The sequence below is a fragment of the Stenella coeruleoalba genome, assembly GCF_951394435.1.
Source record: "Stenella coeruleoalba genome assembly, chromosome: 6".
Taxonomy (NCBI): Eukaryota; Metazoa; Chordata; class Mammalia; order Artiodactyla; family Delphinidae; genus Stenella; species Stenella coeruleoalba.
Window position 1 is genome coordinate 55,035,033 of NC_137151.1, and position 142,701 is coordinate 55,177,733.

General features: G+C 41.8%; 1 long non-coding RNA gene across 1 annotated transcript; it reads right to left on the bottom strand.

Moving 5' to 3' along the window:
• Positions 1-13,261: 13,261 nt before the first annotated feature.
• LOC307188050 lies at positions 13,262-78,407 on the bottom strand. Its single transcript, XR_013828795.1, has 4 exons — positions 78,103-78,407; positions 61,459-61,514; positions 15,704-15,740; positions 13,262-14,710 (listed from the first exon to the last, which is right to left on the bottom strand). It is a non-coding gene; the product is annotated as an uncharacterized lncRNA (long non-coding RNA).
• Between the last annotated feature and the right edge of the window lie 64,294 nt (positions 78,408-142,701).

The following is a 142,701-nucleotide window of genomic DNA, read 5'->3' on the forward strand; positions in this document are numbered from 1 at the left end:
TTGGGTGCATATAAGTTATAGGAAGTAAGGTGCTGTTTGCTCAGAATTCATAACTATACTTAAATAAAACACTCTTAGGGTTTCTTCTCTGCAATTAGCAGGAACCCAACTCAGAACACCCCAATGAAAAGGGAGACTTTATTAAGAGAAAATTCATGCTTTTCCCAGATGCCAAGAACTGAAATGTAGGTGGGTCTCAAAAACAACTGGAACTACACAAATACCATGAGTGTTCTCTATCTTCTGTCTTTGTTTTTCCATCAATCTGCTTCACTCCATCCTCTTGCTGACTGCTAACCTGCTGATAGCGCTCACCATTGAGTTAACTCAGGAAATACAATTGCCAACACCTTTCTGTCATTTTAAAAAGCAGCAAGACTGAACTTGAATCTCTCAGTCTAATTCCAAACTCCTGGGGAAGGACTATGATTGGCCCATTTGGGGTTTTAAGTACCCCCCCCACCCCAAATGAACTAACTGTGCCCAGGGAGTCACATTATATTAACTTAGCAATCATCATAACAATCTTTGTTTAGGTATAAGGGACAGTCATACCTAGAAAAGAATGTTGTTTTCTAGACAAATGATATCTGTATATCAAGATGCTTTCAGCTAGAAGTAAGAGGATATTTACTATCTTACATAACAAAACAACTTGTCTGAAATTTGGTGAGTCTGAGATTCAAGTCAATTCAATTCAACCAGTATTTATTGATCATCTTCTATGTGCCAGTATTTCTTTATGTGTTGGAGATGTTTGAGTGAATACAGCAGACGAAAATCCCTGTGGTTGGTTAATTCAGGGACTCAACAACATTAACAAGTTACCAGGGTTTTTGTGTTTTGAGTTTTTTTGTTTCTTTTTTTTTTTGGTTCTCAGGCCTCTCACTGTTGTGGCCTCTCCCATTGCGGAGCACAGGCTCCGGACGCGCAGGCTCAGGGGCCATGGCTTACGGGCCCAGCCGCTCCGCGGTATGTGGGATCTTCCCGGACCAGGGCACGAACCCGTGTCCCCTGCATCGGCAGGCGGACTCCCAACCACTGCGCCACCAGGGAAGCCCCTGTTTTTTTGGTTTTTTAACTCTGCCAAACCCAGCATGTCAGCTATAACAATCTCTGACAAGAGAAGTAGAACTGAGACACACAAGTTGTAGTCATTTACCTAGAGCCACACAATTACTAATGGAGGAATCATGAGCCTAGATTCTTAGCTGGTGTGTAGTGCCGCTTCTTGCCCTAGGGCTGGAGGGGTCCAAGCTCCCTGATGCATATGGTTGCCTGATACCCAAACAAAATCAGGGGTCTATGAGCCAGAAGTAGGCGGGGGATGCTTCTAGAGAGGAACTACCGTGACTTCTACAGCCTGTTGCATTGAGATTTCTTGGGACAAATGTATCTCTGGGTCTTAAAGTTGACACTCTAATTACTATCCAATTATTTATTGGTTAGACGCTCTCCTAGAGGTCATGGTTAGGAGATCAGGAGAGAACCTGGGGTAGCACACACAGAATCAAGGCGTCCGTAATCAAGGTTTCTATTTGCAAAGGCACTGACCAACACGGAAGGGGTGATGGCCAAGTCAACAGGCAGTTTTCCTAAAAAACAGAAGTTTGATATGGCAGAAAGCATGCAAAGGCTGGAATTTACAGGCTCTGGGTATAAGTCCCTACGATGGAACTGTCAGAAAGTTCTTCAGGTATGTTGGGGCACCATTTTGGCAGAGATTGAGGAAAACTGTCTTCATTTGTCTTTAACCAAGAAAGGTGCTTTTGAGTCTCAAGTTCCCAACCTTAATTTAGGTGACTATTATTCAGGGGTGGAACCTAGGAACTTCTGGGAAAAACATAAATTTAAACAGAATTTAGATAAACTTTAATAATGTAGGAGGAAGAGGAATCATAGGTAATTACTTCTATGAAATACAAACTGGAGGCATAGCATCCTATATAAAGAACAATAATAACCTTTGTATTAAGAGACAAGGAAGTCATCACAAAAGCTGATAAATACACAGAGAAGACTCAATCATATTTGCAATGTTTTATTTAATACACTGAGTAGTGGGCACATGAGTGTGTGCTGTAATATTCTCTATGCCTTCTTTTATTATTTTCTGAAATATTTCATTAACAAAAATAAGTTTGGTATCATTTTGCTTGTTTGGAATCTGTTGTTTGTAATTTGTTGAGTTATCATTAGTGAGCAGAGAGGCGGAGAAGAGGATTTGAGGTCTGATGCCTCCCTTCTGCAAGAAGAAAGGACAAGGGTTTCCCGGGTGGCGCAGTGGTTGAGAATCTGCCTGCCAATGCAGGGGACATGGGTTCGAGCCCTGGTCTGGGAAGATCCCACATGCCGCGGAGCAACTGGGCCATGAGCCACAACTACTGAGCCTGCGCATCTGGAGCCTGTGCTCCGCAACAGGAGAGGCCGCGACAGTGAGAGGCCCGCGCACCGCGATGAAGAGTGGCCCCTGCTCGCCGCAACCAGAGAAAGCCCTCGCACAGAAACGAAGACCCAACGCAGCCAAATAAATAAATAAAACGAATTTATTAAAAAAAAAAAAAAAGAAGAAAGGACAAGATCTTGGGTCCCTGATCTTATATCATCATCGATATTCCTCATATCTTTGCAGTCATGGTGGCAGTCATGGTGCTGCCTTCCTCTCCCCTGTCCCCTACTCCCTTGCCATTTTTTTCCCTTTATATTTGGGAATTCGGTTGCATCCTACAATTTGCCACTGCCCAAACTGCACCAAGGAGTGGGTGTAGCAGAAATTCAATATCCACTGGTATGTGTCATTGTTCCTGAGTCAACTTTGCTTTTCAAAAACACAATCTGTTATTAAACAAAATCTTTCTTCTGTTCTGAACAACAGACTAGTGGTTGGGTTTTATTTGATATAGATTTAAGAAAATAGTATACATGCCTAGTCCACTCAAAGGCTAATCACCTGCCAGAGTGTATTGAGAGCTGTTAGGGTGGGTTCCCCCCTACTCCCAATACCAGTTTTTGAGTCATATAATGGCAACGTTTTGCTATAAAAATGCTAACTTCTCTTCTGTTGTGCTTCTGCTGTTATTCAAAAACAGCCAAATGGATGTTATTGAAATCCGGTCCCAAAAAAGGTTGAAATTGCTCCCCAGCTGGGCCTGAGACCCTGTGTGCCAAATTTCAGCCTAAAGAGAATTCTTATATTTGAGTCACTGTGAGCAGCTGAAAATATGAGGTTTGGGGTGGAAATGCTAACAGATTCTTAACTATCATTTTGCAAACCATGTGATTATAACACAATGCAAGCCTCCTCTGGAGCAACTCTCTGGCAAAAGCAACAGAAACAAGATGTCTGGGCCCCAAAGTTCTGCCTTTACAAGCTTCTGCCAGGCTAGCAGCAGGCGGGGAAGGCCTGACGGTGACATTGCCAACATTTCCGTTCTTGCTGAGGTTAGAAGATGGGCCCCCTGGTGAATTTCTGTTAAATAACAGAAGTGTGTGCAGCTCATTCCTTTACAGTGCTCCTTGGAACACGGGTTTATGGTCACCCTTGCTTGTTCTGGAAGTGTTATCGCCAGCACCACGGTGCTTGGTTCCAACCAGACACGAATTGTTTGCCACCTCTAGTCCCATTGGCTTAGTCACACTTGCTCCCATTCCAACTTGGCAAAAATGCCTGCATGGCCTGGCCACTGGCTTCTATCATCTGGCATTTAAACGTGGGCTGAATCTCTCCTTAGTAACCTCCGGGGCCACAAAGATGCTTTAGCTCCAGGCTTCAAACACATGTTCCAGGTGATGAATGCCCAAATGTAGGTAGAGTCTCCAAAGGCTGATCCATTCATGGACGCATCACATGATGGAGAGGCGATCAAAGCTTCTCAAGGGCAGCCCCCCAGAGTGCTGTTTCCAGAAGAGTCCCTCATCACACCTCCCATAACACTCAGCTCTCTCTAGGGAACGTGACAGAAAACTTTGCTCCCAAAGCCCAGTTAGAAGGTGGCTAATCTGTTTCTGCCACTTACCAGCCAGTCTACTTTGGGCAAGACATTTAACCATGCTTAGCCCCAGTTTCTTCACTATAGAATGGGGATAGCACCTGCCTTCTATCCAGTTGTAAGGATCAAAGAATGTGAGAGTATTTCCTAAATTGCAATGCACTGTACACACTTTTGGTAGTGTTACTATCTCCAGAATCTCATTATAATGTCAAAGTTCTAATCTGAGTTAAAACTATGTTTGAAGTCAATAGGACTGGATTGAAAAGATCTGCTCCCATTAGAAATAGCAGGCCACAGGTTCTAAGAATCAGTATTTATCAGATGCCTCATATAAGCTCAGTTCTCTGTTAGGGGCTACAGAGGATACACAGAAGTGAAGACATAACCACTCACTTTAAGAAGAATATAATTTAGCAGGAAACATAAGATATTTGATAAGTAGAGACAGATACTCTAGATATAGTATCAGTTCAGAAGTAGAGAGGAGTGAGGAGGGCTAGAGAAGTAGGGGTGGCTTCACCGGAGATTCTATTTGTATTTATCAAGATCCCTTCTTTAGTGGATTTGATCTTCTACCCTCCATGTAGTTTTAGCAGGTTTGCCAGTCACAATACCATTGTGGGATTATAACACAATGCAAACCTCAACTGGAGCAACTCCCTGGCTACAGATGAGGGCTTAGGCCCCAAGCTTGGCTACCACAGTAGCCCACCCTTCTAGCTGGAATGACTGAACGTGGGAATGGCACGTGATCCAAATCAAGCCGATGAAAAATCCTTCCCAAGATATTATAGTCTATAGTGGAAGATGGTATTTAAGGTGAGGGCTTCAGCCATTTCGGCGAGTTACTCAGTTTTCCTGGGTCTCTCCTATGTATACATGTTATTAACCTTCTGTTCGATTTCTCCTGTTTAAAAAAATCAGGTGGGCTTCCCTGATGGCACAGTGGTTGAGAGTCCGCCTGCCAATGCAGGGGACACGGGTTCGTGCCCCGGTCCGGGAAGATCCCACATGCCGCGGAGTGGCTAGGCCCGTGAGCCACGGCCGCTGAGCCTGCGCGTCCGGAGCCTGTGCTCCGCAGCGGGAGAGGCCACAGCGGTGAGAGGCCCGCGAACCGCAAAACAATAAAAAATCAGGTGACTTAAGGACACATAGAGCAGGAGAACAAGTCAGTGGGGTGCTGGGACTGGCTCACATTTAGTGGGCTCATCTCTTCCCACTTCCTCATGCACTGACATCACGCAGTAGCTTGAAGTTGGCCAGCGTGGTAATGTTTACACCACGGAAATTGGCAGATGCTTTAAATCAGGTCTTTTTTTTTTTTTTTCATCCTTGGAGAACCTCCCTAGTAAATGCTATTAAATATTTACCAGGATACTACTGGATAACATTCTTATAAATATTAAAATATTTAAAACACAATATACCATAGTAACCATATAAAGACAAGTATTTGGTGTGATAAACACATTTAGGATAATGAATACTTCTTGAGAGGTAGGAAAGGAATGTGACTAGGGAGGGATACACAAAGGCTTCAATTGATCTTAAAATGTTTATTTCTGGAGCAGGTATGTGAGTGTTAGTTATTTTATACGCTATGCTTTGCGCGTTTTTCTGAAATATTTAGTAAATCAGTGAGATATGGAAGCCAGTATTCCCATACGATACAGTTACATGGGTAAGGCAGGGGGAGGCACTACACTTAGTCTCTATCCTTGTGCCATCCCACTAGCTTGGCAGTGATGGGGGGATCTGTGGCTCTCAGGTTTGGTGACTGCGTGGACCAAATGAATCTGCAGTATCTCTGGGGCTGCATGCAGGTGCCACATTTGATTTTGAGGTTTCAAAAGAAAGGAGGAGTAAATAACACAACAAAGAGATGGGATGATCTGAGGGGACTCTTTCAGGTGGTTAGCATGATCATTTCTGGATGACCCTTTAGCTCGTTCTAACTGACCGCTACAGGCCACGCAGCAGGCTGAGGGGTATATTTGGTTACAGGCAGCAGACAGAACTTATATTGTTTAGGTGCCTGTTTCTAGTCAACTTGGGTCATAAAAGAACTCAGGTTCTTCTAGCAAGAGGCACATGTAGAGAAGGTTAAGGGCAGATTTACAGCAAACATAAGTCAGGAGAAGCTAGGAGGGGATGACTGTCACTGGGGGAAGATGTCTTATTGGATTTCTATTTGGATTTCTGGCATGTTTTCATTCCTAGGTGAGGTGGACGAAAGTGCCTATTTTAGTTCCATTCCCTTTGCTCTAGAAAGCAAGTTAATAAAGCATTTATAGGCTGATCTGGATTTTGTACTTCACCCTGACCTCCCTCCTCTCCTTCCCATTTAGTGACACTTACAGTTTGCTAAACACACCATGCTGTTTCTGCACACACTGTTCTGCCTGGAATCCACTACCCCACCCACAGTCCTTCTCTTTCTTTAAGCTCCTCCTGTGTGAAAACTTTCCTCCCACCCCTCCGCATGAGTAGAGTCTGTCTCCTCTGGCCCTGCGCTTCCTAAGACGTGCCTTCATCATTGTTCTTTTCACACAGCATGGTAGTTACTGTTCATAGGTCCAGATCCCCTACTGTAGTATGGAGCTCCTTTGTGACAAGGATCCTGTGTTATTTAACTTTCTATCCCCAAGGCCTAGCATCATCTCTTTTACTCGATCTTTTCTCTTTAAAATGTCTGCTAACACCCATGCAGAATTCAGTTGTAGGCAAAGAAGCAAGTCAAGGGGGGTGGAATATGCCAAAGACAAGGAAATGGACACTAGTCAGCACAGAATCCTAATTCCATTCATTTGCGGAACTTCACTTGACCTAGTGCAGTTTGTGGAAAATACACCACCCAAGACACAAAGGCCTGAGGCACAAAGAAGGCAGGGGTGCAGGGATAATAACAAAGCTCCTGGTACCTCTCTTTCCCCTTCCTCTGTGAACTTCTGCTTCTTTTCTATGTCTCCTGACCTGGTCTGGAATCTCCTGAATTGCTGTCAACAGCTAACTATTTCATGTGTGTTATGCTCTGAATTCTGTTCTTAACACAACACTAGTAGGTTCCACTAATTAATTAAATTGTACTTCACAGACTTGGAGTCAGGTCGCTTGAATACAAGATGCAAATTTATGCAACATATGCAAATCACTCATGTTCTCAAATTCCACGAACAAAATCTGGTAGCCTTGAGATAAAAAAGCCCCTGCCAAGCATCATCTCTTCTAATTATTGCTTAATTCCACCCCCCACCCCACCCCCCTTTAACATTGAACTAACACTTTCAGGCTTGGCAGAAACTGGTAGACATACAATGAGAGTCAGTTATAAACACGACGTTCCTTAAGGGCAAAGACCCTGTCATCTATTTATTTTATGTTCTCCAGTGGCTCCTAATGTACTATCGAGCACACAGTCTTGCACGTTACCACCAGTCCTGACTACTAAATTAGTGATGATGCAGATAAACAAAAGTCAGGAGCCCTGTAAGCTCTGCAGTGCATGGCAGTTAAGTCTAGGAATAAGGAGATGGTGACCTGCCCTGTTGAATACATGTGGCTATAGAAATTCAAGTTAATTAAACTTAAATAAAATGTTCAAGTTCCGTTCTCAGAATAGCCACATTTCGAGGGTCTAGTAGCTACGTGTGGCCAGTGACTTTCTTATTGGGCAGCACAGAGAGAGATCATTTCCATCATCACAGAAAGTTCTGTTAGACAAAACTGATCAAGATCCTTGCTCCTCAAAGTGTGGTCCTCTGGTCAGCGGTATGGTATTGCCTGGAAGCTTATTGGAAATGCAGAGCCTCAGGCCCTACCCCAGGTTCACTGCATCAGAATCTGCATTTAAACAAAATCCCCAATTCATTCACATGCATATTTGAGTGCAAGGCATTGGTCTACATCTAGAATAGAAATCAGGGGTTCTCACATTTTAGTGTGCATCAGAATCATCTAGAGGGCTGATTAAACACAGATTGCTGGGCATCAATATGAGAGTTTCTGAATCAGTTGGTGTATTAGTTTCCTAGGGAGGCCATAATAAATCACTATAAATCAGATGGTTTAAAACAAGAGAAATGTATTCTCTTAGTTCTGGAGGCTAGAAGGCTGAAATTAGTGTTGGCAGGGCTATGCTCCCTCTGAAACCTTCCTTGGGTAGGAAAGAATGCTTCCTTGCCTCTTCCTAGCTTCCAGTGGTTTGCTGGCCATCTTTGATGATTCTCGGCTTGAAGCTGCATAACTCCAATCCCCACCTCCATCATCATATGGCATTCTCCTCTCACGTATCTGTGCCTCTGTGTCCGTCTCTTCTTTTAAGGACACCAGTCATATTGCATTAAGGGCCCATCCTACTCCAGTATGACCTCATCTTAACTTAGCTAATTTACATCTGCAGTGACCCTATTTTACATTCTGATGTACTAGGGGGTTAAGACTTCAACATATCTTTTTTGGGGGACACAATCCAACCCGTAACAGGGGTCTAGGGTGAAACCTGATAGTGTGCATTTCTAACAACTTCCCAGGTCATGCTGACGCTGCTCAGGGACCACACTTTGAAAACCACAGGTCTAAAATATCCACAGAGCAGAACTACACAGAACTAAAAGTTGGATTCTATTATAGAAACAACTGTGTTCAACTTCCCAAATGTGCAGAATTCCATTTTAAAGCACACTTGAAAGATTGCCATCCAGCCTGTGTGTGAATACTTCCAATGACAGGGTTCTCATTACTAGCAGAACAGCCTTCTCCACAGCTATGCCTGTGAAAATTCACACCCTTTGAACTTTCTGAATATCTAGATATATCTAGATATCTGATGGCAGCTGAATGTCTCAATATTGAACTCTACATTTCCTCTGTGTGACAGAGTTCTCAGAATCCTCTAGATTCTGGCTTGCTCCTGAGGGCGCACTTGTTGAAGTTTTTAGGGGTGATAATCATACCTCCTATTGGTTATGAATTCATTAGAAATAGACACAGGAATCCAACAGATGAAGATCAAATGGTCAGCTTTATTTCCAGTAAATACACAGTGAGAGTAGAACCTAGACCTTGACCATAATCACCCTTCCTACTAAGCCCCACCTAACTGAATTAATCTGACACAGTCAGATGCAGAGAAGCAGGACAACAGAATCTACACTATTGGGCAGGGCTTTAAGGGTAAGAGTTATAGCTGTTACCACATAAAGAAAGGTATCACCGTCAGGAGAGGACAGGTTTTCCTGAAAGAGAAGAAAGGAAAGCTACGTAGCTTCTCTTCCCCCAAACCCACACATCCAATAAGACTTTCCTTCTCCTCTGACCAGATTTAGTATCTGTTTAGCATTCATCTCCACTATTTTCCTCCTTTCAAAAAGAACCCCGATGTTACTTACATAAGCCCTTCTCTTTCACGTTGCCTAAATGTCTCAGGAAGCTGATCCTATTCTCAACTCAAGCCAGTAAGAGTAACTCTAATCCCCTTGGCAAGTGATTGGTTCCAGAATGTAAGCTTAAGCCAATCAGTTCATGGCATTATCCTAGAGCCTGCTGTTGGACCAGGGATGGGTGCATGATACAAACTAGCTTAATTAGACTGAGGGTGAGAACTTTTATTCACTGGTTGGAAGAGAGATTTTCTAATGAGGAAGCATTCTGTCCCAGGACTCATGGTAGCCATCTTCTAAGCACAAGAGGAGACGGTCTGAAGAAAAAGCCTCTTCCCAGAGGCTGGAAGAGTTCAAAGTAGAGCAGAGATATAGATCTCTGGCTCCAATTATAACATGTTTGTGCTACCTTTGAATTTATTATTAGTATTATTCTGAAAGACACTAATTTCCTTATCGTTTAAGCTAGTTATGTCAGTGTTTCTGTCATCTCCAGGTAAAATATTTCTTAACAATAAAACACTCAAGTGTTATTCCCACGGGTTAGAAGTTGCCTCATGGAAACCTAAAGCAATAGAATTAAGTCTCCACCTACCAATGCTCCACTTTAATTCATTAATGCTGCTCTTAAAGTTATGTGCCCTTCACTGGACAGATTACTCCAGACACTGTGCTACATCAGCTCCTAGGACCCAGCATGGTACCTGCCACAGAAGACACTCTAAGCAATCATTTATTGAACATATGCAGCTGGAGACTGCATTAACATTTTTAGCAGACACATAATAGTTGTCATATTAAGTTCAGATGAAATAAAACTCCAGAACATTTTTTATATAAATTTATGTCAAAGCTGTCTGTCTCTACCCTGTATCTGAGCAGCTGCATTGTGTATGGAGTTTTTTTTGAAAAATTTTCCACCTAAATAAAAACCTTGATATTTATTGCTATTCAAATGTTTCTAAGAGAGTCCAGCCTGGGTCACACTCAGTTGAGATGATTTTTAATTGGGGCTCCATCGTTTATCATGTCAGCTACTCTTCCTATTTTGGTAACAACTTCAAAAGAGATATGCATTCCTTCTGCATCTTCATATGAATCAAATAGCAAAATGTGGACTGAAACAGCAGCAAGAAGAGAGGACGGACTCGAAGTTCCTCATTGTTTGCCAGAAGTAACCACTCTATTTCTCTCCTTGCATTCCTAACTTGGCTGGTAAAATAAGAACTTCTGCCCTTCCAGAAATGTCAGGATCATAATAGCTACCACTTCTAGTCCACTCCATCTACCTCCAACCACGCTTGCTGAATTTTGGAGAAGGCAATGAAATGCCTGCCCAAGGCCTCTGAGTTCTTTGCAGTCTCTCTCAGTCTCTCCGCTCAGGACTCATAAAATCTCCTCCTCCACCAAGCTCTGAGCTGCCCCCTAGGGGGAAGCCCGCAGTGGTCCAGCTAAGCCTATGACTGGACAGGGATATCTAACTGTGTGAGCACTGGAATATTAGGAATGATTAGGGGATAGCTTGTGGGCACATAACCAGCCATATTCTCCCATCAGTTTTACCGAAAACATAGCTGAGGGTTTTTTCTCTATCAGGTTGATATCTGCATTTATTTATCTGTTGCTTCAGAATTTATACAGGTAAGAACAATTTATTATTAATAAACTGTTTCCAAACCTCAATCTTAAACAATGCTCTACGTTTGATTGTTCAACGGATTCAAATCCACCAAAATATACAGCTATTGAGGTCTTCAACCTAATCAAGATTAAAGCAGGTCTACGATACTCCCCTAATCTGACAATAGTCCACCTCAAAAGGGAAAAGATATGAATTCGGTATGGCTTATTTTGAGTAAACTCATCATAATTTGAAATGATTACTTTATTAGTTTGGACTGCTATAACAAATTACCATAGGCCGGCTGGCTTAAACAACAGAAATGTATTCCTCGTAGTTCTAGAGGCTGGGAAGTCTAAGATTACAGTGCCAGCATGGTCAGGTTCTGGTGACAGCTCTCCTCCTGGTTTGCTATCTTCTCCTTATGACTTCACGTGGTGGGGGGAGGGGGGAGGGAAGAGAGAGAGAGGAAGATCTCTGATGTCTCTTCTTACAAGGGCATTAATCCCATCATGATGGCTGCACTGTCATGACCTAATTACCACCCAAAGGCCCCATCTCCAAATACTATCTCATTGGAGATTAGGGTTTCAACATATGAATTTGGGGGGGGGGGCGGGGACACATTCAGTGTATAGCAATTATTATGTTCTTTTAAAAAGTTATGAATCACCTGTTGATTAGTAAAATCTAAATGAGTATTAAAACAAATCAGCCTCCAAGTTACACATTCGTAGTTGCCATGATTCCCACTTTTCCCCCTTTCTGAAAAATCAGACTCCTTCTCCCATACCTTGTCTTTTAAAGCCACTCCCGTGAAGCACAATTCCTCTGCGATTTCTGTGGCTGTGGAATAGCACTTGAATTCCCTTCAGTCCCATGGAATGGAATTCTCAAGGAGACACAGACTTGGACTCATAAAACCACCAGATGAACTCCTACCAAGTCTTGTCTCTTAGGAAAATTAAAACAAACTATGGCAGTTATCACTTCGCCATTTTCAACTCTCTATGAGAGACTCAGAGATCCATGGTCAGGAATTTGCTACTCTGCTGAGGCCCCTGGCTCTGGCTCACTCTCATGATGGTGAGTGGCGTCGGCGTGCCTAGCTAGTGACGGCCTCACCAACTGCCGCATATCCCCATCTCGTTTGTGTGTTTTGTGTTCTTACTCTTTACCCTATCATGGTGATTATAACTTCTCCATCTTTATGAAAATGATGCTGAACAAAAAGCTATCACCTATTGTTGTGATGGAAGTAAAAAAGGCTAAAAAAAAGAAAAAAAAAGATGACATTCTTGAACTTGAAGGTCTTGAGTCAGATGCCTCATGAATGCCAGGGGCTCACGCACTTTGTGGCATGATGATTTATGGAGATACAGATCTGTGTTGTGCTCTCTGTATTTTTCTCCTCCCTTCATTCTAAAAAGGTGGTTCGGTTACTGGGTCTTTCGTTGGCTGAACCTAAAGCTGTTTCAGGATAATTTTCCTTCTTATCTTCCGTGAAAGGCTGAGCATGTTGAAGAGGTGGTACTAGGAGTTCTACAGGAAGATCAGAGAGAAGGAGAAATAGATTTCCTTAGAGAGAGAAGGGTTATTAGAATTGGATGGGTCCATGATGCCCCTTACCAGGAGAAGTGGCAAGACCACGGAGGGTATGGCTTCCAGCCTCATTAAATCCCACTGCTGTGACTTTATTGAAATAAAAATATTATAAAAATACATGTTTGTTGTAAAGATAATTCAAACAATCCACAAACATAGAAGTAAATATGAAAAAACCCCAGGGGGTCCCTGGCGGTCCAGTGGTTAGGACTCCACTGCAGGGGGTGAGGGTCTGATCCCTGGTTGGGGAACAAAGATCCCCCATGCTGCATGGCCAAAAAAAGAAAATTTCTTGAACTGAATAAAAATGAAAATACAACGTATCAACTTTAAAAAATTATATGGGAAAAGTAGCAAAAAAACAAAAAACAAAAAAATCCCACTGCAACAGAGAGCACCAGCCTTCTTTGGACCACGTGGGGGTAAACAGAGAGAACAACAGAAAGAACCATGTGGCTTGAAAATTAGATATTTTGGTTGAGATTCCTAAGTTTCATCAGAATCTACTTTGCCCCTCCTTCCCAGGCACACGGGTCAACTCTATTTCTCTGCCAGCCCCCTTGCATCTAATAGGAGCCAAGTGACAAAGTCTGGCTAATGCAATGGGGACTGAAGTAATGTACACCGCTTTTAGGCCTGGCCCTTAAAGACGTCCTTATGATCTCTCCATTGCCACCTCCAACGCTCTTCTGGTCTGAGTGGCAGAAAACAAAGGACTGTGAAGCCTAGACAATGACTGGAAGAGCCCATGATGGAAGGGAGCCCAGATCCCTGAGGTACCGCCTAAGGAGAGCTGCCCGGGATGGCTTCCTGACCGAGAAACATCCACGTTAGACTGGGTAAGAAATAAACTTCTTATCGTAAGACAGTGTGACTTGAAGTCTTTTGCCTAATGACTAGCTTTAATTACACCGCCTGATTCAGATGTCTTACCCCTCTTGCTCATGCAACACATATGCCTCCCAGATGCTTATAACTGAAGTTACAGATAATAGCTGAGATTGAATTTCTCACCGGCTCAATGGGATCCTGAAAGCTGCATTTCATTTGACTTAAAGAAAATACATTACTTAGAAACAAGACTTGACATTGTAGACTAAGAGTTTTACCTCATTTCTCCATCTGAACTCCTTTTTCTTTCTGGAAAAGACATAATTGAGGAATCTGGCCTTTCTGGCCAACAAGATTCCCCATCACACACCTAACAGTAGTTCTTCCCACCAAGGTAGGCATCAGCTTCCTCAACTCCCATTCCCATCCTTTTATTTTCAGCCCTTCTCAGTCCTTCCAGGGTATGGACACGAGCCTTAGAGGCTTGGGTAGCAAAGAGTTAAACCTTGCCTTCAGGTCTTTTGCTTCTTCAGCCAATTAATTAGATTGAAATTTCAGCTTCAGGCTGCTTGGCTGGTCTCTAGCTAGTGCTGTCACCTAAAATACTGCCCACCACACACGGGCTTTTGACAGCAAGAGCTGCTCGAAAGCCTCTCTACGCCTCTATTCCAGGAATAATCCAAGGAAAGGGTTGATACCTGTGAAAGCTGAGTGCTGAGGTCCTCCTCTCTGTCCACCACTTCAAAAGAATAACTACCCTCAGCCTGCCTTTATTTTGTGCTATAGCTCTTCTTCTTCAATGAAAAGTCCCTGCTCTCTATTCATTATAAAGAATAAAGAGCTTTTCAAGTGTGAGTTGCTAAACCCAGAAGGGAACAGCTATTTTTAAGAGGGTTTCAACTCTGAGCTGTTACACCAGGCCAGCCTGCCAGCGCGGAGGTCTTCCAGGGAGGCCGAAGGCAATCACAGCCTCTCTTCAGGAGGGGATAATCAGGAAGGAAGCTCCTGGGGCAGAAACATTCTAGCTCTCTGGCCCACAGACAGCCTGGTGCCTTCATACCTGGCTCCTCCAGGCAAAACCTCGCAAGGGGGTCATGGGAGTATTTTTTATTCTCACTCGTCTGAGGTTTGCCTGCTGCCTTAGGTTTCTCACATCCACTTCCTCCAAATAGGAAACAATCTGCTCGATTCTCATCCGGGAGCACAGGGAGGAGGGGGGCCGCCTTTATGTCCTCTCCTATCTTCGTCAAGCCATATGCAACTGGCAGCCACCACGCTTCTCTCTGTGGGAAGAGGATAATCAGAGCTGGATTCCGAATAAAAGGAGGAACACGCAGAGTCGCCTGCCTCCCGTCCAACAGTAGTGGAATCCTTGTGGTCCGGGCCAGGCCAGAGCTCTTCTGAAGTCAGTGTGCTTCAGGGGCGGCGCTGGGCTCTCAGATTCAGAGTTAGAGGACCTGGGTTCAAGTCTCACCTCTGGGAGCCTCTATTCCCTTAGGGTAAGATGAGGACAATACTACCATCCTCTCAGAGGTGCTGCAGAGAGGATTATCCATCCTCTTGTGGGTATGGAAAGGTTTGTCAACCCTGCGGTGGCATACGCATGTTAATCACTGCTCTGAAGGCTGGTGAGATATGCATTCTAAGCTCTTTCAAGAGCAGAAAATGGTGCTGGATGACAGAGGAGATAGTGTGAATTTGATAGAAGCTATTAATGATTCAGTAGGATTGAGATTATGTTTTCTATCTTCCCATTCCATTAAGCTTCTCCACCAGAGAAAAGGGGCAGGGAATTGAAACTATTCCATTATTCTGGTAGCTTTTGGGAGTAAAAGACTTGAATGTATATTAAATGGCGAGAGGGAACAAAAGTGATCAACTAATTTCATACAAAGAATGGCTAAAGGAAATAGAGAAACTTATTTGATTATGATACACCTTGTACCGTAGAGGTACAGAGGTTACAGAGATATATACTTCAGTTAAAAAAATTTTTTTTAAGGAAAAATAACAGCCAGGAAAAATACAGGCAAAATAGGATGATTAGACCAAAGGGAAAAGAGCGCACATATATGGAGGTGATAAGGTCATACTGTTACAAAGATGGGACAACCAATAAGGCTCTGAGCTTCCAGGAGGCCACAGCAAGAAGGGAAATATGATGTTACCAAATTTATATCCTATATGAGGAACCCCCTACTGCTACCAATTCCTTATCCTTTTTTATCATAAGACTCATAAGCATGGATATTTATCTTCAGGAAGAGAATACTTACGGAGTTTCATTATGGTCTTCTTCGTGTATTTGATGGGCTGCCAAGTACAAAAAGGAAAGATTGCTTTGGGTAATTCCAGACCACAAAACTAGAATCAATGAGTGTAAGTTAAGGAGAACAGATTTTGGTTAAAAATAAAGAACTTTCTAACAATTAGAGTTGTCCATAAATGGAATGAGCTGTCTGGCAAAGAAGTGAGCTCCCTGTTACTGGAAGTGATCAAACAGAGGCTGGCTAACCATCTGTTAAGGATAAAAAGGATTTGTGCATAATGAGAGAATTATGCAACAACATAATACAAGATTCTTCATGACAGTTTTATTTATAATAGTAGGAAAGAAAATAGGATCAACCTACATGTCCAACAATAGGGGATTAGTTAGATTATTTATGGTACTCTCCCATGATTTATTTTTTACAGATTTTACAGATCAATAAAATAATGATGTTAGAAATGCTTATAATCTATCACTAAGTGAAAAAAACAGGCTACTAAAATAGCATATATATTGTGTTACCATTTTGTAAAGAAAATTTATGTACAGAAAAATAACACTAAAGAGTACATATAAGAAAACATTAATAGTGATTACCATGAGTGTTTGAATTATGGGTAATTTCCTCTGCTGGGCTTCTCAGGGTTTTCCAAGTTTTCTACTTCAAACATTTACCACTTATGTTATTAGGGAAAAAAATGTAAAAAGAAAAAAAAAAACTCCCAAAGAGTCTCTTATTAGCTAGTAGTTTGAAATAGATGATCCCTATAGTTTTTCAAACCTAATATTTTATAATCTTAAACTTAGGTTGATTTTTTTTCTTATAAAATAACTTCTCTTTTAAAAAGATTTTAATCAAATATAAACACCTCCCTACCAAAAAGTATCAGCTTAAATTATGAGGTTTTGGTATAAAATCAAATGCATTTCTGATTGCTATGGCCATTTTCATCTGAACTCTCTTTTGGAAATTTGTGGGATACAAATTTAAAAGTCTGCACATTAGAGTAGAAAGAGGTTAAGAATTGGAGTCAGACACCCCAGGGCCTCAGATTTTGACTCTGCTGCATACCAACTCAGTTTCTTCAATTTTAGTCTGGGATAATAACAGCCAAGATTTGTAGAAGATTCTCTATGTGTCAGGGACTATTTAAGTGCTTTATGTGCAATGGAATCCTCAAAACAATCCTCTGAGGTGAATTCTATTCTTATTTTTCAGAGGATAAAACTAAAGCACAGAAAATTTCAATATCTTATCAAGTCAGGGCTTCCCTGGTGGTGCAGTGGTTGAGAGTCCGCCTGCCGATGCAGGGGACACGGGTTCATGCCCCGGTCCAGGAAGATCCTACATGCCGCGGAGCGGCTGGGCCCGTGAGCCATGGCCGCTGAGCCTGCGCATCCGGAGCCTGTGCTCCACAAGGGGAGAGGCCACAACAGTGAGAGGCCCGCGTACCTCAAAAAAAAAAATCTTACCAAGTCAGAAAGCTAGAAACTGATGGAGTGAAAATGCAACATCAGGCAGTTCAACCTTAGAATCCATAGTGTTAACCACTACCCTTTACTGCCTTACAGAGTTGTGAAAGGATTGATTAAATTAATATACGTAAAGTACCTAGCAGAAAAGTGGGCAGTCAGTATGTTAAGTTTCTCCCTAAACTTCTCCATAGCTCTTTGGCCCCAGAAAGACTTAGTTATCTTCCCCAAGACTGCATTCAATCAACACATTGGGGCAAGTGTGGCTCTGTGGTAGGTAGTCTTACGAGCTCGCTATCAATGGCACTCACGTCAAACTCAGGGATATTAGAAACCATATCCCACAGGACCCTATTCTGGGACTGATTCTTTAATATTTCATCAATGATTTACATGGATAGAACAGAAAGTAAGCTCCTAGAGCTGACAGATGATACATGCTGTTAGCAGATGACACCCATCGTCAGTTAGGAAGGCGGGCATCCAGGACAGGATTAGAATTCCAAATGGTCTGGCAAGATGGAGAAGAGGTGGAGTCAGAGAGAATGAACGTCATTAGCAACGAGCACAGAGTAATATGTTTATTAAGAGGGAAAACATTATATACCAGCATAACAAGGGCAGTGGCTAACAATGAATGATTGTTGCTGGAAAGAGTTAATGGTTAAAGTTACTCATAAGCTGCTGGAAATGGGACAGAAAATCGAGTATGTTTCTGGAAATATATGAAAAAATAAGACTAGGTTGGGGTAAATCATTTTTCCCATTATATGCCATATTTTAAAAAACTCTTTTTTCAAGTGCTCTTTTTTTTTCTTCAATATTGTTCTGGACATCTTAGAAAAGGTACATGAAAAGCAAAATAAAATTTTATGATTGCAAAATACAACCTGAGGGGGATAGTGAAGGAACGGAGACCTTTTCAATGAAGAAGACAAGAATTGCTGACAATTCATGTAAGAATTCTTGACAGAGCAGCATCTATGTGTCAGTCTTTGTGCTGGGTGCTGGGAGACAAAGAAAATCAGACCTGGTTTCTGCCCTTGAGAAGCTCAGAGACAAGAGGATAATCACTTTGAAGTTTATGAAGACTGTTATTTTGCACTCTGATATTTGTGCCATTCCTGGCTAACTCCTACACCTCTCTTTCCTGTATATCCTCTTCCTTCCCTTCTTTTCTCATTTCCTCTTCTTTTCTCTTTTCCTTCCCTTCCCTAGACTTTAGGTCTGTAATTGGAGCCCACCAGCATGCCAGGGTAGCTGGGTGTATTCAGTGGAGCCCCATTTGAGACTCTGCCAGAATACCAAGCCCCTCTCTTCTTACACTTCAAGGTATTTCTATAAATTTATCTTTCACTCTCTGTGAACTCCAATAAAACTGCAAGCAATAAAGCAAGGCTGGGAGAGAGAAAAATAGGTTCCCAGATGGTAAATAGATCGGTTTGGCTGGAGAGAATGCTAGAGTAGATATATTATGAATTTTATAATATTAAGGAATTTGAACTTTCTCTTGTTGATGACAGAAAGTCAATCAAAAGTTGTGAGAAAGGGAATGAAAAGATCAGTTTAGGGTTTTTGGAAGAGTAACCTTATTGTGGTAGACAGAATGGGTTGTTAGGAAACATTCTGGAGACAAGGGTCTCATCAAAAGGTGGGTATTATGCTATAAAAAATAAGGACCAGGCAATTAGGCAATTTAAAGAGTTAGAAGAGGCAGAAGACATGTGGACATGAGAGACACTGTAAAAGAAAAATCAGTACAATTTGGTGCCTAAATAAACATGAGCATCAGAGGAGACAGGAATTGAAAACAACCCACAGGTAGTAGACAAGGGAGTCTAGGAAATGAAAACATCATTAACCAACATGGGGCAGTGGGAAGGTGAAAGTGGCTTGTGGCGAATGAATCATGATGGGTTCAGCACTATACAGGTTGTCTCTGCGTTGATGGAACATATAAATAAAAGCCATATATCCAACAGGGAGCCAGGAATAGATTTCCTAGGCGATCATCCTCACAGAGGTAATAGGGTGTTTCGGACACCTCCACCTGTATTTCTCACCGACACATCACACTCTCCATGGCTAAAACTGAGCTTGACTGTCATTCACAAGCCCAAAGCTTAATTTGCATTTCTCCTCAAGGCAAGGCATGCTTCTAAACACCCAGGCTACTAAACTCAGTCATCTCTGGCACCTTCATCTCCCACCCTTTCTGCTCCCACGAGCAACTAGTCACTCAAACAATCGATTCTAAGAGTCCAATATGTTGTGTATCAATTCCTATTGCCATAATCAATGCTTGCATGATTTGTCCCCTTAACTATCACACAGTTTTATAACAGGTTTTCTTGCCACATAAGTCTGTATTTTTCCACTACTTACAGATTGAAATTCAAAGTCTTCCAGGAATGAACATACGTAACCAGCCTGATCCCTGAGAATATCTATACATACCCATCCTGAAAGCCCCACCATCTTCCTTGCCTTTCTTTAATGATGCCAGGCATTTCTGTGCCTGGGGTGCCTCTATTGATGCTGTTCCATTATTCTGGAATAACTTTTTCCACTTAAGGAGAAAACCTTTCAAGTTCTGAGTCACATGCTAGTCCCATTGTGAGGGCTTCCTGACCTCCCGTTGCTCGTCTCTCTTCACTCACATTGCTTTTTGCGAAAGCAAAAGCCTGAACCAGGAGCTGGGAGTAGACATGGGAAAAAGCAAAGGATGTCATAAAAATCTAAGCAAAGCATTGTGAGGAAGAGGGGCACAGAGAAGGGAGAAGTTAAAGATAAATGACAGTCTTGGCCAGCCCTGGTTTACTGGGGAGAATTATGGTGTGGGGAAAAAAAAAAAGAGATTAATTTGGCTTTCAGTTTGTTTGGGTTGAGATACCAGCAATGAACCCAAATTGACCCGATAATTTTAAAACCCTTATAGAAACAAAAAAGGGTGGTTTGGCTAGAGAAAAATATTTGGAATTTATATGCAAAGAGATAGTACTAGATACATGGGGAATCGAGGAATGGAGGAGATCTCTAGAGAAAAGTCCGTTAGAGAGTCAGTTGGTCTGAAGACAGAGCTATAAACATGTGACCATTTCTAAAATGAGAGGAAGAAGTCTGACTAGCAAAAGAGCCAGACAAAGACTGGCCACTGAGGTGAAATTACATATTTCAGTTTTCCTAAAAGGTAAATTTTGTCTTAACCTTTTATGGGAAACTTTTTTTTTGACCCTGCTGCGCTGCTTGCAGGGATCGTAGTTCCCAGACCAGGGACAGAACCCAGGCCACACCAGTGAAAGCACCAAATCCCAACCACTAGACCACCAGGGAACTCTATGGGAAACTTTTAATTTAAGAGACGTTGTGCTTCCGATTTGAGGAAATTGCTGATTCTCTGCTCTGATTGGATCCCTTTGGATTATAAATGTTGGTATTCAGTGGTGTGAAAATTAGTATTACAATCTTACATGAGGGTATCTAACTAAATATCTATCTATAGATATTTAGATATCTAATAAAACCAACAACAACCAAATATCAGGCTGTAGAATTTAAAGAGAAGCAGGTGAGTAGGGGCTGGTTTTCACATGGTCTGATAACATATTGGGGGTGGGGTAGGGGTCTAGAATAAGATGTGTTAAAATGGATTCAATTTGTCCAAATCATAGCTTTTGAAAGAACTTCTGTTTAGCACAGGGGTTCTTTGTTGCTTTTGAGGAATTTATTGAAATAGAAGTGTTATAAAAATACACGTTTGTTGTAAAAATCATTCAAACAATCCACAAACATAGAAGTAAATATGAAAACCCTCCCTGGGGAATTCCCTGGCAGTCCAGGGGTTAGGATTCTGCACTCTCACTGCCGAGGGCCCAGGTTCGATTCCTAGTGGGGAAACTAAGATCCCACAAGCTGCATGGCCAAAAAAAAAAAAAAAGAAAACCCCATCACAATAAACAATTTGACATATGCCCTTCTAGGCTTTTCAGAATACACACACAATCATATATGCATGTACCTTTTCTACATGTAACTTGTCCAACTTCCACCATCTCATTTCCCCTAAAAATAACAAGCTATAGCAATGAAAAATTACATTAAAAAAGGTTACATCTGTATCACACATCCACACACATTATATTTCACATGCGTTATCTCTTGGATCCTCACTCTGATGTTCAGAAGTAGGCAGGGTGGGATTATTGGTGTCATTTTATAGACAATGTCATTTGTCTGAAGTCTCAAAGCTGTTGTGCTAAAGAATTTGCAGGTGGACTTGGTTCCTCCATCCCAAACAACATGTTTATTTCTTACATCATGTGTTTCCCACAGGGGGATTTCCACATCCAGGTCTCCCCAGCCCCAGCCAAAGTGCCCTACAGAGTTTATCAGTTTAAAACTTGGATTAGGATACACGTTTGTACATCACCACAAAGTTGCCTAGTAGTTTTCCTGAGATAGGAAAAATGTGGCCTTGCCAGCCTGATCTGCCATGTATCTGGATCACATCTTAAAAGTGATAACAGTGGGGCTTCCCTGGTGGCGCAGTGGTTGAGAGTCCGCCTGCCGATGCAGGGGACATGGGTTCGTGCCCCGGTCTGGGAAGATCCCACATGCCGCGGAGCGGCTGGGCCCGTGAGCCATGGCTGCTGAGCCTGCGCATCCAGAGCCTGTGCTCCGCAACAGGAGAGGCCACAGCAGTGAGGGGCCCGCGTACCGCAAAAAAAAAAAAAAAAAAAAAAAAGTGATAACAATGGAGGGTACAATGAGAACTCTACAGGACCCCACACTGATGTCCCTATATGTAACACTGATGTCTCTGTATGCAATCCAGCTAATAAATAATGCCGGAAATGGGCACATATACTATTGAACAATGTGCTATTTAAAAAAAGAACAAGACTAATGGCCCAAAATGCACGTCACCAAACTGAGACTTAACTGAATTACAGTTTCCGCTCTACCAGAAATGGAATTTTAAACCAATCAGGAATCTCTGATCATTGCTGGTTAGGTAATCTGCTTTATAGATCCCTGCCGTCCCCTAAAGAAAGTAACCTTGCGATAACCAACCCACTTTTTTGCCTAATAAAAAAGGCCCGCTCCTTTCTGCCTATAAAAGTCTTTTTCATTTGGTACAGCTCCTTGGAGCTCCTTTCTATCTGCTAGATTGGATGCTGCCAGATGCAAATCAATTTTTGCTCAAATAAACTCTTAAAAATTTTAATATATCTCAGCTTAACTTTTAACAGTTTTAATGGAGAGAAATTGGGGGGAGAGATGCAAGATGTAGTGTGGTGGAAAGAGCACTACTATATTTCATTTCTGAGAAACATTTTTCCCCACATTTTAATACTTGGAAATAGGCATTCATCTTACAAACCCATGGGTCTTTGATTTGGTAAAGAGCAGTAAATGGAGACTTGTTAAAACTAGGTTCTTGTCTAAACTGCATTTCCCCATCTCGGGCAGGTCATTTAACCTCCCAGTGTTGTGAACATGAGGTGACGTATATAAGGCACAATATAGGCTATACAGGACGTGCTCTTCATGATAACTACCATTTATTGAGGGTTTACCCTATTCCAATTACTATTCTTTGCACATTGAGAGGATTTTCTCATTTAATCCTCACAGTGAACCTCTAAGGAAAGTCCTATAAATATCCCAGTTTTACAGATGAGCAAAGTGAAATTTTAAAAGTTCAAATGAATATAGTTATAGGTTAAAAACTGGTAAGTGGCAAGGCTGGGGGTTGAACAAGGTAGTACAAGGCCAGGGACTCCCCAACTAACCCCAGTACTATTGACCTACTTGTGACCTATGATTTCACATCAGTGTCCTTTTATTTTCCTTCTTCCTTTTCCATTTCTCTGAAGATTTACTAGCTGATTTTGACTTATGATAAACTCAGATGTCTTCAGGATTATAAACATGGAGCTGGTGAGGGATGGCAGACGTTAGGGATGGTAAACAATATGATTCACAGCCTGTACACACACACACACACACACACGCACACACATACCACACCACATACCACACACCAGACTGACCTTTGGATTACCTTTTGCACAGTGGCAAAAAAATTAAACAACACATCAAATTAAACAAGCCCCAACAGAAAACAATAGCAACAACTACCTTGGACTGGCTCTTTAAAAAGTAAAACAAATTAAACTTGTTAGAAATCCTTGCGATCTCCAAAAAAATGTATTGACTTCAGCTACCAGTTTGGGAACTTCTGCTAAGTCTCAAACTAATAATATATATTCTAGGTGGATTACAATAATACCTGAAAAAACTTCAGTAAAGCTAAAGGAGACAAGGAAGAGGAGAAGCTAGCCCAGAACAGATCCATAACTTCCCAGAGAGGAGGTCTCCAAAATGGCATTTTAATTAAGTACCTCCGATCAAACACTAGGTATACTTTCTTTTCTCTCATATGTCTTTCCCGCCCATCAATTCTATATATAGAGGGTCCCATTTTACAGATTACCCAATTAAGGCTCTAGGGAGGGAATAACTTGTCCAAGGGCTTGCAAGCCTCAGCTTTTCTAGTATACTTTGCTAGGGGGCAGAAGCAGAGGTCCTGTAAGCAGAAAGAGTAGAGAGGGTCCCTGGAGAAAGAGAACCAGGCAGTTTTCTTGACATAAGAGAAGCCATTTTTGGCCTAAGCCATTTTGTTTTCCAAGCCTGACCACAATGCTTGCCTTTGAACAGGTCTCAGCAATTAATGATGGGAAGGGAAGTGAGGGAATACAGGAACAGAGGAAAAGCAGTCAGGAAACAATAGTTCAGCAATAAAAGAGTCCTAGTTACTCCTGAAGGGATATACATCACAATCCGATACATAGTTTTGAGTTCTGCAGGAACTAAGGCGCCCACCCGGGTGGAGGATGGTAACTACATGCTGAGACCCCAGGCTGGTCAGAACCTAAGATATGATGACGCTGACCTTTTCTGACCCTTGTGACTTCAATCAACTAAAGCCTGGATTCTGCCGACCTCTGCCCCAATTCTAAGCTGAATTCTCAAGCCCTTTATGAATATACCTAAACCTCCCCAACCCTCTTCATGGATACGCACGTACCCTTAGCTTAAAACTCCCCCAACTTTGCAGTTGAGGGAGACATTGCTTTGGGAAAGGTCTCCAGTGTCCTCCTTACTTGCTGCAAGAAATAAGTCCTTCCTTCTGATCTTTGGCTTCGCTGTGTCTTTTGGCTCGACACCCAACAGGAGGCGAACCCTGTTTTGGGGTAACGGTATCACGAAGCCAATGATGACCCTCAGTTGTTCTTTTCAAAGCCTCAAATCTAACTGTATTCATAGTTTTGTGTTCTTTCTTAAAGAGAGCCCTCCAAGTTGTATAAACACTGTGCTCCCCCAAGCCCCAGATCCACACCTGTATGGGAGTTAAAAGGCTGTGATAACAGCCAACCTCTGATTCCAGCTCCCTCTGGAAGAGAATGCCACGGATGCCAGGATCTCTAGCCAGATCCAGGACAGTGGGACTGTATACATCCTGCATTTCTCCTGGAGGCCTTCCCTGTCAGTTTAGTGATTAACTCTCCTACGCCTGCTCACCACACAGAGATGCTTGGAGGGCAATATTGACTATTACAGCTTTCGTTTTTCTATTAATTGTGAAGTTGTCCCTAGCCTGGAGGAAATAAGATGCCAAAAGGAAGGGGGGTGGATCCCTTCCAGACCTCTACAAGGCTCAGATTATACTAAACCAGGAGCAAAAACCCTTTTTAGCATTTGAAAGGGAAGGCAATTGTATTACTAAGCCTCACTCAACCGCCTCCAGACTTTTCTTAGCCAGAGAACAAAGGGAAAAAAGCAAACACCACTTCACACCCTTATTCACTGGAGGTTAAAAGAGACCTCCCACTATACAAAAGTCCTTCCAAAGGTCAGCTTCGGAGTGTATTGAGGAGGAGGGTACTGGCCAGGGAACAAACTGTTTACCATCACTCTGAGGCGAGCTGCTTCTGTTTTCTTTTCAGCACGTGCACAGGGTACATCTGTCAGAATTGGACATTTTCATCCTAATTTGCTTGCTGGTGGCCAAATTATACTCCCTTGGCCCTCCTCAGTCTCTTTCAGATTCTTGATTCCTGTTGAACTAAGAAAGCAAGGCCACCCTGAGCCAGGACAGCTCCCTGGGGATGATTATTCATTCATATTCATCAAGTCAACAGCTACTCATTGATGTGTAACATGTATCAAGCACTGTGCTAGGCGCTGGAAGGAGGTAACAATGCAAGAGCTGTGGCAGTCCCTGAGCGCTTCAATTCAATGGAGGCAGACTGCTATTAAACAATGAAACACACACGCTCCATTGTTTAAGTACAACTATGATAAACTTTTGAAGGAGCACAGTGTGCAAAGAGAGCTTAGCATGAGAGTGGCTGACCTCATACGGGCTGTAAGAGAGGGGGCTTCTCTGAGGAGGTGAAGGGGTAGGAGTTAGCTATGCACCAAGGAGCAGGTAAAAAGTCCCTGAGGGGAAAAACGAGGCCTGGCACAGGAACTGGAAGAATACAAATGTGGCTGAAGCCCAGAGAGCAAACCAGAACTAGGCAGGAGGGGAACTTCGGTAGGGCTTTGTATTCTATGAGCTTTTGTCTTCTATCTGCAAAGCAATGGGGAGCTAGTTATGGAATTCAATGAGGGAAGTGACTTATGCAGTTTGCAGTACAGAGAGAGAATTTTAGGGGGCAAGAGACTGATGCAGCGAGACCAGATATTGTCTTGTCAAAAGTCAAGATGAGAATTTCTCAAATTGGAATGAATTCCCTGGGGACCTTGATAACAAGCAGATTCTGATTCAGGAGGTCTAGGGTAGGGCTTAAGATCGGCATTTACAAGGCAGGTGCCCACGCTTCTGGTCCGTACAACAAACACTGTAGCAACAGAGTTTCAGATCAAGGTGTTTGCAGTGGAGATGAAGAAAAGCAGACAAATTTGAGAGCTCTCGTGTGGGAAGTCTCAAAGAGCTCTGACTTGAGCAACCTGGTGAAAGGGGGTGGTATTCACTTAGATAGGATGCACCAGAAGAAAGAGCGAGTTTGGGTGGGAGATGAAAAGCTCAGTTTTGGACATGTTGAATTTGATGAGTCTTAGGAATATCTAAGTAGGTACATATGGATCTGAAGCTCAGGAATGAGGAGGAAGATACAAATTTAGGAGTTATCAATATGTAACTGGTAATTGAAGCTATGAAGATGGATGCTCTCAGCATAGGGAGAAAGGATACGGTTGGGGTCACAAACTCAAATTTGGCCTGCTGGCCATCTGTTGGTCTTCTTGTAAGTATGTTGGGAAGAGAAAAGATCCAAGACAAAGCAAGGATTTAACATCTGAGTGATCAGGAGAAGCCAGCAAAAAAGTCTGAAGGAAGAAAAAGGCCAGAGAGATGGAAGAAAAACCAAGTTGCTACCTAACAGTCACTGCCTTTCTTTCTTGCTGACAGAACAGATTTTAGACATGGAGATGATTTGAAATCCAGGAAGGTAAACGCTCCCTGTAGCCTCAGTGGCTGAGTCATGGTTGATCTAAACTAGACATAATAATCTCATTCCATTTTGCCTGAAGGTTGGTCCAATAGTAGGCTCTGATCAATGAGACAAAAAAGGAAGTAGATTGGGGTGAGTGGGGATTCAAGGAAGGCATTTTTCTTTCTTAGAAAAAGGATAAGAACAAGAACAGAGCTCATAGTGCCATTGCTTCCCTCTTTTTCCTGCTCTGAACTCAGCAGTGATGTCAGCAATGTCAGCCATCCTAGGGCTGAGAGGAGACAGAATAAGGGTGAAAATTCAACAGCTAAGAATGGTGAAATTAAAAAAGTGTCCATCTTGCTGATGATACAGCTGAGCTGCTCTGGAACTACCTCCCTCTAATATCTTTGTTAAGTGAGATAATAAATGCCGATATTACTTAAGCCACTGTTAGGGGGTTCTGTCACTTGCATTTCCAACTGTTATTTAGTATATATTGTATGGTGTCGTTCTGGAACTAGACAGACATAGTTCAGATAGATACAGTGCTTAACTTTGGACATTTTGTATGTTTCCTCATCTGCAAAATGGAGATAATAATAGTATCTATTCCAAGTACTTTCATATACTGTTGGTGGGAGTGTAAATTAGTAAAGCTATTTTGTAAAGTAATTTGGCAGGATTTACTAAAACTGAAAATACATGAAGCTTAAAGTGCAGCAATTCCACTTCTAGGTAAATCCTAGAGAGACTCCTGCACAATGCATTGAGAGATGTGTACAAGCTTATTCATTGAGGCACTTTGTACAACAGGAATTAGCAACAGTCTAGATATCCATTAGGAAAAAATTCATAGGTAAGGTATAGTATATCATTATGATAGTATACAATGGAGCAGTTTAAACAGATGAACTAGCTCTATCTATATATATCAACATGGATGGATCTCAGAAACTTAATGCTGTATAAAAAAAGCAAATTGCAGAGTGAGACGTGCAGTATGATCCATTTATATACATTTTAAAAGCAGACACTACGCTACATATTTTTGTGGATCTGTAAGTCTATGGAAAATAGATTGGAAGGACACACATGAGATACACTCAAGGATGAGGGATAAAAAAGATAAGAAAAAAGAGGGGTCATGTCTAGACAGATGATTATATCACGTCAGTAACGGAAGAGCGACTGATTGAATCAATTCAATTCTGGGCATCTGCAGCTCAACCTTAGAAACAAAACAAAACAAAACAGTATCAGTCTCCTAGGATTAAATGACATAAAACCCAGTGTCTAGCACATAGTACGGACTTAACAAATGGTGGCCATCATCGTAATTATGATGTTCACCTGTTGTGCTCTGCCTTTTTGCTTTCCATAGGCTCTTTCTAGTAATCTTAGAAAGATGGGGAGTTTGGTTGGGTACTTCTCTCTGTACCTACATTTCTGTTCTCATTTATTGGTTTGAGGGCTATAAAAGCAAAATGCTTGGTTTGGGCCAGGGCTTGCTGTGCACAGAGCCTACTCTAATGGGTTAAAAAAAAGTGCTACCAGGCATACCCAGTGGCAGCCCCAGCCCTCCAATCCCCCAAATAACGACAAAGAAGAACATCTTACTAGTGTAACTCCTTGCATCTCGAATAAGTAGTTTATATTAATCAGAACTAGATTGAGCAAAAGGAAAATTTATTGGTGCATGTGACAACTGGGAATTTCAAGAAAAAGAACTGGCTCAACCTTCTCAACTGAATCGGGGAATTCCTACTGCCTTGCACCTACCTACTTCTGCTATTTCCACAGCTGAAAGCCTGTTCTTGCTGTGTCCACTTCCTGGTACCAATTTTTGAGCCACTTATGCAAGCAACTGAAAGAAGGTCTGACTCACCAAGTGGAAAATAGAATTTGTTGGAAGCAGACTTTATAGTTCATATAATTAAAGGAAATGCTGAGAGCCAGGGCTTGGGAAGAAAGGAAAGCAGGGAGCAACATGATCTTAGTAAGGAGTACATGCTGTTTCTTTAGGTTGCGCCACGGGAACAATCCAACCCACCAATCTAGATTCCCACTGTCATTCTCCCTGAAGAAAGAGTCTGATTGGCTTAGTTTGGGTCATGGGGGGGGGGCCCTGTGATTGACAGTCCTAGTAAGACTCCATAGAATTGAGAAGTTGTAGTCCCCCCAAAAGACAAGCTTCTTCCAAAACAAGGGTAGGGATGCTGGCCTAGCAAAAACAAGAGACTTCTACTACACAGCTAAAAGTAGTTTGCATCTTACTAGAGGGTTCCAAAGGTCACAGACAGAAAGATATGATATTATAACTTCACTATCAGCTCACTTATGACGTGGGAGTTTACCTTCACAATTCTGTCCCTTCCCTCTCCCATACCTGTAAACTGAGGTTCATGACACATTCCATTCTTGTATCACCAGATGTAAGTCTCCATAAACTAATAATAACTCAGAGCTGGAAAGGGTCTCAGATCTCTAAAGGGAGTAATTCTCAACCTTGCCTTGGTTGAACAGTAAAATCACCTGGGACACTATCTAAAAATGCACATGCCCAGAGATCCTGATTTAATTGGCCTGGGAGGGAGAGCTTGGGCATCAGTATTGTTTTTAAAGTTCCCCAGGTGATTCTAATGTGCAGCCACGGTTGAGAAGCCCTGGGATAGGCTTTTAGGGATCGTTTGCTCTCATGCACTGTCCTCCTGCAGAAAGTTCCTGTCTATCTCTGAGAGGTGACTGTCAGCTTGTTTTAATGATTCCAGTGAGGGGAGAATCTTAGTTTGCTTCAGCTGCAATAATAAAATACCATAGGCCGAGTGGCTTAAACAACAGCAATTTATTTTCTCATAGCTGTGGAAGCTGGAAAGTCCAAGATCAAGGTTCTGGCAGGAATCAGTTCCTGGTGACGGCTCCCTTTGCTGCGTCCTCACATGGTGGAGAGAGAACGCGTTCTCTGGTATCTGTTCTTTTAAGGTCACTAATCCTATTGGATCAGGGTTCCAGCTTTATAACCTCATTTCACCTTAATTACCTCCGTGAGGGCCATATCTGCAAATACAGTCACATTGGGGGTCGGGGTTCCAACATATGAACCCTTTCTCATATTTGTTAGGCCAACTGGCCCGAGGCAGGGGAACACAATCAGATTCACAGGTTGCATCAGAACGAAATTCTCCCGACCACCCAGTTCCAGAAACTGCCCTGGGGACTTTGAAACCAGCCCAGCCTTCCGGCCTTTCGAGGGACGGGACTAACGGTCCCCCAGGATACCCGAAAAGACCACCAAATAAGGAATACCCTGCGCCCTCCCAGATTCACCACACCCCTTTCCCTTCTTCCCGTATAAAATCTTGCCCAACCCTCGCCCGGGCGCGACTTCTCTGGCCCCTTTCTCTCGCACCAGTGAACCTCGCCCGGGAGCGCTCCCTAATAAAGCTCACTTGAAGCTTTCCTCTGTTTCGCGGTGCCGTTTGTTAAGATCCGACCTTACAATATTGAGTCCCAATCTGTCTCTTTCCAAATTCTTTCCACCTCTTAGTCTTAGTTCTGCAGAGAGGGTTAAGAGAAACAGGAGGCAACGAACACAATAAACAACCATTTTGCTGGGTATTTTTTTACATACATTTTCTCTCTCAAGCCTCTGGGAGGATACTGTGAGGAAAGTATTATGCTCAATTTACAGATCAGAAGATCGATGTCAGAGAGGATGAGTGATCTGCCTAAATTCATAAGGCTGATCGGTGGTAAAATGAGAATTCACACCCAGGCCTCCTTTCTGCCTCCTGAGCCCATGCTCTTTCCACTCTTGTGCTGCAGAGTCGTCACTTCTACACAAAACCCTCAGATACCTGAGGGTAAAGTAGCCCATAGGCTTGAAAGCTATGTCTGACTCCTGAGAACATGCCTTGTCCATCCAAATGCTGCTTCTACTTCTGTGGATGTCTTTGCTTTTCTTCCTCTCCCTTTCTCCCCTTTATTTCATACTTTTATTTTTTGTGTTTCATCCTAGTTTTGATTTACTTCTCTCCCACATGATCTTATTTTTCCCCAGTGTCTTCTGGAACTTTCATTTTGCAGACTCCAGTATAGACCAGGCATTAGTGTAAGAATCATATAGAAGTAATTCCGATTGATGAGGTGAGGTGGGGATGAAGGACCTGCATTTCAAACAAGTTCTCAGGTGATGGTGTTGCCACTGGTTGGTAGATTCCACTTTGAACGCACTGGTATAGGTTTGTTTTTCAGCCTTTCTAACTAGCTGATCTGCAGAAAGGGTTTCATATACTTTTTTACTTTCCCCTGCAGAGGGAAGATGAGCTTATACTTCCAGTGCCTATGATTATGACGGGCATAGACAGAAAAAGCTTTGAGAAGGTAGAGTTTCTAGGTCACGAGAGCAGGGAATCATGGTTTGTACATAATGTGATATTTTTTCTGCCTGCCATCCCTTCCCCCCTTTTCTACAACGGCACCTCTCTTTTATTTGGGCGGAGTGCTTTTATCCTACTCTGCGTGATCCTGGTGAGTCTGTCAATCATGTGGTCCCACAAATTCCACCGTGGAAATGGACCCAGGAGTCAGAAGAGCAGGTCAGAATGTGTCCACCATTTACCTGGTCAGAGTGATTGCAGTCTAAGTTGTTGTTCAGCACATGATCCACGAGGGGCCAGTCAGATTTTTTTTCAGAATTGCCATAAATGCTGGGCGAAAAGAGGTTTTCTTCCCTTGTTCTTGCTGGCGGTCGGGATGGTGCAGACCTGCTGATGCTGGTGGCTATCTTTGCCTTCAATGGAGAGGGAGAGAGAAGCCCCGATGGCACTGCATCTAGCTTTGCTGAAGCCTGTTTCTCCCTTAGATTGCCCATTCCCTTGAGTCAATAAATACTGTTTGGATTAATTTTGTTTGAGTTGAGTTTTTGCTTTTTGCAACCAGACTTAAGCTATGAAATGTGCCCACCTTGTTCAACGCTGCATTCCCAATGCTTAGCAATCAACATGTGCTCACGCAATACTCGCCAAATGAATGAACAGAGAGAGATCTCACTGTACAAAATACTTTCCTGGGTCTCAACATTCACAAAAGTACCACAAATCTTCCAGGTAACGTCACATGGAAACTGCTTCAGAATCTGTTTTGATTCCTGGGCTGTGGCAGATTTGGGGATGAGAATAGTGGTTAAGAAACGAGACTCTGGATTGGGCAGAATTGGGTTCAGATTACGGCTTTACAACTTGCCACTAAATTTAAAGTCTCTGAGGCGTGGTTTTTCCCCATCTGTAAAATGAAGGTAACATTATTTATGAAGCAATTATCACTTTGGTCTGGTCCATTCTTCCTCTTAACTCTTTTTTCATAACTGAACCCGCTCTTCTGGCAAGGTGGGCTTTGTCCCAGACAGGGGCCAATGACAGTGGCTTTGTCCCAGCAACGTCAGATTAACTCTGCTTGGAATTCAAATTGCAAGTGAAAACCCACAGAAGTGGAAGGCAGCTTAGATAGTTATCTGACGACAGCACCATAGACTGAGGAAAGCACTAAGGGCTGAGACTGAGTTCCTCAGAGCTGTTGTCACTTCTCTTTCCTAACCCTACTTGTGCAGCTCTTCTGGTTGTGAACCAGTCCAGAGGCCTTCCGATAAATCTTTTTTCTTGGTTTACCTAGGATACAACCCAGGAGCCTTAGCAAAATCAATCTACCTCCCAAGTCAGCTCTGAGAATTAAACAAGATACACGTGAGGTAATTTGCTCAGTACTAGGGATATAATAAATGCTTAATAAATGTTAGCTACACTTTTTACTTCAATTTGACTTCTTATTTGGTGGATCCTACATGGTAAACAAATTAATCTCTGCTAATTATCCAGAAGTCAGCTATATGGAGTTGCCCATGTGAGACACAGTTTGACTGTGAACTGGAGCCTATACACTAGTGTCTACTGTTATGTCGTTAGTGAGGGTGAGAATCAGATGGAGAGATTCTGATTCAGTATGTCAGGGGTGGGGAGGGGGTGTTTAGAGCTCAAGTTTCAAACCACTGATTACTTTCTCTATCCATGATGTCTTAACCCCTTCTGATTGGCAGATATATGAAACTCACATTTTCTCAGTCTGAGGCTCTAGAAGCAGATTGCTCTTCAAAAAGCCAGAGTCCCCAAAGTTGATTTCACATGTATTATGTATTTTAAATCAGTCTATCTGTAGTAGGCTGAATAATGACCCCCATAGATGCTAGGTCCTCATCCTTGAAACCTGTAAATGTTAACTTGTAAGGAAACCAGGGTTTTGCAGATGTGATTAAGTGAAGGATCTTGAGATGAGGAGATTATCCTGGGTGGGCCCTAATTATTATCATCTGGGTGGGCCCCAAATGCCTCACGTGTCCTCATAAGAGAAAGGCAGAGAGAGATTATACCCACACACAGAGGAGAAGGCAATGTAAAGACAGAGGGGGATCAGCATGAGGCAGCCACAAGCCGAGAAATACTGACAGCCACCTGAAACCGGAAGAGTCAAGGAAGGGATTCTCCCCTAGAGCCTCCAGAGGGAGCTTGGCCCTACCAATGCCTTGATTTCTGCTTAGTGAAACTAACTTTTGATGTCTGGCCTGCAGAACTGTGAGAGAATAAATTTCTGTTGTGAGAAGCCACCAAGTTTGTGGTAATTTGTTACAGCAGCTGCAGGAAACTAATACACCACCTTAAATACATTTGTCAAATGTATTGAAAATCTGTCTAACCAAAAGTTGTAAGAAACAGAAACTTCATTCTATTTATATAGATTTTTTTTGGCCCTTTTCTATCCTGCTAACTTGCCAAAAAGCTCAGAAGAGTTGTTAATGCACAGATTCAACCGCTCCTGTGGTATCACTCACAGACCACCCCCAGCTGAATCACCCTTCTGTAACAGGCACCCAGGTTGATCTACTTCTGATGCAGTTTCTGTGCCCCTGGATCTGAGTTGCCACTTGAAAGCCCTTAGGCCCTTTCTGAAGGAGGAATGAGAGTGTGGCTGATCACAGATAATAACCTTCTCCTGGAGCAGGAGACTGGTTCACTGCACGTGGCCTTTACCCATACCTTCCTTCTCCTTGGGATGGGGTCAAGTGAGGTCAAATCTCTTGGGGGGAATTCAGGAACATTGCTAAAGTCTTCTTCTTTCAGTTCTCTCCCCCAAAGGCAATGATCACTTAAATTTTTCTAATACAAATGTCTGTAAAAAAAAAATTCAGACAACACGAAAGACTATGTAGTAAATAGTTCAAGTTCCTCTCTCCACATCTCCCCATTTTACTCCCTTCCATATGTTTAACCACTGTTAAAAGTTTGATATTTTCCTCCAGAAATTTCTTTAAATGGTCGCAAAGTCCATTGGCATGTACATGTCTGTGTGTCCAGTTGTACATGTATAGACACAGAGGCTTTTTGTTTTAAATTGACAGCAATAATGGGAAAAGGTTAAATGCTGAATCAAAGCAACTCTGTTATGCTAAGATCAGGGCCATGATTAGGAAAAAAAAGAAAACTACACTCGAGCTGGGGACATGTGGGTAAATGTTATTTAAGATTTTGAACCCCAGACCTCTCTGAATCCTCCTGGCCTACAGAAGTGACCACCCCTCTCCATTAAGAGCTAGCACTTATTCTTTGTTTGAAAACCAGGAAGGAAGGCATGATACACCTTCTCTATGATCTGCCCCCATTTCCCTTCCTGGCCACTAGGCCTATAAGTAGGATTAAGTTCCAACATAACATAGCTGGAGACATGCTGGGACTGATAAGGAATGAAAGGGACCCTACCCAAAGGAGTTGCAAGACCTACCTAGAATGTATCTGTAGGAGCTGGGACTGGATCCCGAGGCTGCTCCACCAAGCAGCTGGAACAATATATTGGATAGGGGAGAGTTTATTGATTTGTGGGCACTCTCTCTAAATATAAGATTTAGCACCCTGTCAAGGACCTGAGGAGATGGTGTGAACTCACCATTAGCATGGGTCTTAGAAGCATGGAAAAAATGATGTCTCATGCTAAATGAAGCTGAAATGCCAGAATTACTATGGTAGACGGTGGAGAAAGGGATTAAAAGGTGAAGGGAAATGGGCATGTGAAGTAGGTATCTCCGTAAGGCTGGAAGAGACACCGGATGATATGTACCATGGGAAGGACTATCGTATTCATCATTGCCAAGGCCATAGGTAATGCACTGGTGAGAGCAGTACCAGCCTCATTCAGAAGTTTATAAGACAGGGTTAACAGTAGAAGAGGCCATTACAGAATTAGGCTCAATGATAGCAATGGGGACATTAGGACTCCAAAACAATAGAGAGTAAGTAGTGGCACTTAACTGCCAAAAGCAACGTGGATGTAATTTTCTTAATAAGTGGCAGAGTCACAGGGTAGCCAATGGGGGCTGACATGCAGAGGGTAACGGAAATGGTTAAGAGAAGACAGTATTCCTTGGGGCAAAATAGATGGGCACCCAACAAGGGTACAATGCAGCTTGTACTGTCAGAATAAATAAAAGAAGGATGCCCACTAGACTGAGGACAATTAAATGTTATGATCGCTTGCTCAGCTCCTGGATCTGAGTTACTTTTTAGGTACAAAACCCATTGACTGAGTAGTCATTTATAGTTAGGTATCCCAATCATTCTGGAGACTGTGGGAAACAAAGGACTAAATTGATATTGATATTCGGAGACCCAAAGTATCATCACCGTCTCCCTGTTAGAATGGAGGCTTATGGAGTCTTGACCAAGGTCCTGCTTACAGTGACTCTACAGGATCTGCTGATCCACCCAGCAGTCATTTTCATGATCCCCAAATGTATATTTGGGATCGACCTATGTAGTAGTTGATAGAGCTCCAACTTTGGGTTCTTTGCCTTTTGGGGATAAGAACTCTCAGAATAGGGAATTCCAAGTAGAAGCCTCTGAAAATACTCAATCATCCCCCCAATCACATCCAAGGACCCAAACCAATATCACAACCCCAGGGTAGGGGGATAGCAAAAATCAGTGCTATCTTTAAGGATATAAAAAAAAATGCAGGGATGGTGGACACTAGCATATATCCATTGAATTTGCCAATCTGGCTCCCAGAAGAAACCAGATGGATCTTGGAAAATGATCGTTAACTATAAATTTAAACAAATTATTCCCCTAATTGCAGTCGCAGTACTAAATATGATTAATATCTTTACTAGAGCAGATTAACATGGGTTCAGGTATGTATTATGTGGCCACTGGCTTGGCAAATGCATTCTTTTACATTTTGATCAAAAAATAGCATCAGGAATAGTCTTCATTTACATAGAGTGGATAATAATACATATTTTCACTTTATTCCCAAAGCTATGTTAATTCTCTGCTTTCTATAAGAATACAGTCCAAAGAGATCTGGACAAACTGGACATCCTATAGAACTTCACGTTGATCCATTACATCAATGATATTACGCTAAGTGGGGCTAAGGAATAAGACATGGTCAGCACACTGGAGGACTTGGTAAGACATACATGCTCCATGTGAGATAAACCCTGTAAAGAATCGTATCCGTGATGCATGAGTAAAATTTTGTAGTCTTGGAGTCAGGGGTGTGCCAGGGCATACCTTCCAAAGTTAAAGACAAATCATTACATATCGTACCTCCCATACAAAGAAGGAACTCCTATGCCTGATAGGTTGATCTCAGTTCTAGGGAGAGCATATTCCACACCAGAGAATAATTCTCCACCCCACATACCAGGTGACAAGAAACGTTGCCAGCTTTGAGTAGGTCCTAGTCAAAAAAGAATTCTGCAGCAAATCCAAGCAGCAGGGCAAGCAGCCCTTCTGCTTGGGCCACAAAACCCTGCAGGTCCTGTAGTATTAGATATATCAGTGGCAGGAAAAGATGCACTGTGGCAGCAGGGCTTATGGCAAGCTCCAGTGGGAAAAATAACAGTGCGACTCCTGAGATTCTGGCGCAAGGAGAATTATATACTTAAAAAACAATCCTAACTTCTGCATGCTATTGGGCATTGATGCAGATGGAATGCCCGATCATGAGACACCAAATGGCTATGCCTCCAGAACTGCCCATTAAGAGCTGGGTTGACCTAGAGCCCTCAAGTCAAAGCCAGGTTCGCTTAAGGGTCCATAAGTCAAACCACTTGAGCCCTGTAGCAGTTTGTTGGAAAATGAGCATGAGTCCCAAGCATGAGAAGGACTAGAGAGCAAAAACAAGCTGCATAAGCATGTAGCCCAGACCCCCATGGCCTTCACCACTGTGCACCAGCACCTCTCCCTCACCTCACTCTGATCATATCGGGAATCCCTTATCACCTGCTGATGGGAGAGCAAAAACTCCAAGCTTGGTTTACAAATAGAACAGCTTAGTATGTGGGTGCTTAAAAATGGGAGCAGCTGCACTGCAGCCTCATTCTGAAGTGGCTTTGAAAGACAGTAGTGAGGGAAAATTCTGCTAATGGGCAGAGTTTTGGGTAATGCACCTGTTTATCCAGTTTATGTGAAAGAGGTGGCCTGAGATTACACTATATTCAGACTCATGGGCAGGTGCCCATGAAAGACGAAGATTGAAAGAATGGAACAAAGAGGCGGATGAACATATGGGAGTGGGAACAAAGTGTGAAAATCTTTGTATTGTATGTTAAAGCCCACGAGAGAGCATCAGAGAGAGCATCAACTATGGAGGAGGGTCTAAATAGCTAAATAGACAAGATTATTCCACCAGGCCTGTTATCAGCTACTTCAGTGCTAGCTCAGCGGATACATGAATATCGTGGCCATGGTAAGGAGAGAGGAACGCTGTGCGTGGGTCCAACAGCGTGGGCTCCCACTTAGCAAGGCTGGTTTAATTGCAGCTGCCGTCAAATGCCCAACGTGCCAGCGGCAGACACCAAGGCTGAGTCCCTGATATAATGCTCTCCTCAAGAAGGCCACTGGTGTCAAGATAACCACACTGAGTCTCTTCTATCCTGGAAAGGCCAGAGGCTTGTTCAAACAAGAAGAAACACATATTCTGGGAATGGGTTTGCTTTTCCTGCCTACAAGTCTTCAGCCACCATAACCATCCAAGAACTTTTAGGATATTTTTTCTCTGGGGAAATATCCTATATAACATTGTGTCAGAGAGGGGAGCCCACTTGACTGCAAAGGAGGTATGGGAGTGGGTCTATGACTACTGGATCCACTGGTCATATCACATACCATACCGCTCAGAAGCTACCTGCCTGATAGAGCATTGAAAAGACCTGCTGAGGACACAGTTAAAATGCTAGCTTAGAGGCAACCCTTCACAGGAAAAGCCATCCATCTTCCAGAAGACTGAATCAAAAAATTTATATAACACTGTATCCCTAAGTAAGATTAATACATAGGTCTAGGAATCAAGGGATGGAAGCAGGAATGATTCCAATTATCACCTCATCCAAGGACCCACTGAGGACTTTGTCCTTTCTGTCCCCACAATTCTAGACTCTGTAGGGTTAGAGTTTCTGGTTTCCAAAGGAGGCACACTTTTCCTGGGGGACCCAGCAAGTGTCCCATTGAAATACAGACTACCACCACCACCTAGGCACTCCAGGGTCCTTGTGTCCAGGGACTGGCAGACAAGGAGAGGAGCTACCATCTTGGCAGGGACCCTGCCAGGACCCCGGACCCTGATTATCAGGAGGCAGTAGAGCTGCTCTTACACTACGGGGGCAGTGATAAGTATGTATGACATCCAGATAATATACTTGAGTGCTTCATTCTATCCCTTTGCTCAACTGTAATGATAAAGGGACATGTCAGCAACCCTGGCCTCAGGAAAGCATGGTGTCCAGGGGCTCATACCCCTCAGATATGAGGTTCTGGGTAATTCCATCAGATAAGTCACCACAACCAGCAGAAGTTGTGCTGAGGCAGCAGTAATCTAGAATGGATATTAGAGGAGAAAGATGGTAAGTATCAGTTATGGTCCTAAGACCAGCTCTAGTGGTAGGGGCTGTAATTTGTCCCACTGACTTTTTCCTTCTAAGTTTCTTTGGGGAAGAGAGGTACATCAGAATCCTGGAAGAACAGCTCTCCAAATCTATATGTATATACCTGAAGAAATGTATCTGAGTGGCACATAGCGTGGACTGTAATGGATATGGACATGAGCTACAAGGATCCCTCAGCTCCTTCAGAGTTAATCCCAGCTGCAGACAATTGCCTTGCTCAAGAACACATCCTGTTCAGCGTACCTACATCCAATGATTTGTCACGTGGTGGTATAAAAGCCTAGCCATTTGGGGTTACTGTGGGACAACTGTGATTGTCTATATTCCAGAGCACCCAGTGAGGCTGTTAAGATTCTGCCAGAATTACACTGTAGTTCAACTTCTTCCTCTGACAATCATACTTCCTTCGCCTTCTTTCCATGAGTGTTGATTTCTAATAGCTGATTCACATTAAACTCTATCTCAAGGTGTGCTTCTGGAGAACTCAACCTATAATATCTATAATACCACCCTTACCCCCCTGCTCTGAAAATGTGAGGAGGGTATCCATCCAGTGTGGAATGGAGAGTAAGAGCTAATCAGGGTGACGAAACCGTATATGTGGAAGAAAGAATGACAGCAGAGTTGGGAGATTTACTATACAGGAAAATTAATCAAACAAGTAAATATTCCAAAGATAGTGGAAGCCAGTTTTTCCCTTGTTGGAGAAGGGAAGTATAAACACAGGAAAAGACAAAATTAGAATAAACTCTTGATCTTGGGTTATTGGAAGCGTTGGTGTGAACTCTTGGTTTTTAATAGATTTAGACAGAGATAGAAATAAAAAATAGATGCACCTCTGTGTGTCCACTGAAAGGGACTGGGAACAGTGGCATGCAAATAGTAAGGAGCACATTTAGCACTCACATGTGGCTTTTAAACACCATTTTCCACTCAAAGAGAACTAGGATTCATTGAAGCAGTGGCTGATTCCAGAGTTGGGGCAGGAAAAGTACAGGATGATCATAAAACATCTTGTTTTTCTGGAAAGCATGTGTTTGTTAAGAATTGTGAAGGGTCAGAGAGTTGACCCTGCTTGCAAACTAACAAGTTAGCCTGCCATGGTTTCATCAATGCTCACAGAAAGTTCTTTATATCTAACAGCAAGCAGCATGAACTTCATACTTGTGCCAGTGCCCCTGACCTCCCAACCCCTGTGGGACCTGACACAGGCAATGAGTCTGTGTCACAGCTGAGGAACCCTGAGTTTGGGGAACCTGAACTTTTATAACAGGCCGTATGCAACCTGACTGACCTTCGTGCTGAAGGGAGACATTATTTTGATAACATTAGATGGTAAGCAAGCTGACCTCTGCTCTGGAGGAAGTTACTGTATCTACCTTCCAAGGTCTTTGCTATATAAACATCCTTGAAAAGATGATCCACAACAAAAGCACAGTTAGAGTTTCTGCTCACAAGATGTACAGAAATATGAAAGACCCATGGAAGATTATCTTCCAACTATGCTCAAAGAATGGTAAAGACATATCAAAAGGAGGTTTCTCAATAAACTAAAAATAGAACTACCACATGACCCAGCAATTCCACTCCTGGGTATATATCCACAAAAAAACAAAAACACTAATTTGAAAAGATACATGCACCCCAATGTTCATAGCAGTGCTTTTTACAAGAGTCAAGACATGGAAGAAACCTAAGTGTCCCTCCACAGTTAAATGGATATAAAATAAATAAGTGAATAAATTTTTTTTATATATAAAAAAGAATGAAAATTTGCCATTGGCAGCATCATGGATGGACTTGGAGGGCATTATACTAAGTGAAATAAGGCAGACAGAGAAAGACAAATACTGTACGGTATCACTTATATGTGGAATCTAAAAACTACAACAGACTAGTGAATATAACAAAAAAGAAGCAGACTCACAGATATAGAAAACAAACCAGTGCTTACCAGTGGAGAAGGGTGGGAGGGGCAAGATAGGGGTGGGGGAGTGGGAGGTACAAACTATTGGCTGTAAGATAGGCTCAAAGATGTCCTTTTTTTTTTTTAATTTATTTTTTATTTTTATTTTTGGCTGCGTTGGGTCTCTGTTGCTGTGCGCGGGCTTTCTCTGGTTGCGGCGAGCGTGGGCTACTCTTTGTTGTGGTGTGCGGGCTTCTCATTGCAGTGGCTTCTCTTGTTGTGGAGCACGGGCTCTAGGGTGTGCAGGCTTCAGTAGTTGTGGCACGCAGGCTCAGTAGTTGTGGCTCACGGGCTCTAGAGGGCAGGCTCAGTAGTTGTGGCGCACAGGCTTAGCTGCTCCGTGGCATATGCAATCTTCCCAGGCCAGGGCTCAAAACCGTGTCCCGTGAATTGGCAGGCGGATTCTTAACCACTGTGCCACCAGGGAAGCCCCTCAAGGATGTCGTGTACAACATAGGGAATGTAATCAATATTTTGTAGTAACTGTAAATGGAAAGTAACCTTTCAAAATTGTATAAAAAAATAAAGAGCAGACCAAAAAAACAAAACAAAACAGGGAAACAGAAACCAGCTTGAAGGGATGTTCACTGGCTAAATTAGGAAAAAATCTGAGCATGAGAATAATTTATGCGTGTAAAGGACTCTAATCCATTGAATAAAATAGAAAACTATGACTCTACATATGCGTAAATAAATAGCCTCTCTTTCTCTCCCTCTATTTTTTTCTTTACTTGCCCTTCCCTCATTCCTGTTCTGTGGGATTGAACTCCTTAAAAATATAGTACACATAAACCTTGGCCTCAGACTCTGTTTTGGGGGAAACCCATGCTATAATGATACCCATTGTCCCATTTTCCCCTGAGCTTGCTGTATTTTCATTTTGATTTGTAGTTGATCTTTTTTTTTTTTTTCTTTAACATCTTTATTGGGGTATAATTGCTTTACAATGGTGTGTTAGTTTCTGCTTTATAACAAAGTGAATCAGTTATGCATATACATATGTTCCCATATCTCTTTCCTCTTGCGTCTCCCTCCCTCCCACCCTCCCTATCCCACCCCTCCAGGCGGTCACAAAGCACCGAGCTGATCTCCCTGTGCTATGCGGCTGCTTCCCACTAGCTATCTACCTTACGTTTGGTAGTGTATATATTTGGTAGTGTATATATGTCCATGCCTCTTTCTCGCTTTGTCACAGCTCACCCTGTAGTTGATCTTTATCTACTAGATATACTAGATATTAATTTCTTATAATCTTTAGACTTTCTACTTGGTCATCTATGTACTAACTTGTCCAAGGTATTCTTTGTTCAATAGAAAGCCTCAAATTAAATATAATCAAAATCATTTCCTTTTTTTTTTTTGCTTTATGATTTGTGCTTCTGAAGTTTTGTATAAGCAATCTGTCCTCATACCTAAGCCACAAAGATGCTCTCTTATGTTTTATTCTATTAATTTATAGTTATACCTTTCATATTTATTCTTAAATCTACCTGGACTCCATCCTTTTTGTTGTGTTACATAAAGATACAGTTTTATCTGTGTGCCTACTGCCATTGTTCTTTAGTGTCTACTGAGTTCCCTCATCAATATGTCCCTGGCACTCACTTCTGCTCCTTCTTGTCTCTGTTTGTTCTTGAACCAAACCACCATTACTGTGGTGGTGGCTTTGTACTGTGTCACATTAGCTATGCTTGAAGTACATTTCCTATAATTCTCTTTTCTGTATGGTTCTGACTTAGTGTTGGCCACGAGAGACATTTTGTGTAATATTTGAAAAGTAAAAAATGAAAGGGCAGGGTTTCCCTGGTGGCACGCAGGTTGAGAGTCCGCCTGCTGATGCACGGGACACGGGTTCGTGCCCCGGCCCGGGAAGATCCCACATACCGCGGAGGGGCTGGGTCCGTAAGCCATGGCCGCTGAGCCTGCGCGTCTGGAGTCTGTGCTCCGCAGCGGGAGAGGCCATAACAGTGAGAGGCCCACGTACCACACACACACAAAAAAAGAAAGGGCAGCTTTTCTTTTTTTTTTTCTTTCTTTTTAATGCTCTGAAGGTCAATGGTACAGTGACATCTTGCACATGCTGTCACTCATCTGCTAGCTCACCTTGTTAAATCAACCCAGACATCAGCTCCTCCAGCTCCTGTCACATCTTCTCCAAGTTCTGCCCCAAGTGCATGGTCAACTCCATGGTGAAATGTGCTTCCTTCTTTTGCTGATCACTCACAGCATTGAGATTGAAGGTGATGAGAGACAGATGCTGGTTCTCCTTTTTCCTGTGGGTCTCAGTGTGTCCTCACCGGTTCCAGTTTGTCTGCTCTCATCCACATCTAGCTTTCTTTTCCAGATGCTGGTTGATCTGACCAGTAAAGACTTCAGGCTCAACACCAGATGCAGATGCAACAGCTGTACAGAGTCTTCTACCAGCTCCCATAACTGCATGGAGTCTAACACTATGATAAATCATTATTGTATACCACTAGCAGAGTTTCTGCATTTCTTTTCCATTCCTCATTCATGTAAATATCATCCTGTTCTTTATTGTTATTGTTTTAAAATTATAAAGTTTTATTCTATTTTTATAAAGGCAATATAGGTATCTGAGGACATTACTTGTCCATATAAACTTAAGAGTATAAATTTTCTCACAAAATCTAACTGGAGTTTTGACGAACTGCATTAAATCTGTTGATTAACTGGGGGAGACATTGCATCTTTAAAATATAAAGGTTGAGAGCATGAAGTCTTTTCATGTATTAAAGTCATATCTACGCCTTTTATTAAGATTTCAAAATTTCTTCCATGGATGTCTTGTGTATTCTTGGTCAACTGGTTAATTTTAACAAAATATCTTGATTTCTTTTAAGATAATTTCCTTATGTTGCAAAAAAAAATGGAATTATTTTAAAAAAATTTTTAATTTAGTTACTGAGAGTAAAGGTAATCGATTTTTAGTACAGTCATGTTTCTGTCAACCTTGTTAAAATTCCTTATTAGTTCTGATAGTTTGTTGAATCTGTGTTGTGAGTATGTGTGTGTGTGTGTGTGTGTGTGTGTTTTAAATAGATGATCACATCATCTACAAAAATGACAGATATTTTTTTCTTCTTTCAAATCTTTATCTCTTACCTTTTTGTTATTGTTGTTCTTTATAGAGCTAGCTAGTATCTGCAGTACAATATGAAAGAATAATGGCGATAGCCTGTCTTATATTATGTACCTTTGGGAACTGTTTTGTAAGACAGGTATTACTAGAGTTTCAGTGAAGTTGGTATGACTAGGGCCCAACCTGGTGAGGCAGGCTCTCACCACTACTGTTTAACATAACCATATGCTATGCTCTTTCAAGTCTCACATCTTTGAACACACTGTGTTTTCTGTCTAGAATTCCTGTTCACTTTTCTTGATTTGACAGATATGGACTCACCTTCAAGACTCAGCTGAGATGTAAATTCCCAGTTTGGAATAAATGCCCATAATATCATGTACCTCTATCTTAGTACTTAGTTATTTAAGGATACGTCTTCCCTCCTAGACTGTAAGCTATTTAATGTCAGGGATTTATATTACTAATCTTTGTACTCCTCATGTTAAGTCCCGTACCTGGAACAGAGTAGTTACTCATTTAATGTATCTTGAATACATATGAATTGAAATGAATCAAATAAAAGAATCACAGTTGGTATGAAACATCTTTTAATTACCCAGCTTATCCTGGACTCAGGACCAGGGGAGGGAGGTTTAAAAAGGACATGGTAACACAAATGTCCACCATTTAGAGAATGACTACATAAGTAATGGCACATTCATACTATGGAATACTCTGCAGTAGTTTTAAAAAGAGATGACTCTATATGTACTAAGATAGAAACAAAAATCTATGAAGTATATTAAGATTTTTTAAAAAGAACATTGAGATTGAGGCTAATATATAAAATAAGTATTAGTATACCTTTATTTGCAAGTCTGTGCACGTGTATACTTGTATTTGTATATGTATGCATGTGTGTGTGTTTAATTATGTGACAGACTCTGATGTTTGCCTACCCATTGGCTCTTTTACCTTCTCTTTCGTAGTAATATGTCTAATCCCAGGACAAGGATTATGATTGGTTTATCTAGAGATTTAAAGCAATCCCTATCAAATTACCCATGACATTTTTCACAGAACTAGAACAAATAATCCTAAAATTTATATGAAACCATAAAAGACCCAGAATTGCCAAAGCAATCCTGAGGAAAAAGAACAAAGCTGGAGGCAGAACCTCCCAGACTTCAGACAATACTACAAAGCTACAGTAATCAAAACAGCATGGTACTGGCACAACAACAGATATATGGATCAAAGGAACAGAATAGAGAACCCAGAAATAAACCCACACACCTATGGTCAATTAATCTTTGACAAAGGAAGCAAGAATATACAAAGGAGAAAAGACAGTCTCTTCAGCAAGTGGTGTTGGTAAACTTGGACCAGCTGCATGTAAACCAGTGAAGTTAGAACACTCTCTCACACCTGACACAAGATAAACTGAAAATGGCTTAAGGACTTAAATATGAGACATGACACCATAAAACTCCTAGAAGAGAACATAGGCAAAACATTCTCTGACGTAAATCATAGTAACATTTTCTTAGACTAGTCTCCCAAGGCAATAGAAATAAAAGCAAAAATAAACAAATGGGACCTAATCAAACTTATAAGCTTTTGCACAGCAAAGGAAACCATAAACAAAACGAAAAGACAACCTACATACAGGAGAAAATATTTGCAAATGATGCAACTGACAAGGGCTTAATTTCTGAAACATACAAACAGCTTATACAACTCAATAACAAAAAAACCCAAACAACCCAATCAAAAAATGGGCAGAAGATCTAAATAGACATTTCTCCAAAGAAGACATACAGATGGCCAATAGGCACATGACAAGATGCTCAACATTGTTAATTATAGAGAAATGCAAATCAAAACTACAATGATGTATCACCACACATAGGTCAGAATGGCCACCATTAAAAAGTCTACAGGTAATAAATGCTGGAGAGGGTGTGGAGAAATAGGAACCCTCCTACATTGTTAGTGGGAATGTAAATCAGTGCAGCTACTATGGAAAAGTGTATGGAGGTTTCTTAAAAAACTAAAAATAGAATTACCATATGACCTAGCAATCCCACTCCTGGGCATATACCCTGAGAAAACCATAATTCAAAAAGACACATGCACCCCCACATTCACAGAAGCACTGTTCACAATAGCCAGGACATGGAAGCAACCTAAGTGCCCATCAACAGACGAATAGATAAAGAAGATGTGGTGTATATACACAATGGAATATTACTCAGCCATAAAAAAGAATGAAATAATGCCATTTGTAGCAACATGGATGGACCTAGAGATTATCATACTAAATGAAGTCTGAAAGAGGAAGACAAATATCATATGATACCACTTATATGTGGAATCTAAACTATGATACAAATGAACTTATTTACAAAACAGCAACAGACTCACAGACATAGAAAACAAACTTATGGTTATCAAAGGGGTAGGGTGGGGGGAGGGATAAATTAGGAGTTTGGGATTAACAGATACAAACTACTATATATAACATAGATAAACAAGGTCCTACTGTATAGCACAGGGAACCATATTCAATATCCTATAATAAACCATAATGGAAAAGAATATGAAAAAGAAAAAAATATATATATATATATCTGAATCACTTTGCTGTACACCAGAAACTAACACAACATTGTAAATTAACTATACTTCAATTTAAAAAAAAGAATTATGATTGGTTTAAGCCATTATGGCAATCCCATTTCTCTCTCTCTGATTGGTCTAGGGGCATGTCACTCTGCTCTGCTGAGAACTTTAGGAAAAGACTATTCTCTCAGATAAGAGAAAGGCATGAAAAGAAAGTCTCCTTTCGCTCACTCCTACTTCCTTCCTGTTTAGGTATTGATCAAAGCTGTTATATGAGATTTTGTGCTTGGTGTTCCAGCAGTCTCTATATGACCACAATGGGGGACTTCGTCAACAGGCTGAGGATGGCCCAGAAGAAAGATTGGGAAAGCCTAGACCCCTGACTACACCATGAGCTTTCAGACCAACTGAGGATCACCTGCCTCCAGATTGCTGTCAGTTGAGGAATAGTCTTAATGGTTAAGTCACCATTGGTTGAGTTTTCTGTCATTTACAGCCAAAATGATCCCATTTGCTAAAGTGTCAGTATAGTTTCATAGCGATACTATTTGAGCACTCGTCTTTACATTCTTAATTACAAAATGTAAAAAATATCTTTTTTTTTTTTTTTTGGCTACACCATGCCCAGCATGCAGGATCTTAGTACCCTGACCAGGGATCGAACCAGTGCCCCTTGCAGTGGAAGCTTGGAGTCTTAACCACGGGACCACGAGGAAAGTCCAATATATATATTCTTCTTCTTTTCCATTCTATACTTTTCTGCCTTGTATTTCACCCCTATACCCTTCACGAGTTTTTGTACTTTAGTTTTGGACTATTTTCAGAGGCAAAACAGGAAAGAGTCCACAATGCCAAAACCCTGTTAGATTCCCAGTAGAACCAGATATATCTCATTTCCCTTTATCTTCCACCTAAAATAGCTTTATGGGCTCCATTAATACCTGGGATATTATAATCTTCTAGTGGGTATTTATAAAGCACAAATAATCACATATATGAAGCTATGATGAACTGGAGTCTGGGGAGTTTTAGACACTTGCCCAAGACTTAGGCTAGTCCAAGTGTCACACTGTGTTTCAAATTTCTCATCTGATTTTGCTAATTCTCTGAAACAAAATGTGTCTGGTAGAGCCAAGTGGAAAGATTCCAGTAAAAGAGGGAAGAAACCTTCATGTACCCAGTAAGAGAGATGAGGGTGAACTAGTGGGGGCTGGTGATGAAGGAATGGGGGACTGGTGTAATTGGCTAATGACAGCATTTTAAAGCCCTGATAAGAGGTGAATATCAACTTCCCTTACTGTATTAAAGAAGTCTGCCTAGAATGTCAGGGAGCTTGATCCCCACCTTGTCAATTAATATTCCTGTGACCTAGAGATTTTCCTTTTTTTTCACTCTCCTCACTTACTTAGAAAAAGAAAAGGGTCAACAGGAGGTGTTCATATGGAAGTGAGAGCCACCTTTTTTTGTTTATTTGCGGTACGCAGGCCTCTCACTGCTGTGGCCTCTCCCATTGCGGAGCACAGGCTCCGGACACGCAGGCTCAGCGGCCACGGCTCACGGGCCCAGCCGCTCTGTGGCATGTGGGATGCTCCCGGACCGGGGCACAAACCCGCATCCCTCACATCGGCAGGCGGACCCCCAACCACTGCGCCACCAGGGAAGCCCGCCACCTTTTTAAAGTTATTAACCTCAAAGAGGAAAGAGCTCTTCCTGAACATTCATAGATATTCTCATCTTCTTCTCTATCCCCCCAACGTTTTTTCCCAACATGTGAAACATATACTAGTTGATTAAAATTTATTTAGCCTCAGGAGTATGAAAATTTGGATTTGCATCCTAGCTCTTAACACTCACTACCTTCTACATGACCTTAGCCAAGTCACACTTCTCCTGTCATTCTTTCTCTAAGTCAGTAGGTCCTCCTTGTGTTCCCCCTTCAAAGGAAAGATGCCCCACTTCAAGAGAAGTAAAGCCAAATTCTTGGAAAGATGATTTCACACCATCCCCAGCAGGTACCAGGAATGGGGGCAGTTGGTAGAGGGGCAGGAACTTCTGTGATCTGAGTCAAACAGCCATAGGGTATAAACTCACATACTTAAAATCTACAAGCAGGAAATCCTTGCTGAGGGTCAAGTTTTCCAAACAACCAGGAGTTTTGTCTTTAGACATTTTCTTGTCATCTTAATAAGAAATACTAAACGCTATTTAACAATTTCTTAAAGATATGGAATTACCATTAAAACGAGTAATTCTTAACTCTCTCAAAGCCCAACTCCCCTTTTGATGATAGATATTTTATAAGACCTGCTTACAATTCTGAGATTAAATTGCTAGATTAAATTAATAATTAAATTAATATAACTTACATATAAACATGATTTCAAAAAAGAAACACAATGTCTATAAAGGAGTAATAAATGCGAAGTTGTTTATAATAAAATAATATGTATTTCAATCTGAAAATGTGTAGGTGTGACTGGTAGACATAATAACACAGTCAAATGGTTGTACCTATATGTAGAATCAGTGCAAATGAGAACGCTATAAATGCAGACTGATACAGGTGTGTTATAATGGAGACTCAAAAACCATATGCAGCATTGCTGCTTGTGAGGCTGAATAACTTGCGGTAAATTTCTAACAAAATATTCCTAGAAAGTTTGGATCTATTAAGCATGTGCAGAAAATATTTGGTATTTGTTTGTAAAATGGAGTTAGGTTCTAAGTTCAGATAATTAAAAGCTCCATTTTTACCTAAATGTATGTCTTTGTGGGTGTCGAAAAGTATGCAGGATATGGGACAATTCTCACTGCATGAGCCTGTCCCATGCATTTTAAGAAATATTGTATTCCGCCCGGAGATGGAAACAACCTAAGTGCCCATCATCGGATGAATGGATAAAGAAGATGTGGCACATATATACAATGGAATGTTACTCAGCCATAAAAAGAAACGAAATTGAGCTATTTGTAATGAGGTGGATAGAACTAGAGTCTGTCATACAGAGTGAAGTAAGTCAGAAAGAGAAAGACAAATACCGTATGCTAACACATGTATATGGAATTTAAGGGAAAAAAATGTCATGAAGAACCTAGGGGTAAGACAGGAATAAAGACACAGACCTACTGGAGAACGGACTTGAGGATATGGGGAGGGGGAAGGGTGAGCTGTGACAGGGCGAGAGAGAGGCATGGACATATACACACTAACAAACGTAAGGTAGATAGCTAGTGGGAAGCAGCCACATGGCACAGGGATATCGGCTCGGTGCTTTGTGACCGCCTGGAGGGGTGGGATAGGGAGGGTGGGAGGGAGGGAGACGCAAGAGGGAAGAGATATGGGAACATATGTATATGTATAACTGATTCACTTTGTTATAAAGCAGAAACGAACACACCATTGTAAAGCAATTATACCCCAATAAAGATGTTAAAAAAAAAAAGAAATATTGTATTCCAAGTATCAACCCATTAAATGGTAGTAGCCCCAAGTTATCGTAACACTATAGAAACCTTCCCACAAATGTTTAAAATGCTCTCAAATTATCATATGTATTGACAAATTCTGCTATAAGCAGTGCCTGGCACTCAGTATGTGTTTAATACATGCTTATTGATTGGATGGATGAATGAATGTATAAGTATTGTATTTCTAAAAATGACTAACTTTTGATGGCAAGTAACAGAAAACCCAACTAACTAATTGTAGTTTAGACAAATTAGGGTTTATAACATTTTTTTCTAACTAAGACGTTTAGAGTAATACATCCAGGGTTGGTGCCACAGCTCACGATGTTGTTATTGTTTATGGTTCCTATTTTCCTTCCATTTTGCCATTCTTGGCAAATCTGTTATTTTATCACTTCATGAATTAAAAATCATGTCAGCATCTCTGGGTCTTACATCTGTATTCAAAGCAGAAGGAAGAAGGAAGGATCATTGTCAGCAGACTTCCTCTTCTATCTTATCGGCCAGAACTGTATCACATGGCTAGCGCTGGCTGCAAGGGAAATTGTGATCCTCCAACTGAAAGCAATAATACTGCCATAGAACACTTAAAAAACAAATGAAGAAACAAACAAAAACGTTCAAACACATCACTGAGCTGCCAAGAAAGCAAAGATTCTAAGGTGGCAAAAATTGAAGTGAACATTGAACTCCTGGGAGGTGAGGAAATACCAGGGATGGCTTCTGCCATAGGCATATGTGTCAACTTCTGGTGATATTGATATTTCATTTTTAATGGTTTCACAGGAAGTAGGGGTTGGGGACAGATGATAAAGCTTAAGGCCTGCCCAATGTATGGAGTCTAATAGTAGAGCCCGATGTATGGAGTCTAATAAAATCTTGTATGTCCATACAATGAAATATTATTCAGCCATAAAAAAAGGAATGTGCTGATACATGCCACAACATGGATGAATGTTGAAAACACTATGCTACATGAAAGAGGTCAGACACAAAACATGATGTCATGTATGATATTATTTATATGGTATATGTCCAGAATAGGCAAATCCATACAAACAGAAATTAGATGAGTTGTTGTCAGCGGTTGGGTGAGGGGGAAGTGGGGAGTGACTGCCAATGGGTATAAGGTTTCTTTTTGTAGTAATGAAAATGTTCTGGAATTGGACAGAGGTGATGACTGCATAAGTACACTAAAAACCATTGAACTGTACACTTAATAAGTGGAGTATGTGGTATGTGAGTTACATCTCAATAATGTTGTTATAAAAACAGAACCAAAAACAAACAAACAAAACGTATGTAAAGATCACCACCATTGCCACCATTCCAAGATTACCACTGCCAGCCTCTTGGTGTACAGACTTCCAAACTCATTTCTGTGCATCATATGTACTTATTTAAAGAATAAAAAATGGATCATACCATTCAAAAAGTACTTTTAACTATCACACATATAACTTTAAAGTTATAAAGTAATATCAGATTGGAGTGTGATTGTCTTGTACCTGATGTTAGGGGGGAAACTTCTCATCTTTCATTGTTACGTTAGCTGTGGAGTTCTGTTGAGTGGTTGTTGGTTGGTTGGTTTGTTAGCTTGTTTTTTATCATGAAAGGCTGTTGGATTTTTTTTTAAATTTTTATGTATTTATTGATTGATTTTTGGCTGCGTTGGGTCTTCATTGCTGCATGCGAGCGGGGGCTACACTTCATTGTGGTGCGCGGGCTTCTTATTGCTGTGGCTTCTCTTGTTGCAGAGCACGGGCTCTAGGGGCGCGGGCTTCAGTAGTTGCAGCACGTGGGCTCAGTAGTTGTGGCTTGCGGGCTCTAGAGGGCAGGCTCGATAGTTGCGGCGCACGGGCTTAGTTGCTCCGCGGCATGTGGGATCTTCCTGGACCAGGGCTCGAACCCGTGTCCCCTGCATTAGCAGGCGGATTCTTAACCACTGCACCACCAGGGAAGTCCCAGCTGTTGGATTTCGTCAAATGCTTTTTCTGCATCTATTGACATGATCATGTGGGTTTTTTCCCTTTATCCTATTAATTTGGTATATTAAGCTGATTTTCATATGGTGCACCAAGTATAAATCCCACTTGGCAATGTTATAAAATTCTTTTATATGTTTTGCTGGATTTAGTTTGTTAGTATGTATTTGGTTGAGGAATTCTGTTTCTATATTTATAAGGATATTGGTCTGTAGTTTTCTTTTCTTGTGATGTCTTTGTCTTGCTTTGATACCAGGGAACACTGTACTCAAAAAATGAATTAGAAACTGTTCCCTCTTATTATTTGTAAAGGTTTATGAAGAATTGGTGTTAATTCTTCTTTAAATGTTTGGTAGAATTCACCAGTGAGGGCATACAGTCCTGGGCTTTTCTTTGCTGGAACTTTTTTGATTACTAACCTAAGCTATTTATTTGTTATATATCTTTTCAGATTTTTCTATTTCTTTGTTAATCAACTTTGGTAGTTTCTGTTTCTAGGAATTTATCCATTTCATCTAGGTTATCTTCTTTGTTGACTTAGTCATCCCAGGCTGCCATAAAAAATAACCTAGACTGAGTAGCTTAAACAGTAGAAATATATTTTTCACAGTTCTGGAGGTTGGGAGGTCCAAGACCAAGATGCCAGCCAATTTGATCTGGTTCCTGGTGAAAGCTCTCTTCCTGGTTTACGGACAACCACATTTTCACTATGTCCTCACATGGCCTTTCCTTGCATGTACCAGGGCTGGGAGTGGGGGAGGAGTAGAAGGGAGGGTAGAAGGGAGGGAAGGAGGGAGGGAAGGAGGAAGGGAGAGAGCTTTCTCTTCTCCTAAAGCCACTAGTCTCATCATGAGAGCCCCACCCTCATGACTTAGTCTATCCCTAATTACTTCCCAAAGGCCCTATCTCCAAACACCATCACACTGGGTGTTAGGACTTCAATATATGAATTTTGAGGAATACAAACATTCAGTCCATAACACCTTATAATCTTTCTGTGTATGTGAGGTTGGCAGTAATAGCCCCTCTTTTATTGCTGATTTTAGTAATTTTAGTCTTCTCTCTTTTTTTGCTTAATTAGGCCAGCTAAAGATTTGTCAATTTTGTGATCATTTCAATGATCAACTTCTGGTTTTGTTGACTTTATTGTTTTTCTATTCTTTACCCCACTTATTTTCACTGCAACCTATATTATTTTCTTCTTCCTGCTTGCTTTAGATTTAGTTTGCTCTTGTTTTTCACGTTCCTTAAGGTGGCGTGTTAGGTTAGTGATTTGCAGTCTTTCTTCTTTTTAAATATAGGCAAATACAGCTATAAGTTTCCCTCTAGGCACTATTTGCATTGCATCCCATAATATTTGGTATGTTGTGTTTTCATTTTCATTCATCTCAAAGTATTTTCTAGTTTCCTTTGTTTTTTCCTTTTTGACCCTCTGATTATTTATGATTGGGTTTAATTTCCGTGTATTTGTGAATGTGCCAAATTTCCTTGTTATTAATTCCTAATTTCATTTCACTGTGGTTGGAGAGCACATACTTCATGTGATTTCAATCTTTTAAAATTTATTTACACTTGTTTCATGGCCTAACATATAGTCTATCCTGGTAAATGTTCCACGTGTGTACTTGAGAAGAATGTGTATTCTGTAGTTGTTGAATGGAGTGTCCTATAGGTCTCTGTTAATAGAATTATAATGTTGTTCAAGTCTTCTATTGATGATTTTCTGTCTAGGTGTTCTACCCATTATTGAAAGTGAGATGTAGAAATCTCCAACTGTTATTATTGAATTGCCCATTTTCCCCTTCAATCCTGTTAGTTTTTGATTCCTGAGTTTGGGGTTGTCAGGTGTAAATATGTTTATAATTGTTTTATCTTCTTGATGGATTAACTCTGTTATTATCATATGTTCTTTTTAGTCTGTAGTAATACTTTTTGTCCTAAAGTCTACTTTGTCTGATATTAGTATAGCCGTTCTAGGTCTTTCAGTTATTGTTCACCTAGTATGTCATTTCCCGTACTTCAACTTCTTTGTGTCTCTGAATCTAAAGTGTGCCTCTTATAGGCAGTATATAGTTGGATTTTGTATTTTTAACCCATTCTGCTAATCTCTGCATTTCAATTCAATCCCTTCTCATTTAATGAAATTACTGATAAAGTCATGTTTATATTTGCTATTTTCTACTTGTTTTCTATATGCCTTATGTGTTTTGGGGGGGTTCCAGCCTCTATTGTTGACTACTTTTGTGTTAAAAGGATATTTTCTATTTTATTCCCCTTATTGATTCTCTTACTATATTTTCTGAGTTATTTCCTTAGAAGTTGCTATAAGGATTACAATTAATAATTTATAAGAATCTAGTTCAGATTAATACCAACTTAATTACAATTGTATACAAAAACTTTGCTCTTACATGGCTTTATCTTCTCTCTCCCTTCATTTGTGCTGTTATTGTCATGCAAATTACACCTTTATAGATTGTGTGTCCAACAACAAAGAAAAAAATAAAGAATGCTTTAGAAATCTGTCATTCTTGCACAGGGGCCATGCTAGTCTCGTCTGTATTGTTCCAATTTCAGTATATATGCTGTCAAATTGAGCACAACAGGATGGAATATTGCCATTAAAAACTACTCTGGGGGCTTCCCTGGTGGCGCAGTGGTTGAGAGTCCGCCTGGCGATGCAGGGGACACAGGTTCATGCCCTGGTCCGGGAAGAGCCCACGTGCCGCGGAGTGGCTGGGCCCGTGAGCCATGGCCACTGAGCCTGCGCATCCGGAGCCTGTGCTCCGCAACGGGAGAGGCCACAACAGTGAGAGGCCCGCGTATGGCAAAAAAACCCAAAAAGACAAAAAAAAACTACTCTGGTTTCAGTGTAGAAAATTAATTAAAGAGGAGGCCAATCTGATGTGAGAAGGCTGGATAAAAGATGCTGAAATATATCAGGTAAAAGATGATAGTGGTCTGAACTAGAGTTCAGTACTACAGTACTGGAGAAGAGATGCAGGCAACTTAACAAATTTGAAAAATATTAAAGAGATAATATTAACTACCTTTCGTGACTCGATATAGGGTTGAGCAAAAGAAAGGAGTCAAAAATGATTAATTCTCTGCATTATGTAACTGAGGGAATTATGGTGCTATTCACAGAGAGAGATTACACTGAAATTGAAGCTTTGGGTGAAAATATGATGAGCTCAATTTTGGACATTTTGTATTTATGATTATTATAAGATACTTAAATGGAAATAGGAAATGTTCAGTGAAGATGGGATACCTAGGTTGGAACTTAAGTGAGCAGTAGGAGCTATGAGTAAAGACTCGAGAATAATTAATATGTATACAGTAGTGGAAGTCTTGAGAGTTTATTAGAATGTCCAATAAGATAAATAGAAAAATATAAAGTGATAACGGAAGAGGACCAAGGATGGAATCCTAAGAAATAATATTTTGAGTGTGAGGAAAAGAAGAGGATTCTTCACAAGAAGGTGAGAGTAGCTCCAGAGGTACCAAGAAAACCAGAAGAGTGTGCTGTCATGGAAGCTGAAAGAACGAAATATTGCAGTAATTGAGATGCCACATAAAATAAAAACCGTATTATTTTCACTGAAATTAGGAATAAGGAAGACCATTAATACCAGTTATATATTAAGGTTGGCTGCAAATTCTTTCCTATTCCTCCCACAAGAGGTGAAATCTATTTCCCTCCCCTTGACTCTGGACTGAATTGTGTTTGCATTGACCAGTAAAATGGGGCAGAAGTGAGATCTTTAACTTCTCAGACTGGGCAGCTTCTACTTTCACAGGCTTGAAACACTCCCCCTAAAAACCCAGCCTTCATGCTGTGGGAACCCCACATATGGAGGTGCCATGAGGAGAAGGACTCATGCTCCCGGCCAAGTGCCAACACCACCCACCAGCCCTGTGAATGAGCCACAGTAGAGGCTCTAGTCCAGTCAAGCCTCCAGATGACCACAGCTCCAGACAACACACTGCAGGACAGAATTATCCACTTGTGCCTAGTCAGTCTGCAGAGTCATGAAAAACGATAAACGATGGCTGCTGTTTTTTTTTTTTTTGAACAAATAGAAAATTTTCATTTTCAGTCACAAAGCCACAACAGACAAAAATGATACAGACAACAAGTGCTATGGTCATTCAAAGAAGGCATAGAATAGATACAACAAGGATCTCCTCTATGGCACAGGGAACTATACTCAATATTTTGTAATAACTTATAAGGGAAAAGAATGTGAAAAAGGAATCACTGTGCTGTACACCTGAAAGTAACACGACATTGTAAATCAACTACACTTCAATTAAAAAACAAACAAACAACAAAAAAAAAAACCCCAAAGAGGTCACAGAAGTTCTTATGAGATTCCGTAAGAGAAGCCAAATGAGCACGGGAGAGATGGCTTTTGAACCAATTCAGAGGAGAAGTCACAGAGAAACTAGTCTTTGACCTGAACTTGAGTTTCCATTAAGATTGCAATGCAGGGATATTACAGATGAAGGTAATCACATAAACTTACTATACTGGAACTTGCAGAGGTTATGAGTGTTGTTCAAGATCCCAAAGCAAGTGCACTGTGGAATCAGAATTTTAAGTGAGGCCTAATGAACTAAAAACAAAGAAACAATAAAACAAGCCCTTCCTGTGATATCACGTTGCCTTTGAAGTCATTTTTTTGGTGGGTTGGTAGAAACTGGTCCCAGTGTTTCTTGCAGGAATGACTAGTTCTGTCCTGCCGCAGGCCCCCACCCCCGAGTTGATCCTCAAAGTTTCCATTAGAATGGACTTGCTAAAATGCAGACACACAAGTATTCATGACGCCTGTGTCCAATCATTTCTCCTGCCATTGCCTACTTCACTTCTGGATTATATGAACAATTCACTGTCTTCAATTATGCTTTTCCCTCCTCCAAGAATTCCTTTCTCCCTATGGGGCACCTGGGAAACCCACTTCATTTTTCAAAACTCAATTTACATATTATGTCTTTTGTGCAGTCTTCCTTTTTAGTGTTGTGATCCTTTTTGCTACCCCTGCACTTCTGCATGCCTGACTGTTGCACTCGCAATACTGTATTGTAATTGTATTTTTTACATATCTCTGTCTTCTCCTGGGCAACATTGCTTGGGGCCAGGGACTACCTTTCTTCATCTACTGACGTTGCCTTAGCATGTTACTTGTTGTGAAGTAGTTAGTTATAAAAATGCGATTTGAGTAAATTAAAAATTGTTATGTACATATTACTTATTATCACTTTACAGATACAACAGGAAAACATATTAATATTGGTGCTGAAAGTTCACTTCTAGTAAATGGTGGTGGTCCTTGACTCCACTTATAATATCTTTCCCACTATTTTATATCTTTCTACCTGATATCTCTTCTTTATTTCCATCTATGTTTCTTTATTAGTAAACCAAGAAAAACAGGTATGAGGGTAGGGCTAGGCCATACTTGGCTGGAATAGTAAAGGAATTGTGTGGGTTTTTGGTGGGAAGATCCTGAAACATACACGTCTGCATCTTCCCTTTGAGGCATGTGGAGGGGTCTGCTTCTAACGAGTTTTTTGTTTGTTTGTTTGTTTTTGTTTACCGTTTTTTGAAGTTTTATTTTAGTACTCTCCATTTTTCATCTTTCCTTCTCTCTTTTTCTTCTCATTCCATCCCTCTCTGCCTGCCTCCCTCCATTCCTTCTTTCCATTCATCACCCATCTGCTGAGCATCTACTGAGTGCTTGGAACTAGTACCCATACTGGGAATGCAGTGATGAACAGGACAAATAATATCTGTGCTCTTAAGGAGTTGCTATTCCCGTGTGGGGCTGGTAGTCATAGACAATGAAAGAAAAATAAAGAAGAATGTATCAGGTGGCTAGCAACTGTTGTGATCAGAGTGAAATAAATAAAATGATAGCCTGTGACTTTGTAGTAGAATTCTTATGGCCACCATGTAAGTCGGTATTCTCCTCATTTTATATTTGAATAAACAAAAACATAGAGAATTTAAGAAACCCATTCATTGTTACTTAAGGAATCTAGGATTACCAGTTCAGGTCTGTTTGACTTTGTAACTCATTTTTGCTCTTAACTACTGTGCCATACTATCTGTCATATGTTCACAGAGCAATTTTTTCTTAAATTTTAAAAAGTAGACCTCAGGTGGCTGCTGTTTTAAATGACTATGTTTTTGGTCTGTCTGTTACTCAGTTGATAACCTATTTTATGACCATCCTGTAACATCCGTAAGAGATGATGTCCTGTTGGAGCGCTGCAGGTGTCAACTGCCGTGGGTTGAAGGGTGACTTGAAGGGTAGGAACTGGAGACAACTAAGTTCATTGTGAAAGAAAGAAGCTAGTTAGAGTGTTATATGTAAGAGAGTCCATATTTGATAGAGGTGTTATGTTAGTTTTTTTACTATGAACAATTCAAATGGTATTTAAGAATGTGCTAGTATAAGCAGAAAACACTGACGATACAGAAGAGTGATGGAGGGAAGTTCCTGAAGAGGTGGGAGAAAATGCTATTCAGGCTCCCCCAGAAAGGGTCTGACTGGTCTCATTAGGTGTGATCCAGCAAAGAGGTCCTGATGGGTGGACTCTCATATCCTGACTCCTTGGCAGTTACCCTATGGTTAGCTGCTTTTGGCTCAGGCACTAATCATTTTTCTAAATAATTATGGCTAGGGTCTTAGGTTGTATTAGTTAGGATTTGGGAGGCTGGTGCTACAGGTAACAGAAGATATGTTTCAAAGAGGCTGAAACATAAATCTGAAGTTTGAGGGGTGGTTAATTCAGAGCTCCATAGCATCATCAAGATCCCAGGTTCTTTGCATCATTCTACTCTGTCATCCTCAGACTTCTGTCTTACTCTCTTAGGTTGGCTCCTGTAATTGTCTCAAGATCAGTGCTGCAGTCCAAGGGGTCATATTCAAAAGGTCATGTCAAGGGACAGAAATGGGAGGTTTCTACTTGCATGTCCCTTTCCCAGAAGTCCCACAGCAGACGTTTCTAATGGTTAGAATCTCATCATAAGCTCAGTCAAAAGCAAGGGTCATTTTAGGTAGGTTGTTTAAACTTTCTGAGCTTCAGTTTTCTCATTTGTAAAATGGGTAGCATAGTACCTACCTCAAGATTATAATAAGGAATAAAAGAGAATATTCTATTAAGTGCATAGCACAGTGCTTGACTCACAGAGCCTCTTTTCATCTACTCTATCCTCCACACTGTGTCTAGAGTTCATTTTCTAAGAAGCAAACTTGAGGTTCTTCTCCCATTTTTAAATGGGAGACCACAATCGGCCTAAAATAAACTTGATTCATCTTCTGGTGCTGGGGACTACTTTCCTGAAAGCACTCAGAAGAGAGAAAAGATACTTAGATGTCTGTTATAACGGAAAAAGCATGCATGGGAAACTTACAGCATCTACTACCTAGGACCAGCCATGTGTAAGAAACTGATCTGGTTGCTTTGACTCTGGGGATGTGAGGATTCCTGTGTGCTGGGCAGGAACCACAGTGTCAGAGTGTCCTGTCTCAGGTAAAGGGGAATCCAGTGCCCAGGGTGGGAATCCAGGCATAGATAGAGTACAGGTGCTGATGTCTGTGTTTGGGTGGTAAAGTGGGTGAACATTCAGAGTGATTTACTCTTTTTTTTTTTTTTTGAAGTATGCGGGCCTCTCACTGCTGTGGCCTCTCCCATTGCAGAGCACAGGCTCCAGACGCACAGGCCCAGCGTCCATGGCCCACGGGCCCAGCCGCTCCGCGGCATGTGGGATCTTCCTGGACCGGGGCACGAACCCGTGTCCCCTGCATCGGCAGGCGGACTCTCAACTACTGCGCCACCAGGGAAGCCCCAGAGTGATTTACTCTTATCCCAACTATATCCCTCATAGAATGGCCCTGGGCTCCACCACAGCCCTGAGTCTGAGCCAGAATAATAAATCATAAAGTTCCTTGAGCTCCAAAAGAGAGTGCTAACATGAATACTAAATAGTATTTGTGTTATCATGTTACTCAGTAAAAAAATATATACCATGCATTATTTTCAAATGCAGTATGCTTTCTCCAGAAACAATTATATTTCCTATCTAGACTCTCTTTTTGCTTATCTCAATAGACACAGTGCCATCTACTGAAAATAAAGCACCAATAACCATGGTACCCCCAGGGATTCCCAGGAGAGCCTCCCTCTCGGTGGGCTCCCTGTCTCACCCACCTCCCAGATGGACTGGAGGGAGTAGGCGGAATCCACAGGCTGTTCTCCTGTCACAAACTGTAATGCATCTGTTCCCTGGTGCTTTCCGTGAGCAGCAAGAGTAAGATGGTCCTGTAGCGACCTAAGGAGCTTGGCCAGAGATTTTAAATGTCTGTGAAAGCCCTTTTAGGCTATCCTTTTGCCTTCAACGGGGCATACACTTCTACTATCCTACATAGGCAAGGCACGTTTTTATATTAAAACGTAAAAGGATTATTGACATGTCTTCCTTTAGGCAATTATGATGTTTCTTTCCATGTAATAGTGTAGCGATGTATTAAATTTCTTTTATCTTTCTGTGAGATTTTTAGTAGGTAGAAGAGCTAAGAGGTGAATAACAGAATCCTGGAACATTATCAAGACTGCTATGGCTTTGGGACTTGTGGATAACGTAGGTTGCTAATGAAGTTCATGTATGCCAAATTCCACAGTCTAGTTAAGTGTGTCCTCTCCAGGTCACAGTGTCTCTTGGTTTCGTAAATGGAGAAACAAGAGGAAGATTGTTGCTGACATTTAGTCACCACAGTCAGCAATAAAACAGAAAACTGAAGCTCTTTAAAATACACAGCCTCCTGCAGGATGTACTCAACTCCTGCCCTCTCCACCTCTCATTTTACCATTCTTCCTCCCGAGGAATCTTGGCTCCGCCTGGCGGGTAGCCCTTCAGGGACCATTTATAATTTAAAGCTCTGGTTTGAACTGATGCTGATCTGGCTTTTGGTAGTCAGGCCTGGCTTCCCTTCCATTTGCCTCTCCAAATCTGGCCCCATTTTCTCTAGCGCATTTGCTGCTCATTCTTTCTGCTTTCTTTTTATTAGATTTTCCAAAGCAAAATTTCCCACAGTTAAGTTTGTGGTCTGGTAATTTATCATGAATATTCTTGAAATTGCCTCATTAAAAGGGGCATTTGAAGCTGAAACCTAGGCATCTGTTACCACGGTAACCAACAACAACTATTTAGAACCGCCTGCTTAAACCAGAGAGGTAAGGGTCGCTGTTGGCAGGAGAATATTGAAGGCAGGCAACAAGAGACTATTGGGGGGAGTAAAAGGCCCACAGAGCCTGATGTGGAATTCTCAACCTTGAGTTGGAGAGCCTTCCATGTTGGTGCCATGCTCCTGAATTCTCTGCATGTTCTTGAGCCAGTCATTCACCTGTCTGTGCCTCAAGTTATCAATTTAAAAAATGGGCGAAACATTCCCCATGTCACCGGGGTATATGAATATCAGTGAGGTGATAAAAGTGAAACCTTTTTGTACACAGGGTGCTGCACCCACACAGGCTAAAATCCGTGCTCTGAGTCTACAGCTGCTCTCTAGAACCCCTTCTGGTTGCCATCAGTCAACCTTCTCTCTCAAAGAAAAGACAATTCCTTCAATAGAGAGTAGTGTCAAACTAACCTCATTGATTGCCTTTCCGAGCCAGGATTCTCTCGGAGTTCCATTATCCACTGGGCCTGTAAAAGTGAACACTGGCAGTTAGGCATGTCTTGAAGTGCTACAAAGATAGTTATAAAAAAAAAAAGTGTATTTGATAAATAATGAAGGTTACAAGAAGTGCAAATTACCTTCCTTCACCTTCTTTTCTTTGCCTTTCCAGCTGCAATTTTGGATAGAATGTTAAAGAGGTAATCATGAGTGGCAAGCTTTTTATTAAAAAAAAAAGAAATGTCAAGTCAGGCAATGTATATGGGAAAGGCAGGAAAAGATATATACACACATAAGTGTGTATATACGTGGCAGTACTTTGTATGGGTCAAACTACATATTTTGTTAGTACTGCTTTCCTGGTAGAAATATGATGCATTGAATCAATAGGATTAAACAAACATGACGAGAGAAAAACACATCTTGGTGAGCAAAGCATGAAGGGATATAGACGTGATAAAGAAGAAAATACTGCATAGCATTGACATTCTTAAGACCACAAGAGAGCGGGGTGAACTGGGGTGGAGTCTTGGTGGGAATTCTTATGGAACACAATAACCAGGATCGTATGGAGGAGGGGTTGAGTTATAGATATAAGTGGATGCATTAAATCTGCCAGATCTACAAATTCTTGGGCACTGCACCCTTTTGTCATTTTTCTTATTAGCACAACTGCCATCAGCATAAATAACTGAAGTGTTAGTGAATTTTTGATGACTCATTCATGTACCTGCATGAAGGGACTAGGTAGGCAGAGCTCATTCCTCAGGAGGTCATAAGTAGGCAGTCTGCTACCTCAAATGTTCTAAATTCCTTTCTTGTCACCAAGTGGGTAGGGAATCAAACCTTCCCAGAGATAGGCAGGGTGTGGAGGAGTTCCCAGAATGTTGAAAATAGTCGGATGTTGGAATCAGAATGGGTTCACCATCAAAGAAATGTCTTGCGTGTGTTTTGAGGAAGGATAGACAACATAATTCCTCACAAAATTGCTAGTTTTGTGGTTGCTGATGAGAAATCTCCAAAAAAATACCTTTTACTGTTTACCTTTCAGACCCTGTAAATAATGAGATGTAGTTTCAGTTCGTAGTGTAAGACCTATACAGTAACATGGTTATTGCTGTTAGCTGTAAATACAGTTCTTTGTTATGGTTGCAGCTTGCTCTTCCTAAAATAAAATTCAGCATTTGCTGAATTTAAGTTTAGCTTGGCTTACTTTTCTGCCAAATAGAATATAAGTATACTGGATATAATACTGTGTTAGCTTTCTTTTCAACCCAAAATTTGAATGTTCTTATCGTTTATTATGAAACTTACACGCAAAAACAAAATGGGAAATTTTAAGAGCATAATCTTCGGCATTAGATAGACCTAGTTCAGATCTTGACTACGCCACTTACTTGATCGGTATTCCTCACTTATCTGTAAAAAAACTGGATGAGAAAAATGCTTATCTCATATGGTAGTTATGAGACTAAAAGGAGCTCATAGATGTAGATTGTATTGGGGTATTTGCATAGCTTTTATAAATACCCATTCTCCTCACCCAAGTCCTGAACCAATTAAGAAATAGGCAAAGAGTAAGGCAGACAGCAGACAATATCATCAATAACGCTGACACTGGAGAGTATAGGCTTCCTGACCTGGAACACCAGAAATAGATTTACCACCTGGTCACAGTCCTAGGCAATAGGTCTCCCACTGGGCAAAGGTTTTTGCTACTAAGCTTACAGTTTCCCTGAGATCAATTGGGAGCACATGCTCCCTGTGGGGGGATTTGCTACAGAGAAAGGAAGAGGCTAGATTATAAATACCCAGTTTCTTCCAAGCTCACCAATGAGATAAATCACTCTTCCCAGGGAAGGTAAGTGAGGAGGTGGATGTATCCAGGAGGGTTACAGCTCATGGAGCTCCCTCTCATGGGAGACAACATCAGCAGCGGACAATGAGTCTTCCTTCCAGCAGAATGTTTAGCACAGCGCCTGGCACAAAGAAACATTTATTATATGTGCCAGAAAACAAATTGAGATATATTAAAAATTTTAAGAGTTTATTTGAGCAAGAATCGGTTTGAATTGGGCAGCATCCAATCTAGCAGACAGAAAGGAGCTCCAAGGAGCTGTATACCAAATGAAAGATTTTTATAGGCAGAAAGGAGCAGGCTTTTTTTTACTAGGCAAAAAAGTAGGCTGGTTATTGCAAAGGTATTTTCCTTTAGGGGATGAAAGGAGTCTATCGGGCAGATTACCTAACTAGTGATGATCAGGAGATTCCTGATTGACTGGTTTAAGATTCCATTTCTGGGAGACTGGAAACTGTAATTAACTCTCGGTTTGGTGACCTGGGACTTAGCATAAGTGACCCCATTTTGGGCTTGCTGTCTTGTTAACATATGTCACCTATGTTTATTATAATTACTGACCCTTAAGGAAAAGTGAAAATGCTCACAAATTATATTTTGGACCTTGATACACGTGTGAGCGTGGTAGGTAGCAAGTCTAGAAAAGTGGATGAAACCCGAACAGCGAAGGTGTTCATTGTCTATAATATGCATTTCCATTTTGTTTCGTAGACAAGGGGTAACTAAAAATAGTTTTTAGTTTTAAGTCGGGGAGAGACCCTCAAGGTTACATTTTAGAACTCTAACTGTAGTATGTAGGACAAAAAAAGACAGTGTCCACAAGCCAGGCACTATGCTATACACTTAGTATAATGTTCTCTCTTAATCACCACAATACTCTTGAGAATGATACATAATCATTATTCCTATTTTACAGAGGAGAAAACTGAAGCTTTAAAAGTTTAAATAACTTACTCAAGACACTCAGCTTGTAAATGAAAAACCTAGAATTTGATGTCATGTCTACCTGACTCTAAGCCTCAGTACTGGCTTCATGGGCATGTGACCTGTGCATTCATACCGGGCTCTGGGCTTGGTATAGTGCTCTGCTGTCACCATCTTAAAATTCTTAGTAATTTTAGAACAAGAGGTCCCACATTTTTATTTTACACTGGGTTTCGTAAATTAGGTAACCAGTCCTGCCAAGACTTCTTTCATTACCCCAGTCACCACTTTCACCAAATCTGGAGGATTCTGCACAAATAAAACTCTCCTTTTAATCAAAGAACTATGGGAAATCAACTACTGTATGTGAAATATAAATATGTGGACAATTATATATGGATGCTTTTGCGTTTCTACATACAAATAGCTACAATTCAGAGCCAAATCTCCATCACCAGACAATCCTTGCTCAGATTTTCTTTGGTTCCTGGGACCTCCCCAGTGCTGTAAGTGGGAGCCAAGCCAAGAAGTGGTGAGGAAAGGGTATGAGGTTTAGTGGGGGGTAAATACATTCATGTCTAAACACATGTGTCTGGTCGTGTTCCAAGACCAAGAACAAATTAATTTAGGATTATCTTTCTGATGCTTTCCATATTTCAGCTCCCATCAGTTGGCACAAATAATTAAGGGATGGTGGAACACACATTGGCACAGTTTCACAACTTTTTTGAGGCTACAGGCCACTGAAAGGCAGGCAGCTATTATAGAAGATGGGGGAGGGTATTTTGGAAGAACATGCTATGTGAGCAGTACTGCACTGGTGCCTTGTTTTTAATCAGCTTCTTTAATCATGAATTCATAATACTCTGAGGTAGGTGGCTACTCTGAATCTTTTTAACAAAAATTTTTTTTTTCATTCCAGAAAAATTTTTAAATACAAAAACTCTAGAAAAATTATTCTAAGATCTTCCTGAGCATTAATAATTTTAAAAAACCTTTAACAGTTTTCTTGGGCATTTCCTTTCTTTCTTTCTTCCTTTCTTCCTTCCTTCCTCCCTCCCTCCCTTCCTCCCTTTCTTTCTTTCCTATGAAGACCATTGTAAAAAAAAACTTATTTTCTTAGGCTAAAGTGAAATATCCTATTCAAAGGACATGCATACTTTTAAGGCCCTTGATATATTTGCTAAACTGCCTTACAGATTGGTTTTACCAATATATAATCCCAGTTCAGTGCGAGAATGCCTGTTTGCATGAATCTTTTTTTAAAGTTTGTATCTAAATCTATTTAGTTTTTAACTGCTTGTCAAACCGAGGTGCACCTTGTGAACCTTGGGTGAGCAGGAGATGCCTGACCATAGCACCACACCCATTATGTCCACACGATTGTGGAGGCAATAATTCTCTCTCCTTTGAAGAGAAGAGCTTTCCTTCGTGGCTTGCCATAGCTTTGGCTATACCTTTATTTACCATAGCTCTGGTTAAGAGACATGACTACTCCCTGAACATACTTTTTAAAAACATCTAGGTTCAAATTTTCTCTGAGCCTTTCTTTTCTTGCTAAATGATTTTATGATTAATTTATTCACTCACCTATTGCCCACAGAACTCGTTTACTCTTTACCAAATAAATGAATGGTTTCCAATATGAAGTCAGAGTTAGTCACATTGTTGCCTAAGTTTGAACCCCTAAAAATGACTTGTAAATAAGAAATAGATCCTAAAGAAAATAATTCTTTCAATTAATTCTAAACCTTTGAAAGCCATTTTTATGGTTTAGTGGTGTTCTTTGAGGATTTGCATGGCTATCAAATCCTTCTCGAGCTTTCTAGAATTCAAAATAGAAGAAGCAGCCTGAAAATCAATGTTTTGGGTAAGTTCAGCTAGTACTCATAGGGGTTCACTTTTCCAAGTCCTAGATTTGCTTTGCTGGAGGCCATACTGATCAGGGCCCATATCAATGAGAAGTTTAATAAGGAATTATTATAATGAAGCCTTTTCTGGCCAGAAAGTGACTAAGTAACTTTAAGGCAATATGATATGCTTTGAGTGATAAACTGCATTCTGAAGAGACATTTGTTCAGTCATATTAATAAAGTAACCATAATTCTTTTCATTAATTGCTTGCATCTCAGCAAACATTTTTAGTCAACTAAAGGACCAAGAGAATAGTATCAACTTGACCTTTAACTTTTAACCTCAGCAGTGTGTCCTCACACCACTGTAGTAGCAGAGTGCTGCAGGCTTTATAAAGAAGGGCTACATGCAGAGATCCTTCCCTATTGTTTTCTCATAACATTTCTTTGGAATACTGCCCTAAACACTAAGGGTAGTTTGTCTGCCTATAACATCAGGAGGACTGCTTCTCTGTTTGATTAGTAGATCAAATAGGAGGATGAACTGGAGAACTTACTAGGGAACTAATAAAACATATTCGGGATACCACGTAATATTTTGTTTCTGGCTCTCCTATTTTTTGTTTTGCTTCCAGGTACTCGACTGCTCATTTTGGGCATCTTTGCTCATTTCTCTTATTATAAGGTAATCATTTTACAATATACAACATTGAACATGTGTAAAGATCCCCCACATTTTTAGGTAGCTAAAGTTGGAGTTCAATGTTTTTTAGAACACTGTTTCTTAGTAGTAATGGAGAGAAGGCTATTAGCTATTTTAAAAATAGTAGCAAATTCTGGTTTCTCTAGAGATAAATTTTTGAATTCCCTTTTCAGGATCGATTGTTCCTTTATTCCTGCTCCTTAGGTTTCATATCTATGTATATTGGCTATGGGGGAGATGCCATCATTTAATGGTCACCGATTTAAAGCACATACAGAACACCTTTGCAGGCTGTTGTCTCTCAACTGCCACCATACGTGAGTCTTTGGTAAGCCATTCTAGCTTTCAATAGCCCAGTCTTTTCTAAGTAATGGGTCTGTGGTAAGGCCATGTATTTCCATGAGCTTTTAGTCCATTGTTATACTTCTTTTGCTAGGAAAACCTTGTGATAATTTTCTCTGGGGCAAATGCCTTGAAAGGGGATGTCCATTCTCTGCAAAACTTATCAAAACCCTCCCCTCTTACCACTGAACCTGTGGACTGGGTCAAATCCAGCACGTTCCAGGGAATGGGTACGCGCTATGATCTAGGAGAAAATAACTTATACCCCCAAGGACTTTCAAGGCCTTGCTAATTATGTGTATCAACAGAAACATGGGGAACATTTGTAGTGGTGCATTTTAAGGGCATTTGTCCAAAGAAGATATAACAGTAGATTGGGTTGAACTCATTGATATAATAGTACTTCCCTAGAGATTTTAGATTTAATGTGTTAGCTTGTGCAGCTGAAGGTGACTCTAACATCTTCCTTGGTTGACTGACTAAAACTTGGACTTGGTGGTGGCCTACATTTAATGAGATGACAGGCCAGAGCTTCCTTGGCATGATGTGGAGGAGGGAATCCACAGGCTGAGGGAGATAAGACTACTAGACTGAATTTACCATGTGCAACTTACATATCCATCCCTCCACTTCTGTTCCACTAGATGGCCCAAAACTCATTCCTTTCATTAAGCCACTGAGTGAAAAACTAGTGATATTAAGAATATCTGGCGGGCTTCCCTGGTGGTGCAGTGGTTGAGGGTCCGCCTGCCGATGCAGGGGACACGGGTTCGTGCCCCGGTCCGAGAAGATCCCACATGCCGCTGAGCGGCTGGGCCCGTGAGCCATGGCCACTGAGCCTGCGCATCCGGAGCCTGTGCTCTGCAACGGGAGAGGCCACAACAGTGAGAGGCCTGTGTACCACAAAAAAACAAAACAAAACAAAACAAAACAAAATAAAAACAACTAAAAAAAGAATATCTGCATCTTTAAAACACTCTGTGGTTGCCCTCATTGGAAGGCCAGGTATGACTGTCAGGAGTGCTGCCACTGAGACAGGCTCCCTGATCTGATTATGATATGCTTTGGTATGGGTTCTCCACGCTTCTTTCCGTTAGGGTTTACTGAGTTTCTTAGATCTGGATGTTTACATTTTTCAACGAATTTGGAAAAATTTCAGCCATTATTTCTTCAAATCCTTTTTTTGTCCCCTATTCTCTCTCTTTTCCTTTGGGGACTATAATTACATGTATAGGAGGCTGCTTGGGCTGGTCCCACAACTCACTGATGCTCTACTGATTTTTTTTAGTCATTTTCTCTCTGGGTTTTATTCTGAATAGTCTCTATTGACATATCTTTGAATTCACTAATGCTTTATCCTTCAGTGTCTGATCTGCACTTAATTCCATTCAGTATATTTTTCATTTTAGACTTGTATTTTTCAACTCTAGGAGTTTGATCTGGGTCATTTTCATGCCATCATCTGTTTTTTTCCCCTAACACATTTATGCCTTCCTCTACTTTCTTGAACACGTGGTTACCACACCCCTGACTACTTAGTTCTATTACCTGTGTCATTCTGGGTTAGTTTTAATTGGTTTTTCTCCATCATATGGGTTATATTTTCCTACTTCTTTGCATGCCTGGTAATTTTTGATTGGATACCAGCAAGTGTGACCTTTACATTTTTAGATGCTGCATATTCTTGTATTTCTGTATGTATTCTTGAGCTTTGTTCTAGGATATAGTTAAGTTACTTAGAAACAGTTTGATCCTTTTAACGCTTGCGTTTAAGGTTTGTTATGCAGGACTAAACACGGTTGAGGACTGATGTTTTTCCCTACTAACCATGTAATACATTTCTGAGTACTCTACATGGTGTCCCATGTATCAGAAAGTTTTTTCATTCTGGCTTGTGGGATCACCAACTATTTCTGAATCTATGTGGGCTCTGAGGATGGTTCCACCTGCTCCATTTGAGTCTTTCCCCAACCTTGGGTGGTTTCCTCACACACATGTCTTGATCACTGCTCAGCTGAAGGATCTCTAAGTAAACCTCAATATATTTATAGGATTTTTTTTTTTTTTTTGCAGTATGCAGGCCTCTCACTGTTGTGGCCTCTCCCATTGAGGAGCACAGGCTCTGGACGCGCAGGCTCAGCGGCCATGGCTCACGGGCCCAGCCGCTCCGCGGCATGTGGGATCTTCCCAGACCGGGGCACGAACCCGTGTCCCCTGCATCGGCAGGCGGACTCTCAACCACTGTGCCACCAGGGAAGCCCTATAGGATATTTTTGATGATAAATAACAGAAACTCAGCTGACATTAAGTAAAAAAATATATATTTTTTGGCTCATAAGAAAAACCTAGGGATAGAAGCTACTTGACGACAGTGGATGCAGGAGGAAATGAGGTCATCTCTCCTGGGCTTGCTCTTGGCTTTCTCCACCTATCTCTTCTCGCTGGTTCTCTTTGCATAATACTGTATGATTTCTTACTGGAGATGGCTTCCTCCAAGCCTAGGGAAAGGTGGCCACGAGAAGTGGCAGCTAACATCATTATCCTTCTAGCTCTTTCCCTAAGTTCATATATCAAAACTCAAGGAAGGGGACTTCCCTGGCGGCACAGTGGTTAAGAATCCACCTGCCAATGCAGGGGACACAGGTTCGAACCCCGGTCCGGGAAGATCCCACATGCCGCGGAGCAACTAAGCCCATGTGCCACAGCTACTGAGCCTGCTCTCTAGAGCCCGCGAGCCACAACTACTGAAGCTCATGCGCCTAGAGCCCATGCTCCACAACAAGAGAGGCCACCACAGTGAGAAGCCCATGCACCGCAACGAAGAGTAGCCCCCGCTCTCCGCAACTAGAGAAAGCCTGTGCACAGCAATGAAGACACAAAGCAGCCAAAAATAAATAAGTAAATAAATTTGTAAAACAAACAAAAAAAACCAAAAACAACTCAAGGAGGATTTACTGGTCTGTCTGGGTTACATGTTCATCACTGAACCAAATATTGCACATGGGGGGTGCACTCTGGTAAGGCCAAAGTTAGCCCTACCTAAAACATGTAAAATGAGTTCCTTGCAGAAAACAGTTTTGTTACTGGAAGATGTTGAGGGAGGGATGCTGGGTAGACAAAACAGCAATGATCAATGCACCCAGGTTTTCTCACCCAGTAAAGTGGGTGAAATAATCTAAAATGTAATAATGTATTAAGAGCATAGCACAATGTCTGGCCTATGATAAAAGCACAGTAAATCTTACATTATTATCAATAATCTGAGCTTGGTACCTCCAGGTGTCAGTAAATTTATTCACTTCTCTGCATCACTAATTTTCAATAAAGAAGTTTCTCCTTTGTCCCTCTGTGTCAAGAGTAACTTAAATTCCTACCTGTGGGGCCTCAATTTCCAGGTAGCTGGGTCCTGATCATCTCCCATTACAATTTTCCAAAATACCTGTTTCTGCCTTGCCTAAGCAGAGATCTTGTGTAAGCATCAAATTAGTAGCAGGAAACAGATGGTCCACTTGAGTTGGGTAATTTGACAAGAGTTTAATAAAGGAATTATTAACAAAGGTGTTGGCAGGTTATAGGGAAATCTCAAGGGGTAGTGCAGTAACCTGGGCTAATAGAAGGGTACTATTATTCTCCAAGGCCTGAAGCGACAAAGGACAGAATGGTGACTGAAACCAGAGAAAGAAGACACATGACAGGAGCTGGAATATTCAGCCAGTCTGTGACCCCATGGAGAGGGAGCCAGTGAATAAATACCCGGACCTCTACCTCTTCCTGATCTCCTGTGTTTCCCACTGGATGAATCTAACAGGAAGCCAAAGGGCACAGGAGCCTGTCATTCCAGTCCAAGGCCAGCCTGCTGCCTGGGACACGGAGAAGGGTGGCGAAGAGTAGACTAGAGAAACAAGTGGAGAATGTCCAGCATGCCCTAGGTCGCCTTAGTTTGGATGGTTCTCTCTGGGTGTTGTGTATCACACCTATTTGACCCTATTGGTTGATTTCCCAGTCCCTTTGGACTCATCATTTTGTCTCTGTTCTAAGAATAATCTATTCCTGGTCATGATCACAAAACCTATGTCTTTTCAGGATTTCCCTGGTCCTAAGGTAGGGAACACTGAACTTCTATAACCTGGAATGGGGTAGAAGACTGCTAGATACAGTCCGTATTTATGACAATGAGGTCACAAGTGCCTGGAAATTTGCAGTCTCATAACAGGAGGTTTTGTTCGTTAGTTGTGAACCTTGAGTGCATCCTCAGTCAAGCCATTTCTTGAAAGGGGCAGCTTTACTGGTGGACTGGAAAGAATTCGCATCAAGAAAGGAGAGCTGTCACCTTATGTGGACTCAAGTGGGAGGAGAAAACTGGGGTTAGGTTTAAAGATCTGCCTCTCAGCCTCTTCCACAGACACAAAATTTACCTGGTTTTCCAAAGTCCTTAGAGAGGAAGCCAGGGATGTGGGCAGAGGTAATAAAAAATAATGATACAAGTAAAAGAGAGGGAGATGAGGTAAAAACACGTTGTTGGAAAAATATATGGATAAAAATGAAGTCAAGGGAATGAGCAAAGTAACAACAAAACGGGGAGGGAGTAGAACTAAAGATAAACTTTCAACTCAGGAACCACAGGCAATCCTGCAATTACAGAGAAAGAGCAGGACTTAGCCTGGCTTTGGCTGCGGCAGATGAACCAGAGGCCAAGCAGCTGCCTATTAACGCAGTTAGAGGAAAATGCAGGCCTGGCCCGGGTGTCTGCTCTTTTTTGCATCTGGCATGTTGCTCTCTGAAACACCTTGGAAGCAACTCAGCCAAAGCAAGTGAAGAAAAGAGGAAGCCCAGCTGTCTGGCTGACCACAAGCTTTGCTGAGCCATTTGAGATTGGTGGGTGATCTCAGACTGGTACCTCAAGAGATGGTCCCAGGTTGGTTTGAATAGTTTAGATATATTACCTAATATTTCAAAAGAAAATTCATAACCTAAGTGCCCCCTGGCTCAAGTGCATGTTTATTTTCACAGCCTTTGTCTTTCGGAGATCAGCACTCTGTTGCTGTGTTGCTATTGTAAGGATGGAAGAAAATAGAACCATTTTAATGTTGTGCTGTTTGCATTTCCCGACAGTTAAGAAGCAGCCCATTATTAGCTGGCAATACTGTTGTGACATCAGTGGTGACTTGGCTGCTTGCGATTCAGCTCAGGAAATATTTTCCTCGCTGATACAATTTTTTTTTCCTTTCTTTTTCCTTCTTCTTCTTTCACCTTCCATGCTTCATCCTCATGCACATGACTGGCTAAATGGCCATCCATGCTTCTGTTTTTTTCAAAAATGGGCCACCAAGATGCTAACACATGTTAAGCTTGACCCAGTTTCAAAACTTTGGATCCCCAGGAGCACTTTCTTATGGCTACCCCTGAATGGGCAAAAGGGAGCTGTCCCTGCTGTGTTGGGGTTGGCTGGGGGCATGGAGTGTCACATTCTAAGTGGAGTAGGGAGAGCCGGGCACAGAGGAAGGAGGGTCTCAGAGCTTTGTGCTGGTAGGGGTGGTGGAGCCTGGGTGGGAAGGAAAGGGGGTACAGGAGGGGCTGCTGTGGGGTGTGGGAGACTGGTGAAAGAGAAAGACATCCTTGCCAGGGATGGGGACAGTAGAAGTGACAGGAGGTTGGTTATATGCAGGGGATCAATTTAATAAGAAGTATATTGAGGGGTTTCCCAGGTGGCGCAGTGGTTAAGAATCCGCCTGCCAATGCAGGGGACCCGGGTACAAGCCCTGGTCCGGGAAGATCCCACAAGACGCGGACCAACTAAGCACGGCCTGTGGCGATCCCACACGCCACGCCACAACCACTGAGCCTGTGCTCTAGAGCGCGCATGCCACAACTAGTGAAGCCCGTGCGCCTAGAGCCTGTGCTCCGCAACAAGAGAAGCCACCACAATGAGAAGCCCACGCACCCCAACAAAGAGTAGCCCCTGCTCACCACAACTAGAGAAGGCCCGCGTGCAGCAATGAAGACCCAACGCAGCCAAAAATAAATTTAAAAATTTTTTTAAAAGTTAAGAGCTAGTAATAACCAATTAGTTAAAAAAAAAAAAATAAAAGTACACTGAGGACAATTGAAGTTAGGATTCTTATTATTGGAAAAGAGAAGTAAATATATAAAAGGAGAGAAAACTAAAACTTGATATAAGAATTGAATTATAGGGACTTCCCTGGTGGTCCAGTGGTTAAGAATCCGCCTGCCAATGCAGGGGACATGGGTTCGAGCCCTGGTCCGGGAAGATCCCACATGCCGCAGAGCAACTAAGCCCATGAGCCACAACTACTGAGCCTGTACTCTAGCGCCCACGAGCCACAACTACTGAGCCTGCGTGCCACAACTACTGAAGCCTGCGCACCTAGAGCCCATGCTCCGCAACAAGAGAAGCCACCACAATGAGAAGCCCGCACACCACAATGAAGAGTAGCCCCTGCTCACCACAACTAGAGAAAGCCCGCGCACAGCAACGAAGACCCAATGCAGCCAAAAATAAAAAAGTAAATAATAAAAATAAAATTCATTATAAAAAAAAGAATTGAATTATAGATATTCATATGATCTCATGGTTTTTAATATATGTAGATACAGGGTAAATATACGTAAAATGTACCTGTATGAGTTTGTGTATACTTTGCATGTTGCAACCTTTTTCTAAGTTTGGGCTTGTTTCAAAATAAAAACTAAAATAAAGAAAAGCACTCTTTAAAATGGAGGTATTGTACTAACAACATGATATTGTTAAACAAATTAAATGAGAGGGTATAATATAGTGCCTGGCACATAGTCAGCTCTCAGTAACTATTCTTATTATTATCCCCTGGGATAAAAGCATACCATGAACCTTATTCTGTATCTTGGGGGTTTTTTTCCACTAAAAATATATCTTGGAAATCTTTTCATAACAGTTCATACCTTGTTTTGTAAAGTTAATAAATCTAGCTTGTGTTCTTCATTATGTTATTGTTATAATTAGGAAAACAAAAAACAATAATTGTTGGGGGGATAATCTGCCTCAGTATGTCATCTGCTGATGACTCATAATTTAATTAATTCTCATTGCTAATGGAAACCTCTGGTTGAACAGGCATAGTTATATTTTAATAGCAGCTCTTGAGTGGAGAGTATAAGAAAAAATATCCAAAACCACATCTGTGGACACAAAGATATTCACACTAATTTTTCCTATTTTTGTAAAGCTCGGAATCAAATGCACTGAGTAATTAGAGCAGCTGTCAAAATTCATTCTTTCAATCATTTCTTCAGTCCGTGGACAAATCCCTATTTAAGGACTGCTGTGATCAGTCACTGTTGGATGTGCTAGGAAGGCAGCCGTGAAGTAAACAGTGCCCCTGCCCTCATGGGGCTCTCTCATTCTAGTGAGAGACTGATAAGAAACAAACACTCAGTCTTATATGATACATTATTTGGTGATAAGTTAAACACGAGATCAGTCCCTTCCCTTCTTACCTTAAGAAAGGTAATTTGGTAATTTTTTAAAGTGTGTGCCTTATCAATCATTTAACTTTTAGTAAACTTTTGAGCCTGGGTTTCCACATATGAAGGTCCAAGAGGGAGGGGACATATGTATACATATAGCTGATTCACTTCACTGTACAGCAGAAACTAACACATTGTAAAGCAGTTACACTCCAAAAAAAAAAATTTTTGAAATGGAGATAACAATAATTATAAGTTTGCTGTAATCAAATACGTTAAGTGCCCAGCATAAAGACAGCCCCTTAGCAGGTACTTGATAAACAGAAGCCATTATTAGGTATACGTTGTACAATTTCGGGATCTCGAATTTGAGACTAAGAGAAAGGGGGTGGGTTTGATTTACAGGGAAGCTGTTTCCTACCCCAGGTTTGGGTGTATCACCAATATGTCCCCAGACCTCAATAACCTGTTCCCACGACATAAGTCACGTTTTCTTTACTGTCCTATCATACCTCCCACCCACAGGAATGGGGAGTCCATTCTTCTACTGGGTCGCCTTCCAGAAGGAATCCCAAGAAGCCTGTCATGGTCTCTTGTCACCTGCCCAGCAGCCCACACTTTGAACAGTCACCTTGCACTGCCCTGTAATCGGGTGCCAGGTCACTCTTCTCAGAGGCCACAGCTCGCACTAACCTCTCCAAAACATGCCAAGTCCAGACCTAGCCTTGCAGAATATGCTGAATCTTTGGGTCTTTATCCTGAAAGTACTGAGGAAACTGAAAAGTTTTAAGAAGGGAATGACTTGGCCTCAGTTATACTGTAAAAAGAATTCTCAGGTTGCTGTGTAAAGAATGGGGATTAAGAATCAAGAGAAGAAGCAGGGAGAGTGGTGATGCTCCTGCTGTAACCCGGGTGGGAAATAGTGGATGCAGGGTCAGGAGGGCCGAGAGGAAAGGGAAGCAGCACAGGTTTGAGATTTGGCTGTTTTGGAGGCAGAACTGATAGTACTGCTGATGGATTTGATGCTGGAGTGGGAAGGAGTAGGGAAGTTGCCAGCTTGAACATGTGGGTGAATTTATATGGCTGTGCCATTTATTAAAAATGGGGAAAAACCAGGGCTTCCCTGGTGGCGCAGTGGTTGCGAGTCCGCCTGCCGATGCAGGGGACACGGGTTCGTGCCCCGGTCTGGGACGATCCCACATGCTGCGGAGCGGCTGGGCCTGTGAGCCACGGCTGCTGGGCCTGCGCGTCCAGAGCCTGTGCTCCGCAACGGGAGAGGCCACAGCAGTGAGAGGCCCGCGTACCGCAAAAAAAAAAAGAAAAAAAAAAAATGGGAAAAACCATGATGTTTAATAAAAACTTGACTAAGTGCTAAAGGAATCTCAAGTTCAGTGCTTGACATTGCAGGGACCAATGGGTACTTTTGGGGCTTACAGCTGGCCTAAGACAAACCTCAGGGTCCCAGGCTAGCCCCTGGAGACTTCTGCGTGGCCAGAACCGGCTCAAACTCACCTGTAAAATGTCCTCAGTTCCATCCCTAAGCCATCAGTCCCCTTGAAGCAAAGCAGTTTCTCTCTTCTATCCTGAGGCATGTGCATTTCCATCTCAGGATGGTTAAGGGTGGGAAAAATCACGCCCCACAGAGGATGGCCTCAGCTACACTGCCCAGCTAAGGTAATCAGCAAAACGTGCCCAAGAACATTTTACAAAGTCTGGGCTCTCCACTTTGAAACTACAGCAAGTGGAGGATAGTCCAGGTTACAAACATTTTATGGCCAGAAAAAGTGCTCTGGAGCACAGTCCAGTTAAAAATGCCCATAATTCCCATTACAAAGCAGAACATTTCACATCTCACAAACTGTGGCATCTATCTTCAGATGTGTGGAAACCTTACCACCTGCTCTAAGAATAAGAGAGAGGGACTTGCTTCACATTTTTGCAAATAAAGGGGCCATTTACATAAATAAAAAATAAAAGTAACTTCCGAGTATCAGTTGTTTGGATAAACAAGCTAACAATCTCCAGTCAATGCCCTACCATGTGTACCTAAGGAAGCCTTTCTATGGAATTAACTTTTCACTCTCATTCTTATTTAATAAATGCACTTGTCAGATAGCTGGGTCTTAATCAGAACTTCTGCTTTCCAAAGCAGCTGCTACCAATGACTGGGCTCAGAAGGTATCTCTAAGACAGGGTGGGGATGGGTGGACATCCCTAGAGGAAAGATTTAAGTGTCCAAATAAGCCATCAGCACAACTCAAGCGTAGTGAGGGGAGTCCTCACCATCCTGGCTCCCTTTGCCTTGCTTCCTTCTCCTCTCTGACTTCAAGGTACCCGTTTATTTCCTTCTCTGAGGCAGGCACTCAGCTCCACGTTGCCAGCTTCTCTGGCCTCAGCAGCAGTAAATAATAATAATGGCTCACAATATCTGTTAAGCCCCTTCCATACACTGGTAGGCAACGTGGTAAGCACTTTACAGGCATCGTCTTATAACCCTGTATCAATTCTGGGAAACAGTAATATAGATCACTGTACTCATTTTATACACAGAGAGCACCAACCATGAAATGAAGCCCTTTGCCTGATGTGACACACTTCGTGTCAGAAGTCAGGTTTTTGTGACTTCAAGGCCCAAGCTCTTTCCTCTTTGCATTCAGCCATTTCTTGTTGCTTTCCCTTGTTTCTCCTGGCCAGTGCTTCCAGTTACCAGCCTCTCCATTCAGCTAATTTCCTCACAACAGATTGATCTTGCCCCGTTCGCCAGTGCCCTGAGGGTTCCCTGGCAACCACCAGGCCTTGAGGTTCTCAGCTAACCCGTGCTTTGCAAGTGCTCTCTGCCGCCCTCACCTGGCAAGTCTTAACAAGGATTAGCTCCTTGGTCAACACACATTTGCTAAGAGTAGCGTGACTTTTCCGTATACGTCTGTTTCTATGAATCACATGCTTATGTATTACTGTTTAAATTAAAATAATAATGATAAATTGTCAAGACCAGAATCTTAAGAATATACTTAAGGCCTCGAAAATGGATTAAAGAGAATGTAAATTTAACTTGTAATTGGATACATGGATCCTCAAGAAAAGTTAATGGGAAGTAAGAATATTTCAAATTCAGAATCCTTTGAGGCTTTTCCTAGGGATGAGAAATTATAATTTTTTTTTAGAGAAATTATAATTTTTTAAAGGACCGTATCTCTTTATCCTGCTTATACGGTAGTCCCCCCTTATTTGCAGGGAAAACGTTTCAAGCCCCCCAGTGGATGCCTGAAACCCTATATTTTTTCATACACATGCATACCTATGATAAAGTTTAATTTGTAAATTAGACACAGTGAGAGATTAGCAACAACAACTAATAATAAAATAGAACAATTATAATAATATACTGTAATAAAAGTTAAAGTGAACGTGGTCTCTCTCTCAAAATATCTTGTACAAACGCAATGCCTTTCCCAACTTAACTAAGCACTTACCATGAACTGTGGCGATAACTTTTGCAGTTTGAGGTGCGGCAGCAAAACCAGCACGAGTTTCTTTTTCCTTCTTCACAATTTCACAGAGAAGATTCCGTCTCACCACAGGCCTTAGCTACCTCAGCACATGGTATTTTCCCTTTCCTCATTAAGCTGAGGACTTTCACCTTTTCAGTTAAAGGAAGCACTTTACAGCTTCCCTTTCGCATAACTTAATTGCCAGCATCACTACTCTTGCGTTTTGGGGTCATTATTAAGTAAAATAAGGGTTACTTGAACCCTAGCACTGCAATACCCTCACACTTGATCTGACAACCGAGAGGTTAACCCAATTACCAACAGGTGATACGCGGGCAAATTAAGAGTCAAGTCCCGGGCAGGATATCGCGAGATTTAACCACTACTCAGAACATCGCGAGATTTCATTATGCTACTCAGGATGGCCTGCAATTTAAAACTGACTAATTGTTCACTTAATGGAATTTTCCTTTTACTATTTTCAGACCACAGTTGACTTTGAGTAACTGAACGCATAGGAAGCAAAACCGCGAATAAGAGAGGACAATTGTACATATGTCTGTTCATGACGCTTTGCCAAAGTGTTTCAGGAAAGCCAGTCTAAAGTGTAAATTTACTATTATGAGAAGATCATTACTTCTTAAGCTTATTAGAAATAAGCCAATGCGAGATAAGTAATTATCTTTCGGAATGCTAAATTACTTGTTTGATTCTGTTGGTGCCAGGCATACAGTAGGTGTTCAGTCAGTGTTTGATGAATTATAGAGTACCTAAATAGCTTTTACAAATTCCGGAGAAGTGGAAAGGAATGTTGTTTGACTTGGGTTAACACTGGAAGTTTTCCTAAACACACAGTTGTTTGAAGGCTTTACTCAATAAAATACTGTACTAGTACAATGAAGTAGTGGGTATCCTGTTTCCCCAAAGTTAATGACTTTCTCAAGCATTTGGCCTTCTTACCATACGATTAGCACCATTATTTCTAGGCCAATCAATAGGCACAGTTCCAAGATTAAGAGCAATTTGGACCATTATTCTCCTTTCATCACATATTCATTATTTTCCATTTGAATAAGACCTGTAATCAGTGTTATTTACCAATCTTTATGGTGAAACTTTAAACCACTGATTATTCCTGGCTTTGCAGGTATTAAACGCCATTTCAAATATCCTTTCAATAATTTTTTAGTAGCTAATGAAGTCCATTTTTCCAGATTTTTCAGTCCACTGAAGGCACATTGAACCCCCAAGAGTCTTTAAAAAGTATGTGTGGGCTTCCCTGGTGGCGCAGTGGTTGAGAGTCCGCCTGCCGATTCAGGGGACACGGGTTCGTGCCCCGGTCCGGGAGGATCCCACGTGCCGCGGAGCGGCTGGGCCCGTGAGCCATGGCCGCTGAGCCTGCGCGTCCGGAGCCTGTGCTCCGCAACGGGAGAGGCCACAGCAGTGAGAGGCCCGCGTACCGCAAAAAAAAAAAAAAAAAAAAAAAAGTATGTGTTGTTTAATTGGTGGCAGCTGTTCCTTAGAAAGTTACCTAAGTATATAAAAGTGTTTTTTTCCCGTTTAACAGCTCTTTAAAAAAATCAGTTTAAGTTATCCTTGACATATATATGGAGTACATATAAAGGCCCCCTGAAGTTCTTTGATACTGAAAATTTCAAATATTATAACTCAAACATAGGCAAGAAATTATAGGACAGTATCCTGTAATTTTGGATTTACTTACTAAAAATTTAAAAATATATATTCTTTTGGTACTCTGGATAGAGTTCTTAAAAAGAAGTTACTAATTTATTGTAGTTAATTCTAAAGCATGTACATTCTGTATTACTTGAATGCAACATTTTCCTGCTCTGGCCTTGAATTCTTTCCAAAAATCATTAAGTACTGGATACATACAGTAATAGCAGACATGCTTAAATGTCACTATTAATCCAGTTTATAACCTCTAACATTTTATGGGAGAAATTTCAAAATGAAACCCTTACACAGACATCTAATGTCCAAAATATAATGATTTTACAGTTGAAGGATAGCCAAGATGCAGATTTTCTGAGTGTGGTTTCACAGCGAGTCTGCACGCAGATGAAATATGGCTTTTAAGAACATAATCTTCATGGAAAAGGTCTTTCTTGTCATAGCACTGGGCTGACTTTCAAGCCAAGGTCAAAGTCCTTTCTGCAGATCTATTTTTAGGTTTCCCATTTCTCACCAGGACATTCCGGGTTTTGAGTTAGTGCGACACAGACTGCATCGTGCTGTAGAAAGAGGAGGGAAGCCTCCTCTCTGCGGTTTTCCTACTTCTGTCCGTAGACTCCCTGCTTCGTGCACCCCGGGGGTGGATTGGCACCATCCAGCTAGGCGCCCCCCTGTGGTCACCTTGCCCTATTAAGGAGGACGGTCCCTGCGATAGCAAAGGCATACTCAGGGCTCTCCCTCCTTTTGTCTATTTTGGATTTTCTGAGACAGTGGCAACCTTCTGTTATCGTTATTAATCAAGAATTGTCTAGATCTTCAAACTGTAAACCTGAAGGAAAAAGTAGTGAGGTCAAAGTGATTTAAATTAGGTCGAGATGGAAGAGACCCGGAAACGAGAGCATGCTGATAGAAAATGTCGAATGTCATTCATTTATTTTTGAAACTGAATGCAGAGCACATAGAAATCTGTAACAGAAAAATAAATCAATGCATTTCCGTTTCATATTATGGTCTTTCACTGATAGAGACAGAGGAATGAAGATGAAACCAGGAAGAAAGCCAAGCAAGCAACCTTGATGTGGGCAGAATCTCCGAGGGGAAAATACCTAATGTAATAAGCATGTATTTTTTTTTCTAAAAAAGAATCACTTGGTTTTTAAAAGGAGTGTTTTCTAAATTTGTTATAAGCAGTGCTTTGATTTTATAAAAAGTTTAGAAGCATACGCATCCATAAAATAATTTTTCCTTAGTTTTTAGTGAGGAAAGATTTAAATATTCGGTTCTGGAAGTTGGACGATATTGCATCGTCTCCTCGCACCCCATAAAATTTTACTTTCATTGTGTAGCAGCCCCATCTGGTGGTTATTTGTAAACTTTCCACTAAAGATACGTTGCATTTTCACAGTTACGGGCAGAAGTAAGATCCTCTCTTTTCATTTTCGCTGTAGGCTGGATGAAGTTAAGCAGGAAAGAAGAAAGAGCATGCATCAATTCAGTTTAAAAGGTCACAGGCAGGAGAGGGGAGTACATGGAAGGGATTCACTAAATGCAGGTTGAATTAATGATGGGTGAAGGGAGAGTTGTGTTAAAAGCTGAGAGGGAGTGCGATAAGGTCCCTCAGAGGGAGCACCGTCAGCTCCCTCATTAACCTGCGAAAGCATTTGACCTTGTGCCTGTCTGCTTCACTAGACTGGGGAGACTTTCTTACCCATCTCTGTATCCTTACCTCTTAACACAGAGCTTTGCAATGCCAGGCCCCTGCCCTGGGGAGAACTCTGATTTCACATGGCTGAAACACAACTGGAACTAGCATCCGAAGAACAGGAAGGTAACAAAACAGCCAGAGGGACAGAAGAAGTGGTCAACTCAGGGAGAGCTGAAGCGAGGATTTGAATGCTAGCAGAACTCGTTTTCCATCTGGTGTGTCTGAGTATCCTTGCTTGTTGCCTCATTTTCTCCTCTGCTTCTTAACTGGCTCTTTGCTGTTTTCAGGCTCACATCGTCACAGCTCTCTAACTGCTCGCAACAGGCACTCAATAATATTAGTTCTTTTTCCTGAGGAGACGGGTGCTTACCTATTGGTCTCCTAGGCACCTTTGTATTTGGACAAAAACAGCTTTAAGCAGCAGCCAAGGGAGCTGTGAAGGACGAACAGCAGAAGAGCACACGCACGGGAAGGAAAGTTTTGTACCGCTTGTTTGTATGGAAGGCAAGCCCAGGGTTTTTCTGGTTTTTTGCTAATAAATTTATTTTATTTATTTATTTTTGGCTGCGTTGGGTCTTCGTTGCTGTGCGCGGGCTTTCTCTAGTTGTGGCAAGCGGGGGCTACTCTCCGTTGTGGCACGTGGGCTTCTCATTGCTGTGGCTTCTCTTGTTGCGGAGTACGGGCTCTAGCCGCGGGCTTCAGTAGTTGTGGCTCGTGGGCTCTAGAGCGCAGGCTCAGTAGTTGTGGCAAACGAGCTTATTTGCTCCGTGGCACGTGGGATCCTCCCGGACCAGGGCTCGAACCCGTGTCCCCTGCACTGGCATTCTTACCACTGCGCCACCAGGGAAGCCCAAGCCCAGAGGTTTTATTTTATGTTGTTTACGTAGGAAAGTCACAGACGGGGGCTTCCCTAGAGACTGTCTTCTGTAGCCACTGTGTGCTCCCAGCAGTTCCCAGAGCTCTCTCTTACTCCCACAGCTGGCAGAAGTGTGCTTCTGCAGGGTCCCTGATGCGGAAGAACTGAGCTATTTTCGGAATGAACAGCCCACCTACTGTTAAGTAATGTTCTGTCTCTGATGCAGGCTTTCCACAGCGGAAAATGTGCTGTGCACTTGGCTGCAGCCTCTACTACGCATCTGCTCGTCAAGGCTGAACCGCAGCTCTGAGATCCAGCTCTGAACCAGCAAGTGGTCTCAGAAGACTCTGCCGGCATTAAGAGGCAGACTACGGCTGGAGACGGGTTGGGGTGACAGCTAGTCTACTAGGAGGGTCTGGTGGAATCAATTAAGAAAGTTAAGCAGGGGAGCCCATCAGCGGGCGACTGCCTCTCCTAGAACCCCATCTAGCAATCTTCCCCAGAGTTATTCAAGCAGTGGTGGGCCCTGGAGCAGAAGCTTTGCTGCAGTATTAAGCTGGAAGGTAGTAAAGTTTAGTAAATTTATTTAGTATTTAGTTAGTAAAGTTTAGTAAAGTTTAGTAAAGTTATAGGCTTCCCAGAATCCAAGCTAAAGCCACAGTTTCCTGAACAGTTTCCAATAGCACTCCATCTCCTATTAAAAGTATAGTTAATCTGGACCTTTTTTTCCCCTTCATGTCAGAAAAGAAATGTGTTTCTGATAATAAATGCTCCCTTTGCTGCACAGGACTGTGGTTGGCAAATTGCTGCCGCATAGTATAAAACTAAGCAATGAAACGTGAGACATGTGCCTCGTATAATTTGCTACAGGTGGATACAGCTATTCTCTATTATCAAAGCACAGAAGCAGCCCCCCAAGCAGGACCAGATCAAATTCTATCATACCTTCCACCCCGACACAACAAAACAACCAAACCATTGAGTTTCCTAGGGAAATTTGGTTTCCAGGTAACTGCCGGGTCACAAATTCTTTTGAAAATGATGCTTATATTCCAAAAGAATCCTTGGGTTATATGGTGATAGAGTATCTTGGAATGCTTAGCTAAGTTGATTTGTAGGAGGCAGGAAACCTGGTCTAGCAACAGTATGGATAATAAAATTATCCACATCGCTATCCCGTAGGGAATCTTTGGAGCATCGTCTAATTTATCTTGATTATGGTCATTAAAAAAACTAACAATTTTTTTCAAATGAGAGATCCCTTTTTAAAAATGTCAACTGAGAATAGATTTTTTATCAGTCCTTTCCATTAAAACCCTCTCTTAGTGTCCTTGGTATTTACTGAGTACCTCGTAGGGATCTCTTAAAAGGCTCCAGCTGTGCAGAAGTTGATGGGCGATCTATGTAAGCAAAAAATATTCTAGTGAACTAGATAGTGCTGTGGAGTTCTACACTGTTTGGGTATTTCTGCCACTTCATTTTTTAAAACTGAGTTCGATCAACAAATGCTACGGGCCTAGGTCTCGATTACCCAGCCTATCCCCTCTTCCTGTGGAATTTGAACTTGAGATTAGCTCAGGCAACGTTGATGATTGCTAGCCTTCACCTCTAACCCTGGAGCGAGAGCAAGGATTTCTCAATAATTAAGTGTAGAGATGGTTCCCTTCCCTCCTCACCTCACAAGCTCAATTAGGTGGTCGATGTTTCAGGTAAAAGTCCAGTCCTCTTCAATTTTTCACTCGGCACAAAAAGGAGAGCCAAGGAGGAGTGACTAGACTTTGTAACTGCTCATTACGGGGACATTCATTACACTTTTTCGTATGCAATATGTTAATAGGCCGAGATATCATGGCAGAGGGTCCATAACTAATCTACCGTAATAAATAAGAGTAATGGCAATGGCGCCAGTATACTCTACAACATAATGTGCTGCTGGCAAAGTGTGACATTTTGAATAAACTTTATTCTTGAGGTATTTAAAAAACATAAAGGCAGTAATGAAATATGGAACACAACATCAGTTGACACAGCAATTCCTGCCTCCCAAGACCCTGCTAAATAACCACAGTTTAAATCTTCATCTCGAAATATACAGCTCTTCTATGATTTTAAGTGAGCTATAAAACTTTTATGGAGTATGCCCTAACTTTATTTTTAAAATATTCTCCACTATTATAGTAAAGGTGACCCAGAAGTACCTTGTGAATTATAGAATAACATATTTAAGCTATTAAATTCACCCCTCTAGACAATACATAGGCCTTCTTTGTACTCACATGTCTCCTGGAGGGAAGGAGGAATACGAAAGAATCTAGAATGGACCATTTACCCAAAACATACTGATTTTAACTCCAGAAGTGACTGAATTGTACTTCAAATGGGCAAACTTAAATTTTCTGCCACCAAGTTGAAACAAGGATTCAAAAGCTAACACCACTTATTATAGAAACTTAGAGAAAGTCAAATATTTGTATACCTGAGTGTTGAAACTGTGAAAAGTTCATACCCCCGACACCTGGTTTAGAGATGTTGTTTTTGGACATACAAAAGCTGATTTAGGCCTGTGGAATGAGTTTGTTCCCACATAAGGAGAACTAATTTTAAGTCCAAAAACTAATTAAGATACTCAAGTGCGGACTTCCCTGGCAGTGCAGTGGTTAAGAAACCGCCTGCCAATGCAGTGGAAATGGGTTCGATCCCTGGTCTGGGAAGATCCCACATGCCGTGGAGCAACTAAGCCAGCACGCCACAACTACTGAGCCTGTGCTCTAGAGCCTGCGAGCAACACCTACTGAGCCCGCATGCCTAGAGCCCGTGCTCTGCAACAAGAGAAGCCGCAGCAATGAGAAGCCCGCGCACCACAACAAAGAGTAGCCCCTGCCCGCCTCAGCTAGAGAAAGCCCGTGCCCAGCAATGGAGACCCAACGCAGCCAAAAATAATTAATTAATTAACTAATTTTAAAAAAAGATACTCAAATGCTTTTTATTTATTGCCAGTCTCATCACTGAGTTGTGGTTCTCCAATTATATCAAGCTCCTGTACATTTCTTAGTGAAGTACAATTTACTTTCTACCTTTGTTTCTTCTTTTTAAGCTTACATTCTTTGAAAATAGTTGTAGTCTACTAAATATATCTATATTTATATATATATAAAGTACATACACACACGGTATGGCCTTCAGCTTAACGCAATATGTGTAATCTTGTTTGGATATAATGACAATGGTGTTTTAAAAATGAGAAAGTGATTCATCTATTTATTTCTTCTCTTTCCCACTGAAGTCACCTACGATAACTAGACTGTGTCATAACCAATGAAAGGTATTTAGTAAACAGTTTCGTTTACGTGGTGCTATATGAAGCATTATCCAAAGGACACTAGTCTAAGTCACTGACCGAAAGTTCTGTGAACTCTCATGAAAAATCTACTTCCAAAAACATTTAGTAAGAACGCAACTGTTTACTGAATTCAGGGGTCTGGTTAAGACTAATACCCTCTGGGGACTTCCCTGGTGGTCCAGTGGCTAAGACTTCGCACTCCCAATTCAGGGGACCCAGGTTCGGTCCCTGGTCAGGGGACTAGATCCCACATGCCGCAACTAAAAGATCCCGCATGCCACAACTAAGACCTGGCACAGCCAAATAAAATAAATAAATAAATATTAAAAAAAAGACTAACACCCTCTGTTTCAGTATTTATAGAGGGCGAGGCACGTGGCACTGTCTTTTTTTCTCAGTAGGACTCTACCGTGTGAGCACTAGGTTCCTTTTTATCTGTACTCAGTTGCTCATCCCTTCTCTTTTCTCTCTTAACTCCCAGCCTCAGTTTCTTGCTAAGGGAAGAAGTCAAGGGGGGATGCAGCCAGATGAGTTTAGTGGCTGGAAGGCTGGAAGGTTTGGGTTTGGTTATTTTCCCTGTGGCTTCGGGGGAAGTGCGTTGCTTAGTCTCTCTGGCTGAAAAGCAGGTGGGCAGGGCAGACAGTTGCCCTTTATTTCAGGTAATGTTAGATGAACAGGAAGTCTGTATTAGGTACAGTTTTAGTGGGAGGAGAAAAGGAAATCCTTTCCATTTTGTCAATAGACTCTTCCATTCCCATCATACTCACCAGAGGAGTAGGAGATATAGAAAATCAGAGAAGAGTGGCAAAGGGAAGGAAGAGGCAAGTAGGTGGGATTTACAAGGTGGCGGGGGAGAGGGGAGGGCGAAAGAGGAAGAGAGGAGCAAGTGGAGAGGCGCCAGGATCCTGCGCTGGGAGCGGGCTGGGGGCTGCAGCCCCGCAGGTGGGGCAGGAGGCAAGCCGCCCTTCGTGGGGACTGTACGGGGGTGCTCACAGGCCTCCTTCCCGCGGCCACTTTAGGCCTCACCCCACAGTTCACAGGACTTCTCTAAGGTCTTCTGTCACAATTTGAAAATAGTCAAACCATCATTTTCCTTTAAAAAATTATTGAAAAAACTCTTCGACGATGGCCTGTGCCAGATATTTCTCAACAATTTAAAATCCTCCCAAGTGGAAGGAAATCAAATCCCTTAAGACACGTACACACACATACACACAGAAATTCTGTCTTACAAGCAAAATTCATACTTTAGTTTACAAGTATCCCTGTAGTGTCATTATTTTTGAAACCATTTCGAAGGGCTAGCGTAAAGCAGCTTTTTGGAGTGATGAATCTGTATCCTGAAGGTGGTTACACAGATCTATACATCCATGAAAATTCATAGAGCTATATACCCAAAAAAGTCAATTTCACTGTATTATAATTTTTAAAAGTAAAATAAAATACAACATTTTACTGCGATAAGGAAAAAAAAAAAAGCCCAGCTCCCTTGTAAGATCCAAGGTGTCTCTCCCCTCCTCCTCCGGAATTAGCATAAAGGCTAAGGTGGCTGTTTGGAAGAAAATAGATTTACTTGAAAGGTCCAGACTCTATTAAAACGTTAATGCACTCAGTTAAACAATACTTGTTAAACACTTGCTGTGGAATTCCCCAAAAGTCACTTTCCTTGAGGAGCCGGCGTTTTGTTTTTCCCTCAGGGTGTTCAGATAGACTCACATTCAGCAGGTCTGTGCTCTCCTTCTGACATTGCATCTCACTCTCCTTGGACGTCAGTGGTCCTCCTTTGCAAAGTGGGGGTCATTCCTTTTCTTTCCTCAGATGGGTTGGTATGAGGATCCCCTCAGGTGAGGTCTGGGGAGAGAGCTGTGTAAACCACTCTGTGGATGACAAGTGTGGATATTATTGGGACCAGCTCTGTGTTCCCTCAAGTCCAAAGACTGGATGGTAGGCTCGAGGTGGCATCTCTGCTCCTTTGCTGGAAAGGAGAAAACAGAAACGGAGTTGGTCTTCTCTGAGTTCCCCAGGAGACTGTAAGTGTTGACACTCGCAAGCAAGCTCTAAACAGCCCCATTGCTGACACCCTGATATCCCAGGAAGAAGGGAGGATGCAGCAGGGAGTGATGTCCGGAGAGCTAGGGAAGCCCAGTGCACCAGGGATGAGAAGGACTCCTGGCACAGGACTGAAGTTTGGATGGCACGCACCAGAATTGTCTGTCTGCAATTGTCAGCCTGGTGCTCTACCAAAGTTCCATGGTGTTGAGTGTAACCCTTGTGGGCAGAGATCATTGAGGCAGCATAAATAAGTGGGACAGCCTAGTATAAGAATTCCAAGATCCTCTTGGTTCATTTCTCTTTTTCCAACATTTGAAAAAGACACGATTACAGGGAGCTATTTCACGACTCTTGAAAAAGCGTCAGTGCAGTGGAAAATGGAAACAAATGCACAGCCTCAGAGCAAGTAAAGAATGACGTGAACGGTGGCCACTGATATAGGTAAAGGGGGCAGATGCTCTTTGGTTATAGACTTGGGGTTCTTAACATTTATTGGGCCCCTTTGGAAGCCAGGTGAAGCTTCTGGATCCCATCTCAGGATGATGTTTTTTAATGAAATAAAATATGTAAGATTACAAAGGAAATTAATTATATCAAAATACAGGAATCCCATAGATCTAGGTTAAGAACTATTGTCCCTGTGCAGCAATAAGGGCCTCGTAGTGCCAAATATTTTGATTTTCTTAAAGAAGCCAAGTTCTAAATTTTTAAATGAAGCTTTCTGAGTTTTTGAGTGTCAACATTTTTTTTTTTTTTTAAGCACTGAGCCAGTCTTCCTAAGCACATGTCTGCTGGTCACCACTTCGAAACCTTCTTATAATATTAGAGATGGTAGGAGACTTTTTGTAAACAAGATCCTGTATGATTCAACAGATAAGACTGGGGACAGTGTCTTGACCAAACCAGGGATAGGCTAACAAATGGCCATTTGTCCAATGGAAGAGGATAAAACATGGTGGAGAGGATGTATGTATCCTGTGTGCTTAGATTCAAGTTCATAGCAAGGTTAGTAACTGTTTTCTTCCTTTTATGATTTTAATTTTAGCATCTCAACTTTCCACTGTGATCTCCCACTGAGATATTTAGATAGATTTTTTTAAAAAAGTTTGGCTTTTGGATTTAAGGTTTTTAATTTGCTTTTATCATTTCTTTCTACTAACTCTTAGTAGAAATAGATTTTTCACCCCAATGGAAAAGAGGGGAGAGCTGGTGTCATGCTATCATCATAGAAAGGTAATACATGGGTAGAAACCAAAGGAAAAACAAGGGTAAGGTCTCTTTCAGTAAAAATGTCTTACAATAATAATCTCTAGAAAGGATTTTTACCTGTTCTGGACATAATTGAAATAAGGTAAGATCAGATCATTATCATTTCTTATAATTAGAAAATATATTGATCTCCAAAGAGTCATGGGATCCGTGTACACTTACTTACAAAAAGGTCCCTGCAGAAGCAGCCGCATGGCACAGGGATATCGGCTCGGTGCTTTGTGACTGCCTGGAGGGGTGGGATAGGGAGGGTGGGGGGGAGGGAGACGCAAGAGGGAAGAGATACGGGAACATATGTATATGTATAACTGATTCACTTTGTTATAAAGCAGAAACTAACACACCATTGTAAAGCAATTATACCCCAATAAAGATGTTAAAAAAAAAAAAGTTCCCTGCATTCCAATAAATGGAAGCCACACCATAAGCCAGTAAGTTATTTTTTCAAATGGAGTCAGTGAAGTATAAAGAAATGACCTTTCCTAGATCAGTGCTTCTAAGTATTTTTGACCATCACGTGAATAGAAGTATATTTTGCATCATGATATATATTGGGTATATATATTTATATATGGTATTTTATATATGTATATATATATATTCACTTATTTATAAAGACAAAAGTTCATGAAGCAGTACTTGCTCATAAAGACAAAAGCTCCATGACAACAGTTTGCTCTTACTAAGAGATGTGTTTTCTAACTTTATTCTACTCTACTTCATTTTAAAATTTTGGTCTAAATCCACTAAACTTATGTCACAACCCTCTAATGGCCTGTGACTTGCACTTTGACAAACAGTGTTATGATGTCACCATGTTTCTTCAACCCTAGGCACAGTCCCCCACTCGCAGCTTCTCGCCAGAAACTGCAGGGCCCATCAAGTCTGGACCAGGTCCTTCTTTCTTCAACCAGGCTTGTTCGAAGAACAGGTGTGGAGGTTCCGTACTATAACCAGCCTCTATCCCCTTAATTCTTTAATTTCTTTTCTCACTCAATTTTTCATTCCTAGTTTCACTTATTCAATGAAATATTTATCAATATTCACTGTGTGGCAGACACAGGTCTTACATCCAGGGCTATGCGCATATAAACAGATGATGTCACCTGTTAAGAACTGAGCCAGGTATGCCCAGGTAGCAATGGAGTCACAGAGGAGTGGCACCTGGTGGCAGTGAGCTTGAAAGACTAAGAAGGTTGGGCCGGATGAAGCCTCTGACTAGACAATCTCTTGCAGGGATCTGGCTGCCCTGCAAAATAGGCTCTTGGGTAGGAGGTGGGTCCACGGACCAGAGGCCTAGGGCTGCGGTGGGCATGTGAAGGGAGTCTGTGATGACAGGGTGAGCTGAAGTCTTTGGACAGTAGTGGCGGGGGAGGGGAGAGGAAGTGATGAAGTCATGGGGTTATGGGGCAATCTGAAGGGCTCTGGGCCCAGTGCTCAGTTTTTCTCCCACAGAGAGGTGACATTGCAAACGTGTGTTATTTTCATGTTGACAGATCTTGTCTTTGGTTGTGACACTTCCTAAGAATTAATTCTTTCAAACAGCAAAGACTTGATCCTGAGCTTGGAATGAATATAGGGCTCCTAAGATCATTCCTCAGGAAGAGTCTTCCACTGACAGCTCAAAATTACGAGATCACAGAATGCTAGAGTTGGGAAGAAAATCAGTAATGGTCATGCACGTGCTCTCATTTTACAGAAGAGGACAACCTGCCCAAGTCCACACGAGTGGTCAGTGGGAGTGATCAGTGGGAGAGTCGTCCCGGAAACCGGCCAGGGTGCAGCCCGGTGATTGCAGGACAAGGAGCTTCTGGAGGGGTGGGGAGTCTCTCCCTGGTCTCGCTGAGGTTTGCTGCTTCCTACGTTGGCCAGAGGGTGGCGCCCTCCACAAGTGGGCCACCCTTTCCGTAGGTGATGGCTTCTCAGAGGGTTCAGCTGAAGTCAGCGGGCCACTGCAGTCTCTAGGGGACTTTGTTCAAGCGGCAAACATTCGGGTTGGCAGGAGCTTCTGAAACTCACCGCATTGGTCCCTTGAGCTCTCCTCTGCTCCGGATGCCCCTCCCCCCCCCAGTGTCTGGGGAGACTCCTTAGGGTCAAACCCATTTAGTTTTTCAGTCCTCTAATTTCTTCCTTTGGTAGATTAAAATTCAGAATTGTTAGACGTTTAATGTGCAGAAAAATCACCTAAGGAGTTTTTAAAAAATGCAAATCCCAGAACCCATCCCTAGACGTTGCAATTCTCAGGTCTTCGGATAGGGGAGCTCTGAAACCTGGCTTTTTAATATCGTCCTCAAAGATGCTGATACATGTATCCAGAGCACATAGGGTTTGAGTAAAATAAAGACCTCGGCTCCCAGGAAGTTGTTTCCTCTCTTGACCAAAACAAGGTTTAGGGACTCAAAAGGCTTCCTTCAGCTAACCCACTGAAGCCACTTAGAAGAGTCTCCTGCCCCCGAACTGCCAGGAAATCTCCACAAGTTGACCTGCGAAGGAGCAGGACTGGGATGTGAATTGTATGGGAAAAGATCATATTAGGAGTCCTTTAATTTAATTAGCAGTAGAAAAAACAGTACAAGTCCAAGTGGCAGATTCCATGGTGGCCACAAGGTGGCGATCTTCTGCGTCTATTTGAAATGGTCTGCCCGTTATCATCCTGTTTTAGCTTATTTTCAATATTAAATACATCATTAATTTTAAAAGTGTGTATTATTTTAAAAAGATGCAAGGAAAAATGGTTTAACAGGCGAGGCTTCAAACTTGCATTTCAGTCAAATACTGACATACTCTAGATGGAGGAATTTAGTGAGATTTCCACATCAGACCCCAGAAAAAAGATAAAAATCTGTTTGAGAAAAGGCTGTGGTCTTTGCAAAATGAAAAATGTCACTCAAAGAAAGTGTCTTGAAAGCTTTCCGAGAGGTTGGTTTTTTGGAGAACTAGCAGATGCAATTTGGTCATTAAAAAATAAAAAAACATCATCTGGTAAAAATTTCCTTTTTATTGGTTTGTAGTCAGTATCAGAAAATGAAAGAGAGGGAGAGGGAGAGAGAGAGGAAGGAAGGAAGGAAGGAAGGAAGGAAGGAAGGAAGGAAGGAAGGAAGGAAGGGAGGGAGGGAGGGAGGGAGGGAGGGAGGGAGGGAGAAAGAAGAAAAAGGCTCTGGGTAAACATAATACCAGGGCTGTCCTGAACCGAAAATAAGAGCCAAGCTGTAGCGTGGCTAGTGTGGACCTGAGCCTTTCTCCCAGCCATTCCACTCAGCTCCCCAGGAGAGGCAGTGGCATGTGAGGAAGCCAGTGGGCTGAGAGCAGAGAGAATAGGCCTTGAGGGTCACCACAGCACAACTTCAAGCTGAGCAGCACAGCCTTGGACCACTGGAAGGCCAAGCCATTGTCAAGGTCACTGGGGTCCTGGGACCTCAGGGACAGAGAGGCCAGTGGTTGGGCATACAGTGATGTCACGGCACCATTCCACAGGGACAGGCTGCAAAAGACAGCAAAGGCCTCAGGCCAGCAGAGAGTGCAGGGGACAGTGTTGCTGGTTACTCAGTGGTCTTTGGGCCGTATAGGTACACATCTGTATACAGTGCAGGGAGCAGCTGCTGGCCAGAGCCTGACACTGAGAATGTGGCTGACACATTTCAATGTAGAAACAATGTGTCTAAGAAGGTTACTGGGGGGAGGGGGGTGTAGAGGGAAAAAAGAAATCACATCCTTACTTTCTAAGGGCACAGGGGAAAGTTGGCTTCACATCCTACCCTCACTTTTCCTTGTTTCTCCCATTGTGCCCTTGGTCAGGAAATGGAAGGAGGAAGAAAACTCTTTCAAAGAGAAAGAGGCGAGGAGGCCATTGTCTTAGAAGTTTGGAGAGTGCAGGAGATAAAAGAAATCTTTCTCTTTTCTCTTATCCTCACAGCCTGGGGTCAGGGCAAAGCCTCAAGGTCCTGGTTGTTTTGAGGGACAGCTGTCCTTTGGTTCAGGGGAAATCAGACAAGAGCTCTGGCAGAGAGGATTAGAGGTTCTCTACACAGAGCAAGTGTGTCCCCAGGACTGTAGCCCAAGAGAACTTTTCCTGTGCTGCTAGGCAGCCGGAGGAGACCCTTACATGGCTGAGGAAGGGGATACCTAAGAGACACCCCCCTGGCAAGACCCTCTTCCATTACATTATCCATGGATCCAGGGAGATGGGCTGCTCAAAGCTAGGCACAGAGAAAGAGCTCAGCTCTTGCCAGCTTTCGTGAGACTGCTGGGCCATGTTTAAAGTACAATACAGTAGGTGATATAAAGGCAAGCGGTTTATTTAATGGCCCCTTAAATTAAAACTATCCCACACCCAGTATGATAAATGCCTTATCTTTGGGGTACATGTCTCACTGACCTGGACTGATTTATTATACCCAGGCAGTCAACTCAGAGGCAGGAATGGAGAAACGGAGGAGGTTAGTTTTTTGTTTTTTGGGTTATTTTGTTGTTTTTTAAAAATTTATTTATTTTTATACATTTATTTATTTTATTTTATTTTTGGCTGCGTTGGGTCTTTGTTGCTTCACACAGGCTTTCTCTAGTTGTGGCGAGCGGGGGCTACTCCCCGTCGCAGTGCATGGGCTTCTCATTGCGGTGGCTTCTCTTTGTTTCGGAGCACAGGCTCTAGGCATGCGGGCTTCAGTAGTTGTGGCACGCAGGCTCAGTAGTTGTGGCTCGCGGGCTCTAGAGCACAGGCTCAGTAGTTGTGGTGCACGGGCTTAGTTGCTGTGTGGCATGTGGGATCTTCCCAGACCAGGGCTCGAACCCGGGTCCCCTGCATTGGCAGGTGAATTCTTAACCACTGCGCAACCAGGGAAGCCCTGTGTTTTGTTTTTAATGTTTATTTATTTATTTTTATTTTGGCTGCGGTGGGTCTTCATTGCTGCACATGGGCTTTCTCTAGTAGCGGCGAGCAGGGGCTACTCTTCGTTGCGGTGCACGGGCTTCTCATTGCGGTGGCTTCTCTTTTTGCAGAGCATGGGCTCTAGGCACGTGGGCTTCAGTAGTTGCAGCACGCAGCCTCAGCAGTTGCGGAACGCAGGTTCTAGGGCACGTGGGCTTCAGCAGTTGTGGCCTGCAGGCTCAGTAGCTGTGGCACACGGGCTTAGTTGCTCTGATCTGTGGGATCTTCCTGGACCAGGGATCGAACCCATGTCCCCTGCATTGGCAGGCGGATTCTTAACCACTGCGTCACCAGGGAAGTCATGAGGAGGTTAGTTTTAAGTAGCAAATTTTGGGTCTTTGTTGGTTTTTACCTTGAATGGTAGACTTCATGTTTGAAGATGAAGTTTCTGATCCATAAGGTGGGGGGTGGGGCGGGTGTGGAGCTCACAGTGATTTTCTGATGAGTGGGAGTGGATTTGCACGGATTTGTCCACTATTCTCAGATCAAAGCAGCCCTTCTTAACTAATTGTAATCAGATTTTTTAAAAAAGAATTATTTTAAAAAAATAGGGCTTCCCTGGTGGCACAGTGGTTGAGAGTCCGCCTGCCGATGCAGGGGACACGGGTTCGTGCCCCGGTCCGGGAAGATCCTACATGCCGCAGAGCGGCTGGGCCCGTGAGCCATGGCCGCTGAGCCTGCGCGTCCGGAGCCTGTGCTCCGCAACGGGAGAGGCCACAACAGTGAGAGGCCCGCATACAGCAAAAAAAAAAAAATAATAATAATAATAATGTTTCCTTTGGAAGCAGATGCTGTGTTGACTGTCAAATTACCAGAATCTTAGACATTTTAATATCATTTTAGATAATTAGCTGCATTGCTTCAATTTCCAACTACCGTGCCTTTGGTTCTGTCTGGCAGCCATGCAGATATTAGTCTCACAGGAAACTTGCTGAACAGCCAATATGTTGGATGCCTTGGCAAAGCCACAGAATTAGAATATAGAGCAATATACACTCCTTGTTACAAGTAGAATAACTATATAATTTATTGTCCAAACTGGGACACTCTTGAGACTAAAAGGAGGCACTAGTAATAATTACCCCAGGAAAACCTATAAATTGGATCCTCCTTACTTTTAGGCAAGGTTTGCTCTTCAAAGCTATTTCACAGAAAGGAGGGAGATGCAGATATAAATATAGATATTATTCAAATTCTCATGAAGTTTTTCATATTCCAGGTCAAGATCCTTTTTATTTTAATGATAAAATATAATTTTAAAAAATCCTGAAACAATTCAGTCACTGCTAGTTTTGCATTTTTATAGAGGTCAGCTAATGGAAAGGAACTCCTTTTAAAAGGAAGCATAGACATTTGATGCAGATTTAGTAATTATTCCTGGGGGTAGTCCTCAAAATTTTAGTTGTTGAATTTTGCAAGCATTTAAAAAAGCAGAAATGTAAGTGGTTGTTCTGTCAACCTATAGGGTGAATGGAAGCTCCTATTGTTATGAAAGCTTATGGTTTGAAAGACATTTTTCAGCAACATCATCAGACGTGATTTTTCAAAGTGCTGTCTGTCAAACAATGAAGCATGAAGGCATGTACTCTGGAAAACTTAGTAAAAGATAAAAAGAAAAAAATTGGCCATTGTGTTGAAGGAGATAATGAAGATGGAACATATAGGTGGAGATTGAATATGAGCAAATGACTCATATTCAAATGACTGAATATGAAAAAATTCTAAATTAAGCATTATTTTATCTAATGCATGCTTTTTAATATCAATATATAATTTAATTAACAAATTAAATATTATGAGTAGACACTTGGATATTTCATCCATATCCCTAAAAGTTGATACCTTTAAATTGGCCAAAAACTTTCCTTTGGCTTTTTTTTTTTTATAAGGAATCATTTTGTATTTGGGGTCAGCTTATACCCAGGCATATGTTGTGATCACCATATGGGTTTCTGTTCTGTGTAGTTTTGGAGTGACAGGCGCCTGGGATTAAGACTGGGAGAATGAGGGGTCCCCCTGGCTTCCTGTCTGGGCAGAAAACATATCAGAACTCCAGGTGAAAGAGCAGGCCATTAGCCTGTGAGCTACGTCTTCCTTATCCTAAGCCCAGCTGCTGTCTTTCAAAATACCACCATGCATGGGGAGAGAGATGATGAAGATAAGCAGATTCTAAAGATCAGTAGGTGACTACCAGGGAGGGTCTCTGCAACCAAAAGTCTCTCAGGGCTACACTGAACACCCAGGAGCACTTCCTTTCCATCACACATCTCTAAGCAGCCTCAGTCACAGATCCAAGCTCTAACCCAGTTTGGGGTTAAGGTGGCCTGGGGTACTTTTTTCCAAAGCCAGCCACTGGGTGGATCTGGAAAGAAGAATGTGCCAACCTGGTCTATTCTGACCTCTTGGGAGCTTAACGTCTGGTTGCAAGAGGAGAAGGCATGTTCCTGTACTAACCAGCTCTGCTGCTTTAGGCAAGTCCCTTAAACTTGCTGAGGGAGTTAGAAGAGTCTCCTTCCAGAGCTGATTAGTCCTTTTCTCTATGAAAATAAAAGTAAAAAGACAGTGAAAACGTATCATAAATGATACAGAAAATAAACACCTCAGAAGTAAAAAGAAACAAAGGTCAGTGTGGCTGAAGTGATTAGGAAAATCGTCTGATTTCTTAGGCTTTCCTGAAAAAAGGAAATTAGGCTTCCCTCCTCCATTAGCTGTAGACTTTTGGTTTTATAGATTTTGGAGTAGGAAGTAAACCGAAGGTCAGAGGAGGAAAATCCATTTATTTAAGGCCATAGAGATAGACAAAAGGCCCTTAAGAACCAAAAAAAATCATCCGGTCTCCCAAGCCCTAAAGTAAGATATCACTTAGTATGTTGAGCATCTTGTGGAAAAGGAAATCATGTGTTCCTGGTGGCCATGCTCTTAAATTCGATGACTCTGTTCTCCTGATTTGGCGCTTTAAAGGAACCGCAGAGATTGTGAGGTGCTAGGAGCAGGCTTAGGGATGGGTGAGGAGTGCAAGAATGGGGACCTGGGGATGTGGAAGCACCTCCAGGACCACTGAGGCTACTTGGTTGACGCAGCTGTTTTCTAACAAGGATCTGAAGAGTCAGCCAGTGCCGGGTTGGGAGGTTTATAGCTTTGACACCCTTCATTCTCCAACTTGCTCTACTTACCTTTTGAGTTGGCCCATTTATGGCTGGAGAACCAGTTACATAATCTTCTTTGTAGGACTCACACGAACCACAATGATGCCATCAGAAAGCTATGAGATAAAACTGAGAAAATGGATTCCACGTCTGCGGCAATCCAGGTGGTTCTAATTCCTACACTTTTGGTTTTCTTTAAAACTGGAATCCCTTGGTTGGGTAAAATATTTGCTTTCTTTCTTTAAAGAGCATCTCCCTCTTGTTTTAAGCAAAGATCATTGGAATCCAGTCATGATCATTATCATCACAATAATCATCAAAACACCTCCTTTGTGTGCCTCCCCCCTGTACTTTGTGCTCATTACCCAGAACGCATAGCGTCAACAGCTGAATATTGCAGTCAGTTCTGGGCAGCACATTTCATGAGGGATATTGGAAACCAGGAAGTTCCCAGGAGAAAGCTGCCAGGATGATGCAGGATCTGGAAACTACAATAAATGAAGAACAGGCAAAATTACTGCAGCTCTCTGGTCTGGAGAAGAGAATCCAAATTTAAATATTGAGAGCTCGCAACTGCTCATAATGCAGAATTGGGACCAGATATGGCCCATTTTGGCTTTGTGTAAAGAAGAACCTAATAAAACTTAGAGCTATTGGGTATTGGAATGGCCAGGGATGAAGTCATGAGCATCCTGCCACCAGAAATGTTCATGGAGAGACAGGTGAGCATCTTTCAGGGATGCTGTATCAGGGACTTCTCCCAGGGTAACTTGCAGTGAAAGGCTCTGTGTTTGAAGTACTGATACAGAAAGACATACAACAAAACACCCACTGTCTTCCACGAGAAAGGACACACCTAAGTAAATACATAAGTAACAATGTACATGAAACAGACGAGGGTGTGGGTGGGGCGTGAAGGAATAGATGCAGAAGGCTTCATTAGCACATGGGATGTGGGGTGCGTGCTGAAACGTGACCCGGACTCAGGTAAGCGGTGAGGGAGATTCCAGGGGTGCAGCTGGGGCTACAGGAACGAGACCGTGAACCAACGATTGTGCCAGCACAATGAGTCCGCCCAGGATAGAGAGGAGGGTTTGTGAGGAGAGGGCTCCTTGAGGATATTAGGGACCACTATGAAGACCAGATCCTGGGAACTCTTGAACTACAGGTCGTTGGAATAAATCCTCTGCCGGTCCTTGGATTGCTAAATAGCGATGCCTTTCATATCTGACAGGCAGTGCTGGCCTCTGTGCCTTACCTCAGGGAGGCCAAATGCTAGGGTAGACAGCAAGTAATATCATGGTATTTTTCTGACCTCTTTCATCACTGGAGGATGTAGCCCTAACAGGCTTTTAAGGGAAATAGTACCTTCCTTTGGCATTTGCCAGTACGAGCCTACCCACCCCTAAACCCTCAAATCCCACTGTATAATTACCCCCAGAGTCCAGAGGTCACTTAGAACAACAAGTGTAGGCAACACCCAGCTATTAGAAGTCAAATTTCAGAGCTCTCCCTAGATTCTGGCCTGAAGCATTTTGGAGCTGGGACGGGGCCCCAAAGGCGGGGGGCCTTTGAGGTTGGTATTTCCTGCGCCCGGTTTGTGAGGTTGGCCTGGGCAGGCTGTGTGCCTGGCGGGAGGGTGTAGCTCCGCTCTCCAGGAGGCCCCCCTCCTCAGCACTGGCTACAGGCGTGCTCCAGGCCTCCCTGCCTCCTCGGGAGCACCTACTCAGCTGGTCTCCTTCTTTCTGCACTGAGCTGGCGTCTTGGGAGGGAAGCCCAGATGAGACTCAGGGGTAGATGAGATGCGGTAGATGAGACTACCCCAGATGGGAGGGGTGGTTCAGACAGGGAGCGCTGGAAGGCAGCTTTTCCAGAAGGGGCCTCCCCGTGAGCCTGTGAGCAGCCAGCAGCCAGCTAGCACGTCTCCCATATCCTGAGAGAAGGGGAAGAAGCTGGGAAGTGGGCAGTCCAATAGGTGGTCTCCTTGTGGGGTGATTCCGTGGCCAAGATGGCAGTAATAACTGCTCTGCTCGGTACAGGAGCTGCCTGCCGACAGCTGCCCCACCTGGGCTCATCTGAGGGGTCCCAGAAGCCCCACCTTAGCCTACACTGAGGTTTAAAATGCTACCATTAGGATGGAGGTACTGGATTTCAGCATAAATCTCACCCTGAGGTTCTCTTTAAAAATGCAATTTCACCAAGATGGAATAAATTAGTCTACTGGCTTATTCCTCCCTGACAGGAGGAGTGCACTGCCCTGAAAGCATCAGGGGTTGCAGCAGGCAGCCGGAGACCACGAAATGCTTTGAACTGAGAGAGCAGGTAGTACCGAGGGCCACATTTACTTCCTTCAGCATTTGTCCTGGCCCAACACAGACCCAGTCAAGCAGCATCACCTGGCTCTGGAAACCCAGAGCCCAGGATAAGGCTCTATGCCCTGAAATTGATGCTTCTGAACACAGCTTTATGTCTGGTCTCTCCTGGAGGAAGACACACGGGAATCCAGACTTTGACCACGATCACCAATTCCAGCCCTCCAAACTTGCCCAACTCTGCCTTGTGTTCATTTTCACCATCCCAGCCTTTGTCTCTGAAGTTGGCTGGAGAGTCTCAAGTCTGTTCTCTGTGGGGAGGGGCCCCGTTTTCACTGAGCAGACACAGCACTCCGCAGGGCGTGGCAAGTTCTCCATTCCTATCCCAGTCCAGAAACCAACGTCCTGGGACCATCACACATAGAGCACAGGCTTCGGCTCAGATGTTTTCCAGAGACAGGGAAACTGTCCAGCAGATGTCAGTAAGTTCTAAGATGTTGTGAGGAGCCTGGCTTGACAGTCAAGTGCTCTCTTTTCCAAACCAGCTTATCACTCAAAGACCTCAGAGGGGATGTGACTGGGCAGAGGGCCTTTAGGAGGGGAGCTCCCGAAGACGAGAGCAAGGAGGGGAAATAGCGGTCCACGTCCTTGCAGAGAAGAACTGAGATTGGTCGTGTGTCTGAGGATTCCAGGAAGCCTGTGCTATAGAGCCCAGGCTGAGAAATGTCTGGTGATTGACGAGGTGGATATTGGGAGGCTCCAGACAGCAGTTCATTCTACCTATTTCACTGCCACAGGGTAAAGTCTGGTTCTGGCCTCACCTAGGAACAACCCGTTCAAGCTAGCCCTAGGTTTCTCATTCAGATTGAATGAGGCCTTAACTGAGCTAACTGCGAAGAGCCCAGGCACGGTTCGTCCAGCCCAGCGGACCCCATTCTACACTAAAGTGACCCTCCACCCCCATAAAGTTGTGCAAATTGGAAGTCCTGGAGCCACTATAGCTTGGATTGGGGCCCAGTTTCTGGCTTGGCGTCAGACCAGGTTCTAGAAGAGGTGAGGCAGAGGTATGAAAAAGAGCTCTATACCTCACTGCATCCTCTTTGTCGTTATCAGCATTTATTGAAAGACTGCTATTTTCAAGTGCAGTGCTAGAAACTCTGGAGGATACACAGATATAATATGGGGTTCCTGAGTTTAAGGGGCTCAGGATCTTGAAGTGGACTCCGGTATTCACAGTTGTTGATCAGAATGCTCTCCCGTCCCTGCTGTGCTGGTTCCAATCAGAGGAACTCTTCCCCCATTTTATAGGATCTTAATCGGGTTATCAATCAAGCTCCACACCCTACTACCACAGAGGTGGGACTGTGACCTAGGCTGGCTAATCAGTCTACACTGGTATCCCTACATTCTCTGTTTCTTACAGCCAAAGCAGTGAAACCAATCCATAGACTGATGATATTTGATCTGCCAAACTATAAAAACCAGCATGAAATTCCCCAGGGAGGAGACTGACTGATTCAGAGATGTTCTTATTTTATATGGGATGCACTTGTTTAAATACACAGGTGTTGAAACTCGTTTTCCTCTGATTAGCACCTATTATCCTTACAAGCTACTTGGATAGGGGATGTCTAGAAAGTTGATTTTCACAATAAACCTAGATTAATGTGTTCTGAAGAACAAAGATTGTGTCCAATAGTTGGCCGAGAGTTTCCAAGCACTTGGAGTTGCTGCTGCTGACATGTGAGTTGCTTAGGCAGTAGAAGGATACACTATCATTAGAGAAGGGCTGGGGAAAATGCTTGCTGAGCTTCTTAAGACATTCTCCAAGATTCATAGTGTTACACATTCTGTTATTAAAGTTACACATTCTGTTATTAAAGTTATATTTTGTGTTTTGCATAGTGTTTTCACTTGAGTCTGAAGAGCAGGGGGAGGAAATACTCAGCCCATTCACTGCTGCTGTACCCCCATGTGCTACGCAGAGACATCACATGTCCTGCTGGGTCCAGGGGTGGTCTTATAATTGACTTCAATACAAAGCTCTCGGCCTTGGCATTCATTACTAATCCATCAGTGTTGGCCTACTGTATGCCATGTGAGATGAAAGCTATTTTCCAGCATAAATTATAACCAGTGGTGCAGGTTTATGTAAAGACTCAAAGCAGGAATTTTGCTAGCTCTTGTCCGTTCGTATGTTCTTATCTGTTCGTAAGGCTTAGAGAAACACACAACTCCAAAATCAATCAACTATGGATTGTGACAGTGATGCTGTGAATATAAATGTTTATGGAAACTCAAATGAAGATAAGACCAGTTACTTCTAAGTACTCCACAGGTCAGTTTCCTGTCCCTGCTGGCAGAAGATAAATATTCATGGAATGAATAAAAGAGTGGTGATCCGTTGAAAGGGGTGCAGTGAAAATTTCACATTTCCAAATGTGTTTTGCTTCACCCTGACAGCTCCCAGACAGTCAAGGAGACTCAAGGTCATTTCTATGTTCTTTAAAAAAAAGTGACACATCGCCAACAAAACACTGGCTCAGTCCAAAGCCTGCACTGGACTGGGAAAGTTTTCTATCTTCAAGCTCCCTGGAATCTCAGATTCATTCTCATCTCAGAGGGCCAACCCTCTGATGACTTGACATAGAGGATGGAAATGTAACAATGCCTATAAAAGGGATATATTCATTTCTTAGAACTGTTATACTAAAGTATCACAAACCGAGTAGCTTAAAACAACAGAAATTTATTCTCTCACAGAATGAAGAGAAGGCTAGAGGTCCAAAATCAAGATGTCAGCAGGGTTGGTTCCTTCTGCGGGTCCTGGGAGAGAATCTGTTCACTACCTCTTTCCTAGCTTCTGTTGACTTTCAGGGATTGACGGCTGGCAATCTCTCCAGCCTCTGCTTCCATCTTCACATGTTCTGTCTGTGTCTGTCTTCATACTGCCGTCTTTTTATAAGGATACCAGTAATGTTGGTTTAGGGGCCCACCCTACTCCAGTGTGACCTTATCTTAATTAATTACATCTGCAATTATCCTATTTCCAAATAAGGTCACATTCGCCGGTACTGGGGTTAGGACTTTGACATTTTTTTTTCTGGGGGTGTGGGAACACAATCCAATCCATAACAGGGGATGAGAAATGATCAGACTCTATCAAATAATTAACGTTGCCAAAGCATGTAAGGTAACGTCTCAGACAGGTTTGATTTGTGATGGCAGGTTCACGGGGGCTTTTGAAAGAAACGAAGACATCGTATAATGTACCCACAAAGGATAGAAATGTTTCTATTCTGTTACTTTCCATCTCAACTCTGATTAGGATGTCACCAGTCACCTAAAAGATAAAGGTTCCACATCCCATCACCAACGTCCAGAACCACCTTAGTTTTAGTTTCCCAAATATGAAGATGTCAGGAACACACCGTTCAGTATTTGTATCCATAGCACCAGCTTTCTGTATCTTGTTAAGCTGACTTTTCTCCCCAAGGCGTTCTACCTACTGGATTTTCGACATGGTTTCAAGGCATGTAGAAGCAGAAAAAAATATTCCACATTGGTTAAAGTGATGTGAGGCTGAGTTGTTGAAAAGGTTGTGTATTTAGGATAAGTGGATACTAAAATAGTCGATTTCAAAGAACTAGATTGATTGCCCCCTTTTGGTTGCACTAATAATGAGAACAGGGCTTCCCTGGTGGCGTAGTGGTTAAGAATCCTTCTGCCAATACAGGGGACCGGGTTTGAGCCCTGGTCCTGGAAGATCCCACATGCCGCGGAGCAACTAAGCCTGGGTGCCACGACTACTGAGCCCACATGCCACAACTACTGAAGCCCGTGCGTCTAGAGCCCATGCTCCACAACAAGATAAGCTACCGCAATGAGAAGCTCGCGCACCTCAAAGAAGAGTAGCCCCTGCTGGCCGCAACTAGATAAAGCCCGCACACAGCAACGAAGACCCAACGCAGCCAAAAATAAATAAATAAATTTATTAAAAAAAAATAATGAGGACAACCAAAGTGATGATACTTTTTGTCATGCATTTGCTAGTATGTTTGTAATTTTTTTAATTGTTTTTTTTAAGAATTATTTACTTATTTATTTATTGGCTGTTTTTGGGTCTTCAATGCTACACGTGGGCTATTCTCTAGTTGCGGCGAGCGGGGTCTACTCTTCACTGCAGTGCGCAGGCTTCTTATTACAGTGGCTTCTCTTGTTGTGGAGCATGGGCTCTAGGCACAGGGACTTCAGTAGTTGTGGCTCGCGGGCTCAGTAGTTGTGGCACACGGGCTTAGTTGCACCGTGGCATGTGGGATCGTCCCAGACCAGGGCTCGAACCCATGTCCCCTGCATTGGCAGGCGGATTCTTAACCACTGTGCCACCAGGGAAGCCCCTGTGTTTGTAAATTTTCACTGGGCAGATGCTGGAATGATATATTTTGTATTATGTAGCAACACTAGACAGACAGCTAATATTTTTTCCAGTTCAGTTATTCATAGCTCAGCACTGTAGAAAGAAGTCATTTCATTCCTTTTACTGCGGAGAAAGGAAAGAGTTTGTGTTACTGTTTGCCGTTGAGCTGGAACAGCCTGTGGCTAATGCCTATTTGCAAAACCACACAGGGAGAGAATTTTTACTCTCTCTGCTTTCTGACCTCCCCACAGACATCACTGTCAAGTGCGGGCATTAAAAACTCTTCTTGAGGGTTTCTATATAGATGCTAAGGGAAGAAGAGAGGGCTGTAGGTGCTCAACACTTGGAGTAGATTTAACTTTATCCCTGTGGACCAGGTCACCAAGACTAATGTTATGTAGAGTTTATACCATAGGTTCTACTGGGGCATTCATAATTTTCCCCAAGGAGGAAATGAAATGCCTTTTCTTGAGAGCTGCAGGGTTCTGCATACTGCACTGAGAAGATCTAATCCATTTTGGCTGGTTGCACTGAGATACTCTCTGTTCTCAATTAAATCAATTATCTGAGTAATCTTCATAATTAACGGTAGAAGACTTGAGCCGTCAGGACCGGCTAAAGCAAAAATATTTGGGTGTGTGGGTTAAGCCACAGTTGCTCTGTGGGTGTGTGAGGCTGGGGCAGGGAAGGGGGCTGACTGCATGCTGTGGCCAACTTTCTCAATTAGCAATGGGCTCTAACTAGATGGCAGAGAGCGTTTTCGCCTAGAAGTCAGGAGATTGTGCTCCCGCTCAATCTCTGGCACTAGCAAGCTGCGTCACATTGGGCAAGATTCTTCACCTCAGAAAGACTCATCTTTACTTCCGCAAAATGAAGGAGTAAAGCCAGATGGCTTTTGTTAGTATATTTACAAAGCGAACACTGAATATCAGGCACTGATAATTACTTACTAATGTAGTAAGCATTATTTCATTTAATCCCCATAACCAAACTTTTATGAAAAACAAGGCACAGAGGGGATAAGTAACTTACCCGAGGTCACACAGCTAGTAATTTTCAAAGACCAGTTAGTTCTAAGCTACCTCCTGGACTGTGGTTCTAACGCCCATTGCTGAGAGTCAAGTGGAAATCTCTTTGTCCCGATTAAGGCTTAAGTGAATTTAGATTCTCACTAGGCTAAGTCCGTGGATTAACAGCATGGGTATCGCCTGCAATCTTTTTGGAAATTTGCAATCTCAGATCCCACTTCAAATTTATCAATCAGGACCGGCATTTTTAACTAGATGCTTATTAAATATTGAGAGGCACTGATCTAAGGCTGACTGTAGGTCAGTCAAATTGGAAGCACTGCAAGGAATTTCTGTTTTCTGTCACCTCTGGTAAGGTCTGAAGGCCCTAGACTGAGATGCCAGCAGAGGGGTGCCTTCTTTCCTGAAGTTAGTTCTAAGCCATTTGCCCAGTGCAAGAATTTGTGTTTCATCTTTTAATTTCTTACCCGCTCCTGACTCTCTGCTCCATTTCCAAAAAGAAGCGTCCAGTAGCCAGAAGAGATCTTTGTGGGTTGACCACAGAGGGGAGGCCATTATGAACGGATTAATGTATGTGCAGGATGAAATTCTCCAATGTCCTTATGCAGGCAGGAGAAATTGCTGTTCTAATGCTTCCACTCGCTCCCCTCATTTATATAACAATGTCTCTACACAAAAGCTTTCTATGGAAAGATAATTGGATTTCTAACTCTATTTGTTCAAAACTCACTTAACATTATAATGGCCCTAGTTATATTGTTTGTATAAACTCATCAATCGTACAGTACCGATTTCTGAATAAATATCTAGATTTTTGTACCTACATCTAGTGTTACCAAAGCAGGAAGGGAGAAAGAATCCAGAAATAGAAATCCATTAATAAAAACAGATACCACATATACCTTGCTGCACTAGGCTTACATGTGTTGGGTAAATTTAGTTTTTCAACATCTCAGTGCTATTTTTTATCTTATCTATGTATGTATTTGCTTAGTGTTTAATCACTGTAGTACTTTTGGCAAATGGGTCACTGAAGAAAAATATAGTCTGGTGTATTTATGACTGAAATGCCCATTTAACTCAATCTAAAATGAATTAAACATATACTTCAATCTAACAGTGATTATCCCTCCCTAGCAATGGAGATTGCAACGGATCCTTGTTTCCTGAATACTCTAGAGGTTTCTGTTTGACATTTTTAGGGCAAAATTAGAAAGAGAGAGAGAATTTCTAAGGCTTTTTGTGCTTCCATTATGTATGGTGGAGATTTCTTTTACACCTTTTCCACTTTTTCAGATATATGATAACAATGGTTTCTTCCATGTTTTTCCTTCTCTGTTCTTTCCCCTGGACAAGGAAGAAGCTACCACTTAATATTTGAAACAAAGAGCCGGATGTATTATTCACTAAGTAACGGAGAGCTCTGTTTGTAAGACACAAAGTCTCTGAAGAAAGAGGATGACTGCTCTTAAATAGGGTTTGGGGAAGCACCAAGCTCTGATTGGTGGCCTTTCAGAAGTGGGCGTGGTCAGGTATTGGCTGACCTGCTGCCATGGAAAGAGCAGTCACTGAAGTGTGACTGCTGCTGACTGGCTGACCTTCAGAAGTGTATGGTTGTTGTTGATTGGCTGACTTTCAGAAGCATGGTTACCAATTCAAGGTTGTTAACTGATTGGCAAGGGTTTAAACCTGAATTTGGTAGTTACTTGTTATTATGATCAAAGCGCAGTCAGTCTTTCTTTCTTGAATTTAGAGTATTGGCACTTCTTATGTTCACCTCCCCCTGGCCACCCCCTGCCATCTCAGGCAGCCTCTGCACTCATCGTGCGTGGTGTGAAATATTAGGGAATATAATCTTCATGAGTCCCTTGAATCTTAAAGTGCCTATACCTTGGCACTCTACCCTAGGGTAAAATAGGAAATATTGATACATGGCCCCTGCATGGGCCAATCCCCCTTCCAGAGGCAGCTTTGTTCAAAGCTCATGCAATTCTTTGCCCAGGACCCCAGATTTGGCCTCAGGCTGCATTCTAGCAGTGACACCATCAGCAGTAAGCCCATCTGTAGTAAAGTACCAATATCTCACTTGGAAGAAGCCTATTTGCCATCTCTGCTCTCAAAGCATTCCAGTCAAATTTCACTATCCTGTGCCCCATTCTTTCAGGCTTCTCCTTGCCGTGCCGATAAACCAGGTGAAGAAAGAGCGTTCCTGGAAATATAATGTATTGAATATTTCACAATGCAAGGTTGTCCCATAACTGTTAAGGGAAAAGACCCTGATCTTTTCCCTTCCACAGTGTACTCTGTGGAATAGACCTATTCCTGAAAGGAGAAGCAGTAGTGTGTCAGTTAAGAGCACAAACACATGGATTCTAATTCTAGCTGTTGTGATTTACCAGCTGTATGACGCTGGGCAGTTAAACTCCCTGAGTCTCGATTGCCCCATTTGTAAAATGATAAAGGCACAGTACTTGTCTCACAGGATTACTGTATGGATTAAATGAGAGGAACATATAAGACATTTAGGATGGTACCTGGTAGATACTAAGTGCTCAAAATGTTGGTTATATCATGATTTGCTATTTTTTTCTGTAAAAAATTCTGATGATACAGTAGGATAAGGCCTGATCTGGGAGTCAGAAGGCCTGGGTTCAAATATAACTAATATTCCCAGTCATGTGGCCCAGGCTTTAACTTCTTAGAGACATAACTTCCTCATTTACATAATAAGAATACTTGCACTGCCTACATAACTGAATCTAATACTTACTAACTTTGTGGTGCTATTTAAATCACCTTCCCAGGGCTTCAATTTTCTTACCTGTAAAATGGTGCTAATAGCTGCTCAGTCTAAGAGATAGGGTGGCTGTGAGTATTAAATAAAATAATATAGATGAAATTATAAAGAACCACAGGTGTCCTCGTTACTTAAGGGTAATTGATATTTAATAATTGGTGTTTTAAAAATTAAAGGAGAAATCACTTAAAACAAGATCCAGAATTTCACCATATATGGCATTTTTTAATGTATTGATTGAATTTTATTGTTAGAAATGACACAAAACAAGTTAGTGTCTATCTTATGTTTACCAGAATCTTATCTTATAATTGTAATTATTTGCTAATTTTTAGAATCAGAAAATGAATCAAGTGTTGATTTTTTGGCTTAACGTGGCTGACAAATTTTTTAATTAAAAATAAAATTTTCTTCCAGTTTTATTGAGATATAATCAAACATACAGCACTGTATAAGCTTAAGGTGTACAGAATAATGATTTGACTTATATAAATCATGAAATGATTACGACAGTAAGTTTAGTGAATATCCATCATCTTATTTAGATACAAAAGAAAAAAAAAGAAAAAAATTTTTTTCTTTGTGATGAGAGCTCTTAGGATTTACTCTCTTAACTTTCAATATACAACATAACAGCAGTGTTAATTATATTTATCCTGTTGTACATTACATCCCTAGTACTTATTTATCTTATAACTAAAGTTTGTACCCTTTGGCTACCTTCATCCAATTCCCCCTCCCCTTACCCCGCACCTCTGGGAATCACAAAACTGCTCTCTTTTTCTGTGAGTATTTTTATTTTTGAAGTATAATTGACCTACAACACTATGTTAGTTCCTGGTGCACAACATAGTGACTCACTATTTCTATACATTACAAAACGATCACTACGATAGGTCTTGTTACCATCTGTCCACCATGGAAAGTTATTACAATATTATTGACTATATTCTCCATGCTGTACATTTCATCCTGTGACTTATTTATTTTGTGACTGGAAGCTTGTACCTCTTAATTTCCCTCATCCATTTCTTTCATTCCCCCACTTCCTTTCTCTCTGTCAATCACCTGTTTGTTCTCTGTATCTATGACTCTGTTTCTGTTTTGTTATGTTTGTTCATTTGTTTTGCTTTTTTAGATTCCATACATAAGTGAAAACATATGATATTTGTCTTTCTCTGACTTATTTCACTTAGCATAATACCCTCTATGTCCATCTATGTTGTTGCAAATGACAAGATTTCGTTTTTTTTATGGCTGAGTAGTATTCCATTGTCTATATATGCCACATCTTCTTTATCCATTCATCTACTGATGGTCACTTAGGTTGCTGCCATATCTTGGCTATAATGCTGCAATGAACATGTGGGTGCATATACCTTTCTGAATTAGTGGGTTTTTTTTTTTTCTTAGAAAAAATACTCAGAAGTGGAATCGCTGGATAATATGGTAGTTTTATTTTTAATTATTTGAGGAACCTCTATACTATTTTCCATAGCGGCTGCATTAATTTACATTCCCAGCAAAGTGCATGAGGATTCCTTTTTCTCCATATCCTCACCAACACTTATTTGTTTCTTTTTGATGACAGCCATTCTGACAGGTGTGAGGTGATATCTCATTGTTGTTTCAATTAGTGTTTCACTAATGATTAGTGATATTGAGCATCTTTTCATGTGCCCATTGCCATCTGTATGTCTTCAAAAAAATGTCTGTTCAGGTTCTCTGCCCATTTTTAAATCAGGTTGTTTGTTTTTTTGATATTGAATTGTATGAGTTCTTTGTATATTTTGGATATTAACCCCTTATCAGATACATTGTTTGCAAATATTTTCTCCCATTCGGTAGGTGGCCTTTTCATTTTGTTGGTAGTTTCCTTCACTGTATAAAAAGCTTTTTAGTTTGATGTAGTCCCATTTGCTTATTTTTGCTTTTGTTTCCCTTGCCTGAGGAGACAGATCCAAAAAAAATATTGCTAAGACCGATGTCAAAGGGTGTACTGCATACGTTTTCCTATAGAAGTTTTACAGTTTCAGGTCTTACATTTAAGTTAATACATTTTGAGTTTATTTTTGTATATGGTGTGAGAAAGTTTGACAAAATTTTAAGAGCCACTTCACTTCACGTTTGACTTTTGCTACACAGTTATTGAACAGGTCATTTTTTTTTTTTTGCAAAAATATTAAAGGACTTCACTTATTCTCCCAAGGGTCTTTTAATTCTCTGATATTTAAATCACTCTTTTATGAAGCTCAAGCTGTGTCCTAGTCCAAGTCAGATGAAAGCCTGCATCTTTTGCAGAATATGCAATTTCACTTTGTTGCAATCAATTTGCATTTGATTTGCATTGTATTATTGACCACATGGGAGTGTGCAACAAAGATCTTGCTAGCTTGTTTGAGGGTCGACACCAACATAATAGGAGGTTATTAAGTGGGAACTAATTACAAAAGTGGTCAGTTGATTAGTGAACCTTTTTCTGTCCCGAGAATTTTTGCTTCCCCACCTAATCTTGGGACTGCATAGATGTAGTTAATGAGTCCCCCTACTCCCATTAAAACTGTATATGATGCAATTCCCAAGAATTTGATTGGGATCAAATTTTTAAGAACCAGATTGTGTTTCAAATGCCCTTGGATGGGAGACACTATTTTGATGTTTCTCAAGTAAAATGAAAACCCTACCTAATCGCTGACTTAATCTTACTTTCATAAGTCTGGATTTCCAGGAATCAGATTTTCTTAGAGCAGGGTACATCCACTTTTCTTCGGTGAGTTGGGGCCAGTGATGTGGTCTCACTTTTTTCTCTGCAGGCAAGGGACCAGGTCCAAGACCATTTTGCAGTAGGCACAGGTAGAGCAGGCATAGAAATAAGTCCCCTACTTGCAGGGAAAGGGTGAATTCTTACGGGAAGCACCTCTCCCTTTCCGTGCTGCCTTGACTAATATAGGCCTGTGGAGTTCTTTTCCATCCTCTGCAGGCAAGAAGAGTTGATGATTAAAGACATAAGCAGGCCAGGAAAGAACAAGCTCATCTTTTCCTGAGCACCTCCCATAACCTGTAACATCCCCTGACATGTCTGGAAGGGGAAGTGTCTGATGTTTGTCATGATCACAAAAGCCACTCTTCCCCCACCTTGAACCAAACTCCACTTTCCTATCCTGTGGGATTACCAGTGAATACGGCTGAGATCAAACAGGATTTCATGGTGCTTTTGTTAGATTTCCTAAACAGGCAGCTGTGGGCAGAAATTTAAACAAACAACAGGCCTTTTAAGGGGATCCTGAAATAATCTTGTCATCCTTGACCTTGTTGCTCGTTCCCACAGTCCGACCTTAGTATCACAAGAAGCTTGTGCTCTGAGGAACTGGGGAGACCCTTCTGAGTGTGCTTTGTTCTCCTCTTCCTCCCAAGGAGGACAGCAGGTGGGAAGGGGAAGGAGAGAGAGGCCGGGGCCTCTGAAGAGACTGCTGTGCTGGCTGGAGAGGAAGGGAGACTCCATACTGTTGGGAGGAGGCCTTCTGAGGAAATGAGCGCTTTCCACCCCTCCCCAACCCCAAGTCCTCTCACGACAAAGTGGCCGCTGCAGAACCTCCTGCCAGGTCTAGGCTTGCAGAAGCTCCTACACCCCGTCCACAAAGACCCAAACCAAATGCTGACTTCCTCAGAGCCTCATTTCTCTGCATCTTAAGGCAGTCCTAAATGCTTGTAGCTTCTTATTTAGGAGAGGGAACAGAAACCCTCTGGGGAAAATCCCCTTTGAAACACTAAGCTCTAATGTTTAAAATCTGTTAGCAAACCACACACTTCTCCACTCTCGCTGGGGCAGCTGTTTTCTCTCCAAATAAATCCCAGGGCTGCTGAGTATTTTAATGAGCGATCTTTGGGGTCTCCTTTAAACTCTGCTCTAAAAGCCCAGCCTCAGGGGGACTGGCCTGAGACCACCTCTTGCAGGCTACAATCCTGTTTATAAAATCCTTTGTGACTGGTGTGTCTGGAAGGTGGATTTAGGAACACTGGGTCACGCTGGCACTGCAAAAGGGCGTCAGGTGGTGGCCAGCGTCCTGGGATGTCAGAAGTCATGCCTGGCAGATGGGCGGAGAGAATTGGAGTCTCCACGGGGGCATCAGATGCCGCCTACCTTTGGTGGTTGTCACCTTAGCCATGCAGGGGCTCCCAGAGCATTCATGGAAACAAAGGGGAGAGATGCAGTGCATAAACACGGCAGAGTCTTAGGACACCTTGAATGGAAAAGTCGTGTTGCTCTGTCTGAAAAATGATGATTCTATGGGAGAGGCCAGTAATGGGGAGATAAGAAGTATAATTCAAGGGTCTACTATGTGCTTGCTTAGGAAGACCCAGAGAGCACAGAAGTCATGATCCTGCCCATAGAGGTGCTAGTCATCTAGTTGAGGAGATACGATGAAGACACTTGAAGTTAGAAGGAGTAATTCTTTGGGGGTAAAATGCCATATTGGCTCAAAGTTTAGCCTCTGGCATTTGATTTCTTTGCACGAATTGTGTCTCCAACAATTTACCAGCTCTATAAGCTTGGGAAAGCTCCTGATTGCCAGGAGACCCAGTTTCCTCACCTTCAAATGTGTGTATCATTGTACCACCTCATAGGGTTGGTGTGGTGTTGATGTAAATGAGCTATGCCTGTGAAGCACCTAGCCCGTAAAAGGTACTCAATAAATATTAGCTATTGATATTATGTGTTATTCAAAGGGGGAATGTAATAAAGCTCTAAAGTAGTGTGGCATGGCCCAGAGTAACTAACAATTCTGAGAAATGGAAAATAAGTTGCATTTGGGATAGGCTTGGAAAAACAGGTTGGAATTAAATTATCAGTGGAGGGGGGCAAAAATCATTTCAAAGCGTGCAAAAGTAAAAAAAGCGAGAGAAGGCACAGACAGCAATGTTTCTATTCTTGAGCCAGTTTGCACATCGGCCTGCCTAGAGCAGGGGAATGGTGAGCAAGGAGAGGTTCTGGATTAGTTTACAAGCGCAGAGCCTGAAAACTGGACTGAGGCAAATCCAAGTCGACGTGATAGGGAGGAGGGAGAAGTCGAACGTGTAAGTTTCTGAACAGGAGAGGATGTGGTGAAGGTGGAGATTCAGGAAGACTATAGGGGCAAGAATTTCAGAATAAGGGAGTAGAGAAACCGTAGTCAGCCCAGCCAGCTAGGGCGACATGGTGGTGATCTGGGAACGTGACAACTGGGATCTAGGGTAAGGTGGAGGGATTGCTTAGAAAGATTTTTCCAGGAAACGTGAAATAAGACTTGGTGACCCTCATGTGCACAATGTATACATTGTGGAATATGAAAGCCTTAACCGAAAGCTTTTGTTCTTTCAGATATTTTCGTTCTAAGGAACAGAAATGCACTCAAGTTAAATCAAGTAATTAAAGATTTGTACAGAAGCAAGGGGACCCAGGAAAAGCTCGACAAATAAACGAACAAAAGGAGTCCTCAAGGAGACAGTAGCTGGAGAGAGTCTTCTATAACCCCAATGGCTCTAGTAAGATGACTGTGGGTTTCATTTTACTGCTCTACCAATAACAGACTTAATTTTTCTCTGTGTGTTGCATCTCAGTTTTCTCACTTCTGACCAACTCCCTCACCCTTTATAAATATATTTCCTATTCTCTATAGTGCAATAGGGACACTATTGCAAAATATTAAACTAATATGTTTTACCTTTCCCCTTAAGTCATATTCTTTTTTTTTTCTTTTTTCTTTTGGCTGCGTTGGGTCTTCGTTGCTGCGCATGGGCTTTCTCTAGTTGTGGCGAGTGGTGCTCAGGCTTCTCATTGCGGTGGCTTCCCATGTTGCGGAGCACGGGCTCTAGGCACTTGGGCTGCAGTAGTTGTGGCTCGGTGGCTCTAAAGCGCAGGCTCAGTAGTTGTGGCACACAGACTTAGTTGCTCCACGGTATGTGGGATCTTCCCGGACCAGGGCTCAAACCCGTGTCTCCAGTATTGGCAGGCGGATTCTTAACCACTGTGCCACCAGGGAAGTCCCAAGTCATATTCTTCGTACCTTTCCACCTCTGACACTTGCTCAGCCATAAAATCCCTTGTCTTGTGAGAAAGTAACAGGTTTGAAAACCAGTCTTGGATGAAAGAGAGGATTTTCTAAATCCGTTTAGAATTCTGGGAACTAACCTGGATGGATGAGATCATAGAATTCCTCCCAGTGAATGGAGATGACACCTTTTTCCATCTAACCTAGCTAAGCCCCAAGGCTTGACTAGTAATGGTGGGAGGATAGTATGATGCAGGTGAAGTGATGGAAAACCCCACCCTTTTTAGCCTGAAGGATGGTGGGAGAAAGAAGGAGGCAGAGGTGGAGGAAAGGAGACATCAGACACCTAGTTTTCTCTTCTTCTTATCTCCTCCTGCCACCTCAAGGTTGAAGGTCAAGGGCAGTGGGTAGCATTAGGAACATCTAGATAACCTTGGGTACTTAAATAACATGAAGATTCTGCTGCACTTCACACCTGGAACTCCGGAAGGCAACGATTCCTATGTTGCCCTCTGCAGCTCTCTGCGACAGCCTCATCAAAGTAAACCTAGAGGTGCTGTGTGGCAGAAAAGATGAACTTTCTGATGTTTTACTGTTTTTGGCTTGCCTTTGGTGCTCCAGTGATGTGGATTCAACGTGGAGGAAACTGAGTGTTTGGGGAGCTCTCTTTCTTAGCAAGAGTGTTTTGATGCAGCAGCAGATGAATGGGAGAGAGTCATAGCCCTTTACCTTCAGCAAGAGCAGAGTGAGGCCACATGAGCCAAGGAGGGCCACCAGCCACGGTCCACACTGCAAGAGACCAGATCACAAGTGATGCCACCTGCCAATGGCTGTTTTGAGTGCCAGCAGGGCCAGCTGTGACCAGGTGTTCAAGGGTGATGGCTGTGGAGACTAGAGGAGACAGAGGATATTGAATGGCTTTAGGCTTCTTTCCATTCAGAATCACAAGGTCACTTAAGCCCCACTCACCCCATAGACCCAGGCGCCATATTGAAATAGAGAAGGAAAGCAATAAAATTCTAAAAAATTGAGTAATACAAAAGAAATACCAAAATTGTTACCTCAAGCTAAGAACTAAAGTATTTTGTTTTATTTTGCTTTGTTCCTTTTGTTACTCAGTGGATGGGGGTTCATGAAGAAGATGAAAGGAGTCAGCATTCAAATGAAGAAGCTATATTTTCTCTGCACAGTGGGACTGTAGTTTACATGAATTTATAAACCTACCACGAGAGCAAATCCTTGCTCATAGTTTGCACTCCCTCAAACCTCACTTGAAAATAGTCCACATGACTTCCCAGCCAACTCCTCAATCGCTCGCTAAATCATTACCTACAATTTCATTTCCCACTGCTACGTGTCTGGTTTGCACACAGTGTGTTAGTTCAGGGACTCTGCAGTCAGTGAATCTGTTGGGCCTAGATCGTGTTTTTTGAGCCAGGTTGCGAGGATTGGGATCTGACCTCTGCGTTAGGAAATAGGAGACAGAGCCATACACAGGGGAAGTTCCAGGAAAGTGTCTGAGGTAGATAAATTAATAGAACAGCCAGTTCTTTACTCTTCCACCTATGCTTAAAGTCATGACCAAAGTAAAACTGGGAAAAGTGCCCTGTGAAGGTATAAAAATGTTGAATCTTGACAACATGTTCTTTCCTCTGAGTCTCTCCAGTAGACTTACATAACTGTGACTGAGTTTCTCCACTACCATAAATAAGCTTGAGGAGTTCTGTAAATTTCACCTCCTTTTCCCCTATGGGGAATCAGGGATCCATCAATTCTTTCTTATGCAGCATTTCATTTACATATTCTAGTTACTCTGACATTATGGTTAATAAAATGTTGGCATTATATGTTATAGTGGAATATGATTTTTCATAGAATCCAAATATATTGAAACAGAAACTAAAATCACAGTACATACTATCCTCATTTTAAGATTCAAAAGAGAGTTCCGCATTTTGCAGTCTCTCTGGTTGTAATTATGAAAATCAGTTATCATTTTCTTTATGTGTGCATCTGAGAGAGTTATGGTTAATAGTCTAAGTCAGTTTATAATTCTATCTCACGTTGCATTTATTCCAAGTTTCATTCCATCCAAAAGCAACTTCGAGGTGTCCTGTGGTGTATCTCCTACCTCATAAACATCTTTGTCAGACTCTCCACATGTTCACCCAGCAGGGGTGTTGAGGTTCATTTAAAGGAAACCAATCGTAAAGCCCATGCCAGGTGATCCACACTGTAACGTGAGTGTGGGACTGCTGAGCCAATGGGAAAGCCACATGATGGCCTGAGGGGAGTTTGGACATGTAGGTGGCTGCTGGTTTACTCATTCGTCTAACATCAGCATAAGTTGAAACCTGCCCTTTTTTCAAATTTGTATGTCAGTGGCAAGAAGAACATGCTGATATGAGGATTTGGTAGCTGACATCAGCTTTAAACCTGGGTGTTAGTGTCTACTCAGAGAGATCACATGGGTTTGCCCAAGGCCAAACCAAGAGGCCAACAGAAATGGGAAAGCACAGAAAAGTTTCTTTTTTTCTAATTCAGTGCCACTCCTTAGTGTCACATGTGTAAACAACATTCACTTCAATATCAGCTGTAATTGTTGAAAAATAAATTGAGAGAGGCACATTATAAATGAATGTACCTTCGATTATATTTGCAGGCAGGGGACAGCTCATCATCCTTATCCCATCCCCCCGTGGCTCATCCGTCAGTACATTTTTATTCAACCAGTATTTAGTGAACATTTACTATATGCCAGACTCTTTGAAATTGCTGGGGCACAAATCTTCTGAGCTAGCTTTTCTCCCAACTCAGCCCTGATGTATGAGGATATTTGCTTGTTTTGCTGGATTTTTACTCTTAGCACAGCTCAAAATCTGAAGAGAGAAGAGGTATATAGGGTGAAGAGTCTTGAGCAGCGTTCAGTGGCGGGTGGGCGAAAGGGTAGGGGCCTTTGAGAATCCACAGCTGGCTGTTCAACCAGAGATGGATGAAATGGTGGGATTGCTGGGCCTCTCTCCCCAAGCACCTAATCGAGTACACTAACCATTACTGGATGTGAAATGAGAAAGAACACAGGTTTTTGCAAGAACTCTTCTCATATTTTGTGCTGTGTGTGGTTGAAAGGGATACTTGGACAAGACAAGTGGGCTGGGGCAGCGTGAGACTGCCCACTCGGGAGGCTTTCGTAACAAGGAACGTTAAAGCGTATTTTTGTTTTGCTGCTCCTCCGTGTGGTCGTAGCCAGGGCTGAACTGAACTGCTCAGGAAAGCAAATGAAACTGAAGCCTCCCCGCATACCCTCCCTGTCAGTTTCTCCCGATGTAGCACATAGTCTCTCCTCTAAGTCAAACAAACATTTAAAGAAGATTGGTTTAAAAATTGCAAATTATTAGCTATCCAAGATTCCCCCTTCCATGTCTAACCATATTCTTCTTGTTTCTCTTGGACCTAGCATTTGAGTAGCTTAAACAGGAGGAAATCAGAAAGCCATATGAGGACCTGAGGGGTGTCTGGAAATAGAGGTGAAGACCCACCCAATTTCTACCTGTGCCCCTCTTGCTGCTAAACAGAGCGGGCTCTTGAAAGATGTGATGGGAGTGATTGTGTCCTTGGCCTTCTCTCCTTTTCCACTGCAACATCTCCCCTCCTCCAGGGCTGAGCCCTGACAATTTAGGTCTCCCCGGTATGGTTCCAGATATTCTGCTTGCCCAGCCCCATCACAATTTAATTATTATGTGTCTGACCCCCTTAGGTTTCCGCTAGGTGACTTTTACTAAAAAGTACCATATTCTAAAATAATGGTTGGCTATGGACCCATGTCTAACTTCTTCCCCATAGAAAGACAGAGATTAAAAGCAAAGGATGAGAAATAGATGGTTATTCTGAAGGCATGCAGCGGTCACAGTAGGCTCTGGGACAGATGGAGAGTGATTTGGGGGCTTGTGCATCTGAGAGTGGCACACTCAAAATCACAGCATGTTGTGGGGGGTGGGGAATAAAAGCCTCCCCTTTCATGCCACAATCCTTCTCTCTTCTTTTAGCCTCATCAGTTAAGGTGCAATGTTTTCAGGTGCAATGCAAACCAGAGGACGCCAGGTCTTGTTAAATGTTCTTTCCCGCATTTTCCCTTTTAAATTTCCTCATCTGTTTGTGGCCCAGCATTTCACAGCAGAGAATGGTTTTTCAGCCTCTTTCATTTGAGGGGGTCATACATTAGTGAGTCTTCTTCTTACTGTGAAAGATAGGTGCATGGAAATCGTAGTCCGGGAGAACAGGCTGTAGCCATCAGACTTTCACATACTCTGTGGGAAGTAGCAGCCCCGGCACTTTAACTGCCTCCTGAACTTGGGCTCTAAGACAGTTTCAAAGGTCTAAGTCTGCAGTAGAATAATTGTCAGCTTTCATCTGAAATTCTAAAATGAACTGGGGAATATTACCTGCAGAGAAGTTTGTAAATGTTTTCCCTTCATTTCTTATGATCATACATTAGAATTTGAACATATTTGTTTAAGGCTTACATCCTGTTGACAGTTTTACCTTGGAAGAGACTTGAGCAGAATGGCTCTTAGGTGATATTCTTTATTTGGACCAACAAGCCCCATCACAACTTAAAATAAAAATCTCTTTGGCTCCAGGGTTCTTCTTTCACAGTGGTGATTTGTTTTTTATTTCTAATAGTCAATCTCCTTGATTTCCTCAATTTTTTTTTCTTTTGTTTTTTCCTGAGCGGAGAAGTGGAAATATTAAGAATAACAGGCAACAACGGGGAGTGGAGGGGTTTATGTTTTGTTCCTGACACAGAAATTTAGCAGAGAAGAGTTTGGCTAAAGAGATTCATAAGAAATAAGTAAGCACCTTTACGGGCTAAGGCTTTCCATGAGTGTATTCCAGAATAGACCATCTCCTGGAGACAGGTAACATATTATTTTCTTTATTTTGCATTTTCAAGAACCTGTGAGAGCCGTTAGCAACTATCTGCTAAAAGCATAGAGGCAGAGACTCTAAGTGAAGACTGAGAAGTAAACAGTTTGGCTCCAACTTGTTTGCATGGATTACTTGGCTTAGTTTCTTTTCTGTTTTTTTTTTCATGTACTACTTTATCCTGTCCTTGTTCCCTGATAAGGTAAGAGATGAAAAACTGCATTAACTCCAACTGTAAAATTCCAGCCTCTAAAAGAGGCCTTAGAATAAGAAGGATCTGGCATTTACTGAGTGAACAAAGGGAACAAAAATTCTATGATTCAAGGAACTTTTTAAAATGAGTTTTTATTTTCTGCAATCAAATGTGAATATGGAATTTGAAACAGGATGACACTGAGAAGCAGATAATATAGCTGGTTGTGAGCTATTCAAATTCACTGAGGGACACTCTAAGGAATATATGTATGGAACATCCTTCATTTCATAATAACTGAATTTGTTTATTTTAATTTTTTCCTATGAAATTTATAATTTAAATTCCTCAGTCAGATGCTGAGAAAGGAAGGGGTTCGCGGGGACAAAATCCTACAGCACTGTGCTGAGGGCATACGGAGGAATATCTGTTTTTCAGAATCCAGACATCAGAAGGGATAATTAAAAAGAATTAACAAATTTTACTTGGATAGAAGACAACAGTTACTAGCTTGTACCAAGCACAGTGCTATTCACATACAACATTCCACTGAGTCTTCACAAAACCCAGCTAGTAGGATACTATTATTCCCATTTCATGGGGGTGAAATATAGGTATTTTGAAATGTAGGTAATTTTCCTAGCTGTCCTGGCACACACATCTTCTAACAACAAATCATGCGCTCTTCCTCCTAACCCAAAAGGCCTTCCAAGTAAATGTTCTCCACTCCATGGTGGATAATTCATCTTCCAGCTGTAAAAACACAGGGGGTTTGTTAACCCCCTTAACCTGGGGTTAAGGTTGCCAGATTTAGCAAATAAAAATGTAGAACACCCTGTATATGTCCCAAATATTGTATGGGACACACTCATACTAAGAGATTATTCACTGTTTATCTGAAATTCAAATTTAACTGCTGTCCTGCATTTTATCTGGCAATCCTAGGTGGGGGACTATGGGCACTTGCTGAAAAGGAGGAACCTGAAGGAAAAAGCAGGTAAGAAATTGGAACTCAACAATGAGTCTAGGGTCCAATAAACAGTGGGGGATCTTCCTAAGGAAAAAAAAGCTGTACCTTAACTAACTTAATTTTCACATGAAGCTGCAGGAGAAAGTGTGATGGTAGAGATACCAGGATGTACGTGATGGTAGAGATACCAGGATGTGTGTAAACTGGGAAGAAGTACACTTGTGGTAAGTGTTCAATAAACAGTGACCACATTGAGTTACTATCATCTGGAAAGGACTCATGTACTGGTAGATCCCTAATGGCTAATGCCCTGGACACCAAGAGTAGCCATTTGTTATTCCGGTCCTGAGTGACTGAATTAAAAGCACACACTTTGGAGTGATATTAACTACCAGGTATTAACTCTGTCACTTTGATCAGGTTACATATTGTCTTTGAGCTCCAATGCCTATATTTGCATAATAGAGTTTATATTACTCTAAGAACTATTTTACTCAATTAATGGCAGAAGTAGCTTATGTTCTTCCTTCTCCTCCTCCTCATAATCTAGAGTAGGAATTGGTAAACATTTTTTGTAAAGTCCCAAATAGCAAATATTTTAGGTTTGATGGGCCATAATGGCTCTGTCACAGCTACTCATTTCTGCCATTCTAGTGAGAAAGTAGCCACAAACAACATACAGAAATGGCTGTGTTCAATAAAACTTCATTTACGAAAAGAGGTATTGGATTGGATTTGGCCTGAGGGCTGTAGTATGCTGATCTCTGATTTAAAGCAGGGCTCCCCAATCTCTTCCCAAATCTCATCATCACGGGGAAAGGATGGGGAAGGAAGGAAAGGGGTACTGCTGGACCTGGTGAACTAGCAGGAATCTATCTCTGACAGGGCACCAGTTGTACGTGGTGAATAGCAAACCGCTTCTTTTTTAATAGCCTTTCTATTTTTAGAGCAATTTAAGTTCACAGCAAAACTGAGAGGAAGGTGTAGAGATCTCTCGTATCCCCCCTGCCCTCACACATGCACAGCCTCCCCATTACCAGCATTCCCCACCAGGGTGGTACGTTTGTTACAACTGATGAATCTGTACTGACACATCATCATCACCCAAAGTCCATAGTTTACCTTATGACTCACTCTTGTTGTACATTCTATGAGTCTGGATATATATGTATATGTCATGGTATACTGACATGTATCCACCATTACAATATCACAGAGTATTTTCACTGCCCTAAAAATCCTCTGTGCTCCAGTTATTTATCCTGCTCCCCTCCAACCCTTGGCAACCACTGATCTTTTTATTGTCTGCATAGTTTTTCCTTTTCCAGAATGTCACATCGTTGGAATCATACAGTATGTTGCCTTTTCAGATTGGCTGCTTTCTCTTAGTAATATGCTTTTAAGTTTCCTCCGTGTCTTTTCATGGCTTGACAGCTCATTTCTTTTCAGCACTGAATAATATTCCATTGTCTGAATGTACCAGTTTACTTATCCATTCACCCACTGAAGGACATCCTTGTTGCTTCTAAGTTTTGGCAATTGTGAATAAACCTGCTATAAACATCTGTGTGCAGGTGTTTTTTTTTAATTTATTTTTAATTTACTTATTTTTGGCTGCGTTGGGTCTTCATTGCTGCATGCAGGCTTTCTCTAGTTGCAGTGAGCGGGGACTACTCTTTGTTGTGGTGCGCGGGCTTCTCATTGTGGTGGCTTCTCTTGTTGTGGAGCACGGGCTTTAGGGTGCCTGGGCTTCAGTAGTTATCGCACACGGGCTCAGTAGTTGTGGCTCGCGGGATCTATAGCGCAGGCTCAGTAGTTGTGGCACACGGGCTTAGTTGCTCCGCGGCATGTGGGATCTTCCCAGACCAGGGCTCGAACCCGTGTCCCCTGTACTGGCAGGCGGATTCTTAACCAATGTGCCACCAGGGCAGTCCCTGTGTGCAGGTTTTTGAATGGACAGAAGTTTTCAACTTCTTTGGGTAAATACCAAGTAGCATGATTGCTGGATTGTATGGTAAAAATACGTTTTATAAGAAACCGCCAAACTGTCTTACAAAGTGCCTGTGCCATTTTGCATTCCCGCCGACAATGGAGGAGAGTTCCTGTTGTTCTACATCCTCGCCAGAATTTGGCAATGTCTGTATTCTGCATTTTGGCCATTCTAATAGGAGTGAACTGGTATCTCGTTGTTTTAATTTCCATTTCCCTGATGACATATGATGGGGAACATCTTTTCATATTTGCCATCTGTATATCTTCTTTGGCAAGGTGTCTGTTAAGGTCTTTGGTCCATTTCTTAATCGGTTGTTTAATTTCTTAATGTTGAGTTTTAAGGGTTCTTTGTATATTTTGGATAACAGCCCTTTATCAGATGTGCCTTTTGCAAATATTTTCTCTCAGTGCACCTGCCTTTTGAGAAGCCCTGATTGGAATGAGTAAGGAAGATATAGACTATCAAAATCCCAAGGGCAAGTGTTGACTTTTATGCACTTTTGTAATAAAATCTAACATATACTGGGTGCTTATTGTGTGTTGACCACTGTGATAAGCATTTTATATACATTATCTCATTCAGTGCAGTCCAGACTCTCAAAGAACAGGTACTATTACTATCCTCACTTTGCACATGGGGAAACTGGGGTTTGGGAAGACTCACATGATCACACAGATATCCAGAATTTAAATTCAAGCAGTCTGCCCCCAGCGTCTGGACGCTTGACTCCTATACCTATACCGTATTGCAGTGCCAGTGCTATTAAATACAACACAGCTCCCTCAAAACAGAGGAAGAGAGAAGCCAGGTTTTCATGTGCTGAGGACAGAATGTTGGAAGGCACTGAGGCATGAAATAACATGGTGCCTTTCAGAAGTGGTAAAGGAGTTTGGCATAGCTGGTCTTATTCTAGGCTTCTCAGTTCTCTGTCTCAATGAGTGACATCCATCCAGTTGGTCAAGCCAGCAATCTAGAAGTCATCCTCAACTTTTTTCTTTTCCTTAGCTTCATGACCAAATTATCAAATCCCATTAATTTCATCTTCTATATCTTTCAAGTCTATCTACGCCTCCCCATCTCCTCTACCTCTACCACCACCCTGGTCTGTGCTGCCATCAGCCTCCACCTGGGTCTCTGCAGTAGCTGTCTAACTAGGATACTAGATCCACCCCATCCCTGCCAATCCATTCTCCTCACTGCAGCCAGAGTGATCTTTCAGAAATACAAATCTGATGATCATGTCATGTCTTCCTCCCCACAAACTCTTAATATCTCTAATAGTTTACCATTGCTATCAGGGAAAGACAAAACCCTTGACTTGGTTTCAAGGTCCTGTGGGGACTGGCCCCCCTGTTTCTCTTTCTAGCACCTTCCCACAATACTCACCCTCCCTCACTCGGCTCCAGAAACACTGGTAATTGTTCAGTCCCTCGTACTTCACACGCTCCCTCCTACCACCCTCTACTGGGGATCCCTACCCCCTCATTATTTATTTTTTAAAATTTTATTTATTTTTGGCTGTGTTGGGTCTTTGTTGCTGTGCGCAGGCATTCTCTAGTTGTGGTGAGCAGGAGCTACTCTTCGTTGTCGTGAGTGTGCTTCTCATTGTGGTGGCTTCTCTTGTTGTGGCACACGGGCCCTAGAGCAAGCGGGCTTTGGTAGTTGTGGTGCGTGGGCTCAGTAGTTGTGGCGCACGGGCTTAGTTGCTCCACGGCATGTGGGATCTTCCTGGACCAGGGATTGAACCCGTGTCCCCTGCATTGGCAGGTGGATTCTTAACTGCTGCACCATCAGGGAAGTCCCTACCCCCTCGTTCTTTGCCTAGTCAATACACATTCTTCAAATCTCAGCTCAGATTTTACACCCTCAAAGCTGTCTTCCTTGACTTCTGTGACTAAGTGATATCCCTCTAAAAATGCTCTAATAAACTATGAATTTCTCTTTTACAGAACCTACAAAAGCTGTGATTTTAAGTTAAAATGGGTATTTAATGACCATATATCTACTAAGTCAAAGGAGAGCAGTGAGCTCAGGCGTAACCAACTCCTGAGGGTCTAATAATGTCCAGGACCTCTTCTCTGCTCTCCCCTATGTTGGTTTCTATCTCTGGCAAGCTCCCTGCCCATGTCAAAGTTTACATTGTCCTCACAGTTAATGATCCCAGTTTAAAAGCTCACAGGGCAATGTGACGTTTATTTGTGTGATTATGTTTGTGGTATCTGTCTTCTTCCCTGGATGGCAAGGGCACCCCATGTTCCTGGCACATGTCCTGGCACAGAATGAAGGGGTGGATGGATAACTAGACCGCAAATGGGGATGGGGAGAGAAGAAGATGGAGATAAGACTAACTCAGGAGCATGATGCCTTTAAGATAGCTTTCTGTGGGGCCATCTCTGATTCTTTAAAATTAGAAAGCAGTTGATACAAACAACATAGAAGCAGATGATTTCAAAACCAAAGCTTGGAGGAATTAAGAGGACTTATTTCAACAATTGCTGAAATATGAAAAGGATTTTTTAAAGTTATACTTTATTTTTAGAGTTTTACACTGCCACTATATGACATTATTCAACATTTTCCATTGTTGAATAATTGAGAAGATAGTACAGAGAATCCATATATCCACAATCAGTTTCTCCTTCTTATGACAGTATGGTATATTTGTTAGAATAAATGAACCAGTATCAATACATTAACTAATAATTAACACTTTATTCAGACTTAGTTTTTAACCTACTGTCCTTTTTTTTTTTTCTGTTCCAGGATACTGTATTAGTTCCACAAGGCTGCCATGAGAAAATTCCACAAACTGGTTGGCTTGAAATAACAGAAATTTATTGTCTCACAGTTCTGGAGGCTAGAAGTCTGAAATCAAGGTGTCAGCAGGGCCATGCTCCCTCTAAAACCTGAAGAGGAATTCTTCCCTGCCTCTTCCTAGCTTCTAGTGGTTTTCTGGCTATTTTGATGTTCCTTGACTTGCAGCTGCATACTCCAACCCTTGCCTTTGTCATCAAGTGGCCTTCTCCTGTGTCTCTCTCTTAATATGGCCATCTTTTTATATGGATGCCAGTAGTATTGGATTAGGGACATACCCTACTCCAGTATGTGCTCATCTTAACTAATTACATTGCAATGACCCTATTTCCAAATATAGTCACATTCTAAGATACTGGGGATTAGGACTTCAACATATCTTTTCTGGGGGGGGACACAATTCAACCCATAACAGATTTCATCCAAGATACCACATTATGTTTAGTCATTGAGTCTCCTTAGGCTCCTCTTGGCCGTGACAGTTTCTTCAACTTTCCTTGGTTTCAATGACCTTGAGAGTTTTGATGAATACTGGTCAGGTATTTTGTAAGATGCCTCACTGTTGAAATGTGTCTGATGTTTTGCTCATGATAAGACCAGAATAATGTGTTACTCATAGTAGAAAATCCACAGAGGTAAAGAGATACTGTCATCGCATAATATCCAGGGTGCATACTATCAACACGATTTATCACTGTTGACGTTCACCTTGATCACCTGGCTGAGGTCGTGTTTAGCAGGTTTCCCCACTGGAAAGTTGCTTTTTCTTCCCCTTTCCATACTGTACATTTTGGAAGGAAGTCACTAAGCACAGCCGCTAAGGAGTGGGGAGTTATGCTCCTGCTCCTTTAGTGTGGAGTATATACATAAATTATTTGAAGTTTATCTGCATGGGAGAGTTGTCTCTTCTTGCCATTTATTAATTTATTCAATCATTTATTTATATCAGTATGAACTCATGGATATTTATTTTCTAATTTGTATCATAATTCAATACTACTTTATTTTGTTTCTCAAATTGCTTCAGCTTTGCCATTGGGAACTCTTTTAGTTGACTCCTGTGTCCCTCTGACATAATCCAATCAAAAATTTTTAAGCACTCCCTTATTTTCTGGCACTACAAGATAAGATGTGCCAGGCTCATTTTGTATATTTCTGCCCCAGGATCAGTCAATTCTCCAAGGAGCCCTGGTTCCTTTTATTGGAGAATGGTATTAGAAACCAATATTTGGGCAACGAAAAGGGTTTTGGATAAGGGGAGTGAATGAAAGCTGAGAGGGAGAAGAGAGTTGTAGGCACAAAACCCATGAAAAAGGGAGGAAGGGAATTGCCCAGGCTAAGCAAAGAGTTCCCGATTAGAGTTTAGAGCGGTTAAGGAGGAGAGAGATGAATAGAGGGACATAAGTGAAGAGGACAAGGACTGAGGGTCCCAAAGTCAACCAAGAGGCATCAAAGCAAATGACCTTGTTATTAGCTGAGCTGCTGATTATCAGTCATGGAGGAGATCTTCCATAATTGATTGAAGATAGCAATGTTCCATTCCTGTCCCACCCCAAAAAACAACTATCCACCTGGTTGTAACTTCAGGGTCTTGTAAGATCTTAGACCCCTTCAAAAAGCCAAGCAAGATGGGAAAACACATGGTAAGGAATGTCTGCACTTACAGACTTTGTTTCCTACCTCTAGCCATTTAGTGAACTTGACCATCAGCAAATCCAGCTGGTACTCTCAGCCACCTTCATATTGGACATGAATGCCTACCAGCCTTTTGCTTTTGAGGCTATTTGAAATGATGGTTAGATTAACTTGCTATTTATCCATTGTCACTGAACTGGACCACTGAACTTTTTGAGCCTCTCCTGAGTGTTGAAGTCACATTTAAACATAAGCCATATATCGCATTTGGATGGCAAGGCAAGACCAACCTTCAACACTTTGATGGCACAAAGATAGGTTTTAGTGGCTGATGTTGGCTATGTTGGGCCAAAGGGCAGAAGTAAATGAACCATGTCCTCGGAAGGCTGTACACAGAGAACAGATTTTTTTAGTTCAAAGTTTGTCTATTTACCAGGTATGTAACTTTAGGTGTGTTTTTAATATCCCCAGGATTCAATAGCTACAAAATGGAAGTAGTAAAATCTACTTCCAAAGATTATTGTGGGGATAAATTAGAGAATACAGTTGTAATGTCCTGAGAACAGTGTCTGGCACACAGAACTCTGGAGAGTGAGCACCCAGCTTTCTATACTCTCCTCCTCGTTATGGTCTCCTTTTTCTCTCCCACCCTTTTCCTCTCTTCAAGCACTTAAGTCTTTGTCTCATACCCTAGTAGTTCATGGCTCCTAAATTCAGCCTTCTTTCCAGGCCTCTCATCCCTCAATTGCCCCAAACCATAATAGCTTCTTTCTCTTCACCACTCATCAAAACTCCCATATCCTGAAATTCTGATCTTAGCCAGATGTTAAGAAAAAGCATTTTGCTGAGTTGATTAAAGTCCATCATAAAGTATAAATAGCTTATAGGCATTAATATGTTAATTTGTTCAAGCACATCTGTGGGGTGTGTGTGTGTGTGTATGTGGACTCTCCCCATAATCTGTGTCCAGCCTGAGGCTCTAGAGCACGGTGATTAGGAGGACAGGCTCTGGAACTCGTCTGTGGGGTTTCATATCCAGACTCAGTCTCATATTAGCTATGGGACCTTATGTAAGTTCCTTAGGCTTTCCACATATTAGTGTCTTCATCTCTACGTAGGTCTAATAAGGTTGTTGTAGGGTGAAATGAGATGGTTCATATAATACACTTTGAAGAGTGCTTCGTGGAAATAAGCTACCCAGTAAATATTAGCTATCACGATAGCTGATAACCAAGGCAGTCATTTCCATATCCTACCTCTGCTTTGAACCTCAGAAAAGGTGAGACTCAATTTGATACTTCTTCCTCAAAAGTTTCCTACTGATGAGAAGAGCATCTCCTTTGGTTTTGTACATAACCAGAGAGCAAAATTCCAAGAACTAAGCACCCAAGCATAAAGTAATTTCAAGGTTTGTGCTATGGACTGAATTGAGTCCCTCTGCCAAGTTCATATGTTGAAGCTATAATTTCCAGTGTGATGGTGTTTGGACATGGAGCCTTTGGAGGTAATTAGGTTTAGATGAGGTTATAAGCATGGGCCCTCATGATGTAAGTGCCCTTATAAGGGGAGACACCAGAGAGCTCTCTTTCTCTCTGTGTATTTCTCTCTGCCATGTGAGGACACAGCAAGAAGGTGGCCATCTGCAACCAGGAAGAGGGTCCTCATCAGGAACTGACCATGCTGGTACCCTGATCTCAGACTTCTAGCCTCCAGAACTGTGAGGAAATAAATGTCTGTTGTTTAAGCCACCTAGCGTTTGGTATTTTGTTATGGCCACCCAAGCAGACTAATACAGTTTGAATGATAAGAAGATCCCACAACCAACCAAATATAAAATGTCAGAACTTTTCAGTGAACTGAAAACTTACTAATAAAGCTAAGACTTTACTCATTAACACGTGATCTTGTTCACCATGTTAATTATAATCACAGGCTACAACCCCAGCCAAATGTCTTTTAGATGAATCATAAATTGTTATCTGAGCTGGATAAGAACTTAGGAATCATTTGATTCACATTCCTGTGTGGCAGATGAGGTCACTGAGGCCTAGAATGGTTAAGAGGTTCAGCAGAAGCTGCACAGCTGGAGCCCAGGTTCTCTCTCTCCGAGGCCCGTGTTCTCTTCACACAATGCCTCAGTGCAGATCATCAGTCACAGAGAGGCCCTGGAGGGGCTGTAGAGGTGAATTAGCTCAAACCAGAGCTCCTAGAAAGAGTGCAAAGATTTTCTTTCCTAAGTTTCATGTGCATGTGAGAAAATATTGTGTAGCAGTATTAACCTTTTATTTACTCTAACTCAGAGATGCAAAGAAATTATGGCTTATTTGTTTTCTAGAATTGATCTAAAGTTCCTCCTGAGTTTCACCCTATTCCTTCAGTGTAGACTGAGGTGGTGGGTTTGGGACAGTGGGTGATGACATTTACATTTGCCAACAAATGGCATCACTGTCTGTTCCACTTAAACAGTCTCTTTTACATCATTTGGCTTATTTGAGGTTGGTCTTGTGGGTTTCTTCCCTCTCTCCCTGCTCCTTCTCAAGATGGCCTTGACTCTGTGTGTGCAAGTTTGTGTGCTGTTCTTCAATGCTAAGTCTGGTCCTTGGTAGGTTGGGTCTGCTAAATTGCACCTGGACCTGCATTGTATTGGGTGCAAAATCAGGTAATTTGGTCCTATCCTGGGACTCCACTAGTCCAAATCTTTCAGTGGCTCCTGTCCCTACACTGAAGCATGTGGGAACTTTCAGATCTTCTAGGCCAGAAGATCCAGCCCTTAGGCAAAAGTCTGTTTTTTGTAAATAAAGTTTTATTGGAACATGGCCATGCCTGCTTATTTACACATGGACTATGGCTGCTTTCATGCTACGAATACAGTACTGAGTAGTTGTGAAGGGAACTGGTCCTCAACTCCAAAAATATTTACTATCTGGCTCTTTAGAGAAAAAGTTTGTTGCTCACTGCTCCAGACCACTGCTGTCCAATAGAACTTTCTGCTATGATGGAAGTGTTTCTTATTTGCCTTTCAATACAGTAGCCATCAGTCACATATTGTTATTGAGCACTGGAAATGTGGCTAATGTGACTAAGGAACCAAATTTAAATTTCATTTAATGTGAATAACTTTAAAATTTATTACACATTTATAACAACAACATCATACTCAACAGTAAAAAGCTGAAAGCATTCCCTTTAAGATCAGGAAAAAGACAAGAATACCCAACCTCACCAATTTTATTCAGCATAGTTTTGGAAGTCCTAGCGATAGCAATCAGAGAAGAAAAACAAATAAAAGCAATCCAAATAGGAAAGGAAGAAGTAAAACTCTCATTGTTTGTAGATGACATGATACTCTACATAGAAAATCCCAAAGATACCACCAGAAAACTATTAGAGCTCATCAATGAATTTGGTAAAGTTGTAGTATAAAAAATTAATATGGAGAAATGTGTTGCATTACTGTACACTAACAGTGAAATAGCAGAAAGAGAAATCAGGGAAACAATCTCATTTCCCATTGCATCAAAAAGAATAAAATACCTAGGAATAAACCTACTTAAGGAGGCAAAAGTCCTATACTCCAAAAACTATAAGATGCTGATGAAAGTAATTGAAGATGACACAAACAGATGGAAAGATATACTGTGTTCTTGGATTGGAAGAATAAATATTGTTAAAATGGCCATACTACCCAGGGCAATCTACAGATTCAATTCAACCTCTATCAAATTACCAATAGCATTTTTCACAGGACGGGAAAAAATGTTTTTAAATGTGTATGGAAACACAAAAACCCCAAATAGCCAAAACAATCTTGAGAATGAAGAACAGAGCTGGAAAAATCATTCTCCCTGACTTCAGACTATACTACAAAGCTACAGTAATCAAAACAGTATAGTACCTGCACAAAAAACAGACATATAGACCAATGGAACAGGATAGAAAGCCCAGAAATAAACCCACATACTTATGGTCAATTAATCTGTGACAAAGGAGGAAAGAATATACAGTGGAGAAAAGCAATCTCTTCACTAAGTGGTGCTGGGAAAACTAGACAATATGTGAAAGAATGAAATTAGAACATTCTCTAACACCATGCACAAAAATAAACTCCAAATGGATTAAAGACCTAAATGTAAGACCAGATACTGTAAAACTCCTAGAGGAAAACTTAGGCAGAACACTCTTTGACATAAATCGCAGGAAATTTTTTTTGGATCTGTCTCCCAGAGTAATGGAAACATAAGCAAAATTAAACAAGTGGGACCTAATTAAACTTAAAAGCCTTTGCACAGCAAGGGAAACAATAAACAAAATGAAAAGACAATCTACAGAATGGAGAAAATATTTGCAAACTATGGGCAGAAGGGACTTCCCTGGTTGCACAGTGGTTAAGGATCCGCCTGCCAATGCAGGGGACATGGGTTCTAGCCCTGGTCCGGGAAGATCCCACATGCTGTAGAGCAACTAAGCCTGTGTGCCACAACTACTGAGCCTGAGTTCTAGAGCCCATGAGCCACAGCTGAAGCCCATGTACTCTAGGGCCCATGCTCCACAATAAGAGAAGCCACCGCAATGAGAAGCCCGCGCACTGCAACAAAGAGTAACTCCTGCTCGCTGCAACTAGAGAAAGCCCGCGTGCAGCAATGAAGACCCAACACAGCCAAAAATAAATAAATAAATAAATTTATAAAAAAAAATTGGGCAGAAGATCTAAATAGACACTTCTCCAGTGAAGACATAGATGGCCAAAAAGCACATGAAAAGATGCTCAACATTGCCAATTATTAGAGAAATGCAAATCAAAACTACAATGAGGTATCACCTCACACCAGTCAGAATGGCCATCATCAAAATGTCTACAAATAATAAATGCTGGAGTGGGTGTGGAGAAAAAGGAACCCTCCTGCACTGTTGGTAGGGATGCAAACTGGTGCAGCCACTGTGGAGAAAAGTATAGAGATTCCTTGAAAAACTAAAAATAGAGCTACCATATGATCCAGCAATCCCATTCCTGGGTACATATCCAGAAACAATTAAAACTCTAATTTGAAAAGATACATGCACCCTAGTTTCATAGCAGCATTATTTACAATAGCCAAGACATGGAAACAACCCAAGTGCCTATCAACAAACAATTTGCTTAAAAAGATGTGGTATACACACACACACACACACACACACACACAATGGAACATTACTCAGCCATAAAAAAGAATGAAATAATGCCATTTGCAGGTACATGGATGGACCTAGAAATTATCCTACTGAGTAAAGTAAGTCAGACAGAGAAAGACAAATATCATATGATATGACTTATATGTGGAATCCAAAAAATGATACAAATGAACTTATTTACAAAACAGTAGTAGACTCAGACATAGAAAACAAATGTATGGTTACCAAGGGGGAAGGAGGGGAAAGGATAAATTGGAAGTTTGGGATTAACAGATATACAGATATACACTCATATATATAAAATATACTTGTCCCCCACTCCCTTCCTTCACCCTAAGAAAGGAGAAAGATCAGACTCTGCCTAAAAGAGAGGGGAGATGCCCAGTAACCCAGGTTATTTGTTAGAAAACCACACATTATGGCATTTAAAAAGTATTCATTTAAAGGCATTTAAAATTTTTTTTCAAATAAAATTTACTATTAAAAATGTGGTGTGCCATGCCTCTGTCCTATTCTAAAGGTTGATTTGCTGTGTTGTTACAACTCAAATGAGTTAGAGAATAGGAATCAAGTGTTACTAGGAAAAAAAGGAATAGACATATTCTCATAAAGCAAATCACAGAATATAACAGAGTTATGAGAGATGCTTGGAAAAACATTATCATAAGTCCAAAACCTGCTTATGTCAGTTCTTTAGTACTTAAAAGAGATAGAGGCTATTTTGAGTGCTTAACAAAAATAAAGCCTATTTAAAAAAAAAAAACCCAAAAAACAACTTTTGTCCTGAGCCATATTCTGTGGGGTTTTTTTTTTTTGAATATTTGAATTTTCTTTATTTTTTTATACAGCAGGTTCTTATTAGTTACCTATTTTATACAAATTAGTGTATATATGTCAATCCCAATCTCCCAGTGCATCACACCGCTGCCCCGCCCCCCACTTGCCCCCCTCGGTGTCCATATGTTTGTTCTCTACATCTGTGTCTCTATTTCTGCCCTGCAAACCGGTTCATCTGTACCATTTTTCTAGGTTCCACATATATGCATTAATATACGATATTTATTTTTCTCTTTCTGACTTACTTCACTCTGTATGACAGTCTCTAGATCCAGCCACGTCTCTACAAATGACCCAATTTCATTCCTTTTTACGGCTGAGTAATATTCCATTGTATATACCTGCCACATCTTCTTTATCCATTCATCCGATGATGGACACTTAGGTAGCTTCCATGACCTGGCTATTGTAAAGAGTGCTGCAATGAACATCTTGGTACATGACTCTTTTTGTTATGAACCATGTTTTTCTTTTGCCTGAGGACTGGGTCAGTTCAAAAATATTCTCTGTCTAATTTTTACAAGCAATTGTCTGTGCTTACTAAACAAAGCATGTGCAAGCAACATGGAAAACTGAGCAACATGGACATTTCTCCTAAAGTAAATAAAAAGGAATACTGTGTAAAAGTCAATATTGGGTGAACTTTAAGGAATAAAGCTAATCCTGAATTTCAGAAATGAAGAGTGTCAGCTCACAAGCTGATGTCATCGTGGCCCAGTGAAGATCTACCTTGGAGTAGACCCTCATGCCAAGGTGCTGGGGTTTTATGGGACACACACACATATGGTCCTGACCCATAGGAGGTGGAATTTGGACCTGAAACTCTTGCATTAGGCTGGGACCTTGGCAATTCTGTACCTTCAGTGAAAGAGGATTAAAGGTTCAGATGACCAGTCTTGAAATGTAAAGGAAGTTTGTCTCTGTCAGCAGATATGAATAGAAAAAGTTTCCAGTGAGAAACTGAAACAAAGTATGATGTGTGGTCATAGAATAACAATTTATGCTAGGCACCTGGTGCTGAAATCCTCAGGACATGAAATTAATGTAAATCTGGTCCTGGACTGGGGATACACTTGGAGCTCCCAGCAGAAGCAAATACAAGACCACTGCCTTGGAACACTTTCCTAAATCTATCTATACTGAACACACATAGAAAAAACAAATATGGGCTCAAAAGTTAAAATTATACATAAAATGAGGAAACAATCCCTTATGAGAGAAGTCAGTGGACACAACAAACAGAAAGATGAGCACCCCAAGAACTTGAGATAATTTAACAGTCTGAAAGAAGTTATAAAATGGTTATGTTTAAAATGATTAAGTAGACAAAAGACAGAATAGAAACATATAGAAACAATAGGAATTACAAAGAATAGGCAAATTTGAAAAAGTAACAATTAGAATATCTACAAGTGAAAAACATTCATTGAAAAGAACCCCAGCGGGTGGTGTATCAGTTGTCTATTGCCAGAGTAATGCTATTGCCCTGGACTTGAGAGCTGTGCAACAACAGGCATTTGTTCCTTACATTCCTAGGGTCAGCTGGGGCTAGGTGACTCTGCTGCCCTTGGCTGGGCTTGCTCACTTATGGGGGCGTGGTCAGCTGGCTATTGGCTGATCTAAGCTGTCTTCAGTTGGGGTGACAGGGGTGACCGGGCTCCGTTTTACATGTTTCTCATCCTCCAGCAGACTAGTGAGCATGTTCTTATGACAATGATAGGGCGAGGGCACAAACAACCGACACGCTGTCACTTCTGCCTCGTTTTCTTGATCAAAACAGTGAAATGATTAAGCCCCGAGTCAAGAGTGGGGACAGGCACCCCCATTCATGGTGAGAGGACATTGCATTGCATAGGTACGTGGAATAGGGTATGGATACAGGGAGATGTGAAGAATTTAAGATGTTACTGCAACAGATTGCAGATGAATGAAACAGCAGGTTAAACACACCTAAAAAGAGAATGAGTGAAGAAGAAGAGCTTGAGAAAATTTCTCAGTTTGTAGCAGAGAAGCAAAGAAATAGGATAATATGAAAAAGTTAAGACATTAGGAGGACAGACTGACATGGCCTGGCATATATCTAACAGGAGTGCCAGAGAAGACAATATATCCAAGGAAGAAACAGTGGGAATTTTCCTGAGTTTGTAACAGACCTATTTTCTCGTAATTTGGAAGCACGACGAGCCCTGAGAAGAATTTTATTTTTTTAAAACTCACACCTAAATGCAAACTTGAGAATATGAAGAGAAAATTTCAAAGCCACAAGGAAGAACAGATAGATTACTTACTCTAATAAATAAGTAAATGAAAGCAAACTCTTCATCAGCAACAACAGGTACCGTAAGACAATGAACTAATATCCTGTGGGGACTGAGGGAAAATAACCATCAATCTGGAATTCTATACCATACTAAAAAATCACTGCAAAATGAGGGCAAAATAAAGGCATTTTTCAGACAAAAGCCCATGCTGAAGAACTATTACATAATGTGCTTTAGAAAGAAAGAAATTAAACACAGAAAGAAGGAGTAAGATATGAGAAGCAACAATGATCAAAGACATTGGCAGATGTGGATAATGGAAATTATTATTAACTGAAAATACCACAATAGCCATAATAATGACTAATGGGGGTGGGGGGACCTGAAAACAGGGTAGATTAAGCTGCTTCACATGGAAAACATGAAGTAATAGCTAGAGTTAAAGAATTCCAAGTTTCTTGTGTTATTCGGGAGAAGAGTCAAGGCATTAATTAACCAAAAATTTTGTTAAGTCAAGCATGCTTGTTAAAATGTAAGGGTAACTATTAGAAGAACAGAAATAGTATATATAACTTCAAAATCAACAGAGGGACATGGAGTCTACAGAGAACCTAATCATTCTATAGAAGGCAGGAAAGAAGTGAAAAGAAATGCTCTCTATATCTCTCTATATAATTAGAAACACAAAATAAGATAGAAGAAATGAATAAAAATACATCAGTAGTCAAAATATTTGTAAATGTATTTAACTCAAAAAATGCTTGACCTTCCTAATAATCAGGGAAATGTAAAATGAAGCAAAGGGATACCATTTTATGACCATCACGTTGTCAAAAGAATTAAACAGATAATAACACCAGATTTATTGCCAAGGATATGGGAAAATAAGGCATGTTATACACTGTTGGCATACGTATAACTTGGTACCTTGTAAGGCAGTGTAATAATACCTAGTAAAGTTGAATACGTGCAAATATATGTCCAGACGTTAGAGAAACTCTCATTGCATACACAAGGAGATATATATATAAGGATGCTCACTGGGAAAAACTGGAAGCAACCTAAAAATGTAAGGTATAAGGCAACCTATAAAAAGGAAACTGCAAAGAATATATATGGTATTCTCCTGTCTCTCTCTCTCTCGCCATATATATATATATATATATATATATATATATATATATGTATATATATACCTTAAAGTATGTATTTATAAGTACATTATAACTACATGAGCAGGTTTTATGTATATACCTTAAATCTGCCCGTGCTGTGCATGTATAGCATATATATATATATATATATATATATACATATATATATATACACACATATATACATATATACACTTACAAGTAGAAGTTACGAAACGTGCCCTAGAAAGATATCCATCAACCTCAGAGTAGTGGTTACCTCTGGGGAGAAAGCAGAAGTAATCCAAGGAGAAAGAAGGTGGAGAGGGTTTTAATGAATTCATTAAAAAAAAATTTTTTTTTGTATTAAATATGGCAAAATGTTAGAAATTATAAAATGTGTGTGGCAACTTCACAGTCATCTGTTACAACTGCACATTTTTATATGTTTGAAATATTTCATAATTTAAAATGTAAAGAATACTAACATAAAATATTCAGAGAAGCACCAACAATCATCACAGCAGAGAATGAAATGCAAAGCTAAGGTGAAGTGTTCAAAGGAATCACACTTTTGGAAAGTCATGACATTCCTAAGGTGAGGCATTAACAGAAATTTAACTGTAATCATGATTATGTACTCAAGACTTCCTACTTCTTCAGCAAAATAATTAATGTTTAACTCAATGTATTGCACCTAGTAGTGTTAGCAGAGCACCATAAAACATGCCGTTCTCTGTGCCTCAGCTAAACCCAAATTAGAATCAGGCAGCTTTGACATTTCATGACTTTCTGGGCCTAGAATTCACCACCTCCATGAAGTATTAGCATTATTTTCCCATCTGAGCCCTTTTGGACTGCAGGAGTAATAACCTTGGTTTTTTGTGAGAGGTTAGAACTGAACCTTCCTTTTGTTCCAAGGAAAATAGCCCCCCTCTCATGTTGTAAGGTTTGTCAAACTCACAGAGCTTCCTTCCAAGTGCGAGTCTGATTTAAAATATTCTTCACCTTCCACTTGGGGCACTTTCATCTGGTGCTGAGAAACAAACACGGGCTTTAATCTCCAAGGTCCAAAGTCATCGGAATGATTAGGAGTCTCTCAGCTCTGTGCCTTTTAATTCCCTTTTCAGGGACAGCTCAGGAGCAAGACAGAACTTGCTGCAGGCAGGGTGTTGAACTGGACTCAGCTTTGGGGGTAAAACCATGGGAAGTAGTAAGCCTGAGATGAGCTAAACTGTAAGTTAAAGTGTGTTTGAGGCACATTTTAAAGGTCAACTTAAATTTTGGCAGTGAGATGATTTTTAAAATCTGCGTTAGGACTGGGCTACCACTTTACTGGGGCTATTTCACTTCAGCGTTTTCCACAGAGCTCACACCAGCTATGGCTTAGCTATGCCTTCCTTTCCCGGAAATGCATGAAATCAACAACCCTTCAGACCAGCACGTTAAGGTATTGCAGAGATGCTCTTCACATCCCAGTCCTACACCACCTTTAAGATGCACATCAAATTCCCTTCTCTTGTTGATGCCATACTCCTTGGACACTTGTCTTCTTTAAAGGACACCAAAATTTAAAAACAGTGGTGAAATAGAAAGAGTTCTCACAACTCTGTAGTTGGGCAGACCTAGGTGTGAATTCCAGTCTCAGGTTACTTATTGTAGGATCTTAGGCACCTCATTTAACCTCTTTGGGCTTCAACTGCCTCATCTGAAAATTGGGAAAATAATAAGACCCATTTCAGAGGCTTGTTGTGAGGACTGAAAGAGATAGTCCAGAATCTGGCCTGGCATAATGCTGAATTAATCACTATTGTTACAGACATTCCGCTTCTTATTCTTTGCATTATTTTTCCTTGTCCTCAGATTTCCATTCTGACTCAAGAGTGATTATTTTGAACTTAGAGAAAGCATTTTAATTTTATTCCTGTCTGCTATTGATTCAAACTATCATGCTTCATTTCCAATAAAAGAGCTTTTCTTGAATTTTGTTTGGTATTCTGTCTCACGTTTCCTTTTCTCTAACATCATTAAGAACAGAAACATTCTAAAAATTGAAGTCAAGTATATTCAGAAGTCAAGTGGTTTCAGTCTTAAGCGCCTCTGTTGATCAAGCCACTCGGGGTGTACTGCTGACCTTTGCTGGCTTCTCAGAGTGGCTATTAAATCACTGAGGCACTGGTGTTGGTTTTAAGATCAGCCATTGGGGAACAGGAAATGTAAGCTTTCATCACACTGTGGGAGTTGTACGCCCAGTAAGAAAGGCCACCAAAGCAGGCAGGGCAGTTGTAAGTTAAGTCCTTTCCATTTGAAGGACTTGCCTGCCGGTGCAGGGGACACGGGTTCGTGCTCCGGTCCGGGAAGATCCCACATGCCGCGGAGCGGCTGGGCCTGTGAGCCATGGCCACTGAGCCTGCGCGTCCGGAGCCTGTGCTCCGCAGCGGGAGAGGCCACAACAGTGAGAGGCCCGCGTACCGCACAAAAAAAAAAAAAAAAAAAAAAAATCATAATGGAGATAGTACTTTTTTTTTTTTTTTTTGCGGTACGCAGGCCTTTCACTGTTGTGGCCTCTCCCGTTGCGGAGCACAGGCTCTGGATGCACAGGCTCAGTGGCCATGGCTCACGGGTCCAGCCGCTCCACGGCATGTGGGATCTTCCCGGACCGGGGCACGAACCTGCGTCTCCGCATCGGCAGGCGGACTCTCAACCACTGTGCCACCAGGGAAGCCCTGGAGATAGTACTTTTGAAACATATTACTAAGCTCCTTTTTCCTTTTTTGTACATGGCCATTTTCATAGTCCATTTTCCTACCTATCTGCCAGGGAATGGGAGTTGGAAATTCTGTGTTGTTTTGTTTTGTTTTCATTTTTTAAATTGAAGTATAGTAGATTTACAATGTGTTAGTTTCTGACATACAGCAAAGTGATTCAGTTATATACACATATATATGAATATATATTCTTTTCCAGATTCTCTTCCATTATAGTTTATTACAAATATTGAATATAGTTTCCTGTGCTATACAGTAGGACCTTGTTGTTTATCTATGGAGTAGGGAATTCTGATGCTTTGAATAGGAGTTTTGAGTCCCCAGTCAGGCAACGTGAAAAAAAAACAAGGATTTGAAAAATGTTTATGTTTCTATTAACATACTGAAAACTAGGTCTGCTAATCTTGAACATGGAGATTGCTAGAAGTCAGGGGCAATTCAGTATACAGGGGTATTTCACATCAGACAGGGAGAAAAGGTCCGAAGAGGACATTACCTTCTAGTTATGGGAATGAGCGGGTAGGAGAAGTGGGGCAAGAAGGTCAGACAAGGGTCCTTGGTGACCATCTACCCTTGGGGATGAAATTCAAGGGAGAGAGTACTATATAAATATACAACTAAGCACAGGTCAGCCTGAGAACATCGGAGCCAGAGGCCTGCATCCTTTGCTGTTGCCTAGGGGAGGTTGCAAGTCTCTAGGAGAAGTTCCACTTTCAGCCTGGGCCCACATCCACCATGGGGTGAGGGAATTAGTGCAGCCATGGTGGGGAGAGAAGAATCGGGAGAGACAGCCAGAGACACCAGTGGCTCCCCAAGCCTAGGTCTGGCAGGCAGGGGCCTGAAAGTTCTTGAGTCTCTCTCGAGGGACATAGAGGTTCTTGGATGCTAGTGGGCCGTCAGAGGTCAGAGGCCTGAACAGAGAGGCCACAAGGGAAGGGGGCTTTGGGGTTGGAGACAAATAGTAGGCCACAGACATCAGAGATGACTGCATGATGTTCCATTAGCACGAGATGGGATCGGCTGCACCTCAGTGGCCTCATTCAGGGACTCACAGACCAACCCAAGTAGCCACAGATTCCTCACAATGACACAGTGGAGACTGCCTGACCTGCCACCTGCCAAAGGACAAGGAACTGAGCTCATGGCTCCGGGAGCCCTCCTCTTCCTCACTGCCAAGAAATCCAGTAAGTCCCTCCCACCCACTCCATTCAGTAGGCGTCATTTCACATAGGAGCAGCAGACAGGGGCAGGAAATCGAAAAGACAGAGCATGCCTCTCAAACAGAACAGGTCATATAAATGAGACGATGTAACCAAAGATGTGAAGACGCTGTTGACTGGCAAGTTTAAAATCACTACCTTCTGCCCCAACTTCTAGGACAGTGGGCACCGTGAGAAAGACTGCATGGCTAATAGAAAATAAGGTACATTTTCTTTGCATATATGTGTGAAAATATCAAGTGGCAACACATCTACACTATAAAGGAAACAGTTGTGTAGTTTTTAATACCTCCTTTCTTCCAAAAAAGATTTGAGGCAATTACAATCTACGTATTAGAAAGTAAACACATGGGCTTCCCTGGTGGCGCAGTGGTTAAGAATCTGCCTGCCAATGCAGGGGATGCGGGTTCGTGCCCCGGTCCAGGAAGATCCCACATGCTGCGGAGCAGCTGGGCCCATAAGCCATGGCCGCTGAGCCTGCGCGTCCGGAGCCTGTGCTCCACAATGGGAGAGGCCACAACAGTGAGAGGCCTGCGTACTGAAAAAAAAAAAAAAAGAAAGTAACACTTAAGGGAAGAGCCAAAGATTCAGTAAGTTTTAGTTATTAGGTCTAAGAATAGAATGATGCAGATACACTTAATACATGTGTTACAAACTACAGAAAGGTAGTATGAGATGGGTGATAACCTGCATCTCCTCTATTCATGGAGTGTCAATCTGTTTGTGGAAGAAATCACAGAAGCCAGAACTATCCTACTCACACCGTTATCTCCAGCACTTCCTAGACTTCTTGGAGTATAGTGTATACTCAGTAAATATTTGCTGAATGAATAAAAGAAAAAAAAACTGCTTAGCATCTGAATGGATAACAAGTCATTTTTGAGCTCTTTCAAGCCATCGATGGTGCTATATGGGTCAAATGGTGGAGCTGGGGGTCTGCTGTGGCAGAGGTAGGGACTCTTTGTTACCCCATCCCCACCCTGAGAGACCTGCACAGAAAGAGGGAAAAAAGAAGGGAGTGCATGTGGGGACTTTGCTGTGCATTCTCACCCCTATCTCCACCAGGCTGTGAGGTTGGTGCTGGGGTGTGTGTGTATGTGTGTGTGTGTGTATGTGTGTGTGTGTGTGTGTATGTGAGATTGTTTCTTGGGCGAGGGTGCTTGCTGCAGCCTCAGGCGGATGGATGTGACCTTCAATGGGTACCTCATGGAGAGGCTCCCTAAGAGCAGAGATTCTGGGCCACGGCAGAAGGGATTGTCTGGGAGGAAGGAACAGGGCACCACAGCATGGCCTCTGGGAGGCAGGCCCAGCCCCGTGGGTCCAGGCGGGCCTTCGGTCTAAAATTAGACTTTATATGCATATACCCATAATTCACTGATTACACTGAAAGAAAGGGAAGAACATAAGGTACTCTTAAACTGTGTTCCATTAAACTTATAGTGTGCGATGAATTAAGAAATGTTTTAATAGCCCTGCAATATCTTGTGAATAGCACAACTTGACTATCATTTATTAAAAGAGTTAAGATGCCAGTTCATTCAATGTCAACATTTAAAATATATTACAATTACTGTAAGTCTGTTTTGGCCTTTGTCTATTTTTCAAAATACCAGAATCTCAAAAACTGAAAGCCACCAAAGGCCCTGTCTGAGATGTTCTGGTGCAAATACACAGAAGTAAAGCCACACAGTGTTACTAATAGTTCTCTCAATGTGATGCTTGTTCTGTCACTTCTGTGCATTTTGCACACTGTTCCATGGGCAGGGAGCACAGGCTTCTCATATTCACCCTACCTCCACCTTCAGCAATATTTTTGGGGACCTCATCTTTCTTCAGGACTCAGCCTAGGCATCACATCCTCCTAGAAATGCCCCACCCCCCCTTCCTCCAGCCTGGATTCAGGACCTCTCCTTTGAGTTCTCAAAGCACCTGTCATATTTACCACCCATCTCTCTTCCCCACTAGAGTGTAAATTCCTTTAGGGAAGACACCCATCCATTTCATCCTCTTTGTGTTCTCAGAATTTGGCTCAGTGGGGACTTCCCTGGTGGCACAGTGGTTAAGAATCTGCCTGCCAATGCAGGGGACATGGGTTAGAGCCCTGGTCTGGGAAGATCCCACATGCCGCGGAGCAACTAAGTCCCTGCACCACAACTACTGAGCCTGAGCTCTAGAGCCTGCGAGCCACAACTACTGAAGCCCGCGCACCTAGAGCCCGTGCTCCGCAACAAGAAGCCACCACAATGAGAAGCCCACACACTGCAACAAAGAGTAGCCCCCGCTCGCAGCAACAAAGACCTGACACAGCCAAAAATAAATGAATGAATGAATGAATAAATAAATAAATAATCTATTAAAAAAAAGAAAAAAAGAATTTGGCTCAGTGTCTGATACTCGGTAGATACCCAGGCTTTACAGCAAGGTTCTAAGAGCCCCAAATTCCTAGTTATGTCCCTCCCCAGCGTGATAGGAGCACTGTTTTAGGGGGAGGGTATGGTCCTAAGTCTACATGAGTAAACAGCACAGATTCAGCAGAAAATGTGTCAACTGGGGAGAGAGCCAAATGCTACCCAGTCGCACGCCAGGACTCTGATTTCTTTTCTCCAACATTAGAGGTTCAGGGGCAAAATTAAAGCACAGAGAAAATTTTCATGAGAGCGAGAATAAGAAATTGCTGGCACAATGGAGGACGACAGTGGGAAGAGAAATGTTTTGCCCCAGGCCAGACACTGTGGAGCATGGATCTGGTGGAATTGATACAGCCTCTGCTAATCTCAAAGCTGTGCTGCTGAGTCATGGGCTCTTCCTGGCACGTGGCCTTTGTTCACAAAACGCCCAGTGATGGCGTTGAGTTTGCCTTGTGCATGCTTTCTAAAAATGAAAACTTTTCCCATTCTGTTCAGGTGACTAGCCTTTTGCAATATGGATAATTAAAAAAATTGTCGAGGAACAATCTATCATAAGAGTAGGATTGAGTCTTAAAAAGACTGAAAACTAGGAAAAAGAAGACTACTCAGAAAACATGAATTAATACTCTGCTTTCATAGATTGTACAAGACTATTCTGCATTTCACCCAGATGATGACCAC